This window comes from Drosophila erecta, unplaced genomic scaffold (genome assembly GCF_003286155.1).
Source record: "Drosophila erecta strain 14021-0224.00,06,07 unplaced genomic scaffold, DereRS2 tig00000055-arrow-pilon, whole genome shotgun sequence".
Taxonomy (NCBI): Eukaryota; Metazoa; Arthropoda; class Insecta; order Diptera; family Drosophilidae; genus Drosophila; species Drosophila erecta.
Genome location: NW_020825200.1, coordinates 7,161,102 through 7,302,255, shown reverse-complemented (window position 1 = coordinate 7,302,255; position 141,154 = coordinate 7,161,102). Strand labels below are relative to the sequence as shown.

Genomic DNA, 141,154 nt, shown 5'->3' with positions numbered 1-141,154 from the left:
TATACATATGAAAATAGTCCGCAATTGTTTCTACATATATTGAGGCATAAGTGCACAGAAAGAAATTAATTGCAATTGCATAGTGCTAGCAGTTAAAATCATATATCTCTAGACTCGTGAAAATCAAGACTAACATTTGCAAACAATCGTTGAAAATGACATGTTTAAAGAGCACATAAACATACAAGTTAGTGTGCAGTGTATGAAAATAGCTCTTTTTTCTGAATTTTTTAGCCCGCTGCTCTGTGTCTTTTTGACATTTACGGATCATAACAATTTGAATTTAACATACGCAAAATGAGACCATTTTTGGTAGCAAATGCCCCAGGGCATCAATTTGGACATGTGCCGAGTCGATTGTTAGGAAATATATTTTAAGTGGCCGCCAGCGGCAGAGAATCGAATGTGTCAAGAGGGCCAGAAATGTGGGACCCAAGAAGTACCTACATACTATTATGTACATGTTGTGTACATTCATCATATTCCGAGATGCTGGAAGTTCTCGCAGCTGAAATTCACACGTTGCACCCTACGGTTTCAAGGTGTGTTCTATTAATCAAAACTAGGGAAGAGAGTCCTGTTATGCTGAAATGGAATGGAAAATTAACATAAATTATAAATAAACATGACAGGGCAAGATTTCCACAGCACATCCTGCCGTGATTTTCCAACGGTTTCCACTTCCGATTTGGGACCCGAATTTCCCATGACCCCAAGGAGAGTTCGATTTTCCCGATGATGCCCGCTTGTCAGCGCTCATTCCCAGCATACTAACATGCACATATAGTCTGGATCCCGAATCCGAATCCGAATCCCCTCATCTTTATGCATGCGCACGTCCAGGGAAAATCAGTGTGGGGGTGCGGGGAAATCCCAAGGAACAGGTTCTTTTTCCTGCCTCGCTTTTGATTTTTTTACTTTTTTTATCCCTGCTCGTTTTTTTGGTAATTCGATCCGATGAGCCTGCAAGGAAGTAGAGCACTGGGATCTTTAGCATATGAATACCATTTCGGCTGTTGCCGATGAGTTCACTGCACCTCGTCTCAAAGTCCGGAGATCCGTGTGGGAGCAGGATCTAATTTTTGTATCCCAACTTTCTGTAGTTTTGATGAGTCCCTGACATCGGGGGTCAATTGCGGAGAAGCGGAAGGTGAGGGCCGCCAGGTGGGGATTCTGGAGATCGGGGGAGAGGAAGTCTGAGATATGGAAATGAGCCAAATGAAGCGCGGTTCCCACAGGACTGTAGGAGATACAAGTAGGAGTGGAAAGTAAATATCATTCTGAGCGCAGGAAATGATGTAATTGATATGACGAAGTAGCTCGCAGTGTATTATAATAATATAATAAAGATTACACTTCTGACACAATTAAAAGTGCAATGCACAGATTTTTCAACTCTACTGATCCTATATGTGAATTTGGTTTATATTTGGTTCTTTTCTAATAGTGGGACTCTTTTTTAATGACTTTGCCAGTCAGTTTTATTGAATTTTTACTTATCTTCAGTCAGCATTAATCGATTACTTGCTTATTTTGTTTTATTATATAGCCCAAGTTTCGTGTACACGGATCACAGCTTAATTAGTGGCTACGGAGTGAAATATCATTTAAAGCTAGTTACTTGGGGTTAGTGGAGTTAGGATCTTCAGCCGCAGCAACCGTAAATGTGGAAGAAAGTTTGTTTTTCGCTTTAATTGCCAGCTGCAAACTTTAACGAAGATTCATTTATTCTGAGCCACTGGCAAAAGGCACAGCGAATAGTTAAAGCCGGGCCTTATAGCCCATAGCCTATAATCTATTCATTTTGATCGAGCAAACGCATTCGCCGAAAGGGACGGGGATAGTTCAGCTTTGGTGGGAGTGAGAGTGGGAGTGGGATTGGGAGATAGAGATAGAGAGAGCGGGTGCATTTCACACAAAACGTGCAAATAATAACACCATCTCCGCTAATGATCAACGCCATGTTGCAGCCCCTCTCCTCTGACTAACGTAAAACAGCTCACGCACACTCGAAAGAAATGGGTAAATACAACAGATGAGGGGGGGAGAGCACTAAGAGCTCTGTTCATTTAGCTTTTTTGTGTACATGGGAGCTTATAAAACTAACCAAATTTACAAATTAATATTAATAACTATAATTCAAACTTGGCATTGTTTTTAAGGATATTAATTTACCCTTTACCATTTGCATAACCAGAAGATAAGTCGGTATATTCAAAAAATAGTATACGCATACGTTAGTATTGCCCGCTAAAAACAAGCTAAGTCTGCAGCAGCACTTTCGCACAAAACGCAAAGAGGGAGCGAGTAAGAGCGGGTGTGGCGGGAAAGAGTGGGAAACAGTGGGCACTTGCAAACAGACAATAAAACGCGTTAACTGCTGTTTTGCCTGCCGCAATTGTTGAGCTTGGTCTGTGCGCTGTCCCGCTCTCACCTGTTGCGACTAACCACCCACCCCCGCCCCCTTTTCATGCCCCCCACTTTTGGAGCACGCAGAGCCACTAACTAATTGGCCGCAGCAACAACAACTTTGAGCCTACGTCGCCTCTCTCGCTCTCGCATTTGAAGATGATATCGTTGTCGTGCAGCGCACGCACTCACCATTGCACTCACACACAAGCATACAGCTTGGCCCCAAACGTATCTCCATCTCTCTCCCACTGAGGCGAATAGATCAGGCCGCAAAGAAAAAACAACGACAAAGCAGAAAACACTTGCGCTGTTGTTGTGTTGGCTCACTCAAATTAGCTGAAACTGTCAAAGAATGCACAGCATGGCCTAAAGGGGGATGTGGGGGAGAATGTGTGCGAGAGGGAGACAGCAGACCCCCATTTGTGCATTTCGTGCATCTCGCTCGTATCTTTCAAACAATGAGATTCTCCATATGACAGCTTTTCTTCTGATTTAGCGACCCATTTGGACTCGTTAAGAAATGTTTTCCACATCTCGCTTGGAAAAATAATATTTACTATTATTTAGTTAGAATAAATACCTTTTGTTTGCTTGTTTTTAATACATATACATATGCTGCGAAAATATTTTTCCTTCATGACGTTACCATCTACGACTTAGATATAGCATTACTCCCTATTAAAATATTTCCACCCTTCTCATATATTCCAAAGGGGGTTATTTGGATTCCAAATCCGACTTTGGCAATCGCGCAAAAAAGCACACTTCGTTTCGTCGTGACAAACAAAACGCTCACGTTTATCGCAGACAAAAGATCTGCGTTTTTACGCTAAATTTCATTTCAGCTTGCGCTTTTCTGTCGCTCCGTCTGCCTCTTCCCTCTCTTTCACCGCCGCTATAGCCACCTCTTTCTGCTCTGGATCGATCGTCTATATTTGTGTGTGTACGAGTATTTTGGCTTTTGTTTGGAAAGTTTTTCATTTTGGCTCGTTAAAAAATTGAAATTCAAAAAAGTGTTGCTCCTTTTTCAATAGACAAATAGACAAAAGGGTGACGCAGGTGGTGGGTGGGTGGTTGGTTAAAGGGGGAGGCTCCTCGGCTTGTTTATCTTTGCATATTCATAAAGCTTCGATCTGTTTACCTTTCTGCGTTGCCGTTTGACTTTTAGCTGTTTTATTATGTTGCAGCTCACTTTTTGTGCCGAAAATCCTCGGGTTTTATCAGTGACACCAAGTGGTGGTGGCATATCGAGGGGTTGGGGAAGGGGAGCTTTGGGGTTATGGTTGCCCAAAAGGTGGGAGACCAGTCAGACAGCTGCAGTTGCGAAAAACGTCAGGAAAGGGATATTTGTTTATTGTTATCGAATTGAAGTAAGCGCTGCAAATTGATGGGTATATAGGGTTCATCAACTATATGAAACTATGCAATTTTATACTGGATTTTAATAGTAACATTTTTAAAATGTAATTTTACATTTGTATCTATGCACTATTTAATATCCCGCAGAATTCTAGGTTTCACAAACTTTAAAAATAATAATACTATGGGAGCCATTCCTAAAGTATCATCAAAACATAATCCAGTAATAAAATTCAGAGAAATTCGGCGAAAAAGGTCACTAAACCTGAAAACCTACCAAAATCCTTCGAACTTAGTTCATTGAACCCTGCCAGATACATCTATCGCAAATTTTCCCACAAACAAACTGAAGGCACAGCATTCATTTGCCATAAATAAGTCACCAAAAGCCGGGGTCCCCAAAATCAGTCAAATTGTCGACGGCCTAACCCAAAGATCTTCATCATAGTAACCCCAACTGGACCCGCTACCCACAGTCGAAAAGCTAGCTAAACCAAAAAAAAACCCAAATGCACCGATCAAGCCCGAAATTTGGCACAAATAAAATAAAATAATCAGAAATAAAGACCCAATGGGTTGCTTTTTATATACTTTTTGGGTAGGGAGAGGGTCAAGCGAAGCAGTTAGCCTCCCGTTTTGTTGCTGTCCATGTTTTGGGCCATTTTTTATTTCATTTTTATATTTTTATTCCCTCGATCTTTGTTATCGAGTGCCAGAAAGCCAGAAAGCCAGGCGAAGGCACACAAAAGGGCCTAAATGCGCGTCTATTTTGTTACAATTTAAGACGCTTATTAGAAATCGTTTGCAAATTGTTTAGCCAGAAAGCTGGCACGAACGATCGTCGTTTTGGGAGCAGATCCAACGAACCAACGCTCCAGCGATCGAGGAGCTGGGCTGTGCACCCAGTTTTTTGGGGAGACCGGCAACGTGGACCCCGTTGGATCCGCAGGCCGGGTAACCCGAGACTGGAGCAAGCCGCCGTGGAGGAAGTGGAGCCACGAAATGCGTGCATATTAATTTTCGTATATTTACGTTGGCCCGATCCATCCGATTGGGCTTGGATACCTCTATGCACTGTAAAAAGCCTAATGCTAATTTCCACAATGTTTGAAAGAGCATTATTTAAATCATACTATATTTGTTCTGACAAAGTCAAGTAACAATGAGAAGAAAACTGAATTTTAAAACAGAAATGCCTTATGTTAACTATACTTCTGTATGTTCAAGTGGCTTGGAATTAATGATGAATTTTAATGTGATTTAAAAACGTATTTTTCCTTGCCTTTTGGCACAGTGTAACCACGTGAAACTCGACTGAGACTTGTTGCTGCCGTTGCTGTTTGGGTTTCGCTGCTTTTCTAGCTGCCTGATGATCTAATTTGGCAACAATTGTCGTGGTCGTCGATCGCTGATGCCGATGATCGCGGATCGACTGGATCGGCAAGCCCCATCTCCATCCCCATGCCCATGCCCATGCCCATGCCAATCCCGATCCGATCCCCACACACATGTGTGTGCTATTTCTGGGCCTCTGGAGCAGGCTCTCCTCCTCCGCCTGGCGATCGATTGATCTCGATAATGAGTTTCGTTTCGTTTCGTTTGGCTTCAGAGGACGCACCCATAATTTCATATGCTCTGTCACCCGAACGATACCTTTACCTTCCCGGCGATTATGATTTCCCCGCGCTTTTCCGCTTGGCTGGATACTGGTAGGCATCGATCACACTTGGAGATCTCCGGGCCAAGACACTATTTTCACTGCTCTCTCATTAAGATCGGGACTCAGGTCGCAAGTCTAATAAGACTTTTTGGCCCGGGGCGCGGACCTAGTGAGGCTTGAAGTTTGATTTAGTGACTGCCATTTTGTGCCATTTGCATGTACGTGCACCGAAATTTAAATATAATTTATGATCACAGTCTGCCATAGAAAATGCGCCATACGTTTTGCTTGGCATTGCTGGGCAGGCCATAAAATGTCGCGAATGGCTGATTGGGGGGCTCTTATTTCCCGATCCCCTCGCTTTGATTTGTTTATTTGTTCGAGAAGAAGAGCATGACCCAATAAAACCAGAATGCGGCGAATATGAGACCACTCACGATCATTCTAGATTCCATTGAACCTTCTGGCGGAAATGGGAATTGACTTTTAATTGAGTTTGGACAATAGAAAATGTGGTCTAAGCATCCAACTGATACACATTACCAAGTTTGTATTCAATTTGTTAAATAGATACACGTAGGTGACATTTTCCTGAATACCCCACTGAAAACGAATTGAAGAAATAGTATTTAAATATTATGGAATTTAACAGAACATAATATATAAAATCTGGTTTTATAGTTTGGTTCAGATCAACCAAAACGTGCTCAAAGCTTGGGTGGTCGTCAAATTTGGACATTATTCTGAAATTGAAGAGTCCCAAGCCCACAAATTGAATAAAATCGATTTCAAGGATTTTGTATGTAAATATAAAATGTATTTTCTTCTTTCTTCGCTGGATGCAATAAATTACTTAGAATTACAAAACATTTTCGTATCAAAATATGTGTTGTCTGCTTATCTTCACTTAAGCTAAGGTAGAACATTTTCAATGTGTACGCGAAAAAGTAGTGGTCATATCAAAAATAGTTTACGGTCTACAGCTAGGCTAAAAATACTATCGTATAAAATATAGAGATGTATGTCTTGCTTACGATTGTCTGGCGTTTCATTTGTTCAGCTTAGAGTCTACAGTTAGACATAATACATTATGTACAGGATAAATCGAAGAATACTTTACAAAGTTCATCTTTAGGATATGGGCACGCACTCCAAAATGGTTCGAGCTCTTCAAATTGGTGATGGTGTTACAAAACTGTTTCGCTGGGTGTACAAATTAAAATGTAATTTTTAATTTTCTCTCATCTCGGAGAAAATGCTGACTAGAAAATAAAAACAAGTGAAATTCTGCTTGAAGTTGTGTGTCTGCACTGGGAGTTTCGGGAACTTGGAGCCGCCTAAGAGAGCTAGGAACTAATTTTTGGTGGAACATGGCTGGGTTCAGCTCAGCTATATAATGTATAAATGTATATATGTGGATCGCCTTACGGCTCGGCATAGCCGGCGTAGTTGAGTTCGCTGCTGCTGGAGGATCCGGCGCTGCCGCCAGGACATCCGCCCTCTGAATGCTTGGTAAGGAGGGACATTCTCGAGAAGGTCTTGGAGCAACTGGTGCAGGAGTACTTCTTGATGTCCGAGTGCGTCTGCAGATGCGCCCGCAGATTGGAGCGATCTGCAAAGGCCCGGTGGCAATGCTGGCAACTGAAGGGTTTCTCTCCCGTGTGAGTGCGAATGTGTCCTTGCAGCAGCCATGGTCGCGAGAATGCCTTGCCGCACAGATTACACTTGCAGGGCAGCGTGTGGGTGCGAATGTGCATCTTCAGGGCGCCCAGCGAAACGTAGGTCTTGTCGCAATCCTTGCAGCTGAAGGACTTCTTCACCTGATTGCCCTCGGCGGCGGGGCAATGGAACTGCTGATGCTTGGTCAGTCCCGAGAAGGTGGAGTAGGATTTCTGGCAATCCGGGCACTGGTAGCGCGGCGGCTGATTCTTGTCCTTCTTGGCGGTGGCATTCGGGATAGTTTCGGGCGACATTTCACCGGTTTTGGCTGCTGCCTGTTCTCCCGGCTGGCTAGTCTTCAGATTCAAGTTCAGGCCCTTGTGTTTCAGGGATAAATCTTCGGGCAGCGAGGAGCTGCAGCTGGATTCCGGCGTCATCGATCGCATGGAGTAGTAGGAGTTCTCGGAATAGGCTGGCGAAATAGGCGCATGGTGATGATGGGTATAGCCGCCCAAGCTCGTATAGCCGCCCATCGGTGGATAGGGCAGGAAACGATGCTGCCGCACGCCGATGGGTCTGTGGATTATTTCCGATCTCATGGGCGGGGAAACGGAACTGGCGCGACCATGTAGATAGTGATGTGGTGGCGGCGACAGCGAGCCCAGCGAATCACTGGGGGAACTGGGCGCAATGAGATCGACACGCGAAATCTGATGACCCGGCTGATTGATGGTCTTGTAGAACTCGGCGGTGTAGGGCGACATGTGGAAGTTCCAGGGATATTTCGGGTATGTGGGCGTGGGCACAACCACGGAGGCGGCGGCAGCGGCGGCCACAGCAGCTGCAGCAGCGAGAGCCGCAGCCTGGGTCTGATTGGGATCCGAGTCCACATCCACATCGACGTCCTCGTCCTCCTCCTCGATGTGTTCATCATCTGTGTGATCCACATCCACACCCTCGTCCTCACAACAATCGCTGACGTTGATCAGCTCCTCGGAGGGATTTTCATCCAGAATTTCCATTTTCTTCACGCACAAATCCTGCGGCTCGTTTGGGGCATTATTGTGATTTTGTGGCGCCTCAAACTGGTAATTAACTGGGCGCTTTTTCAGCGGGCACTTGCTGTAGTTTTTCTCCACCAACATGTCTTCCACGGTATGCATTTTACTCGCTTTTTTTATAGTTTATCGGAATGGTTGTAAAAAGTTCTCGATTGTCGTCACTTGATTTTTAGTGTGTCCTCATGTTCACACTGGCACAAATACTCGATCGATGCACAGATACAAAACGCGTGTTCCGTTAAGCGAAGCGGTTGAATATCGGTTATATTTCGGGTATATTGCGTTGCTAGAGCTGGTTATGTGAGTCGGTTAGCGTCTGGGGATAACTGAGCGAGTTTGGCGGTGGTGCGGCCTTTTTATACCGCCCTTGGTTCGGCTGCACTCGGCTCAACGCACGAAGCTGCCAAAAGAGAGCGCGCGAGAGCGTGTATGTTCTTGCAGGTAGTTGCGTCGACCAATCGCGGCGTTCGGCTGGCAAACAGGTTTCGTCTTGTTTATGTACGATTGCCTCACGTGCCGACTTCGTACACTTGCACCAATCGAAGCCGCAAACGAAGGGATGCCGTTATATTTGCTCTAGTGTGGGCTATATAATCAAATGTGTTTACCTGTGTGCGTTGCGCTCTCCGCAGCTGCTCTCTCTCTCACCCTCTCTGCATTTGCATTCAATGCGCAATAAGGAGAACTACGATCTTACCTAGAAACTGAAATTTAACGAGAAATTAGAAAAACCCCACTTTTGGAGGATTAGCGAACGATGGTTTCCTTTTACCTCATTATCATTATCAGGTGCATCATTAGTTGACTTAATAACTGAAACGCAAAAAACTCAGGCAGGTACCAAACATTAAGTACTAACGGTGTTGCATTGATGAGCAGGTAGGATTCTGCATCAATAAACTGTCGAAACGCTAAAGGAGTGAACGTAATGAACTCTGGAATTACCAAAGTTGTTTACCAACAACCAGGTCTCGGAAAGGAATTAAAAGAACTATACATTTACATTTAGGTTTGCGCAATAAGTTTGAATAATTGACAGAAATGACTAAACCATGTTAGCTTCCCCCGTTTTAAGTACATACAAACACAATATTAATCCATATTTCGAAATAAGTATGTACATCTTTCATTTATTATATGACAGTAATTATAAATATAATTATAAATAAAACCTTAATAATTTTAAAACTTTTATGATCCAAATTAAATTCTATAATTGGTGTTCAAATAATGGTTAAAAAAAGTGTATATGTTATGTATGTATTATGTATGTTATGTATTTCCAGACCGATACAATGAAAAGTTTCACAAAGCATTATTTGGTTAGAAATACATTTGAATAACTATATAACTACAGCGTTAATACTGAAAAGAGCATGTGAATTTTCTTTCTCTTTAAGCTAATTGCTCTCTTCTCACTGTTCCGTTTCCATTCTGTTTCTTTTCCGCTCTCAAAGTGTTCTCTTCGATCTGGTGAACGTAAACGTTTGAGGCGCCAGAGAAGCGATTTCAAAATGCATTTGTGCGTTTTTTGAGGGAAAGGATCCATGTAGACAACTGGTAAACAATTAAGGAGCACGTCGAGGTCCTCAAGTGGAAACTGCCACACACAAGCACGCTCGACACCAAGTGGCAGATGTGTGGCAACAACACCAAAACAAACAAACAGCGAAAGTGTTCACCCAACAGATAAGATAGTAGGTGTGGCCCCCTCCTCCCAGCCGAGTCCAATGGCAGGACATAAATCAAAGGGACCCAAACCACGCAGGAGAGCAGTGCAATTCCTGATAACTTGCCTCAAATCACGGCAGCACTGAAAACAAACTTATAATTATTGGCACAGGTAATTTCCCATTGATTATATTTAAATACATATACAGTATAGATACAGTATTATTTACTTTCGAAATATTTTATTCGATATTTTATTTGTTTCAACTGTCGTTAGACACATATTTTAAGCATGGATGCACTTTTAAGATGTCGGTAGAATGTTTTACCGTTTTTGGTAGTATTTTTTTCCGTGTAGAAGCCACACACAGTTGGCATTTAACTTAATTAGCGTTCTTATCAAGCATTTGTCCCTGTGGCAGGGCGACTGCTGTGCTCGAGGACTCGATGACTGGAGATGCAGATCGCCCCGTTGTACAGGAATTTCCCAGGAAGCAGACTATCCGGGCGCAAGTGCGATCCCACTGAGATTGGCAAACGAGGAACCCAAAAACCGCCAGCATAAATTAATAGATAAACATGTGCAATTCTACAAGACAGGTTCGAGTTTGGCGGGCAGTGTTGGGCAACTGGATAATTTGTCTGCCGACAAGTTATTTTAAATAATAGATGTAGCTGTTATTTGAGATAGTTTCTTCACATTTGAAACGAATCTTTTGTAAAAATAATACAAAATATTTAAAATTCTATCGATAGGATATTTCCATTTTGTAATCTTTCAGCTCTTCAGAATAAAATCCACCTTGGAAAATAGCTAGTTTTCGCAACAATCCCTATGTCTCCCTCCACTGATTTAGCCATTTTGGCCACTATTTTCGGTCTGAGCCACGTACTCAGATTTACATGCCATGTCCAGGTACTTTGGCTAAGGCTATTGAGACCAGCTCGAGTCCCAGGGTCTGAGCATCTGTTATCTTATCGCACGTCGTTGGCTTGGCCGTGGTTATATGGCCAAACTGCCCATGACGTCTCCTCCGATTCCCCTTAGAGGTCTTGGGAGACGGAGTCGTCGTTGCCGTTGTCTCTGCTCGATAGGCTGTTAACAAAGATTTAATGATCTTGTTAACTAATTTTTTTGTGGCTTCGTTCTTGGCTCTGGCCGGAGTAAAAGTGGTCGGCAGTGGGTCGGGATGGAGACCACCCACCGCAACAGCAACTATCCATCCGACCGCTGTGCAAGTTAATTAGTTTGCCTTTCTTGCCGGTCTTAAATCACACTCGAACGGGTTTATTGCGAGGAAATCTACGCCAGCAAGTGAGAGTGGACATTTCGCCAACTGTACAAGTCCAATTAATAATCAAACACAAATGAATAATCAAAATACGAGCTTTAATACAATACAATCGTAAAAGATCGAAAGCCTAATTAAGTACTTGCATGATCCCTAAATCGTTTTCATATAAATATTATCACTAAAAACTAAATGGATATGAAAATTGGTCTTATGAAAATTTATTAACTTAGAATAGAAATTCTGAACTTTACGTGCAAAGTCCCAGAACTGTTTAAAATCAATTACGAAACTTGTAAGTAGGTGACCCAAATAAGCAAACCGCAGACTTCATTTCAGAATCGAAGCCAATACGCATCCCTTTTGCCTGCCATAACATTTTGAAAGCGTGTAAAATGGTGATATTTAAGCGATTTTTGGATGTTGCAACATCCCAGACGAGGCACGATCACCAACAAAAACTCCCAGCCAAATTAAACAAAAACAAGACGCAAAAAGAGGCCAAGCCGCAACAGGCTAATCCTATTTTGGCCGCAATGAAAATGGAACAAAAATAATAAAACTTTTTTACGATGAGCTCTAAAAAGCAGAAAGGGTTTCTGGCTTTCAGCGTTTCCAACCGGCTCGGACCTCTGTATTTTGATCTTGGTCTGGGGCGAGCAACAAATTATTAACGACATTTTAAATGCAACGCCTCTCGCCCGGAAAAAAAAATAAGGGAAAAAGGCCAACAACCACAAGTGGCCCGATGACTGGTCCACGATTTCTGGATGGACTTGGACATGGACGCGGACTCCGACTCCGACTCCAACATCCAGTTCGACCCGAGAACTGGACTCCTTGCGGGCTGAACACGAAGATGCGACGCCTTTTAATGAGATTTGTCTGAAGACATGAAAAACTTTTGTAATTCCCCTCTTTTTGCAGGACACACAGCAAAAAGCGACAAAAGTCCGCACTGCAAACAAATTGTTGGTCCTAAATTGAGATTTAGTTATATATAGTTGCTGCACTCATTTGATTTAATTAAAGTACTGTTTACTTGAATTACAAAAGTTAAACAAATCGCATCGAATATTCTTGTTAACCTCATTGATTTGAGTAGTGAAAGGTTTTTATTGTAACTTTAAGGAGTAATTTTATTTAAAGTGCATCCGTCCCGAGAGGAATCACTTGCCCCAACGTGTGGCATTAACAAGTGTGTGCCGCAAGTTGTGCTGCAAGTTGTGCTTTATATTTTATGCTCCGGCTGTTAAAATTGAAAATTACTTTTGGCCCAGTCCCACAGACGTTGAAATCTCGAAAACTTTCGAGGTCTACCGCATTTGAAAGCTGAGACAATAATTGCAGAGGGAGAATTACAATCGAGCATTTTTATTATTGCCAGAGCAGACTTCGTCACGGATCTGCGTGGATCTTCAGGTCACCTCACCAATACCCAATGAAAGTGCGTGTGGGTTGCTGCCCCTTGGGGATTTTTTTTAAGGTCTTGGCAAATGAAAGTTTTCTCTCCATCGATGCTGCAGGACATTATGTTTGATTAACGAAACGCAGGGCGAGTATCGGACTGTTGTAAATAAAGTTTACAACCTTTAATGCCACCCGGACAACGTGAAAACGAGAAGCAATTGAAATGTCTGAATTATGTTTGCTGAATTATTGAATTATAGGTGGTCGAAGGGCCGACATACTACATGCGTGCAACTGAAACAAGTACTTAATTACGTCAGGAGAAATTTATTTCCTTAGCGAAAAACACCGTAAATGTTGTACAGAAACTTGAAGTGCTTTACCCTTAAAAATGGTAATTTTTAAAGCGCTGTTCGTATAAATTTCTAAAATCCACATTCTCTGCTTTGATGTCGCGGACTGAAATATTGATTTAAAGTATATATATGCGATGATGTAAACGCAACTATAACACTTTCAATCTGGCGGCCAGCATTTCAGCCCGCCAAGTAGCCGCACATTATAACAACATTAACTTGCAGCACATCGGCTAAGTATAATGCATGCCACAAGCATAATGATGCACTCCCCAAAAAGTGCTTGCCGCTGATGATGATGGAGGCTGCGAAAATTATTACATACGGAGCGGGAATTCGGCATGAACATGACGCGCGATGCCACCATAAACCGGGCGATAACCTGGTCCAAACCGTGGCCCAAACCATGACCCACTCGATGAGCAGGAGGCGGCAACGGAGCTCCATCCGAAAAGAGCTCCATCCAGAAAAAAGTATCATATGCAAAAATTGTGGCTAAGGGGGGCGGTGGCAGCCGCTTAATGGCTGTTAGTTTGGTCGGCGTGCCTGTGGATGCCTCCTCTCCTAACCACCATACCCACCACAGTGCCCCAAAAGTACACGCGAAAAAATCGAAACTAACTTGCGCCGCTTGAATAAGATTATGGAGCAAAATTGTAAGCTATTTTAAAAGCAAGATATTTCAAAGTGAGTTTCTGGATGGTTGGTTTATTTTTAAGTTGGTACTCCTTCTTCCAGTGCACCTCCATTTGCAATCGCCAAAACTGCAGTCCAACGCTATGGTTTCAACCTGTAAAAAATGTATAACGACAGCATTAAGCTCGTGCCACCAGCTGGAACTGTTTTCTGCATGTTATATTATTTTCTCGCTGGGATGTTGCAACGCCACATGGGACAACGGTACACTCGGCGCAGGTTCAGGTGGGTTCACAATGCGGCAGCGTTCGATCTGATTTGTGTCACTGGTCCACCCATCGTGCCCTGGCCACAGCTGAAGGAATGCTCATGGCCTTCCCCAAATATCCTATACTAGCGGGAGTAGCTTTCTAATAAGCTCAGAGATAATATTAGCAAAATGTTATAGAAAATTATGTGCGAATCATAGTTAAACAAATCCAATTTTGGTTATCAAATCTTCACCAAAATAATTAAATGTTAGTGTTAAGTAATACTTAGCCTCATAAAATGTAAGCTAGGCTTTAAAAGTATAACTGCGATTGGTGTATATAGGGTTCTTGAGTAACTGCGAGGTCGAGTCTCTTTCCAGTGTCCACTGCCAACTTGCCATACAATAAACTTTTAATATTGTAATTTAAGCAGTTAGAGGTTTTTGTGGGCACACGTTTTGTCCCCGATCGAGGAGCTGGTTCGGCTTCTGTGTTTTTGGGATGTGATCTGCAACCTGCTCCCCTGCCATTCAAAGTGGCTGGGTTCTTGAAATCACGGCCAGGTGCTGCTCATTCAGGCAGACATAAAGGATCTCGGGGATATCGGGGATCTCCTATTGCATTCGGGCGAAGCCACCGCAGACATTGTATAGTACTTGCAGGCACTTCCAGGCAGATGCCGGGGTGCAATTCAAATTAGTGCTCCGAGGCACTCGGGATGCATTATCCTGTGGCACGGTGATTTATCTACCGACAGGCCGGCGCACGCTTCTTTCTTTTCAATTACTCAACGCTTCCCCAACTCCCAGTTTCATGGGGATCCCCGGCTCCCGTTTCGCCTGTCGTGTTTCCTTTTTCCATTCTATTTGCTTGGTTTTTATTTATTCAAATGCAGCGTGCCTCGAGTGGTCGCACTAATGAACAAATCCTTGCAGCCCGAGTCCTGAGCATCGAGTCCTGAATGGTTTTCCGGGGAAACAGCTGCGCGTGCGACTGAAGTGGATTCCTTTGGCTTTGGCTGTGGGTAAATGTGCCGATGTCGGTGCGTTGGTCCCAGTCAGAAATCCAGGATAATGCCCTACAATCGATAGGGTGAAGAGTGGAGGATAATGGTTAGGCACTTTCTCTAAATAAATATATATATTTAAATTCAAAGAGACAGGCAAGGCTAGATACTTTCTCTACTAAATAAATATATATTTAAATTCAAAGCGACAACTTAGAGCCAGACTGCAAGCCATTTCGAAGCAAAATAAAAACTTATTTGGCATACTCGAATTCATGATTGACAATATAGATAATATTTTACATTTTTTCATGGGCTCAATAAATGCACCTCGATTGGGCAGCCGAGAAAGCAGCCCAATCAGCCAGTCCATATTTTACACGGCTTTTATCGCATTTAAGACTTCTCCTTACTTAGGCCAACATCTGTAACCCAATTACGATCCCCAGAGTGTGAGATCTGTGGACCTCCCACGTGTTGAGCTATAAAATAAAACTTCATTCCATTGCGCAGCCAGAAAGACAACTTGTATATTCACCTACAACCAATCAAATTGATGGACATGATTAGAGGAGAAAATAAAAGAGGAAAGTGCGACCTTTGGCGCCTTAAAAGAAGAGTTGAAGACTGACAGACCGATCCCCCAAAAATAGGCAGATGCATTGGGCTTTCGGGGCGATAATTGATGAGCTTTTAGCATTTAGGCAGCGGAAAATACAAACTAACGCACTTCAGTCGAGGGCCGCGGCAAAATGATGATTAATCATTTGGCAGGTGCTCCGCAGCGAGGCCAAAAAGGCATCATAAAGGCATCGGAAGGGTTCAACATGCCGGCCCTTCCCTGCTTAACGAGAAACTATTTAACTTGATTTCAACGGTTGGCATTTTTGGTTAAACTGTCAAGTGGCCAGAGAACGGGGCCCGTTGGTCGGTTGGTGCGCCACAAAAGGATTCGATGGTCGGCAAAGGATTACCGACTTTTATTTGGCCTGCTTCGGCCACACCCACGCAAAAGGTGCGTTGTCGACTGATTTCGAGGGCTGTGAGCGAGTGGGCGTGGTCCCTGCTGACCTGGTCGTTGGATTTTGAAGTAGTAGGCCGGTCCCTGTTGGCATCATTATATAATTTGACGAAAGCAATTCGAGGCGAGCATCGAAACAGTTTACGGATGAAATCAAAGACGCTGGAACAGTGGGCGAAAAAGAAACAAAGACCTTGCATTTTACTTTTATTTATTTACCAAAGAACATACAGCTTATAAAGCCTAAAGTTTTTGCATTTTACCAATTCGAATATTACACCTATTAATATCTTAATATTATGGCTGAACACTCTATGGCCCACTGTTAGTCGCACCAAATGACGGGTTAAATGCCTTGGTAACTTTGCAGCTTGAGTACCAAATTCGTGGCCCAGACTTCTTATTATTGATCCAAGATTTATGACAATTAATAATAGGTATAAAGCAATTGGGAATGGATGCCACTTCCGTTCCCAATCAATTAGGAGGGTCGAAGATCTCCACGCTGAAAATTATGACAAACTATGTATAAGCCAGATTTATGCTGACAGTTTGTTCGTTTCTAAGAGGGCTTAGAGATTTTGTTTTATGAGTATCTGGACCACCTAGCCATTGATGATGTAATCAAGACGAGACGAGGCACCTTGCCAAATCCTGATCCTCACCAAAGCAGCTGGCATGTGTTCCACAAGCCATCGACATGGCTTCATCTCTTTGGATTTGTCAGCTGCCCATATCCCGCTTTTGTTTGCCGATCTATTCAGTAGTACTCCCCCTGCGATCTTTTTGCGAATAATAGACGGACATGGAGATAGGCATCGCCTAGGCACAGGTTCGTTTTTCGCCTGACTCTTGGCATCTCTTGTCTTTGGCAGAACAATGGCAGGAGTACAGAGAAAGATGCTCATCACCTGTCCATGCGGACGAGCAGGATTCTATTTTTTCGCTTTTGTATGCAGCGATCACAGATTGATCCTTCGAACTGCGGCATTGGCTTGTGCCAGGACTCTGCAGGTTTCAGGGTAAATACTTTTATATATATACAGGTTCTAAAATCATGATTATATTTATATTAAATACTTTTGAATTGTTCAGGACACAGGCACAGATATAAAGTTGGTTCTTCACGAGTAGCCCGTGTTGCCTGCGTTGGCGAATCGTCCTTCATCTTAACTGCCCTTGATGCATTGTGAGTGATTTTTTTGCAGTGCACGGGCACAGATGTTCCGGATCCTTTAGCCCAGAGCCCACCTGATCAAAAGGCGGGATCGGGCAGCGCTAATGCGCCACCTACTGCTACTGGGAAAACAATGAGGCACAAAGCGCGCTGCCATTAGAAAAGGAAAACTGCGCAAAATGCCAGGTCGCATGCTGGGCAGGAAGGCGCTCGCCAAGGATTCATTTCGAGCCGGGACAGAAGACAAAGGACCTCAATGTGGGACAATGCTAAGCCAAATTGTATGGCTTTCTAACGATGTTGTCAAGCGGCGCGCTCTATGGTTATTCGTTTTCGATCGCTGCGACATACCGTCGGTGGTCTGGCCACAGACAACTCTGGAAATTGATTCAAAAGACATATATATGTATATATATTTGGTTTACTGTCGGCATATCGGGAGAGATCTTATCGTTTAGCACCTGCCTTACTAGCCCAACCAAATGTATATTTTTTGACTGGGCAAATAACCCATTTTGTGGTAAATATGCTCATGTCATCGAAAATCACGATCATCTAGGTAGCGTCCAAACAAATGGGAAATGGGAATAGTAAATGTTAACTGCTCAGAATTCAGGTGCCCAACGTGTGCGTGTCCAAATGACACTTAAATTATCAAATACTTCGGGTTTTCCTGCGGTCGTCGAGTTAATATTTGTTCATAGTCCGCATCTATTTACCTCGTGTTTCTTGTTTTGTGTGGCAACTGCTTAACAAGTGTCTGTTTGCCATTATTTTTTATGCAACTAACCCTTGAGAGTGGCATGTTTCAGATAAGATAATTTCGGTTATCCTTCCCGATATGTTTCGGTAATATTTTTGTTTGCACAGATTGCCCGGGAATATGGATCTCATAATGTGTTTATCTGCAAATAATAAAAGGTGCAATTTCTTTGCTGCGTTCAAGGCAAGTTCAATGAGAAGTTTCTAGGGCATTTAAAAATACATATTGTAACTAATTTCTTGCCAAAAAAACTTTTCAATATGTGCAACCTCAATTAATGGGTGATCTTGCATATTTTTGTCTGAACACAAATCGCATTAGGTTCGCGCTGAAATCGAATCCCAAATTCAAAGGCAGCTAAGGATCATTGTTCTGGTTTCCCTGCAGATGGGCAACATCTTTATTTTGGAAGAAAAGTGTCTCGATAATCATGGGTGTTGCACTCGCATCCCCCTTAACTCTATTGTACGCAAATCTGCACCAAATTTATGCAAATTGAAATTCCTGAGCAACACCTGGAAGGCAGAGACAATTGTCCGGATGATGAATGTGCTGCAGGATTGTTCTTCTTGTCTTGTATTATTTTTGTTCATTTTTATTCTTTTCCTAACCAGAACAGGCCAGACTTCTTGGCGCGGCAAGTACGAATCTGTAGCAAGAGGCAAGGTGTCAATTCTGGGAAATCTGCCCAGCGTGCAGACAATGCCAAACTCAGCGGGATGCCTTCCACCTCCTCCTCCTCCTCCTCTTCCGACTGATCGCAGTTGGCCAAGACTATGGTTATGGCCATGTCGCTGGTGACAATGGCAATGGCTAGAGGTGGGATCGGGTGAGCCCAAGTGTAAGCGTTACTAGCTGGCCATAACGAAGCGCAGACAACATTATTGTCATCGAATGGCAAATGCAAAAGTAGTCCAGTGGGCTGTGGGAGAATCCTCAAGTAGCGCTCCAATTTACTCCGTCCTCCATGGAAATATTCTTCTTCCCACCAGCAATTTGCATTTGCAGGCAAGCGTGTTGTGCTGTTTTTCTGCACCGGCTAAGAATCACTTTGTTCGCTCGCTTTGGCACTTAGCATTGAGGGTACATTTATTTATCTAGTAAATGCGGATGATTTTGCATAATTTATGAGATCTGGCTTGGCCTTCTTATTCCGTAGTGAGGCTTTTACTGTTGTAGCTTTTAAGAGCCAGTTATATGTAAAGTAAAGTGAAATTATTCGCCAGCAGTGTGTTTAACCATTCAGGCTAGCCTAGCCTGTGAATAATAATCATAACAGATTGGAAAAAAAAATTAATTATACTATTTCTTAAAATAGAATATCCCTAGCGATAAGATCAGAGCCTAAACTCTCGTTGGTGCAAACCAATAACACCTTAAAATTACTTGCAGTGAATCGGAGTTCATAAGAAAGCAATTTGGTGATATTTATCGAGCCAAATAACCAAACACTTGTTGCTGTTTTCAAATTAAAAGAAACCTGCCAACAAAGCAATTCCTGTGACCTGTTCCCTGGGATAATGCCAAACTCAATGGGGTGTTCTGGGAACGGAAACGCAGTGCTGTAAAAATAAATTAGAAGTAGGTGTCCTTTTGCAGGCGTGTCAATTTACTTCCGTTTCTCAACAGGAGGACAACAATGAAAATAAAAATCCCATTGCAGGTGTTCATCGCAATCTCACCTTGCCATTACTTTGGCATTAATTACTACCTAAACGACTGATAATTGAAACATTTTCCAGGCCTGTCTGCCATTTCCATAAGCCAAATAGATCGCTTCCTCCTCTGACAGATGGGGCTAACGTTTTCAAATGCCCACGCCCACTTAATTGGGGGGGAAAACCAGTAGCGAACTGCAAAACTGCTGCTGGGCTGTGGTTCAAAATCAAAACCATCAGCGGCCACAAAGTCCACGTCGTCGACTTCATCATCATCATCATCATGGTAAAGCGTTTCCATGGCTGAGATTGATCATCGGGCTGGGCCCGAGCTCATCCATTTTGGTTTTGGTTTTTCTTTATTTTTGTTTTTGGTCCGATGCCTTAGCTTTTTGGCCTGCCCAATCAGCCACACCCACAAGATGTGCAACGCTCATATTAAAATGGCTTAAAAAGGCAGCAGCCAACGCTGAATGTGGCAAGACGTGGCTATAACAACGGCGACCCGCAGGAGATCTCCCAGAGATGGCTCGCTTCCGTTTCAGCTGCAAGGTGTGTGGCAGCAACGAGGCCCAAACAGTAGCCCCACTTCCACTGCCACCGAAAGCGCAACAATTGGCAATTTCATTTGCTGCGCCCCAAAACGCAGCTCCAACAGGTACGTAAAGCCACTGAAGTGGATATGGTTGCTGGTGGGTCTGTCAGGGGACAGTGAAGCCTGCATTAGAGCAACTTGCTTTCGGTAATAAAAATCGTAGTACACATAACACGGAATATGATCTAGTTTCGGCTTAAGTTATTTCCTATTTGAATTGCCACTTGGCAGCTGAATAGAGTTCTCCGCTTTGAGCACTGACCAAGTCCATAAAGTTTCAGCTTAGGCAGCAGCCACTGTAGCCGTCTCGGCTTGCTCCATTCAAAACTTTCTACGACTGTGACACGCTGCGATCTCTATGAACACGGTCCAAATGGCGGTGGGTTCAGTGAAGGAGATGGGTTCGCGATCCGGGGAATGGAGGCACCACCGTGTGCAGTGCATAAAAGCTGGCGGTGCTACATCATCGTCAAAACCGTCGAGTTGCGACTTCGATTTCCTGTGCCTGGATTGACGTCTCCCAGGTCACTTGCCACAACGTTTGGCTGCATTCGTAATTGCTCCGCAGCGAAATTTCCATATGATAATATTTATTCGCTGGAATATGCCTCCATCTCGAGTCGGCTTAACTGCATCTGTCCGTCCTGTGGAGGCTACGCCTGCGCTCCACGCAACACTCGCAGACACTGAGAAAAAATGGGAGTGCATCTTATAATGGTGATATCATCGTTTGATCATAAATTGAGCTTTTCTTAACCAACAGAAATCTTATCAAGTTATATCAGGTTACGAAACAATGGATTTAATTTTAATATTAAAATGAAACCCTAACTATTTAAAAAAAATGTAATAAATATAAGTAAATATGTATATATTTATATTATATATATTTAGCTTAAACACACGTTTAGTTCTTCGAACTCAAGGGTCAGCGATTTCTCTCTAAGTGCATTTGTTTTCGTTGTCTATTTGACACTGCGCAGGCGGCGAGGATGCTCTGCATCCGACTCCAAGCTCCACCTCCAAATGGCGAACTCCAACTCCGAATCCAAAATGTGTGGGTGGTCGTTTGAATGCCCTGCCCGGCTGCAAGTCTTTCACCCGACTCCCAGCGTCGTCTTCGCATTTTTTATTTCCATTTTCCATCTTTCGGAAAGGCCAATGCTTCCACTTCTTCAATCGACTTGAGTTTTATTATCTGGTTGGCATTTTAGTTGAATTGTTAGCTCAGTATATGCGGCTAGCCGCTCGGAAATGGCAGTCGGACGTTTTCCCGGCCAAGTGTGTATGATGCAAGGCCTATGGAATCTCCATGCATAACCAGGCTATGAGAAAGGGATTGAAAATGAGAAATTACCTTGCATTTTATAGCCACATTTTACTGCATTCGATTGATTTCACAGTGAAATCACCCATAAATGTTAAATACCATATGTGCATATGCATTTCTGATTAGAAGCTAGTACAGTTTCTTCATTTGAAATACAGGATATGCACCTTGCACTTAACTAAAACACTAATGACACCATTGACCCACCCGCAGGAATATACAGCCTACCCCTATAGGTGCAGAGTTCAGGAAATTTACAAACTAAAAAACCAAACAGGTAATTAGGTCAACGCCGCGTCGAGTGTCGCCGCCACGCGTAATGAACCTGTTCGGGAGTTAGGCTGAGTTGAGTTAGCCGACAAAGATACTGCGTCTTGCATTTCTAATAAATTTCCAGACGGACCAGCGACGTCAAAACAACACGCGTCTTGCTCCTGGCCATGTCAGGTAACGTAATGTGGCAATTAAAAATGCGGCCCAGCGCTGCCCAATGTGCATGTGTTGGTGCGCTGATCTTGCGGGCCAGAAGTTCAGTGGTGCACGGAAATGTGCGGGACACGGCGACAGGAGTTGGTGGTCGGGCGGGCGACTGTCGCGCGCCGCTGTCTTGACTAATATCCGCTCACCCCGATCGGCGACGGTCTGCTCGAGGCTTTATGTCTAGGACGCTGGCACAGAGGCACATCAGACCGCCTCCATTTGAATAATTAGGCGCTCGTGCCCGTCGAGCGTCGCCAGTTGCCAGTCGCCCGAGAAGGCCCACTTGCATTCCTGTGCACTTTGCATAACGTGTCCTGCGCCTGTTCAGGCCACCTCACCTCATTCCGCTCCTGTTGCTGGCCATTGAACAGGAACAAGTGCTTAGCTAGGACCAAGCTAGTGGGCCATAGCGGGCACTCAGAAAATATGCCAGCTTAGTAACGAATTTAAGGCGATTAATCGGAATATTCGTGGAACCCAATAACAGATTTCGGTGGGAGCCCTGAATACTATGAAACTGGCAGGGACTGGAATGTTTTGGCATTGCTAGGTAATTTTATTTAATTTTTTGTTTACCAATAAACACGAATTAATAATAATAATAATAAATAAGTAGTAGCTATAAATAGTACTAACTTTGTAGTACTTTGTAAATTCTTGCAGTGTAGGAAAATGCTGCGGTCAGCAGTCGACGAGGGGTGGGTGCACTCAAGCGGGGTACACCGGCATGTGTTTCCAGGGAGGTGTTTCTGATGACTCGTGGCAGCACCTCTGGCACCTGGCTGGGTGGCACAGGATAGGGGCTGTATAGGAATTTGAATGTCCAGCTGATGCATATTGCAGCAGAGAAACTGAATAGCACCTTACCCAAAGTTTAATAATTACAAATGTAGTAAGAATTATACCTATTTTGTATATACCAACTCCTTCACAGTCCTTTACAAGGCTCGCTGAAAATATGTAAGAGGTAAAAGAAAGAGTTTGCAACCATATGAGGTTTATATAATCTTGATCAGGATCAATAGCCGAGTCGATCTGTCCGTCCTTATGAACGTCTTCATCTCAGTAACTAGAAAAGCTAGTAAATGATAATATTTGTTGACAGCTGCTAGTTTAAAGGTAGTAACCCTAAACATACATATGCGCACTTTTGACAAAAGCCGCTGTAAAGTCGCTGGTATTCAGTTTGTCATCTCGAAATTTTCACAGCAAAAAAGGAAACCTCTCGCAGTTTGTGAATAATATCCAAGACGATGTCGATTCTTTCCATTGAAGTTCCGATACAGCCGTATGCTGGCCAGCTGCTGATCATCAGCGATCTTATTCTGCCGGACGCAGCTCCTCAGGATCCAAATAAGACAAAAGGGTGGACGAAGAGAAAGCAGCGAGCATCCTTCTTCGACCTCAGCAGTATCTACAAAAAAATTATAAAGCAATTATCACCGAATAACCAGGCGGAGGATATCTGCATTTCGGAGCAAGATTTCCTACTAGATTCCTTTTTGGCCGCCTTGGAGACCTACATGAAACATGTGGTCAACAAGATTATCGATTTGTGCGAGCATCGCACTAGCTATCATCTGTATAGCGACGAACGTTGTGTAATGAAGAACGATATGAGGACCACGATGATGTTCCTCAACGATCTGGAGATGGCCGACTATGGATCATCGGATGATGAGGCCGGATTCTATCGCAAGCGTCGTACAGAGAACAACGACAAGGATCGGAAGGTTACGCGTCTGGAATCGGTGAATGATACCGCCATGTTGGCCATAGGCGGTCGAAAGCGACCCGCAGAAGCACCTGGCCCAGGAGCTGCTCCAGGTGGCTCGAAAAGCGGCCAAGTGGCCGGTGCAGCCACTCAGCGAACGTTTCCTCTGCGCTTTAAGCACATGAACATCAGGGATGTCCTGCAGTTCATGGAGGAGGATAGACGCTACGCGCGGTCCAACATGCTCTTCGAAGCCTATTTGAAATACAAGTCATAAATATACGATTATGAAGTCTTTCCAATATCCTTAAAGCATTCATCTTTTCTTGTAAAGAACCTATATAGTTTTATTGATTAAAACGGATTTTTGACTTGCTATGAATATGCACACATACATTTCTAGAATATTTTATACTTTTTTACAGTAAAAACGGATGTATATAGAACAGATTCCTGCAGAAATACTTTTGTATGCACCCAGCATGCGCGTTACGATTTCAATTGCAGCAATCGCAGTTCAATGAACTTCCTCCTCTCGTAAATCCCCAAATGGAAACCCAATGAAAGCCCAAGGAAACAGGTGGTGCTTGCCGTATCCTTTGTTCGGCTGCACTTGGCATTCAATGGATCCCTTGCTCCGTGCACTTTGAACTTTTGTGCTGCACTGCAGCAGACGGATGACAATGGAGCGGGGCACTCAAAGGAATATCCGGCTAGACAGGAAGCATATGCGCACTGGAATCGAGGGAATCGAGTATCGAGCACATTGCGCATGCGCCGCGCGATAGGAAACGTGATTTTATCGAGGCGGCTCATTATGTTAAGTGCTGGCAATAAAATCAAAGCGCACGCGGCGACTCATTTCATTGAACTTCAATTGAAGCCGTTTGTATTTTTTTTTATTTTTTTTTTTTGGGGACATGACCGAGGATCGTGCTAGGAACCTTCTAAGGTGGGGAGCATTAATTTCCATGTAATTGTGGGCATTTTAAAGGGGTTAGTGAGATTATAAATGCATTGAGGCTTGGGGAATATGTTAAAAAGACCTGGCATAGAAAGCGTATTCAGCTGGTGTCAACCTTTGAGGTGGTAGTTTACAAAATATATTATCAAGCCAAAGGCATTTTCCCTTGAGTAAAATATGTGCATCACTTTCTATTTAAGTACATATCATTTTTTAGACTACAAAATATTCCAAAAAACTGTAATAAGGGAATTTTTTGTATTTAAAACTATTTGAAGATTCCTGTGGCGGAATGGAAAGTATAAAACCCTCCACTGCACAAAGCACCCACAAAAAGTTCACTTCGCTCTATTCATAGATAACCGCTTGATAAGCGCCTAATGTATAAACAAATTCAAAGTGGGCCCATCCGCAGGATCACCACCTGTCCGAGTTGCAAAGATAGCCACCCCTATTCACTGCACCCTCTACCGATTACTTGCCACACTTTGCAACCTTAACTCGGGCGTGTATCCTTTTTTCAAGGACTCGCAATAGCAGCTGGTGCAGGCTCGAGGAAAATATCAAACGCTGTCAGGCGTAAACTTGACAGGTAGATGAGCAGGAAAAGTTCTCCCCCCTAATTGTTCCCTTTGTCCGGCGATCGGAAGAAGAGAAAACCACCCCAAAGTTGCCACTTTAAAGCACTTAGAACAATATTGTTATTGTGATAATTAAAAAGCAGGAAATGAAAAAAATTGAGAAATATCAATACATTGACTTTACAGAAAAAAAACTGTTCTGTAAAATTAGAAAATATTTGCCTTAGATTCCTTCTCGTCAAGTAGTTAGCTTTAAATATATTTCTTTTATATGACTCATAAGAAAGAGAAGCGCTAGGTTTTTTCTCAGTGCACGCCTCGCTTTTCCAGGCGGAAGAGTCTGCTTTTTATGATGAAAGCAAGGTGTGTTTGAACAGACGGCCGTGTTGCAGAGAACCTTGCAACCCAGTAAGGACAGGAAGGCGAATTCCAGCACATGCAACACCACTGGCAGAACCGCACCACCCCAGACGTTCCGTTAGGTTCTTTTCTATAGGTGCACCACTATCGTATTTGTATAGCAGGAACACACAGAGTGGTTTTTGTGGGGGCCAGGAAAATGTGTTGCACCCTTTTTGCATAACGCCGCTTTCTGTTCCGCTCAACTCCGACCCGATCCGAACTGATCCGGCGTTGTGGATATACGAGTATGTCTGTCATCATTGTATTATTAAAGACGACTCCGTCTCTTCATCGCTGAAGTAGCAGCTGTGCCAATACGCGGCCGTAAAAAATAAAAGACCAACAAATTGTATTTGCCGAATGGCTTTCGGGACCGGTGTTTCATCCAGCCGGGGAGCCCGGATTCCGAATCAGAATTGATTGGAGCCGGGCTAACTGGCCGTGTTTGCACGTCGATAAGGAACCTGATGGGGATCCAGAATGACATCTTGGCTTCGCGCTTATTTACATATAAATGAGCTCGCCCTTATCTATCTAGTCATTCAAATAAACCCATTTTCGAAGGTCTTTTTCGTTCTACTTAGTGTTGGGAAATAATATGCTACGCGAAAGGCGAGGTTTTTCCAATTCCATTCCTTGAAATTCAAATTCCAACATTGAATTGCTTCGATTGGCAACATAGCTGTCAGTTCATATGGCATTTTGTTCGATGACCTAATGCTCTGATTGACTTTAAATGTTTATCGCCAGTTTGCTGTGGAACCATTAACCCTTTCGTCATTAAGGTGTTAGGCTTCAGCTGAAGTCGATCATAAAGATGATGAATTAGAGAATTCGAGTGCCTGAACCGCCTCACACATATCCTCCTGGGAGTCTGCGCTCCGTTTCTAATCCGCAACATATGCCGCCAAGCGCTACGTGCCACCAATCCACAGCCAACAGTGGGCACTCACAAAAGAAGCCATAAAAACACATGGACACGTAACGATTTGCGACGCTACAGACTGCGGCCCCAACTGTTGTGTATTAGAGTTCAGGAACAGTGAAATCCGGCCAGAGGGAAGCAACCAGCCCCCGGTAAGACAATTTATGACTTTATTAACTTCAAAACGCAACCAGGCGAGCAACAAAGTGTTAAGCTGAAGCCATGGCGGCAAGGCGATGAAGTTGTGTAAATGAAATTAATCTTCAATAGACACTGGGCAATAAACGAAACCAAACATCCCGGGCAGCCTCTCACATACACTGGGTGGAAAATCTAGGCATTTTCTATAATATATCACTATGATTAAAGAAAAATGTATAGCAAGCTTGTTAACATTTAAGTTTAAGCAAGGCGATTACTCAAACAGCAATGTGCTATATATATATATATACATTTATCTTTACTTTCTATATTATAAACTATTATAAATAAGTATTATATATTATATTAAACTTTGAGCTTTATATAACATTTATTTAAAATATCTCGAATTTTTTCCTGTGCATCCAGCTATGCCATTAGTCATTAAAAATTTCGACTGAAGCCGCCGCTTCCATCTACATTTTGAACTGCATCTTCTGTTGCAGTTGCAGTTGCTGCTGCCTTTGCTGCGGCTGCTGCGTATTTTGTCAGGTGTCATAAAAACCGAATTTATTGCGCATGTGCAGCGGCTATAAGAGCAGCGCTCCTCAGCATTTTTGTTACAGATTTTCAGTTTTATTATTTAATTTTCTCGTGGCAAGAGCATAAATCACGATGCGTGCCGCACTAAGGTGACAGCACTTTAGGGCACATAAACACACATCGGCAGCGGCATTGCGATGGGGATTGAGTATCGGAATCTGGATCGGGATCAGGATGAAAGGGATGCTGAACAAAAGATGCTGAAGGAGCAGGTTGCAGGAATGTTAATTAAATGGGACGCGGGCAGTTCGATTTAAGGTGCGTGACTTCAGACTTCAGATTCAGACTTAAAAGTCGGATCCCCAGTAAAAATGCTATAAAAAAGCATAAGAAATCTCAAAACACTTGATTCAATTAGGTGCCATGGCTAAGAATACTGTTTTATAATAAGGAACATATGTACAAATCATTATAATACACCTTATAAGAAAAATCCTTTGAAAAGGTGTTTATTCCTAGATATTCCTGGGTCCTTTTTCTTCATGTGCTGCATGCACTTCCCACTAACTTCACACACAGTTTTGGCAAAAACCAAAAAAACCCAAAAAAAATCATTCCCAAAAACTTGAATTTCACACGCTCTCGACTGCGGGGGTTCTTCCCTTGGCTCGAATAAAAAGAGCACGTAATGTGGCAGATTCTACCGATGCCGATGGCGATGCCGCTGCACTTGTTCCCACAAAATTCCAAGGCATAGGCAATTTCCATGAATGCCAAACCAGCAAGAATTTCACACTCCGCATGGGGAAGAGGAGAGATGAAGCCGAATGAGGCAGTGAACCTGCCATCGGGCCTGAGAAACAGAGGACCGAAATTCTCGATCTCAATTCCAGACATCAGCATAATCAACAAGATCACGCATCAAACGAGACGACAGCCGCATCAGAATGCAAACATTAAGAGATTTTATGCGAGTTTGTTCACATGCCAAAAAGGAGGCAGCAGCTCAAGGAAAGAAAGCAGCACAAAACCCGAGGCAACAAAGGAGCAGAACAGGTACCCAGGACGATTATCCTGTCATTCACTTGTTGCTGCCACAGGACAGGTAGCAAGGGCGGGGTCCAAGGAGCAGTAACCCCTGCAATTTCAGTTACACTTCCTGCAGATGAGGTGGTCCTGCCTTGGTTAGCGTGTGAACCTGTTTTACCCCTACCTCCAGTTTTTTCCCCGATGCTTATCTGTGGCCTCAAATTTTTGCAAAATTTCTGGTTATTTTCGCTTTTTTAATAGATCGCAACTGGGTCTTTGGAGCGGGCATTTCGTGTTTTTCGATAATTTATTACAGTTGCCCAATTGGACGAAACGGTTCGCTTCGGCCACTAAACACTTTTTTATTGTCATATTTATATTTGTGCGATTAGTTTTTCAGTTTTCCTTCTCGCTCCTCCTTTTGTTGAGATTTTTTATGATTCTCTTTTTTCTGCTATAAATTCGAATAATAAGTCGCACGCAAAATTTATTCCCACGCATTTCAGTTCGTGATATTTTTTGGGGCTTTTATATTTTTCTTAACTCTTTCCAGAGCACAAATCAAGCAGAAAATGTAAAAAGAGACCTTTAATTGTTCTTTTTGTTCGCTGGGAGCTGCAGTTCGTTAACGGATTTAATGTTGGATTAGAGCTCAGTAAAGTATGACAATATGATGCGCTATTTTAATATACCCAAATAAAATGCTAACAACATTTATAATTTATTATAATATAATTTCCATATAACATATTTTCAGTACAGTTTTAATGGTAGCTTTGTGGAAAATTCTACACTTCTTAATCTGAACCATCATTCGTTTCCCGATAGACTTTCCATCAAATCTTTTTTCACTTTCTCTGCAACATGCCACGGCAAATAACTGCTCTTGTTGGCCAATCATTTCCTATACAACACAAAGCTCGGTGGCCGAGTGACAGGTACAGCCATTCATTCGCCTCCCCTCGATTCAAATGACATGCAAAACAGTTGACATTACATTTAAGCCAATGCCGTAGTGGCAACCAGAAATATAAAATAAAATGAAATTGCTTAAATTGTTGGCCATAAATCAACGCCAGCCAACGAGGAGCAGATCAAGATCCAAGCCAAGACCCACGAAAATCTTGCTTTGCTCGATTTCACTGCCAAAAAGACAAAACAAAACAACAGAGCCCCACACAAAGCCAGCGTCACCTGTTCGACGTACAGACAATGCTCCGAGTCTTGGACTTGGAGACAGGCATGTCCACCCAGCACCTCCCCCCGAAAAGGGGGGCAATGTTGACAAGTTTCGAGAGGCGAGCGACTCAATTGCGGCACTTGTCGCACGACACTTCAACCCAAAGGGGGGTAAAATACCAAAATAAGAGAAATAATAAAAAAAAGGGGCCAGAGATGGCGATGCCAGATGAGAAAACATCGAAAATAATCAAAAATCCAGACTGGGGCGAGTGTGTCACTTTCGGGGGAGTCAGTTTATAAAAAGAGAAGCAGTCGACCATTCAGGCCATGACATGACAGAAACAAAAACCGAAAAAAATCACATCGGCTTCTTTCACGTTGCAGTTACTCGAAATTTGTTTACGCCCGAATACGTGACTTGCACTGGGAAAGCGATACAGGAAATATACCATTATACTATCAATTCTAAAAATAATATTTCTTACTATTGCCCTAAAAGCCTTTACTACACATTTAGTTTCTAATGACAGACGGTTTTTATATTGTAAGATATTAATTTATGCTGATGCTAATCAAAGCATTCAGCGTAATTTTTGAAATTTTGAAAATTTTTAAATAAATCCTTGTATCAGCTTGGTAGTTTTTATAATTGTAGAACTTTTCCCACAGTGCCACTAAATGCCTTTTATGCATCTTTCGGCTGGTTTCATTTACCATGCAAATCCGTCTGGCCATTGAGAAGCTTTGGCGGGCCGACACGTCCCAGACGTGCAGACACAATAAGCACTAAGTGACGCGGACCGACGAGGCATTCGCATTATGAGTTAGCAGTTTAAGAACGAGATCATCTCCTTCTGCCTGTCCGAGTGCGGAATGGGACTGATTTAATCCACCGACGAATGCAAGACATCGCCTTAATTGTGCTGCGGCCATATTTTCACTAATTAAACGAGGCCCAAAACGAAATTTCATTTTAGTTTGTTTAACAAATTCGCTGACATGAGCCGCTGACAGCAGAACAGAAACAGAAACAGAAAGGCAAAGCGGGCAACAAAAAGCAAGCGGACAGAAAATAAAAACGAAAGACTTAAGCAGCGAACTTGCCACACACTTGACCCGAAATGGGCGGGAACAATGGCGGTGGAGTCGCATTTTAGCCGCTTTCCAGCCGACAAAAAAATTAAGCCGAAATTTCAATTCGCACTGGGCCACACACATTCGCTGGCAGTACAAAGGCTTTCTCCTCTCAAATGGCAAATCAATAGAAATTCGAGTATTTTCACCGACTAGCGACTTGTACCTGTCCGGGTGTTCCCAGCTCACTGGCCCTAAATAATAATAGAGAATTGAATGCCGGCGATATTATTCACCGCGCCGGGGTAATTATTTGTTTGCCAAAACAATGCTAAGAGATTGTGGAATTTTTGTCGCTTACAAAAGTGCGTGTGAACCATGTCTTTCTGGGCAATTCATTTCAAAAATTGTTCAGGCTACGCCTACACAACAAGTGCTTATGTTTCGGATCCGCTCAGCCATCAACAGGTAGCTACTGTAATTCGGGGAACGCAATTCTATAGCTACTGATACTGTTTGGGGTCTTACCACTACTGCTATACTCGTATGTTGGAAAAAATAGGCGTATATTGGCATGGCAAATCGATTGGGTTGAGGTATCGCACTCAAAGAAAAAATTGCTAATCTGCAGTAGAGCTGAAAACACAAAAGGCAGAACACTCAACGGAAGCCATGTCGAGATCTTATCACCAAGAAAAATTGTGAGATATATTAACCTCTTCCCCGTATTTTATTTTACTCAAAATTAACTTACAGGAATCTTTGATAGCAGGTAGCCCCCGAAATATCCCCAACAATATTTAATCTTTTACATCGAACTCCACATAACTGATATCAGATCGAATGTACCATTAATGAATGAAATAAAAATAGATTCCATTGAGACCCTGAGTATACAAGTTCCCCCACACTTGGCGCCAGTTCACTGGCCATTCAGGTTTTAATTCCCCGTAAACCATTCGAGATTCCTTCACAAAGTGTATAGATGCAATCTCTCGAACATCTTTCCATCAAAGAAACCAACAGAATATGAGACTGGGGCTCCTGTTCCCTCGATCTCGTCACGTATCGCGGATATCTCTGCTCGCATCTTGGGCAATTATTTTAAGCCAAATTCGTAATATGTCACATTTTCGGTCTAAGCCCGAGTGAAATGAGAATTCAAAGAAGCAGCAATAAAGCATTTGAAGTGGAAAAAAGTTGAAATATAAACGAGAGTAGTAGGCCTATCCACTTGTTACTCCACTTACAAGTTACCAGGAAATGTGATTGAGATCGCTGTGGGGCAGTCGTAAAAAGCTAGTTTATTTGGAAATTTAGTTGTAAAAGTGTAGATTGGCCCCAAGTGTGGCAGGGCAAGTGCCAGTGCTACTAAGAAGCACTCCTAGACTTGGCGCATAAATCTGGCCGGTAGGCTATTTAATTTCCAAAACTTGGCCACTTAAAAATTAGCCTAAAAACCGTTGGACAAGTGTCGTTGTATATTGTATGCATGTTACTATACATCCACTGCGGCGGAAGTCGAAGCCGCACGCCAATTTGACCGTCTGGAATACCAAGAAGTTTCCCCCCAGCAATCTGACAAAGTTGTCCCCATGTGTCGCAGCCCTGACTCTGAATTCAAGCCTTAGGCCCCCGATTCCGACACCGATTCCGATTTCCACTCGCGGCTTTGGCGGCTCCAACTTTATTTTTTTTCCATCTCGTGGTTCGTGCGTCGCCACCGCCAAGAAAAACCACCACCGCCACCACCACCATCATTTTGCTTTTGTGGCTTTGGCGCGAGTTTGACTAATTAAAGCGCAGACTTTGGGCATTTTTAATTTGTACGCTTGTAAAACGAAATTTACTTTTTTCATGCTTTGTTTTTCGGCTTTCTGCTTCGTGCAGCTTGTTTCCTTTTGAGCCATGAAATGGTGCGTGTCGCGCTTTTGGGTGATATCTTTTGGGGAGGGGGAGTGGCTCGAGCATAGAATATTTTTGCAAGGCCTACAGAAATCATGGATACATATATATTGTTGGCAAACATTACCCAAAAAAAACATTTAAGTTTCTCTTTTCGTTTATTTTTTGCAAGGAATACAGTGAACTAATTATATACCTGAATGTTATATTTTTACTATCACAATGAAACGGAATGTATAGCTTCTTTCATTTAGACAATAGTTTTCGATTTTACGGTTGATATTATATTCTAAACTAACATTTCAACTGCGGTTTTAAAGAGCATTTTTCGGCTTCACTTTGCATAAGCTTTCAAAACATAAAACTTCTCCAGCCGTCTTCCATCGGCCGTTTTGGTGCTTTATGGCCAACTCGAACTGTTTTCCGAAGCCGGTACAATGTTACAGTCGACTCTTCCGAGAATCTCACGAATGGCCAGTTGACCTCTATATAGCCTGGCTGAACACTCAAAACGGACTCGTTGTATTTATCCGCCAGTTGAGCCCACAAAACACTGAACATTTCACTTTCGGACCAAAACAACGAGTGGCAACGACATCTTCATCTTGGCTAAGAGCCAAAAATGGCTGCCATTGTAAATTTTGGGCCTTGTGGAGTGGGCGGGATGGGGGGGCGGTTCGGTGCAGGTGCAGGTAAACACATGTTAACTAGCCAGGTGAGCGGATTGGAAAACAAAGGGGGGAGGGGGGATACGCAACGGCAACCATGTTGGCGCAAATGTCAAGCTATAAATACCGAATTGGAATTGGAATCGGGGAATTGGCCACAAATGCGTTGCACTCGCTGCGCTACACATAACGCAAATATGGACATGGGCCTTTGTAGTGGTTGCTTGTTTGTTTTGGCCACAATTGTACAAATTTCGCAATCGAAATAAAGTTGCACTAAAACGCATTTGGCGGAAGTCGTCGACGCCATTTGGAGGCATATTCAAATGAGGCGAAAATTTCGTATTTCTCGCATTGCTGATGATGCAACTTGGCAATTGTTTTGCCCGGATAATAAACACAGTTTTACATATACACCACTTAATGAGTTAATAATTACACCAAAGTACAAACACACTTCACAAAAACATTTGCAAATAAATAGTCTCAAGCTATATTCATGTTTAGAATGCATTTCAACTGAAATTACAACTAAGAGTATTGAACCATTCTTTTGATTATACTCAAAGTCCTCTTAAAGTTTGATTACTCAAATATCTATACATATTTGATTATATATAAAAAACAATTCTCTTAGTGTATCAAGCCGCCGGTGGAGTACTTTCACCCACAATGCCACACAATAGAAATAAAAGTTTACCTTTTGATATAATATTTTTAGGTTTTTATAAACAATGCCCATATAAGACACACTCGGCTCACCTGCAACAATTGTTGATGTAATAAACAAGGGCCAGAAACGAGACAAAGAAACAGCTCTTTAGCGGAGAAAACTGGCCACTTTCAAATACTAATGTCGATTTATCCATAGTTTGAAAAGAATTTATATGATAATTCTAAACGGCATGTGCCACACACGCGATAACTCATTTTTATGGTTCAGCGTATCAAATCGATTACATAAAGTATCTATAGAATATATCAAAAATATACCATGGCTGGCACTTGGCGTTGATTTATTGGTGTTAAATAATTCCATGAGCCGATAAATGATATAAGAGCGAATGTGGGGATATTCAATCATATGGAGTTATAAATGGAAGGCTGAGAAAGCCACTCATAGAGATAGTTGCTCCACTTTCTTCCCAAATAATTTTGAAATCAGGCACATTCTATTGGATCCCTAGTGCCCACATTTTTGGATCGTGTAACGACACTTGGCCCCTGGGGTGCCATCATAACACGTGTAAATCCATAAATAATGTGGTCTACATGACAGATGTCTTAGGCTAAGCCGAAACCCTATCACTTACGAGCTGCTTGCATTGCTACCGTATGATAACCCCAAAATTAATATGCAATCGGTTTAATTTATGCACAAAATGATCAAATTTATTAACACGGCAAGTAGCCCCGCACGGCAGCATTATAATATCAAACTAAAATTTAACCAGACAGAGGCACACTGAGAAAAATAGCAATTTCAAGGTAGAAATATTTTATAATATTTTATAACTAAATGTAACATTCAGTTATATTGAAATATTTTTACCTCATTTTTGATCCTTATAGATTAAATAATAATAATTATGTTGCAAAAGAAGTATATTTTTCTTTCTATCAGAAAAGTGGAGTTGCAGGAAGCTCGTTCATAACTCATCTGTGTGAGGGTTGTGTGCGGATGAAAAGCGGAGATTTAGTCTCAACACGTGAGCATTGTATTATTTATAAACAATAATTATGGCAGCCACATGCGGCTTGTAGTCTTCGGGGCAGAGGAAACTGCATCTGCGGTAGCTGGAAAGTGATTACAGATGCAGCTGGAAGAGGAGGCGAATGGAAAACGATGGCTCGAATGGCTTTCAAATTTGTTTCTCAGGATTGTCACCTTTCGCCCGACTTTGACTTTCCCCCATTTGCGTTTGTCGCGGGGGATGTGTTTCTTATTTATGAAATACCGAATCTATATCTATTGGCTTTCATTTTGAACGCCAGATTGGGATGAGCATGGGAAAACTCCAATTAGGTCTGAAGGAAAGGTGTGTGTACGAGATGAAACAAATGTTTCCAATTGGGGCAGAAGTAGGATTTTTCTCAGCTCCGTCCAATTGAGTTACTTTCTGCACCTCACACGCACAACATGCGTCATTCATCATCATCAAATGCCATTCTCCAATCCGATATAAATAAAAATGCGTTGAATAGGCATATCTAAATCTCTGGCTGCCGTTTTGCAAAACCGAACAGGTTACCTGGCAAATTTACCGAAATGCCATTCATCAGACAAAAAGCTAATGAAAACATCAGTTCGAATATTTGTAAATGGCCGTATGAAAAAGTGCGTGTCGTGTCTGTGAAATAAAATGGAAATACTCGTACTTCTGTTCAAAGGCACTTGGCAGTCAGCATTCGGCGTGACATTTCAATTAAAATGCTAATTTTGCAATGCAACGCAAAGAGGGACAGCAGCTTGTTAAAAGGCCCCCGAAAATATGAAGGAGCGCTTAAAATTGGCTGCCGGCAACTATTTAGCGGAGTAAATTACTTTATTAGACTCCAGCCGTGGGCCGTGGAACGTTCAAGGCGTGCCACATACTCGCATGTAGCTCCACGGATATATATAGTATAGTATAGTCGGAGGCTTCGAGTCGGGCCTGAACGCAAGTGCATTAATCAAGTCCCCACACACACGCAGGAACGGGTAAGTAACCCACTCTATTCCGAACTCCAATTCTATCGCGCACTCACGCCCTGACACTCGAGATTTTTCTAAGCTAATTTATCATTTTTTCTGGAAGAGGAAAGCCGAAATGGATGCACTTTCTCCGCCATGCAGCACTGAAAATTCAATTCCGTGCATTACCAAACGCGACTTTTAAAATAATGTTTAAGTATGTTATGAAAAAGATAGTATTGGTATTTTATGCAAGTAAAATGTAATATTTATTATTTGACTTTTTTTCAAAATAATAACTAAATATTGTTGCATTTTCGTTAAGTGCTTGACGGAAGTCGGAGAATACGTAAAAATTGCAGCCCTTCACCTTCCACAAAATGCATTTTCCTAGCCTTTAATTGTGACACGTGAGGCGGCAGGCCGAGAGTGGGGAAATGTGGGGAAATGGAAAATGGAAATGGGAAAACGGGAAACTGCCTAAACAGTTGTGCGCGCATAGAAAGCTGACAATTAATCTGAACAGATGCACGCTGCACTTTCGATTGCACCAGCGAAAAGGTAGGGCCGCGATCTGGGCTCGGGATGGGGCTTTGGATCTCGGATCGGAGAAAACTATTTCCAAACGCCAATTGCTCATATGTGGGTGGCAGAACATGTGAGGCAATTAAGGTCGTCTTTCTCCATCTTTGTCATGGGATAAATTGCTGGAGGAGGTGTCATGCATAATGCATGGACCAGAAATAACGGGCAGAGCTCAGTGCTATGGGAATCGGGCTTTAATTGAATGGAATTTCGGTTACTGCTCAATTTTCTGTTGCAATTAAAAGGGTATTACACATGGCATATGAGTTTTTAACGCCATATTGACCCTTAAGCATTAGGTTTATCCTAACGTTCATTTGCCATCGCTTCTGCGTATAGCACTCCACTAATTAATTTACTACGTTAAGTGTAATCAACACGTAAGTACAGCTCGCCTTACGCGAACGGCGCAAGCACCAAGTTGGCTTATCGCCCCATAGCATCGCATACGCCTTCCGAGCCTTATCTGCTCCTGGCCAAATCGAAGTTCGGGCCACTTTCCGCTCGCCACATAATTTTACGCACGCGCCCCGCGGGCCAAGTTGCGGTCCCAGTTAAGCGCCAGTTGGGTCCACTTTGGGCCGGGCTAACAGGCCTCCATGCCGCAGCTCCTCCGATCCCCGATCCTCCTCAACTGGTAGGGATCGGGGCTTCTTGGTCGGCCGCTTAACATGCTGCCTTCGTGTGCGCTGCTCATTGATCGAAATTGAATTGGACATAAATAAAACAAGATCAATCAATTGATTTATTTTGACATGTTGCAACAGCGCTGGCCTGTGCGAGAGACCAACTTCACTACGACCACGGCCGGTTTTGGCCAACTGTCCCACTGGCCTGCTGCTCCAGCTCCAGCTCCAACTCCTACTCCGAGCCCAGCTCCAACTCCTTGCCTTCTCTATACACAGAGGAAAACGCGTTTTAAAAATAGATTGCTTCTTGTTTAAGATTTATAACAGATATTCATAATATACGTATAAGAACTTAATATTTTTAATTGTGTGTCAACCTCAACGTATACATATTCCAAGCAAAATATTTGAAAATTGTACTTGATGTTGTAAACAATTTTTTTTTGTAGTGCAATGCGCAGTGGGTCTCATTTGCTTTGTCGCTGGGGAGATTTGTTTGCTGCCCCACTCGCATTTGCAACTTGTGGCATTGTTGTGCTTCCTTTGAGCTCGACTCTCCAGTCGGAGTTTTAGTTTGATTTTATTGCTTGTTTTGCTGCCGTTTTTGGGCTCGTTTCGTTAATTTGTCGCTCTCTGCGACGGGGAGCCTTTTGCCTGATTAATTTTTATATGCACTTGGGAATCTGGCCCCCAGGCTGACATTGATTCTAATGAGGATTTTGATGTGGCCATAAGAGCAAACAGGTTTTCATCTGAAGACGATTCTACCCGCGTTCGGATTACGCATAGTTTGGTAGAGTTTGGTGGGCACTATCATAAAACAAAAAAAAAAAATAGGATTCCCAAGTCGCTGAAGAATAGAATGCTTAAAACAGCTTCAACTGGATAATTGATTGTACCTGATTAATGCTAAATTTAATTTCAGTTTTATCTGTAAGCGTGCGGTGCCTTGTTGTTTAAATGCTTAAATTCCAACTGTCGATCACCCCAAACGTATGCAACACCGGAATAAATGCCTACTGCTCATTATAAAATCGGGTCAGAGATCGAAATTTAACTAGCAAATGATTTGTTAATCTCGGCTTGATTCTAATTCAGCATAATATGCCCGTAGAATATCAAGTTGCGGTTCTTTTCTCCTATCTGGCCACAAGTTCAACTTACCCACGACCTCGTATAAAGGCATAGATATGACCATGCAAATTTCACCTGCACCAGAGATTGGGTTTGGGTATTGCATATTTTGTCATATGCAGAATGGCTATTAAATATGTGCATGACATGGTATGGAGATTTCAACAATAGTTGGATGCCTTTAGAGAGTTATGGACATTTGCAGTACCTATCAGAATGGCGAGTTTTCAGTGATCAATGGGAAGTTCATTGTTCCCGTTTGAATGGCAAGCTTTTCAATGGAAGTATTATATGCTGAATACAATGAAAGGTTTGTAAAACGCTTTCAAGGACCGAAATTGAACTTTGAAAATAAGAACATGTTCTTTATTTGTGGCTTACATAAATTCACTCCCCCACACAGTTTAGTTACCCAAAAATGACACTAATTTGGTTAATTACTAACAAGTTTATACATAATGCGGCCAGCTGAACCCACTTTCTTGGCCAAGATCGATAGGTGCCATTTACTAGCCATCAGTAGGGTAAGTATTTGGTCTCTAGAGATCAGTGGTCCAAGTATAGTTACGTTCAGCATTCATAACAACAAAAAGCATAGGGAAAAGAGCCAAAACGGAAAAATGCAATTGCATTTTTTTGCATTTCATTCGGTAAAGCGAAAAAGATCAATAGAAATCAAATAATACGAGAAAACTTGCCGAGTCTGGGGGATCAATCACATTTATGGTAATTAAACTTACATAATCGTTGCCGTTGGGGTACATGGACCGTATGCCTTGACAAATTCAATTCAAATTTTTTGTTTTGACAAATTTGGTGTGTGAGGGGGGGAAAGATGTAAAATGCTTAGATAAGCCGGCCGCATATCGATGGCGATATAGATATAACGCGTGGAAATGTAGCAACTTTATTATGCAGCCAAGATGTTGGGGAAAACACTGGTGTGGCACGCGGTGCACGGGGCGGGGTGCGGGGTTCTTCCGCGAGGGGTGCTGCACTCCATTGTAGCACAATGAACGGCTGTTTTGTGGTTCTTGCACTTTCGCTTTATTAATATGCACACCACCTACATTTGTGTTGCTCGCTTTTCTCAATCCCAATCGGATACGCGATTTCTCCGCTGCAGTTCAGTGGCCAGCTAGAAGGGATCGCCGGATTGGATCGCATCGGCGGCTCAGTTGAAATCGTATCGGATCGAAATCCGTTAATTCCGTGCATGCTGCATAAAGCAGAAGGGAAATTGTTACGGGAAGACGATCTGCGATCACAGATCACCGTTCCGCGATCGATGCGGATGCTGGGACCATTGTTCTACTGCTGAATTGCAAATCAGGCCCATAGTTCTCACTGCTGCAATTTGACGTTTGTTGGGGCAGGCAGTACCACAGTTCTTCCCTGGATGATTTTCCGTTTTCCACACTGGAAAAAACAATCTTGTACGAGAGCATACAATGGAGAGCAATCTCTTTTGTGAGCTGCCAAGAGTCTGCAAGGAGTTCTTTAAGGAAACTGGCTCCTTAATCCGAAATGTACAATGATATTTCATGAAATAGGGATATTAACTTTTAAGCAGAGGTTTGATATTGGAGAATAGAAAAACCTAACGGCTTCACCGAATGCTAATATTACTTAGTGAGCATATTTCGAAATTATACTTGAATATCAGTCTATGATTTGAATTGACCCCACTTAGACGTGCTATATTTCTTGCAGTGGATGTGGAAGCTCCAGTTCAGTCAACCCGCCTGGTCAACGACTCTCTAGCCGCTGGGCACACGTGGGTGTGGAGCGTGGTGTCGTTGCCGTGGCCTTGTCGCTTCCCCCATCCCCATCCAGGTTGAATGTCCCGTTGTGTCTTTGAACTCCCTGCCAGGGCTATGGCCATATCTATATATCCATGGGTCTGGCTATGGCATAATGCCCACCGAAGTCGCCAGACAGTCAGACGTCTCTGATGAATGAGCCAACGAACCCGCCGGCCGCTGGCCGCTGGCCGCTGGCATCAGTCGCCGCACACCGAAAAAAGCCGAGAGATATAGTAAATCAAAAAATAAGCAAATACCAGCCAAAAATCGAAATATACCTGACGCGATCTTCGCATGCAAATGGGGAATGGTGGAGTTCTCCCCCCTGCGATGGTCACTAATTAAAATTACAAATTCGCCCTCGCCCAGCATTGGGCAAAAGGAAGACGCCTCTTCTGGCTCCGGCAATTAGCATCGCTGGGCTAGGTTCTTTGCCGGATTGATATATGCATAAAGACGGCTACGTGACTTGAATGAAAACGCTCCCCCGATGACAAAATCCTTGATCATGGCGTTCATTGATCTTCGCTCTGCCATCTCCAGAGACTTGTTGCCAAGTCGAGGTTCCAAAACTGCAGCTAACGAATATGAAGCTCTTCTAAGGAATTTTCCATGGCAAGTGGGGCAAGAAACAGTGGTTTCGAGATGCGGCTGAAAGTAGGTGTAATGTCCTTTATATATATATTTATATATCGTATATAAAGCAATACTGGTACCAAGTCATAACAATTTAAAGACAATATCGTAAGATATCTAAATCATTTGCCTTTCGATTTCTGAATTGAAAATCGTATGCTTCTTGTTAATAAAATGCATCATTCCCATCGAACAATTGTTCACACCATGGACCATCATGCCACAGCGCAATTCGCGCTGATAAATATTTTCTGGCATCAACTTGCCATATATTTTCATTATGTGCGACACAGAAAGTCGTGTTTTATTTCAACACAAGTGGATTTTAATAATAAAATGTGTCTAATTTGGTACCCACTCGGCGTGGACAAGAGAAGAAGGAGAAACCTGATTGCAGCAGCGCCTTTTTATATCTGTTATTCCTCCTGCCCACCACCAGTGGTGGACCAGTGGTCCACTGGAGCATGGGATGCGATGTGCCATGCTCTGTAGGCACTTTCCTCGGCCGCTTCCTTCTCGGCCTTATGTGGTACGTGCGAGGCGTCAATGCTTCATTTCCCCTGTCATCTTAAGTTGATTGCGAGTTACGACCGTGTTGACACCCTACCTGTCTCGCTCCTCCTTCCCGGTTAACGGTAATTGCAGTTGCACATGCGTGCGCCGGGGTTATGCCTCGCGATTATAAGTGCACTCCGGGTTCGGGATCGGGATCGGTATCGGGATCCGGGATCGGGCGCGGGTGCGGATTTGGGACTTCGAGGTTAATTCCCGGCCAGGAGTGGGCCATGTGCGGGCGGCTTATTAATCAGAGCGTTCGTTGCACAACGCTCCTGCCACGAGTCTTTCGACCATGATTCATGCTTAATTGGCTCCAGATAGACACACTGCAAAAAAAGAGCTCCAATTAAAATTGTGACAGCTTTGCAGACGAAGAAAATGTAAATGTATACGAAATTATACTTATCGAATGGAAAGAGGTGCACATCAATTCCAAGAACATATTATTCCTCTTTAACATTATTAACATTATTTACTTAGATTGAACATTTCTCATTGACAGTTTTATATGTATTTGCAGTAGTAAAACCATGCATTTGGCTAAACTTTGAGCATTTACAGAAAAATATCCAAGTGCTCCAAGCCGAGAGGCAGACCAAATCGCGTATCCAAGCGCGAGACCAATCCAAGCCGTAAGCCGTGCAAATCTCACCCAAGTTGTCAATTTCACAGACAACACATTTCAATCAAACTTCGTCGTGCCATAAATAAGCCGCCAAGTGGACAGATCCAAAAACCTGGTCCACTCCAGTCTTTTAAGTCTCCCTCGCTTAAATTACACATTGTACTTGCGGTGGGCTATATATGTTTATATATATATATGTGTGTACAGGCTGAGCACGCCTAACGTTCACATTTTTCCACATGAAATTATGAAGTTTCCATGGCAATTAATACGCATGCGCAGAGTTGCGAGCTCCAGCGGGTCCGAATCCCAGCCGCAAATCCCAAACTGCCATTCCAGGCGGGTGTTGTCGTCCGTCTCCAAGCGGCTCGCATGTCAATTTGATGGCAATTAACTTGGCTTCGCTCCGGCTTTTGTTTTAATAATAAATTTAATGAGCTGCCAAAAATGGTTGCAAATTTACGTGGCAATTAGCGCTCTAAATGACGGCGACACTTGGCCAAGAGATCGTGTCTGGGCGGAAAGCTGCGACTCCAAATGTGCAATGTGTGTCCGTCTGCTCCATTTTGCTAATGAGCGCTGCGATTTTTCTCGTATCTTTGGGGCTTGGCTATGAGGTGGTGCTGGGTACTCAGTGGTTTTCTGTGTGGATTGTGGTGCGATGGCATTTGGAGGGTGTGGTTACTTAGTTTTTCGGCGGTGGGTCCGTGGCTGCAAGGTGACTATGTTGGTGGTGGCATGGGTTGGTCATCCACGTGGCTAGCAATCTGCTGGTTAAATTTTAATATGAGCGTATAAGAATAGATAAAAGCATTATAAATTCACAAAAACAAAACAAAAAATTTGGTAAAACTAACGAGCAGGCATCGATGCTAAAAATAAATAGTGCAACTACAAATACTAAAAGAAATATTGCAACTATAGATACTAAATATAAATATTGCAACTATAGATACTAAAAATAAATATTGCATAATTTGCATAGCCAATAACAGATACTAAACATATATACTTACATATTAACTACAACATGTTACACCCAATTCAATAAAAAACACTTAAGGATATTTAAAAAAAATATCATTTGTTTGAAAACGCCTTTACAAATTGTGGGCTTTTATAACAAAGATGTGGCAGCGCTGAAAGCAAACTTCAAAACGCGAAGATATTTTCATCTATATTTCCGACATCTGGGGATGGTATCCGTACAGCTCGTACAGCTCTCTCTTGGATAGAGTGCGCTCCATGTGCCCGGGCTCCAGTTGAAAGTGTCGAGGCAGGATCTTCCACTGCCACATGTTGAAGTAATTGTACTCTCCTGACTCCTGGAATCCGATAAACAAATAGTTGGGATTGTCCGTCTGCCGTATTACCCAGATGCGCTCAAACTTGTGATAGCGCCAGCCACGTTCCGCCAGTTCCGCCGCCGCGAGCATCTGCATCATGTCGCCAGTGTATGTGTAGAAAAATAAAAAAAGAAGCTCCTCCTGCATTTCCTCGGTTTTGGGCTCCTGTAGGTTTAACTGTGCAGTAATGAGGAAATTCAATGGCAAATTGTAGCTCATCTCGTGTGGACTCAAACTGCCTCCTGGAAGTGGACCGGAAAAGATCGACTCCGCGGCATCATTCACATTGTGCGAGACACTGTTCCCGAATAGAAGCGGATTCTGTTGGATCGATCCCAGTTTCTTGGCCAGGCCCAACAACCCGAAGGATCCCTCAACAGCGGCGCCTGGAGCTTTCGGCTGCACATGCCACATCCTTTCATAAATGGGTGAGCCCAGCTCGAAGTTGACGCCACCCAGTGGCATACCAGTGTTGTTGGTAGTTAGGCGTGCAAAGAGTTTGGAATTCTCGAAGCCAGGTGGCGGATGGATTCTGTTAGGTACTTGGGTAGCCCTCTGGTGGGTCGCATTTACGGCCCTCTGCATGACGCCTTCTTGCAGGAATTGCTTGTTAAATATTAGGCTCACATTTAAACTGGACGGATTGCTCAGATATCCGTACAACTGGGGCAGGAACTCCAGCTCCCGCGGTTGCTCCGAAACATGGTTTCGCTGATGGAACACCTCGATGCCGCTGGTGCTGACATTCCGATCAATGAGCATCACCGCATCTCGATATTTGACCAATTCGACGTGCTCGCTTTCGCTAAACATGGCGGTCCAGTCCTCGGGTATCCCAGAGCTCGGAGTGGATGGTAATGCCGCAGAGGTGGCTCCTGGCAGAGCGGGAAAGTCCTCGCGAAAGATGCTGAACTCCGGCACAAGTGGAGGGGGCGGTGGATGGGACGGTAGCGACTCCTTCTTGGGCTTATTCTTCACCACATCCACGTACAAGATGGGATATCCGTTCGGGGTCTGCAAAGACTCGGGCGATGATAATGGCGATTGGTAGGGTGGCGGTGGCGGCGGACTTGGAGAGTTCTCCCTCTCCTGCTGCTCATCCACTGTCTTGGAATAATGACGTTTCATATCGCAATTAGGATTTCTATTAGACTCACAGCTTATTCTGTAATTTACAGGAATTTCGAGCACAAAATACGCGTGACAGAGATTTCTTTATTTTGCAGTACTAGGGCTCGCCAAAATGACATTTGAAAGAGCGCTAATCAACACTGGTTTCCGATAGAATATTCGATATAAAGGTCGTAGTCGAATATGTAAAGTGCGCGAAATTACTAAAAGTTTGGAGTTAATTAGTAGTCGAATATGTAAAGTTTTGAGTTCAAAAATGTGGTAATGGGTTTTCTTATACCAGATTTGAATTGTCTAAAAACAATGCTAAACATCCTTAAATACTAAAATCTGTAACCGATTAAGCAATACAATATTATGTAGTACGAGTGTGCAGAAATACGTAAGTCGTTTTTCAGCAGAGAGGCGCAAATCACAACAAACCTGAAATATTGGGTTTAATAATAAATTAACTTCTCGCATTGTGTGGGTGCCACGGAAATTGCCACAAAGCAATTTCAAAGTTATGGTCATAAATTCAAAAAATTCACCTGCGCAGCTGCCAAAGAAAAATGAATAAAATTGTGCATGGAAGAATAAGAATGAGACGGACCTATAAAAATTCACCTATAAAAAACGAAATAAAAAACTGGCGGGGAGTATAACCCATTAACTTAAACTGACACCATACTAACATAAATCTCGTACCTTGGCCAAGCAAAAATCTCTGGGAATTGACAAAAGGAAAGGACAGTTGAACGCGGAGAGGAGCAAAGGTGGCCATAAGAAGGCGGTGGAAAAAGATCTTGGCTAATAGTCCAAGTGCTCCTGCCCACTAAATGTTGAGGAGCGCGTTGGTCATTTGCCTGCCGCAAATCAACGAACTTGTCCAGCTTCCACAAGAGTCACAACACTCTTGGCATCAGGTGCACGGCTCCCACTGCTCCATGCCCAGGCTACCCAAATTAAGCACAAATAATATAAAATACAATAACGTAGAATCGCAACCGCTGGCAAAGAAAAATGATACACATAATCGCTGGATGGCCAAGTGCAGAATGCCCAGATAAAAAAGAACTAGAACCGTAGCTTGAAATACCCTATCATTAGCTACTGAGCTTTGGGCTGCCTATTTTATATAAGACGAACTTGCTGCTTTGATGATTGGATGCGAGGTATGAAGCTGATCCCAAGTAACCATTAAATACCGCACTCCTGATTCAGCACCCTTTGGAAATACCCCTCAAGAGAGTATAGCAATGCATCCAGATCCCAGGAGCGCGACTAACGAAGCCAGCGAAGCCATCACGAACTGCGGGCAGAAGCTGCTCCGGCCACATAAAGCACAATAAATCATACTCATGTTGCCGGGTACAGCGAAAAGCGACAAAAGCTGCCTGCTCCGCTCCACGGATCGCAGCCATACTGGCCTGGCCACGATCGGCTGGCACTTGGCCCACAGATGGGTCAGGGCAATTGCGAGGCCATTATATCGCCATTGCCAGGGCCACAGCCATGGCAAGTGGAGTCTCTAGGCCACTGAGGTGTCAACTGGAGGCGATCCTAAATTGGATTTTGGACTTCGTTTGATTGCAAAATGCTCATTTGTTGTATTTTCAGAATGGTTTTCTCCCGCACTTGGCGTAAGCTAAGATTTCTAGTTTACTTAGCCATTTACTCATTTCAAGGTGATGGCACACTGAAAACTAAAACTAGAACTAGGCTTCAACCAAAAATTAACTATTCAGGTATTCAGTTATATATACAAAGATTTGTTGCATGCTTGGACTTTGCGTAACCCTAAACTGAATCGTTTTTCATGGAACTACTAATGAAATTGTAAGCTTACATATGGTAGGAGTATAAACTATTCTTTCGCAGAGTGTGCGAAACGGCACCGGGGATCGGGATCTGTTGGCTTGGCCATCAAGGCGTGCATTATGGAAATTAGCATCGGCTTAAGAGACGCCCCATTCGCCGGCTCAAATGACCCAACTTCAAGCTGCACCGGGTGCGTGCCGCCATCTCGGCTAATGACCAGCGGGAGCAGCACTTGTAGTTGCATCTAAGACATCAGTGAGCACCGAAAGAAGCTCTGGAGGCAGTCGTCCCACAGTCCGGCGAGTTTTACGAGCTCATTGGAACTGCTGGCCTGGGCACGGGAAGAGCCGAAACATGTGTACATATTCCTCACCTCAGTGGGCTTAGTGGCAGGCGGCGGGCCATTAGCCAAAGCGCTCACCATAATGGCCATATGTTTATGAGGTTCTTGCCAGTCTTTCAAAATTATTCATAATAGGCGTACATCACTCTTGTGACTTAGTCCGCCTCTGTGGGCGTTCATTTTGTCAAGTTTTTCATATTTACAACACCGAGTGCATAGACTAAACTTTCAAAGTTGCTGTTACCCTGTTTGGAACATGTTTAATCCTACATTAAACTGTAAAATGTATAACTTAAGCTGTTGCAGCTACAAAAAATAAAAGAAATACATTATTTTTTAAATAATGAATGCTGCACACTTCTGTAGAGGATACAACTTTCCTGGCTGCAAGACGCAGAAAAAAACATTTCAAGCCTCAGGACATTTATTAGGAATTCAACTGAAGGTATAAAAATTAATTACCTTGAAATATTTAAATGTAAATACCACTCACTATTTACTTTGGTAATTAGGGGAGCCTGTGCTGAGGTCCCGAGCTGCATTTACGATCCAGCAGCCATGGGCAAACAAATTATGAGCCATCATAAACATTGGCATCACAGACATCGGTTCGCCAACAATTGGCATTCGCAATCAGAGCAGCCGGAGCAACTGCAGCACGCACTGCCGGCAAGTGAATGGCAGGCGGCAGTAGCCACGACAGGTTGACTCCAGGTTGACTCCAGTTGGACTCCAGTTGGACTTCAGGTGGACTCCAGGTGGAGAGCTGGACTAAGTGTAAGCCAACGTAGGTGGCACACACATCGGACCGCAGAGTTGGTGTGCCTGGCGGGGATCGGGGACAGTCACTAACTGGCCAAGTGTCAAACTTGCCAAATTGAAAACGAACTTACGATGCAATCGCCGATTTGTTTATGCTGCCGTTTTGAACCGAACGCAATTATATTTATTTACTCTTTTTTTCCCCCTTTTTTTTAGTTTTGTATACTTCCTTGGCTGTAGTTTTTTGAATTTAATGAAATATTACGCGCACGTGTCAGCGAAGCGATAAAATTTATTTACGCAGCATTGCGGGTCAAGTGAAAGCACATTTTTCTGCAGGCCTTCGGACCTTCAAATTGAATTTACGCTGGGATTTCGGGCGAGTGGCGAATTAAAAATCGAAACCGAAATCGAAATGTAAACCTGACTTAAAAATGGGCGTAGGGCAGTCGCATTGACACGCGGCCATATTTTAAATGTCAACAGGCTGGAGAGGATCGGATCGGATGGGATGGTATGGATGGTATATTCCGATTCCGATACAGATACAGATACCCATTCGGATCGGAACCCAAGGATGGGGCAATCCGCCTTGTCCCTGCCCATGCGCATCAGAAATTCAATAAAATACCATTAAATTACAAAATGAAGACAATTCATTTTTCTTGTTTTTCCTTATTTTCGATTCTTCTCGATGCGATTGCATTTTGTTTCTTAAAGTAGGAGCATTTACTGTCGCTTTGCGGCTATAAGCAATAAAGTATTAAAATCCTTTTGGCTTATAAATGTTGAAAGCGACATTTATCGTAATATTTTACGAAATCAGTGAATTTTCGGTGAACGTTGCAAGTTGTGCATTGCAGTTGCTCAGTTGCTCAGTTGCCCCTGGAAAATTGACTTGCTGGGTATTCCAGGTTCTATTGTGCGGCCATAAAACTGGAATGATGGATGTTAGCTGGCCTGTTGTTGAATCCGCAATTGAGGCTTAATTTATCTTGATGTACTTGCTTCGCAGTGGGTTGACAAGGTCAAAGATTATGGTTTCGATTTGCTGGTGATGTATGCTCATTGTTCATGCTGAATGACCCGAATCGCTTTGTATAGAGACATTGTTTTTCAAGATTTTATTTCGGTGACTAATTTTTCTGTTGATAACTGAGCATGGGCTTTTAATTGTAAAATGTTGAAAACATATATTTTACAGGGCATCCCAAAGCAATTGCGCTGAATCCACCGAGCAAGGATCATAATTTCGGCCATAATCGAATACCAGCTGAGGAAAAAGGGCAAAGGGAAAGGTACAGATCGGATCGGATCGGGCCAAGAGTAATGGCCAAGGGTTGGCCAGGGCAACGCCCATCACATACTACCGAATCGAATCCGGCGCGATTTTTCTTATTGCCTTCAACTTTGCACTGCCAAAAATACACATAAACATACCATGGCCCAGAAAAATAAAAACACAACAAAAAATCCCAAAAAAAAAACAAGACAGAAAACGAAAATACAGCAAGCAAGGCGCACTTTCAATTAATCAAGGAAATTAATTAAGCCCCATGGATGGATGGTGGTGCAAACTGCGGTTCAGTGACCAGCCAGCGGGCAGCACGCCTGCCCGATTGCAACATAATTTTCATTTGGCTCAGCGTGCGTTTTCATCGTCGCGGTTATCATTTGGACATTTGGACCGCGACTGGGATTCGGAGTCGGAGTCGGATTCGTACTCGCATTCGCATTCGGATTCGGATTCAGATTCGGATTGGAGCAGCGTTGAGCTTCAGCCTGGTCAATTAGCACGCATGTTGCTCGACGGGCGCTGGCGGGCGGGCGATAATTAAACGCAGGTCGCTGAGGTTCGCTTGCCAGTCCGCTGGTGACAATTGGCCACGATTTATGCGCGGCTTATGCCCGATTGCGCAACGTTTTATTCCAAATAAATTTTCGCGCCTAATCGCGCACCACCAATGGCTGCGTGCTGCGCTCCGTCGGCCGCCTGGGTTAATGGGTAATCGGAGTGGTCCACTAAACCTCCGAGTGGTAGTAGCTCAGCACGATGACGACGTCCGCAGTTACAACTGTGGGCGATTGGTTGGTGGAGAGTGGAGGCTTGGAGGTAATCACTTACAGGCAATCAAGAAGAACGCGTAGGACATCAAAATGTAGTCGGTTACACCGAGGGAGGCAATGAGCATGTGGCTGTTCATTTCGATTATCAGGCCACAAAGACAAGTCACCAGGTGGACCGGAAGCAGGTGCGGATTATCCTGAAACAAAGGACTGCGCTCAGATAAACAGAAAGTATTTCGATAAAATGTTTTTATTCAATAGTTAATTATATGATTCCATTCACTTCTGACACATAATGCTGATTCTATTATGGCAGTTCGATCTTACCCGATAAAGTGCAGTCAACAGAACCAATTCGGAAAGGATATTCCAAACGGTGGAAATCATCGCGAGGAGTATTATATCACCGCAATAGTGATTCTCAGTATATATAGCCGCTATTGCATCTAATAAATCCATGGTAAGACCTGCATACGCAATTGTAAAGGCGCCAGTTCTCAGACTAAAACAATAGCAAAACTTCTTGATTATTGGCATCCTGCGATTAGAGGGGCACTTTCTCAGCGAGTGAATCTTAGTCACATACGTGACAATTCTAACGTCCTTTCGAAGAATTCTCTTCCGAGCTCCATTTCTATGCCCAGGTATCCGAGGACCCGAGGACCGAGGAACTCCTTAGAATTCCACTAATTCCGGATCACCACTTTCCTAAGTGTCTTGTGTGCATTTAAATTTTGTTTATTTTACAAAAAATATGACATTTTAAAAGGTGCTTACTTAAACTAATGGGCCGTGGAAAAGTTCATTTAAAGAAATTGGCTATAAAACTTGCAAAATGCTGGCGTTTGGAGGGAATCTGGGTATAACACTCAACTTAATCGTGTTTATTTCCTTCTGCCTTCTGCAAACTTGCAAATACGAAAAAAAAAAAGTACACAATCCTCTGATCTGATATAGAAACCTGGATAGGCTTCATTTCCTTTCCACTCAAAAATTAAGGGTGTCATTATCATATTTTGTATATTCAGATACATTTCCACATACTTTCTTGCACCCAGATTGTTTCAAAATTAAAAGTAAAATTGTAATATAGTAAGATGGGGTCAATGGGATCCTCCCGTAAGAAGCGGATTGTGCCGCTTTCAAATGATTTATTGAGGGACATTATGGCCCACGGGAATGAGTATCAAACACCAGCCGGAAACTATGAAGAGGTAGAGCAAGTGGGTGATACCAGAGCAGCTGGTCGATCTGGGGCAACCAGTTTCCCCCAATCCCTGCCACAGGATGCGAGCCGACGCACTGGTGGATTTGCCGATGGACCCATTGCGGGTAACCCTCCCGTTGTGTTGGCCTTCCTTCCCAGATCGAAATCAAAGAAATCTAAGGGGAAACCGATTGTTAACAACGAAAAGGAGGTTAAGGAATCATTGGTTGAGCTTTGGGTCAGGGATCCCGCCAAAAGAGTGGCCCAAAAGGTTATCCGATCCTTAGCCCCGGATAAAGTCAGCTTGGAAAAGGTGACACCCAGTGTGGTTTTGTCCAGAATTGAGGCACGCTTGGACTCCTTGGAAAATGAAGTGCACGAATTGCAGAAGATGTTGCCTATCCCCGTCAGTCCCGATCAGCATAAGACGGCTATGAGGGGCGGAGCACATGGCTTAAATCGCTCGCAATCCACTCTATTGCTGGGCCCAAGGTCGACCTGTGACCTGAGACGCATCAATTCCTCCAGCGGATTGTATCTGCGAAGTAAGCAGTCGCTGGAAGAGCGCAATAGCAACAGGCATCTGTACTGCGACATGCAGATGCATCTGGTCAATATGATAGTCGTGCCCAAATCAAGAACCTCGCTTTTTCTCAACCAGCAAAAGGAATTGAACTCCCAACTGGGTGGACACCTGGGCAATTGGCGGCATCAGTATTCGGATGAGGATTGGATGCGGGATATGGAGGCGGCCGACTTCCTCAATGGCAACTCCAAGAATGTGCGTCGTCAGTGAAAGTAAAAGATTTCTTGGCTTGCCTCCCAAACAAAGATTGAGAAATTGTGCCTGTCATGTGATGGGGGGATCGGGGCTTGGAATTTTTCGGGAAAAGCTTTTAGCTGGGACATCTGTCTGCGGTTAGGGCTAAAACAAAAGCCATGTTTTGCTGCGGCACAGTTTTTCTATGCCAATGCCTCGGGCGTTTTTAATGTGTAAGCTTTCTTCTTTGGCATCTGCCTGAAAGGGTTAAGCGGCTAAGATCCCATTTCTATTTCAATGAAATGGAATAATACAAGTTCCACTTACGTAGATAATGTTTTCTCCCAAACTAAATTTATTTTTACTTGTTACCTTCTTATAATGTCATAGCACTAAGCCGCTGAATTTTCCCTTAGTGTTGAATGCAACTTTTACCCAGCTTTGACAGCAATTTCCCTGACATTGCATGTCGATCAGGCGAAAATCCTGCATTCTCCCTCTGCCAACATTTGCCAATTTGGGCTTGAAAGTAATGATTTTTATTACTGCAGCGGCAGCACTGAAAACTGCCCCATCTGGAGTCACTTCGTCATGTTCGTGGTGCAGCGATAACCGCGGGCTCTTTGCATTTTGGCCAAATATTAGCACACAATTCGATTTTGCATGCCAGCCTTCTTTTTTCGCGGAGGGGCAGGTGAAGCAGGTGCGGGGAAAGCAGTCAATTTTCACGAGTGCAAGTGGCGAGTTTTCCATGACACTCCATGATCTCTCCAATGTCCACCGGCAGCTGTGCGCTATTCGCTTTCACCTGTTGGCCTGAGTTATGTAAAAATCCACTGTCAAATTAATGGTGATTTATATATGCGGTTTAATGGGCACTTGGCATGGGATGCGGGCACTCCGTTTACGGTGATCATGAGCACAGTGTGAATGTGCTCAGTAGATTGGCCTTAAACTGTTGCTGTGGGTGAATTATTTTGAATACGCCGCGAAAGGAGGCCATAATGCTCAGTACATCATTTTAGAATGAGTTGCCATAGATGGGAATATAAAAATATTTCCATGGGTGAAGAGTAAGAAATGCGCATACCAGAAAGTTTTTATGGCTAAAAAGTGTTTTTCTTTCAATTGCAAACTACACGTTGCACTGGTAAAACGCAGGTAAATTGCATACAAATATTCAGGAAATTTGCAAAAACTTTAATTTTCAATAATTTCTTGCAATGCAAGGACGGGCTCGCACTGAACAACACCCGACAAGTGGTGCCGCTTAATCCGTCGTTTAGTTGGACATCCGCGGAATGTTAAACCCATGCACTTAGCGATAATCCAAGTCAAACAAAATGCCTACAAGTGGTCGGGGCTCCCACTGCCGCACCATGTCGGGGGCAATTACTTGGACCTGGACTGTCCAGGAGTGACTGATGATGGGATCCAGACACCGTCGCAGGCGTCGCGACAAAATGCCACCGCACTCAAACTCAAATCCAAGACACTTCTCGCCAGTGGTGACAATAAAAGTGCAATGCAATTTGCGAGTGCGTCTCTAATTGAGCCCACTCTGGAGACAATTGTAGGATATATCATACACAGCGAGAAATTTTCGGTAGAGCGCGATCGCAGTGTACGTCTTCCTACGAGGAAGGTATCTACTTTTTGAGTGACTGATCCCGTCGAAAATAAGAGGGGTATATTTTTTATTTAAGTTTATAAAAAACAGTAGTTAAAAACCTATGTAGTTAAAAATTCAGTCGTCCAGCTGCATAAGTCAATGTAAATCAGCAGACGTTTTTAGAAAGGAGCTCGAGTTGTCAGTCTTTGATTTAGTCAACCCAAGGCTCTGAAGGCTCCGCAGTTTTCTCGCCTGCCAGGTGACAATCAGCTGTTATATTTTAACACGAAATTATTTCTTTAATTTTGCACACACATGAGCGGAAAAGCGTGAAGGAAAATAGAAGGGGCAGGAGCAGTTGAACCTAGTGCGATTGGAATTTCATTTAGAAAGTTGCACTGGTGGGGTTTAATTTGCATTTGCCAACTCTGAGCGACATTTGGCCAGGGGGCGGAGGTGCAGGAGGCACTGTAACCGAAGCCCAGACAGGCGACATTCTTCTCCATTCACTTTTCTTGGCCCAAACAAAAAGCCGTTTAGCCACAATTGGGTCATTTAATAATACTCGCAATAATACTCGTAAAGAGGGGGAACTCCACCGCATCGCACCGCTCACGATTTCCTATTCTAATTCTGTCAATCATCTCACGCTGCAGTTGATCTTGTGCTCTATTTGATCTTGATTTTGATCTTTAACTTGTCTTGACGCATATTTGATTTTGCCACACCCACCCGCCGCGTCTCCCCGCATTTTCTACGCCTTTTCTTTCCAGCGAAATGCTTTCTACTCCGCACTGATTGTCTTTGTCTCGGCTGAAACGCTTGGCTTTAATGGTTTTTGATTGATTATCGCGTGCCATGGGTGCTCCGATCTCTGTGGGTGCTCCACAGGCCCTCTCCGACTCCGACTCCGGCTCCATCTCCATCTCCATCTAAAGATTCAGCTCCAGGTGGTGTCGCTTGGCCCACGATCGAATCTCTTCTTTGTTGGCTTTCATTTGAAATCTGCTTAATTAGCCCAATATGTGTGCCTGGCTTGTTGACTCCCTGCACGTGCTGTGATCTCCTCCTGCTCCGCCTCCATCCATTCTCCAAATATGCCATGCCATACAATGTGATGTCAGTTCCTGGTACAGAAAACCACTTGGGCAGCCATGAGTGGGCACATCGAATCGATTGTTGAAGTTCAAAGTTGAAACTTGTTGTACAAGGTGGAGCAGATGGGGTAAGCTACGTGACGCATGACTCATTTGTGGTTCAAGGAAAATTGCTTTCAAGTAAGTTGTTGTTCTGATTATCTATATTCCTAGCAATCTTGAAAAATTTAAACACTAATTGGCTTGTATACAGCCTATTAAGTAAAAAGTGCTTATTTCCAAATCAATTAAACTAAGTTAACAAACCAAAGCAAAAGGTTAAATACAGATGACAATGGTAAACTTATGTGCAATTTACTGGAATAACTAATCCGAATTAATTTTCCATTTAAGCCGTAGCTTATCTATGTGCGATATTACTTACCTGCCTGCCAAACTTTCCACTCATTATGAATACAAGTTGACCATTTTGAACCGCAGTTCCTCGATGACTGCATCTCAATCGCGGCCATCAAATGACTCTGACTTTCCCGACTCGGGAAATCTCCCATCTCATCACAATAATGTCCTAGTCGGTGAAATCAAATATCGGAGATGGTGCTGTCGCCATGTTACTCAACCAGATGGCTTGGGCCGATGAGGATATATATTGGGGGTTACCCAACCACCAACTACATATGTCAACACCATGAACTTGAAACCCACTGAAGACCCAGTGGGCCTGAAGCTAAGGAGCAAGAGCTCAAGCCAAAGTTGCAGTTTCCTCTAAAAGCATTTTGTATTCTAATTAGATTGTCAGTGGCACGACAACAACCTCATTTTGGCTCACAAAATGCCTTTTCACATTTGCATTAGCGCCAACGTGAGGAGAGAAGACAAAAATCTACATAAACTTAGGACAGTTGGTCGGGAGTGCACTGCGAAAAATATGCAGACTACCATAGATTCTAACTCTCTTTGTTTAAAAAGAGCTATTTTTTTAATGTTTAATAAAAGGTTTTTGGTCCTTGAAGCTTAAAGTTAACCATTTTGTAAAATGTTCTTAATGAATGGGAAACTCCATTTTCAAATGCACTTTAAAGTTAAGCCGACAATACACCGGTGTACTAATAAATCAAATTTGTAAATATAATATTATTGGCAATACTTTTATTAAAATAGTTTGTTTACTTTCTTAGGTCCTAACTTCATGTGACCATTTCTATGATAAAGATATGCTAAAATATTTTAATTTGTGGTAAATGCAGTAATATCTTCCCAAACTTTGTTGATTCTAAAGGTTGCTAAAATATCTTTAGTATACCTTACTGGTTTTTTTGGCAGTGCAGTGGAGTAGGAGTCTGCAGTTTGAAGTTCATTAACATGCACAGGTTAATTACCGTTGTTGTTGGCCGCTCGAGGAAATGAGCCATTAGAGGAGGGGATTTGCAGCGACGTTGCAGCGCCGCAGTAGCCGAAAGCCGGCGATAAAACTGGCTAAAAGCATACATAAAAAGACACATGTTAAGTGTGTGTATGGCTGGGCTTTATTTTCAGCGGCGGGGAAGGACTGTGACAAATGCTTGAGCTCCAGCAGGAGGACGTGGCCGTGGCCACTGCGCTTTGCTGCCCAACATGCAAAATGTTGCACTGATAAGAGACACAAAGCCAAGGAGTCATCCCGTTTGCCGTTTGTCGTTCGCTGCCTGCAGTTGGCCAACTGCAGCGGTAAATGAGCATCCCGGGCACGATCATTAAAACAAAAGCGGTAGCCGAGCAGCCATCACTGACAAGCCATGGCCAAGAGCAATGGCCAACAAAAAAGCCTTGCAGCTCTCATCGCGTTTTCGACTCTCGGATACCTGGTGTTCTGAAATCGGGAACGTATTTTCAAATTTAAATCGGAACTGATTTGACTTTTCATTCCCCTAACAAAAGATGTATATCCAAAAAGTATGCAAAGATATTTGTCATTCCAATTTCGGCCCTGTTATTGCGGAACTCTACATCACATTAACAAAGGGGTATGCGTTTTATTAAAAGCTTTACTTTCACGAAACACAACTTGTTTGTATCGGATACATTAAAAAAAGAAACATGCTATCTATTAATTATTATGAATGCACTCACTTGAATAACCTGCCACCCATTCATCTGCATTATTAAAGGGTATCCCAAATAAATGCAACCGTAGCACAGCAGGCAGCTACCATGTTTCTGCCTTCTGGTGTTGGATTGCCTTAAACGATCCGCGTGAATAACTAATTTCAATGGAGTCTGCGCCAGTGCCGCCGCTAGCTCCTCAACATTTATCACCCACCATCGGCGCAGAAGCTCCAGGACTGGGCCAGAAGCCATAGCCCGGCTCCAGGAGCCCTAATCCCAGAAGACAATGGGACAGTTCATTTATTTTTTTCTCGCTCCTCGACCACTTTTTGCCCGCCTGCCCGCACAGACAATAAAAAGTTAGTGCCGCACTGCGTAGGACATGCTAAAAACGCACCCAGCCAGGGGATTGGTCTTAATGAGCAGAAACGGGAGCAGCAAAAAGTCTAGACAAGCTTCCTGAAAACCAGCTTGATCTTACAGAAAATAGCAATGAGCTACACAAGTTTTGAAAGCTGGGCATCAGCCAAGTTTTTGGTGATAATCATCTCTTTGTGTAATCTACTTGGACTTGCTTCTACTTACTAAGTCTTTGAAGTGGTATTACTTTAAAAAGCAACTATATGTGTTTAAGAAACATCTTTATTTTAGGAATTCAATGCAATAAATACGTTGTTTCTAATTAAATACAAGCAATAAGGCACATTTTTGGATTGCATTATTCCTGCCTAAAACTATTTAAATATACACAAAAAACAAAAGCTTACGAGTTAAGCCAATAAGTTGGTACTTTCAATGCAGTATAAATGGATGCTCAACTATAAAGATACAAAGATGGTGCTCTTCTTGTTGGTACTTTCAATCCATAATATATGGATTCTCAATCTTAAAGATCCAAACCAGTGGGTCTGGTGAAGTAGATGGTGCTCTTCTTGTCCGCCGTTAGAGCCACCAAAATATTCTCAACCTCACACTCCGAGTTGTAGAGATAGGCCTCGGTGAACTTGGTGTTGGCATGACCATACTTCGTATATTGATGCGGAGCCTGGTTGACGGTGACCAGTTCGAAGGCCTCCCTGCAGGTGTCCTTATCGCGATAGTTCTCGTTGTAGTATCCGAATGGTATGAGGTTAGTTAGCTGCTCGTGCGGCGTGATGATCTCGCCAATCAAATGACGCGTCACCTGGTTGCTGGTCACACTGTCGAGATTCTCCTGCGGCTCCGAGATATAACCCCTGAAGGTAGAACCCTCGATCTGTACGTCCAGGAAGTATATGGCATTGCTGATCAGCGGGAACGTGCTGTTGGAGCACTTATAGCCGACGCCCTCGCCGCCGAAGGTCTCGCAGGCGAAATCATCGCCCGGAAATGCATCCAGTGCATCCCAAACGGAGAACAGAATCGTAAACTTGGAGCTCTTGTCGTAGTTTTGTATGCCAATGTATCCACTTGATTCGTCAGTGTAGAACTGCATAAAGTTATAGACGCCATCGTTGCGCGGATTCGGGCTGGTCATCCACTGGAAAATGCTCCGAATTCCAATGAATCCTTTGTCCTGATACTGGACAATGGCCCTCGCGTTGCCCAGAACATCATTGAATCGAGGTGAGCCGGCTGCAAATTGCTCCTGCCGAAGGACACCCATGAACTTGGCCATGTTTTCCTCCGCTTCCTCGCGAGTAGGATGTTTTGCCAGGACTACAGCCAGGCAGTAAGCCAAAACTAGGAGAACTAAGGAATATTTTCTATACGCAGCCATTGTGAACTTCGATTGACTTGTGACTATTTGCAGCTCGGCCAGCCCTCTTTATATATGAGATCAATTGAGTGTTTGTTCTCTAAATGATAAGCAGTATCATTCGAAATTTCGAATTGCGAAAGGCTCTTTGAACGATAAGAACACACTCCAATGGGCTTAATCCAGAGGCAATCACTATACGTAAGACACAAATCAATGTTACAAAACTCATACATTTTGTGTAACTTCTCATTCTTTCCGTATATTTATTATTTTATGTATTTCATTTCTAACTTAAAAAACCTTCTAGGTATTAAATTTGCTGCCAGTAACTACTGTAATTGATATTTAATGCAAATACGCAATCTTGCTATTTGAGTGCCCTTATAAACAGCCAACTAAACTGATAAGACCCTATTCAATTGGCAGATAATAATCAATGCAGTTAGCAAAGAAGGTCTTAGGTCTTTTGCGCTGATAGTTATGAAAGCTTTAGTTCTAGCACTTAAATTGATATTAACCTGCGAATAGCTGGGCCAACAGAATTCCACCCAGATCAGGGTCCATAACCCGAAGTCAAGAGCAAAGCTACAGAGTTCAAGTCATAACTCAGCGCCCCGTCCGATCCTCCGGTCCTCCTCCCGATCCCGATCCCCATCCGGAATCTTCATTCTCGGCATCAGCAGTCAGAGAACGTAGCACTAAATCAAGCCCACATGGAGTTCAGGCCATGCGACCAGCATCAGTTGTGCTTCCCTCGCTTTTTGACAGTTTTGCGCACAGTAGCAGTTGCAGTTGAAGTTGCAGTTGAAGTTGCAGTTGAAGCTGCAGTTGAAGCTGCAGTTGAAGTGGAAGTGGAAGTGCCAGACCCTAGGCCAGGGAACAGTAGCCGAGTGCAACTCAACTGCGAGAAATTCCATGGCAGTTAGAAGTCTTCTAGATATACAAAAAGGAACTATACCTAAACCTAATTGGACTGCCAAATTTGGAACCATAGCTAAGCTTAGTTTAGTTTTTAGCTAATGAGAAAAGCGAAGCTGCCTCATAACTATTACCAGCATTTATTAACCAAATGTATTCAGACTGATTCTAAGCAAGTGAATGATATACCCAAATGGATGGACACAATACCCTTGGGCTTTTCTTTCGGCGCAGCGCAGAAACCATAGTCATCCGCCGCCACCGTCATCATCATCATCATAATTTTGACTGTGGCATGATAAACGCAAGCTGGCCCAGCAAAAGAAGGCGCAGGCCGAACATGTGTTGCCTGTCGAAGATTCAGGCGGCGGAACGCGACCCACAGTTTTGGCCTGGTCTACGAGTGGCTGAATGGCTGAATGGTTCGATGCTTGAATGGCTGCTCTTTTTGCCCGCTGAAACTGGCACAAAACCTTTCGGTGGCTCACATAAATTTTAAATATACGCCAGAGATGCGCCAGCGAGTTGGAGCCACCTTATTTGGGCAGCGGCCAATGCAGTTTTTACACATTTTTATTGACCCGAGGGAGGCCCGAGCAGCCAGTGGGCCAGTGGCCAGTGGCCAGTGGCTCATTAGTGGATTCGGGGGCACATCGGGGCGTATGAGTAATGCCCAGCAATTTGCACGCCTTGAAAGGATTAATTCGTTAACAATTTTTCGCCGCTGTAATATGCAAGACAAAACCAATAAATCTATTAATTAAGCCGACATTTGTTTAGCATCTGTTGCGATTTCCTTTTTCCACTGCACAATTTGATAAATATGCCCAGTTCGAGTCGAGAGTCTTGTCTCGGTTTCCGAGTGCATTTGCTGAAATTTAAGACAGTGGGTGGTCCGGATTGGAAACGCTTTTTCGGCTGAATGAATCAACTCAGAGTTCAGTGGTGCAGAGTGAAAAAATAAGCTTATATAATAATATAAGCTTAAAAATAAATTAGATTTATAGTTTGAAGAATACAATAGGTTTGAATATTATTTTTCTATTATGTTAATGTATTTATTATTGAATTATGCCATGCTCATAACATATTTGTGTATCTTACAGTACTTCCACTGTGCTGGGCACAATAAAGCAATTGCCGACAAGAAACAACCGACTTGGCAAACTTCTGGTGGCCGCGTGGTGTGTATAAATTTGCCAAATTAAAAAGCCCCAGCGACGGCGGACTCAGGATGGTTTTTCCATGAGGGGCAGCTGGGAGCTGGAAGCTGGGCGCTGGGTGGTGGCTTCGAGATCGAGAGTTGTGAGCCGAGAGTTGTGAGCCAGCCACCCACCGCCGCCCCCAGATGACGCAACAGGAGGCCCGTTGGAGGCGTCTATAAATAAACCAACCGCCAGAGTAAATCAAAACAAGGCACGAACATGTGGCGCTTGCAGTTTTCCAGCCAGGATCAAGTGGGCCGACTTGGATTGGGTGCTCGGGTGTGGTCGCCGCTGTGATATGTGCTCAGAATTGGATCGGATTTGGTGGATTTGTCATCCCCATCTGGGTCTGGGTCCATAAATTCGTTACGCATTTTTGCTAACCAAACCGGGCTCCAGTTCGGCTTACACAATGTGGCCATAATGTTTCCAATCCGGCTTTTGATCTGGCCCGTTGTCAACATCTTATTCCCATCCTGACATGATTGATTTTTCATGTACCCTGCGATGTGGAAGCCTCTTTGAGATCAGTTGGGTACTTTCTAAAAAAATATTTCACTCAAGCAATCGCGATGATCACTGCAAGAAATATGCATTTTCTTTTCAACAGCTTCTAAACATTACCCAGTACAAATTATATTTAGTATTAACAATGTGAAATTGTATATAGCGGTGTTATAGTTTATTTTCCTCTGTACGAAAAATTTCAAATATTTGTTTGTGAAATCTGGGCCCAACAGTGCTTTTAGCCATATTTGGTAAAACAAAAAAGAAGGAAACCATATGCATTCACACCTCCCACACTTGAGCAGTAACCATTACATCAAAATCAAATTCTGGTGGCAGTAAAGGTGGCTTAAATCGTTTGTAATTGAAATTTATTGTGCCGCAAGTGTTGCACAAATTATTTTGTTTGATATGGTCGAGGGATCCGATCCCAATAGCACATCGAAGATCCAAGAGTGTTTTGCCGCCTTGGGCAAGAATCGTCGCTTAGTGGAGCAATCAATCGACTATATATGGCCGGGAACTGGGGAAATCACTTAGCCAAGACGATTTCATTTGGCTTTATGGCCGACCAAAATCGGCCATGTGAGAAAACTGTGCGGAAAACTGAGGCAGCTGGAGAGAAGAATTGGGCTGGGAAAAAGTTATTAATATGGGTCGATTGCCCCGGGGCACCCAGCTCCAGAGTCTTCTGGCCGCGGAGTTGGCTTCCAATTTTGGTAGCTTGATTTGTCACGATGCTTTTTTCCTAGTTTCCTTGCGGTTCGTTTTTTTTTTGTTTGTTTTCTTTTTTTTTTGTCCTGTTTTGTTGCAACCGGGAGAAGACAAACAAATTGGTCTGTAGTTGAAAATTGACAAGAATTTCGTGACTTTGTCACCTCTTTTTCCCTTTTTTTCGATTTTTTTGTCTTTTTGTCCACAGCCATCGAGGAGATCTTACAACGCCCTCGAAGGCAGCAGGAGCTTTCTTTCCTTGTGGCCGCCGCTCGTTAAGTGGCAGGCAGCGCGTGCGCATTAAAGTCGCTCCACCGGCTTCAAGTTGCAAGTTCCCCCCTCGGCTGCAGACCCTGTGAAGCTCTACCCCTTGGGAAAAAGCCAGAGCCCCCGCCCCTGGAAATCACTTCATCATCGGACATCGGGCCATTCTAAAGTCAAAGCTGCGCGACTGAAAAACTTTTGTCAGATTTATTTCTCGGTTTCGTTGGTGTTTCTTTTCACTGCTGCTGGCCTTGTTGATTTGGCCAACTTGAATCGGGCTTACTATTCCGTTAATACGTATGGATTTACCATCGAAAGGGAGCTGAAAAATCGCATTTGTTTAAATATTGTTTTCATTTCCGAACATAACAAACAACACATTTCTTGTGCACAAAAAAAGGAATTTTATTTTCTGAATTTTCCCTGTAAGAGCATGAAGTCTTCCGCCATCGAGGCAATAATTTCATTTCGCTTATTGTGCTTTTTTTTTTTGTTTATTTCTTTCCTCGGTTCGTTTGTTTTTTGTGTGTTGGCTCTACCTGTAACCTTTTGCACTTGGTACCCTTTTTTCAATTTAATGAATTTTTTCCGTCGTTTTCTTTTCCTGCACTCAGTGACAGCTACAAGAGGCTGGCGAAGGCGGTGCGCAGATACTTGGGCACAACTGCAGATGCATGTCGCCTTCAGAGCCCCCAGTTTCCCTTCATTTTGGGTGTTATCAATTGGTCATCGAGGGGGAGTTGGGCGGGGATGAGTCCCATGACCAGGGGGACCACAACTCCACAACAGCTCCGGCAACGCCCTCAATACTCGCGTCCATCCGAAATATACATTTGTTCTGTCCCTCAGCGGCGGCCCATTCAATTGTTGTGCTTATGGCCAAGTTTACAGCATTTTGGCCAGACTGCCAAATTGAGAAGAGAAGCGTATGCAAAGTTGGTGTCTGTTTGCTCAGTGACACCACCTCCAGCAATGCGAATATAAATGCACTTGAGAATTGAAGCCACCCCTCTCGGCTTTATTATGGTTACGTTTATAGTTAACTATAAATACATGTAAAGTTCATATAAACACGTATTTTAGTGCAAATATGAAGCACAATAAAAGATTTTCTCAGTGTGTCTGCCAAGTAGGCCAAAACCAGCACCGCCTTCCTCCCACCGCGGACAATATGAGTTGACATTAGGGAGAACATGGCCAGGAGGAGCAGCAACTGGCGACTCGCATCCCATGGATCCATGGACTACATGCACCCATGGACCCATCGACATCGACGCCATCGCCCTAGTCTGACCCCATTGTACCTTGTTGGTTATTGTGGCTGTTTTTGCCATGTTGCACTTCTGTTGCTGGCCAATTTGCCGCAATTGCATTTCCCAGTTGGAAACTGCAGCTCCGACTCCAAGTGTGCCACTTTGCCGGACGAGATCATGTCGAGGCCAAAGGCAAAGTGGGTGAAAACCCAGTAAAATGGCAAAAATAAGTCAATATTTGTGCTCGCAAATATGATCGAACTGGGTCAGGTGATGCAATCTGTTGGGCTGCTACAAGGTACGACTAATGCTTTTTAGCCAAGTGGGCCACACGTGATGCGGCAGCAAATTGTTGGTTATTCCTTGAATCAGTTGGAAAGGCTTTTTGTTAGGAATTCTCTCCTTTTATAAGAAAAAAATATGTAATATGTATAATACTAATGAAAAATTACGAAATTCCTTTAAGATCTTAAAGCGTCGTTTTGCAGATTTTATATCTCGCACGCGTCTCCAGGCTCCTCCTGCCCCAATATTATTAGTGGGTAAAAGCCACTCCGCCTTTGAGCAAACAACAATCAATAAGGCAGGCTGCCACGCCCACTTTACGGAGCGCGTACGCGAATGTGAATGCGAATGCGAATGTGAATATGAATATGTGTCTGCCACAAATTTGCCCCTGCCAATAATTCAATTAGGGTGCAAGAGGGGCCAGCAGCCGAAGATTCAGGCAGGCAAACATTTATTTCACAATTGGCGCACATTAATCAAAGGTGCCCGTTCTCGGGGTGGAGCTAAGTGCCACAACAAGTACCTAGTGCCCCAGCAAAGAAGCTCCTTCGGGTTGGCTGCAATTAAAAGTAGATTAATAATTCGCCTCTTGCCTCGCTGCCTCGATTCGAGTTGGAGGCGCAACAGCAGCTCAGGTGTAGACATCGTTGTCCATGTCGTTGTCATCCTCACTTTCCTGCACTTCCGAGGCAATTTCGAGCAGATCTAGGGACGTGGCAGCGACTCGAATTACCTACCCACTGGTAATGTGGGGGACCGGGACTAGCCCACTTTAATTGCACATTTCATACTTGTTAATTTTTCAATTTCCCTGCCCACCGACTGCGACGTTGAGCGGTTGACCACTTGCCAAATGTCGAATGCTGGATGTTGGATGCTGGATGTTGGATACTGGATGTTGGATGCCGATGTTGAATGCGAATGTTGAATGTCCGGTGCCGCGTACTGGATGCTGAACGTTCGTTTGTCATCGAGCCGGGTGGACTCAAGACTCAAGACTTGGGATCCGATGGAGCCCATGGACCACACAGATGCCGCTCCAACCGAGCTGCGCTGCACCAGGGGAAACTTGGATTACTAAATATAATGAAATACAATGGTAAATTAAGAGAACAGTATTTGGAATCTAAGATGCCAAGGCTTTAAAGCAAAAATTAAGTAAATACAAAAAAATCATCAGCTATTATATATAGTTTTTATTCCCGATCAAATACCAAGTTGTTATAATGGATAAGCTTACAGATTTTTCAATCTGCCCCTGATTTTTGAATAATGTATATATTCTCGTATGCCATGTAGTTTTATTTGCAGTGCATCTGCTCCCGTGGCGGCTGCTGCTCCCAATCGATACAGGTGGACATGCGACTGACCCACCTCGACGCTCAGCGGGCGGTGCAGCTGCTGCAACTGTGGGGGCGCCAGTCCTAGCCCCACCCACCACGCCCCTATCTCCCTGCCCCCCTCCCTCCCCCCTGCCACCACTACCCTGCCCGCACGCTTCTGTGAAACGCTTTTCACTGCATTTCGACCAAATTAATTGCCAGCGATTAAATTTCAAATTTTCCATGCAAGCCCAGAGCAACTCAACCCATAGCCCGGCAATCCCATTCGCTTCCGTGCGGCAAGTTTTGCGTGAGCCAACTCCACTTGCCCCCCACTTGCCCCCACTTGCCATCCCCCCTTCGCCCAAGCATCGCAGTTATAAAGTGAAAATCATTAGTTTTCATTTGTGGCGTTTAGGGCGTGTGCCTCGGCCCGTGGATCTGGATCGGCATCGTGCAGCTATTTTGCATTGCAAATTAACGAAAATGCGGCGGACACACTAAAAGTGCAATTTTCACTTGCGCGACCAAGTAACATTTTCCTGGGCAGCGTTTTGGCAGTTGCATGTCAACTCCGTTGGCCATATCCTGTGGAGTTTTGGCCTTTTGGATCGGCTAAAAAAGAGCAACAAAGATCGGCGCAAAATGGGAGGCGGAATCGGGACGGTAATTAAAGCCGCTAGAGAGGCACCTATGACAGAACTTCCAACGTGGGCGTTGTGGATATGAGCGGTTCGAAATGACTTGGTAAAAGCCAATGGAAAGGTAGCAATGGGGCTGGGAAATTCACAAGCAATAGCATTCACAGTATAAGTTGTTTATGGTCTGGTTTATTTGTGTATCTTATAGCACTACATTGGAATATAATAGTTAAACTTACTATGAACACAATAAAAATCGTTCCTTTATGATGGAAAAAATTAATGTCAACGTTAATGTACCCGTTACTAGTAGAGTTTTAATTATTTTTGTAATTTTTCTGATGTATGATGCAGAAATTCAAAAAATTCAAAAAAGTGTCCCAGGGCTGAAGTTCTAAGCTCCAAAACGCAACTTATCTTAATCCGATTTTAATGTTGCATACTTCTAAATGTTTCTGGCGCAATTATCTAAAAATCTGCATTCAAATTTAGAAATAAATTTTTTCAACATTTTTTTTGTAATTTTTCTGATGTACGTGTATGTATGATGTTACAGATATTCAAAAAAATGTGCCAAGGCTGAAGTCCTAAACTCCATAACTCAACTTATATTAATCGGATTCTAATGTGGCATACCTCTAAATGTTTCTGGCGCAATTCTCTAAAAATCTGCATTCAAATTTAAAAATTTATTTTTTTTAATTTTTTTTGTACTTTTTCTGATGTATGAATGTATGATGTTTTAGAAATTCAAGAAAATGTCCCAAGGCTGAAGTCCTACACTCCATAACTCAACTCATATTAATCGGATTCTAATGTGGCATACCTCTAAATGTTTCTGGCGCAATTCTCTACAAATCTGCATTCAAATTTAGAAATTTATTTTTTTTTTAATTTTTTTGTAATTTTTCTGATGTATGAATGCATGATGTTTTAGAAATTCAAGAAAATGTCCCAAGGCTGAAGTTCTATACTCCATAACTCCACTAATCTTAATCGGATTTTGAAGTGGCATACCTTTAAATGTTTCTAGCGCAATTCTCTAAAAATCTGCATTCAAATTTAGAAATTTATTTTTTTTAATTTTTTTTGTAATTTTTCTGATGTATGAATGTATGATGTTTTAGAAATTCAAAAAAATGTCCCAAGGCTGAAGTCCTAAACTCCATAACTCAACTCATCTTAATCGGATTTTGAAGTGGCATACCTCTAAATGTTTCTAGCGCAATTCTCTACAAATCTGCATTCAAATTTAGAAATTTATTTTTTTTTAAATTTTTTTGTAATTTTTCTGATGTATTAATGTATGATGTTTTAGAAATTCAAGAAAATGTCCCAAGGCTGAAGTTCTATACTCCATAACTCCACTAATCTTAATCGGATTTTGAAGTGGCATACCTCTAAATGTTTCTGACGCAATTCTCTAAAAAATTGCATTCAAATTTAGAAATTTATTTTTTTTTAATTTTTTTTTTAATTTTTCTGATGTATAACTTTGTAGAAATTCAAAAAAATTTAAAAATGTCCCAAATCTGAAGTTCTAAGCTTCATAACTCAACTAATCTTAATCGGATTTTGAAGTGGCATACCTATAAATGTTTCTAGCGCAATTCTCTAAAAATCTGCATTCAAATTTAGAAATTTATTTTTTATAATTTTTTTGTAATTTTTCTGATGTATGAATGTATGATGTTTTAGAACTTCAAGAAAATGTCCCAAGGCTGAAGTCCTAAACTCCATAACTCAACTCATCTTAATCGGATTTTGAAGTGGCATACCTCTAAATGTTTCTAGCGCAATTCTCTACAAATCTGCATTCAAATTTAGAAATTAATTTTTTTTTAATTTTTTTTCTAATTTTTCTGTATGTATGATGTTTTAGAAATTCAAGAAAATGTCCCAAGGCTGAAGCTCTATACTCCATAACTCCACTAATCTTAATCGGATTTTGAAGTGGCATACCTCTAAATGTTTCTGACGCAATCCTCTAAAAAGTTGCATTCAAATTTAGAAATTTATTTTTTTGTAATTTTTTTGTAATTTTTCTGATGTATAACTTTGTAGAAATTCAAAAAAATTTAAAAATGTCCCAAATCTGAAGTTCTATACTCCATAACTCCACTTATCTTAATCGGATTTTGATGTGGCATACCTCTAAACGTTTCTGGCGCAATTCTCTACAAATCTGCATTCAAATTTAAAAAATTATTTTTTTTAATTTTTGTTGTAATTTTTCTGATGTATGAATGTATGATGTTTTAGAAATTCAAGAAAATGTCCCAAGGCTGAAGTTCTATACTCCATAACTCCACTAATCTTAATCGGATTTTGAAGTGGCATACCTCTAAATGTTTCTGACGCAATTCTCTAAAAAGTTGCATTCAAATTTAGAAATTTATTTTTTTGTAATTTTTTTGTAATTTTTCTGATGTATAACTATGTAGAAATTCAAAAAAATTTAAAAATGTCCCAAATCTGAAGTTCTATACTCCATAACTCCACTTATCTTAATCGGATTTTGATGTGGCATACCTCTAAACGTTTCTGGCGCAATTCTCTACAAATCTGCATTCAAATTTAAAAATTTATTTTTTTTAATTTTTGTTGTAATTTTTCTGATGTATGAATGTATGTTTTAGAAATTTAAGAAAATGTCCCAAGGCTGAAGTCCTAAACTCCATAACTCAACTTATCTTAATCGGATTTTGAAGTGGCATACCTCTAAATGTTTCTGGCGCAATTCTCTACAAATCTGCATTCAAATTTAAAATTTTTTTTTTTTTAATTTTTTTTTTAATTTTTCTGATGTATGATGTTACAGATATTCAAAAAAATTTCCCAAGGCTGAAGTCCTAAACTCCATAACTCAACTCATATTAATTGGATTCTAATGTGGCATACCTCTAAATGTTTCTGGCGCAATCAAAAATATGATGTTACAGATATTCATAAAAATTTCCCAAGGCTAAAGTCCTAACTCAACTTATCCTAATCGGATTTTGAAGTGGCTTACCTCTAAATGTTTCTGGCGCAGTTCAAATTCAATTTAAATGTAGTGTACATTTTCGTATGCCTCAGATTCAAACAGCATCAACAGCACAAATCTCATTGGTAAGACAAAAATATAGCCCACATATTTCATTTGTGGCACCCTTGCAATTAGCCGGCTAATTTCCCATGAATCGAACGATTCTTCGCGGATCGTCCTTGAGCTTCGATTCGGTCCACCCCCTTTTGGATAAACTGCATCCATTCCAATTCCGAGAAATTGAGTAGCCCAACATGGTGTTTGGGATTAGTCGCGTCAATAGTGCCATAAACATAAATCTGCCGGTTAATGGGCAGGATGGTGGACCTAGACAACGTGGGGCTACTGGCTACCAGTTGGCGGTGCTGCTCCTGCATCTGGTCAAAACCCGACGTCAAAAGGCCGGCAATTACGCAGCAAATTAAAATCAAATAAGTTAGCATGAAAATCGAGCAAGCCATAAAAATCACATGCAAATTATAGAGTATCCAATAACCAGACCGGCAACCGACGGTAGCCGCAGCTCCTTGGTCGTCTGAGAAATCGTTGTAATTTGCGCCATGGAGAGACCTGTCCCAGCATCGTTTTTAGCCAGCGGCGCTCCAATAAGGCCTTAAACAAATGAAGTTATTTGAGCCAATAAAAAATGGCAGCCACAAAATGATGGGGAGCCATCTGCAGGAGTATGTCAAGTGGAAAGGGAAAGTTGATTGGATCTTTTGCTTTCAGGTGCGGTTTCTTCTTTCACACTCTTCAATGATATATCATGCGTTCTTTGAAGTTACTTTAATTAGGGATCCTAATGAAAATGTTGACTCAAATTAGATACGCAGTAATTTAAGCCTTGTTACTTGCTTAGCAAATACAAGTTGAGCCAGTTAAGTTAGGTTCGTGAACCTACAAGTACCCACTTACCCCAAGTCAAAGATCCGCACCTGCATTGGACATGGGCATTATCAAGGGATTGAGGCCTTGCAACTCCTCCAACAAGTGCCATAAATATCGAGCAACTTGCTCCCATATCTGCAGTGTTCTGGGATCCTTGAGGGTTTGAGTTGGGTCTTGGGATCTGGTTCTGGTGCTGCCCTTTCTTAATGCACACCTTTGCATTGCTGCAACTCGGGGGGCAATTTGTTATTGGGCCGGTAATTATATGGCATCTTCTCCCGTTGCCGTTTGGCTTATTTAGAGCTTTATTTATTAAAGCATTTAATGTAAAATTGTTTGCCCAGGCCAGGGGCCATCATTAAACAAAGTAAATTGTGTGTATAAATCAATACCGGGCTGCGGCTAATTAATATCAATGTTGATTTTGTTGACTCTCAAAAGAGAGAAACAAAACCAAAAACAAAAAACCTCTGCAACACCCACGAAGCTGCCCCCTTGGAAATTGCTTTTACCCCGATTTTGAAACTTGCATATTTTATGCCCATAAAGTGGATCATAAAGTAATTAATGCACTATAATGCGACATAAAAATGCTTCGGGCAGAGGCAGCCGAAAGAAATTTCTTTCAGCGATCCGTTGCAACTTCGTGGGATGGCTGCACCAACGGGAGTGCACTGTAAAAAATAAGTTATTTTAGGATCACAGCATCTTGCATATATAAAAGAGTTCATCCACAAAATAAGGTTTCTAAAGGATATATTCTGAAATATTCTAAGATATGTCAGAAAATATATTTTTTTTTTTACTGCCGCATTAACTGTATTAACAAAAGTTTTAAAACTACTTTAAGAATAGTATATACTTGGCTTATAGGAAACGTGAGTAAGTGTTTTTCTCAGTGCTCGAGCTGCAGAAACAACAAAGCGGCTGCAATCAATCTTAAGGCGGCGTTTTGCTGGGCGTGTTCTCTTTGCTCTGAGGTTGCACCTACGCTGCATGCAACAGTTGGGGTTGGGTGCAGCTTTCAGTCTGGGATTAAGACCCTTTGCCACATTTCAGGATCTTGCCCATCTTCTTCACGTATGTAATTACAGAGTGTTTTCCTTTTTCATTTTTTTTTTTTTGTTTTTCGGTACTTTTGGCATGCGTAAAGATTCTGGAAACGGGAACCTTTCGGCCGGCCAGGGGCTTTCTTTTTAACTTTTTGGACCGGCTGACAGCGACTGACAGACAGCAATTGCCAAATAATAAATAATTAGTCGGGGCGGCGGCGGCTCAGATGGGCGTGGCTAAGTGACATGGCATGCATTTTTCATGGCGTTAAATCAAATATCGGCTGGCCAAAACCAAAAAGTCCGCCAGCTAGAGAAAGCGGGTGCGACCCAAATTTTCGGAGATCGGGAATTATAAATTCCACAGAAAAATGTTAATAAAGATATTAAAGAAGCTGAGCCAACTTAATTATACTGTAAAGCAACCAAAATATTTCAGTCATGTGGAATGCCCTTTTTTTGCAATCACAATTTGTTGTATTTTATATAAATAAATTAAATATGTATAACCCCATATTTCACATTTTTAACGGAATAAGCATTACGTTTGCCGCACTTAACATCGTGATAACAGATCCATTCAACAGCTGTTCAGCAATCAGCTGACGGCACCTGTTTGCGCGGGAAAAGAGCGAATGAGCTTGCGAAGAGCAAAAGCTGATAGCAAAATCCACTTGTTGAACGCAGTTCAAAGCTTTCGATCAGTTCACTTTCAGCAGCTGCAACTGGCTTTACTTTCTGACACTATATAATATCGTATCCGAGATCGAAATGTCGACGATTGTGAGGAAACTTATAAGCACTGCGAACGCTGCCAAGCCAGTGGCTCCCTACAAGTAAGAAAACCAAAGCGAAACGCTATGAAAACCAATGAAAACCTATGAAAACTGATAAACCCACCTCCTATTTCATTGTGATCTATAATCAAATAGCCAGGCTGTGGTGGCCGATCGCACTGTGTATGTGTCCGGATGTCTGGGCCTGGACAAGAACACCATGCAGCTGGTTCCTGGAGGACCCACTGAGCAGGCGGAAAAGGCCCTCGAGAATCTGCAGGCTGTTCTGAAGGCCGCCGATTCCGGTGTGGACAAAGTCGTCAAGAACACCGTGTTCTTGAAGGATCTCAACGATTTCGGGGCCGTCAATGAGGTCTACAAGCGTGGTAAGTTACTTAGTACTTAGTTTAGTTACTTAGTTTCTTAGTTGCAAATAGACTAGAATAGAACATTCATAATATTTAGCCCATGTTACTATATAAAGTTCGTTTATAGAGCAATACCTACTGTATACCGGCCTTTTGATCGCAATCGCCTGATAAGGCAATCGGCATCATTAGCGTCTTATCGCCATTTATTGTTTACTGTAAACACTTTATGACAGCTATACTATATTACCAAAAACAACCGTATGCTTTATGTTTCTTATCTGCCGTTCCAGTGTTTAACAAGGATTTCCCGGCCCGCAGCTGTTTCCAGGTGGCCAAGCTGCCAATGGATGCTCTGGTGGAGATCGAGTGCATCGCCTTGACCGGATCCGTTGAGACGAAAACCGTGCAATAGCCACAAATACCCAGTAAATTGTGAGAAAGCTAAGGCAGATGAATAAACGAGCGTAGGAAAAGTGCTGGAAAACGTAGTAATTTCAATACTGTTGTCAAATGAAGCCATAAATGCTGAGCAACATTTGTTGCAACATGCAGCCAGCAGCCGGACGGCGAGCAGCAACATGCAACATGCAACGTGCAGCGGGCTACGGACAACACACTTTGCATTTAAACCTTATATAGCTTACAATTTAGCGTGCGGCAATTTATCTTTGTTGTTGCTGCGGCTGCTGTGCGCCTTTTGTATTATATTTCATCAAATGTTGCTGCATAAATCACTGGTGGTAGCAACAGCAGCCACTGCAGCAACACTTGCAAGAGCAGCATGTTGCTAACGGTAGCCCGCGCAGACAAAGCGATTATTTCACATTCAAATTTCAAAGTTATTCATAATGCCGACTTGAGCTGTTGTTGCTGTTGTAGGACATTATCCGTACACTGCACAAATACACATAATTGCTCTCCAATGCATATTTCTATCACTTCCCTTTCCCACCCCAGTTGTTTCAAGTGTATGCTCCATATTGATGCTGCTGCCTTTCAGGCTCTTTTTCGCCTTTTACGGACTCCGACTCCCTACACCCGGGCCTCGTGTTTAGTCTAGCATTTGTTTTGATTTTTATTTAAATCTCAGTGAATTTGTCTGCACTCGGCTGCCTTTCGATGATTTATTGTCCTTGTTGCAGCGAGTGCCTGGTGTGAATATGAGTGGTTGCGATGCGGCACGATTATATGTTGGTTATGTGGTTAAATGGCGGCGACTATTTCCCCAACTGTCTACCCAGCTAACCATTCATTTTTCAGCATCTTTGTGATGCTGCAGCGTGCAGCATCCATGCTGATGTGCCTCCTGTGCCCCATTAATGTGTAATTAATTCGCGGCGCATCAGCCAAACAGACAGTCGTGCATAAATGGTAATAAATACGGCCGACGACAACGGAGGCACACCTACGCAGAAGGGAACTTGAAGTGCGGCTAATTAATTTCGACGCACGACAAATGAAGCCGCAAAGGGCTCCTCCGATCCTCCAATCCTCCAATGCCCCAATCCTCCGATCCTCCGGAGCGGTGAAAGTGCGCATAATTTACACGCACGGCTCAAAGGTTTATGCCCAAATTAAACTCGCAATTCGGTTGTACATTTTTGCCAATTTGCTTATCGGCCGAGGAAGGCAGTGGGTCTCGATATGGGCAATTAAGAAAGCCACATGCGGTAGCCATCGCTGGATATCCGTTTACATCTGTTTTTGGCCCGTTGCAAGTTGTCATAATTAAATTATTAACCGAATGCCAAGACCTTGTCGCAGGGTAATTAGTTCTTCATCTGAGCTTTCACTCTCGCATTCAAAGCGGGAATTGCCCAGATAAGATAAAAGACTAAAAACTCATTTACAAATATTTTATAAAATCCCTACGATTTATTTAAAAAAAACTGCGTTCTGAAAACACGAAAACCATCACTGGTATTTCATACATTTTTTCTCTTTATCGTGGAAATTCAGCTACCTCCTTGTGTTCTTGGCAGCTATAAATACAGGCCATTTGGCCAGTATTATTTTAGTATTAAGAAATTAAAGAAAAAAGTGTAGCATACTTTTAGGGCTTTCATGTTAAAACACTGTTATTCGCAGAGAACCGAACGATTCTTACAGCGCTGTCAGCTAGTGATGGGATAAAGACAAGTTATAAAAATTATTAAACCTAATATCAGCTAGTGATGGGGTAATACAAATTATTTTAACCTAATATCTAATATTAAAATTTAAATATTTTTAAATTTAATAAATATATTAGTATACAATTTGAAAAAATTTATTGACTCTAGAATAAAAAAAATTTATTATAATATAATAAGATCCTTTGATTTGTCTAAAGTATTTAGTGACGTCAGCATAGTAGAAAGTCAGTTTCATTCCTATTAATTTTCTGTACAAATAGGTTTTAGATGTTATAAAGCTGAGAGCAACTGGTAATGGAACTATCGAGTACCCTCGATAGTTATCACCATTCGCCGCGAAAAACAACAACACGGCACTTCTATCGCCCATCCCTATTACAACCTACAATCAATATGCAATGCAAGTAAACGTTGAAAACAGCAACAAATCAAGCTAAATAATAGTAGTGACATTATTAATGTACTTGCACCGGTGAAATTAAGTTTGCAAAAGTGAAAATCGTGGGAAAACGCCGTGGAAAGCCGCTTGGAAAGGCCAGGTACAAAAACATACGCACACAAGCGCAGCCTGAGAGACGGGCAGACACACACACAGACACACATATGTAACCCGTCTTTTTCCTGACAAAGTGAAATAGAAGAATCGTTAAGAAAATAAAGAAAGCAACAAATTGAAAATAAAAGTATTGGCTCGATAACGCCTGGCATTTGAATGCACCTCCCGTGGGACATATATTTATCGGTCATCGGTTGGAAGTGCGTGCAAAACAACGGTTGTTGTATTAATTGCACGTATATGTACATAACAATTATATTGTCGCCGTGTGAGTTTTTTTTCACCGTTTCTTTTACGCGGAGAGATCGGATGGGCCAGCGAATCTATGCGTGTGCACATAAAACCGATATCTGCGATATAGCCTGCGACAAAGGAAGTGACGGCGCAGTACGGCGGATCGGCATCCCGGGATATATTCGCAATGGCGAATTATTCGCGAAAAAAAAATAATACCCGCCGCTTCCCCAAATAGACATACACACACGGGCTTTTTACATATGTACGTATGTACATAGGTCTGTCTGTGTACATCGCGCTTGACACCCTAACATTTGTGTGGAATGTTTGCACAAATATACGCAAACAGAATGCTCATCGCGGCACCACCCAACGCAGATTGTCTTGTAAACATGCCGGGAGATATCAGTGATGAAACTAATCCCCATTCACCGTTCCTTATCTTCCAGGATAACCCAAGGACTGTGCGAACTGTGCTCTTGTTGTGTGAACCATTGATTGCCTCCGAAGAAAGCAGGTGCCGTCGTCGGAAAAGTCGGAGAAGCACCTGCTCTTCCTGCAGCTCCCTGCTCCGGAGTCCGAACCGCCAATAAAGTGGAGGAGCAGTGCCGACGCTTGCAAAGCATGAATCTTCGGGGAAATCCTCCCAAGAAGGAGGGCAAAATGCGCATTCGGGCCTTTCCGGTAAGCCACTTCTAATGGAGCTTGGGCAAAACCACGATACATGCCTTCAATCGGACTATATTGCTAAGAGCGATCTGATACGGGATCATCCTTTAAAGTCAAATTCAAGAAATCATGATTAAGACAGGATCAAATTTGTATAACATTATAACTTTTCACAACAGTTTGTATTACCCCAGATTATGTCATTTATTCGGTTAAAAACCTTGATCTTGTAATTTTTGAGTTCAAGTATTCGAAAATATGTAAACGCTTGTGTTATTTTTAAGCATTGATAGCAAAAATAGCATATGTTTTGTTATCTCTGTAGCTATTTTAGTTTTGCGTTACGTTCTACAGTTCTAATTGCAATTTGCAAACGAATTGAAAACGTAATACTCATTAGGAAACCACATTCACTCAGTCACTAGATGAGGATTCAACTGAAAAATTTATCGATCGCAGCATGAGCTTGCAAAATTTTTCGATAAGATAATGCATTTTGCGGGTATTAAGAGGTAGATAATTTGTATAAAACCATGAGAAGATGCACAGGTGAACCGAGACCAAACATTTCTCCATACAAAATGTCAGGCGACAAGAAAAGCAAACAAAAAAAAATCGAAACCAAATAAAAACATCAAAACACCAACCGGGGCCAGGGGAATTTTCAAACACATTTTAGTTTTTAAGTTACAACGAATTCAATCGTAGTTTTCGAGAAATTATTGTTGCCCAACAACACACACAAAAAGACTGTGAACACCTGTATGTGGAGAGCAGGGTGAAGGGCGAGACCCGAAACGCGAGTAGAACTCTGGCCGGAGTACGGAGCACAGAGGAGGAGGAGGATCAGCGGACCAGGAGCAGCAGAACCGCGAGGCGGATGTGACATTGAAGCCGTCACCATTAAGTCGTCAAATCAAAGTCGGTCCCGCAAGGCACCGCCTTCAGCAGCGGGCCATTATCCAACCCCTCGCACACTGGCATTCAGCGAGGAAGAGAGGAGTCACTACCGGGACAGGACGTGGGAGCTGGACCAGAGTAGCCATCTCATGCACGGCCGCGATCCCCGCCAACAGCAGCCGGAGCCACTGAACAACCTCAACGCCAACGGCCGCTACCACAATCGCATGGTGGCCGGCTCCAACAACTTCAATGGCGCAACTGTCGGTAATGTGGACTCTGCCGTGCCTTGCCGGATTGCTAGGCAAACCGTGCTTGGACAGCAACAGGCGCGAAGCATGAACATCAATGTACCCAACGCCTCCTCAATGCAGCAACACCAGCAGTCCCAACATCGATTGTCCTCGCAGGGATTAGCTTCTGCCCCGCGGCGCAGCTATCACCTTGCCGCCGGCGGTGGCAGGATTCGGTCCGATAACAGAACAAACACTATCCAACCGCTCACGTCGACGCCAGTTCCCATGCCAGTTCCAGCTCCTGCTGCTCCCGCTGTCGTTAGGACGGCGCCTAGTGAAACCAGCTGTGCGCCATCAACCTCCGCTTCAGTGATGGTAGAAAATACAGAAAAACGCTTTAAGGAAATATCACGGAAGTACCCACTCTGGCTACCCGAGTACAAGCGAAGGGCCTTCAATGTTAGCCTACCATCTGATAAAAACCAAACAGGGATTTAAACTTGTATTACTATTCTAAGCTTTAATCCCTGAAAAGTTGTTAAGTTGTTAACGAACCAAGCTAATAATCGAATGTCTCTTCTAGGCCTCCATGGACGAGAAGTACGTGGAGACCATTTGGGCCAGCTTAAAGAATGCCATCCAGGAGATACAGAAAAAGAACAATTCTGGACTATCGTTCGAACAGCTCTACCGGAATGCGTATAACATGGTGCTACACAAGCACGGCAACAGACTGTATTACGGCCTGAGGGAAGTTGTCTCAGAACACCTAGAGCACAAAGTGCGGGCGGACGTGCTGGAGGCTCTGCACAGCAATTTCCTACCCAAGTTAAACCAGGCCTGGACTGACCACCAGACATCTATGGTGATGATCCGCGACATACTCATGTACATGGATAGAGTTTATGTGCAGCAGCGTGAGGTGGACAACGTGTACAACTTGGGATTAATTTTGTTCAGGGATCAGGTAGGAAATATATTGCATTTCAATATTGCTAGGATTCAGTACTTAAGTATTTAACCCTACTAATTTATCGCCTTTTCCATTATCAGGTGGTTCGCTATTCTGAGATACAAAAAGCTCTGCGGGAGAAGCTGCTGGGCATGGTGATGGAGGAGCGTCATGGCGAAGCCATTAACCATCTGGCGATCAAGAATGCTTGCAGTATGCTGATCACCCTGGGAATTAACTCACGCACTGTCTACGAGGAGGACTTTGAGAAGCCCTTCCTTGCGCAATCGGCGGCGTTTTACAAATTCGAGTCGCAGAACTTTCTTGCCGAAAACAACGCTGGCGTTTACATCAAGAAAGTTGAGGCGCGCATCACGGAGGAATCTTCCCGGGCAGCGCTGTATCTGGATAAGGATACGGAGCCCCGCATCGTGCGCGTGGTTGAAGAAGAACTGATCAAAAAACACATGCGACCCATTGTTGAAATGGAGAACTCCGGCGTGGTGTACATGATCAAGAACTCAAAGACCGAGGATCTGGCCTGCACATATAAGCTTTTCTCGCGCCTGAAGGAGGAAGGTCTCAAGGTGATAGCGGACACCATGTCGGCATATCTGCGAGAGCAAGGACGTATGCTTGTTAAGGAGGAAGAAAACGGCAACACGAATCCCATCACATTCGTGCAGAACTTGCTGGATCTCAAGGACCGCTTCGACCAGTTTCTGGTGCACTCTTTCGCCAACGATCGCATATTCAAAAACGTCATCTCATCAGATTTTGAACATTTCTTGAACCTGAATAACAAATCCCCAGAGTATCTATCGCTATTCATCGATGACAAACTGAAAAAGGGTGGCAAGGGAGTGAGTTCCACTTACAATATGCCTTCTGACATGTATAAATGCTTTATATTATTTTTCCACAGATGAGCGAACAGGAGATTGAGTCCATCTTGGATAAGACGATGGTTCTCTTCCGTTTCCTATTGGAGAAAGATGTCTTTGAGCGCTATTACAAGACGCATTTAGCCAAGAGATTGCTGCTGAACAAATCAGTCTCTGATGATTTCGAGAAGAATATGATATCAAAACTAAAGGTAGATTAAGTTGCTTGGCATCTTTGCATAAGTATTCATCGCTCTTAACTCTTCTATTGCAGACTGAATGCGGCTGTCAATTCACCTCGAAGCTAGAGGGCATGTTTAAAGATATGTCGGTCTCCAATACGATCATGGATGAGTTTAAGAACTTTGTAAATAATAACAATTTATCTCTTGGCGGTGTGGAGCTAACGGTACGCATACTAACCACTGGCTTTTGGCCCACACAGGTAAGTTTGAAAGGTTCCATGAGTATGTACATATGTTTACTTATACTGATTCTTCCTAACAGACAGCAACACCCAACTGCAATATACCCGCCGCTCCTCGTGAAGCCTTCGACATTTTCAAGAACTTCTATCTAAATAAGCACTCAGGACGTCAATTGACGTTACAGCCACAAATGGGTTAGCTAGTTATATGATAATCTTTTTTAGTAACTATATTTATGCCTACTCATTTGATTAGGAACCGCCTATATCAATGCTGTGTTTTATGGCCGCAAGGCAGCCGAAAGTGAAAAAGATAAAGATGCCCCCAGCTCCAGTTCAAGTGGCTGTGCGGTGCCCACCACCACACGAAAGCACGTTTTGCAGGTGTCCACCTACCAGGTGAGCTCGTACATCTCCATGTTTCACTTGGCAGAATGTATTTTGTTACATGCAATTTAACATTACATTGATGTATTAAATATTCCAAAATAGATGTGCGTGCTACTGCTGTTTAATAACCGCGACGTGCTCACCTACGATGATATACATCAGGAGACGGACATACCAGAACGGGAGCTTGTCCGAGCACTGCAATCGTTGTCCATGGGCAAGCCGGCACAGCGATTGTTAGTACGCAATTCGAAAACGAAAACTAAGGACATTGAGCCCACGGATGAGTTTTACGTAAACGACGCCTTCATCTCCAAGTTCCACAGGTTAGATATTATTATTTAGATGAAATAAGTTAGAACGGCGCCTGGTAATGACATCTAACTATTTTAGGGTGAAGATACAAACGGTAGCCGCCAAGGGAGAATCAGAGCCAGAGCGCAAGGAAACGCGCGGAAAGGTTGACGAGGATCGTAAGCACGAGATCGAAGCGGCTATTGTGCGCATAATGAAGGCCCGCAAGCGCATGGCTGTGAGTATACGTTTGCTATTTGACTGGATTGACTTCTAACTATGATTGTATCTTATGTTTCTTAGCACAACTTGCTAGTATCAGATGTGACGTCGCAGCTAAAGTCGCGCTTCTTGCCCTCGCCCGTGTTTATTAAAAAGCGCATTGAGGGCCTCATCGAGCGCGAGTATCTGCAACGATCGCCGGAAGATCGCAAAGTTTATAACTACTTGGCCTAAGTGGCCCACGAAAAGTAGCAGGAGCGTCTTGAGCAGGATCCGGATCACACTCATCTTCAAATCGCCAGGGCTTGCACACTAAAAAAAGAAAAAAATCTGCTGCTCGGACAGCATGCGCCTGAGCACACGAGCGGCATTGATACAGATATTGACCACGATTATAGATGACCGCCAGCCAATAACCCGAATACATAAATATATCAATTAGTGCGCCCCGAATCGTGAAATTTCGTTTCGCAACCCATTTTGTAAGCCTGACATTCAAAATTCAACAGTTAAAAATGCTATTGGATAAGGCACCACCATAATTATTATCCCTCTAATATATTTCTTGATATTCTCTAATTACGATTTATGGTCATTTCTTTGCGCATAACAAGTGTATAGCAGTAAGCCCAAACCACATACGCCTGCACCTACCTTCCCATTCAGAGCCACAACCACAACCACACCCATCCACACACAAGAATCGTACGCAAAGCAAGATAAGAGAAATAATGCATAATGCAGCCCCTAATTGTAAGCAGCTGAGTAAAAGGTAAAAAAAGCAACAACAGAAATCTAAGCGAAAATATTAATAACTATAAATATAGCTAAAGTAATAAATTTATAAATGAATTATGAATTTTAGAGAGCGTTTGATGTACATTTATACGTCTGTCCCAATCCAAATCCCCTGCTGAAACATTCACGGCCACGTTTTGAGATTCATGTGAACAGAACTTAGGGATTGCAATGTCTATTCCTATCTTTATTTTTGTGTACGCCCAAAGCATGTGTTTAACGTGAAGTGATTATGATATATGATAATCTGTACGAAAGTTGTTTTATCTATTAGTTGATATGTGGAATCAATTCCAGGTATATAGGCAACAGTTCTGTAATGGATTTGAATTAAGTAGGTCACATTGAATTGATTTTGAAAAACAATTTAACGCCGAACAAAAGCATGAACATGGAAGCGAACGCGATCTAAGTACTGTAAATAAATTTTGTTCTTACATATGAAAAGCGATATAAATAAAACGTATAATGAGCGTTAACACCGTTGTTGTCTATCTTTTAAAAAGGATTTTAAAATATTTTCAATGAAATGCTTTTATTCGCCTGTAAAATAAAACGAACTTGGTAACAATTTAAATCTGCGAAAATATATTGTTTTCAATTGGTGTTCAAACATATCAGCTTATCATGCTAGCCGTTTTATCTTTGGGATGGGCAGTACTAAATTCTATTAGCTAGAGTATATTCTTATCTGAACTCTTATGCATTTTATAGGTTTTAATCTTTAAATTGAGTTCTTTTGCAGCTGGTTCGTAAGACCTTTCCCAGCTATTGTGTAACCGCCTTGAACGACCACATCGGGAGTTATCAATTCGGCCAAACAAACTTATCCATTGGCAAATAGCCCACCGGATGAGTTAACAATTATACGAAATTGGCAGAACCGAAACCGCAACTTGGGCAAACAGCGATGACTTGCGTATCTGCTGGTAGATATATCGTGAGCCCGGCCAGAAATTCAGAAACTCAGACCCGCTAAGTTCTTGGGTAAACACAGAGCGATCCAATTCGATCCGATCCGACGCACTGATAAGCGGAGAATCGAGTTCCCCAACTGGGGAGAGAGATTCTCTGGTTCTGGTTCTGGGTCTGTGGAGCGCGTGTGGAGCGCTCAGTTCGGTTTGGTAGGCGATCGAGAACGGTTGCCCAGGTGAACGGTGGAGCGCTGTTCGCCAGAGTCGCGGAATTCGGATCGGGCAATGAAATGAAAACAACAACCTGAAACCGTATACTTAATACGCGTGTGTGTAGCTCAAAAAAACAAGAAAAATATAAATAAACAAAACTACATTGCTACGTCAGAAGACTGCAAACAAAAGATATGAACGCAGCGCTGACGTCGCCGCCGCCAAGGTTCGAATCAGATATATCTTGTCGTTTTACTTTCCGCCCATTTTTGTGTTTTGTTTTTAATAAGTTTACAACTTTACAAGTGTGGTGATTTTTTGTTTTTCGTTCTTACTTTCGTGTGTGCATTTTCGCCAAGTGATTTGCGTGCAGCTCAAGGGGAGGAGAACTGCATTCGAGGCCCTCGCGCTCCCCGATCTTTCCGATCAGCAGTGCCTTGAGATTGCCGCTTTCGAAGTGAACGTTCCGATGTGGAAACCTTATACTCATGTCTAATTACACAAGCTATATTCCCTGGCGCAGACTAAATCAGCTCTAAAGCGGGCATAAGAGCTCGAAAATTTATTGCTATCCGGTCATAAATTTTGGAACGGAAGTAGGACGTTGTAGTTGAATTTCGGTTTGGATATCATGGGCAGCCGGCCAGCCGGTTTCGTCCTGGACGCCAAGTCCATGGGCCTGAATCCGTCGAGACCTCCATCGCCTTCACCATCAACATCACCATCTGCCAGCCAAAAGTGTCGGCAGGTGCAGCCAACCGAAAAGAGTGCCAGCCGTCTACATGCACAGTCGTCGGTAGAAGCCTCCTCCCATGTCCAGTGCACTGCCAGCACCGAGACGATGTCCACCGATCATTACCGCGATCTGCTCCAGAAGCTGCGGGAGGCCAATGGTGACGCTGGCGATATGAGCTTCGAGCTGAACAACATATTTCTGAAGCGGCTGGACGATATTGACTGCCTGGATGAGCACGAAGGTGATGACATGGTGAGAGTGGTTGTAAATCAATGGGGGTGTCATATATAATACTACCTTCTACCTTATATTCTACCTTCACTTGTTTGTTTACTTGTAGGGCACTTTACAGCTGCGCCTGAACACTTTCCAGGAGTGGGTGGATTTCCTGCTCCACGTAAACAGCATGATCTTGGGCAACGTCTCGGACTTGGAGAAGGAGACGTACAGCAAGATCGTCGCCTGCACTCAGTCCGTCCAAGGACAACAGCAACAGACCCTGGAGGAGAATCGCCGGCTGCGGAAGGACATCTGTGCGATCATAAAGCATGTGCAGACCTCTCCGCACTGCAAGGCCTTTGACTTTCGCGGCGTTTCCCTGGAGACACTGACCGTGAATCAAGTGCAGGGCAGTGGAAAGGATCATGCCCGGCCGGAGTGTGAGAGCGAGAAGGTAGGCCATAGATCCTTGAGGGAAAGAGGCGGCGGTGATTCCCAGGTCAAGTGCGACCCGAAGTCCCGCAGGAACGAGAACTCCAATAGATTGCGCCACTGAACAAACTTACGTGCATTTTGTGCTGCCCAATAAAATGATATATTTTGTTCATCAGTTTATAAGTTTGGCTTTGACTGGAGTTTTCCGCTCTATTGCAGATGACCGAGAGCATGAAGTCCTTAGTCAGCGAGATCGCCGCCAAGCATGACGAGATCTGCAACTTAAAGTCGCAGATCAAGGACTTGGATGACTTCGTACAAACGGCCAGGCAGAAGTTACTTTTGAAGGATCAGTGCATAGCACAGCTCAATCAACAGGTAAGTTTTGCCACCAGGCACGGACAATCCTAGCAAGAAATTGATATTTTGACGGCTTGTAGAATTTATTATATATATTAATAGTCGTTGGTATACAAAAAACAAAAAAAATGATCAGGTGACGTTACTCATTATTAAGTACGGTTTAATAATAGATTCACCGGAGTACTTTTCTTATCGCCTAATCGTCTGTTTAAGCGTGCAATCGCAACACAATCGAGTATCTTTTCGGAAAATGTCACATTTCCTGCTAAAATCTCAGTGTATTCAATTAGCTCATGGGAACCATCTCACTAACTCGTTTGTATTCCGAACTCCCTGAAAACAGCTGCAGGAGATCACACAGTGCATTGAGATCATGTCGGAGGCACAGGACACGAAACGGGACCAGGAACACTTGGAGGATGCGCCCGGTGATTCGTTGATCGCAGATGCGATTACAAACGATATGCTCGAGAATCTCTCGATACACGACAACCAGGAAAGTGAGAAGCTGCGGCTGCTGAACGCGGAACTCAATGAGCTCTTTGATCTGTACGGCAAGCAGGATTACCAGGCCATAGAGAGTAGGAGAAAACGTCTGTCCTGTTTCTTCGGCGAGCTGGTGAGGCATCCCACAAATTTCAGAGCTCAAGGATATCTTATTCTATCACATTCTTCTTGGTTCCAGGCAACCGAGCGCGATGATACTGTGAAAAAGCTCGAGACCATACGCAGTCAGCTGAGAATCCTCCAGTCGGACCTCGACCAATCCTGCCTAAACCCGATTGCTCACGAAACAGGGCACTGTGAGCTGGACGCGGATGGTCAGATGCTAGAAGCCCTACGAAGACGCCTGCTCACCCTTAACCAGGTTAATCGGGAACTGCACGGCAAGTACCAGCGCTTGGACACCGAGTCGAAAAGTGTGTATTTCTGATCCGCGATACGATGGCGTTTCGCTATAACCATGCACAAAGTCAAAATTTCAGAGCTCCAGGCAAGGATTGAATCGGAAAGCGGCATTAATCAAAGGAATAGCGATGTTCTAAGGGAGATCGCCGATCTAATTTGCAAGTTGGTCAGTGACTCGCTATACTCTGCAGGAATGGAACAAGTAACTACTAATATGTGCACCATTTCAGGGTTCAATGGAGTTCTCCTACAACGAGATCTACGACGAATCCTCTAAGGAGAACCCTTTTTGTGCGACCATTGCGGAATTGTTCGAACTGAGATCCCAGCAGGGGCAAAGACAAGCGGCAAATGTGAGTAACACTGACGGCTTTGATTGCATCGCAAGTAACCGATTCCATTAACCCCGGTTGTCATATCAAATGCAGGAATGCGATACGAAAACACCTTCCCAAACAAGGAAGCCCCCCAAATCCATCAAAATCCCGGGAGCCACAGCACAAACAAAACCAACAACTAAACCTTCAAACAAGCCAACGACAACTAAAACTATAACAACGAAAACAACGACAACATCTAGGACCTCCAAGTAACTATGTCACTTGTTGGGCCTCCTGAACAGTTAGCCTAAGCCTAAGCCAAGTTAAGTAACTTAAGTTAGCTTAAAGATTGTCGTTCTTAAGAGACTTTCCGACGAAAACTTAAAAGAGCAAATACAAAACTCGAAATCTATGGCAAAATCCACACACATATAGTAAGCCAGTAAGTAGAATCACAGATTGCCGAAATGAATAGTTTTAATGTGATTACTCCTAGCTAGTTTTAAATAAAATTTCTTTTATATCCCAACCTAATTATGGGTCTTGAAATTCCTAGCCGTTTCAGTACATAGAACCTCCTTATGTGGTAAACGACATTCGCCTTCGCCAGGCGATCCACATATATACTCAGTATGTGCAAATCCTGGCTGATGTGACAAGAAATACTGTTGCTATTCGAGTCGCCGATTTATTTACCCATATATACGTATATATATTTGGCCCAGACACAAAAGAAGGAGATCCATCCACTTCACTCCACTTTCCGGGCATTTTTGCCTACATACGACAAATACAAATCGTTCGTTCGCCAATGTGTTTATTGTGGAAACTCGGCTGTATGTTCCAACTGCAATTGCCCAGAGGGGGAGCACCTTCTGCCCTCCATCCGGATGAGCCATCACCCCGGGAACTGGCGAATCGGAAATAGGTTTCGTGTTATTTATTTACCCACAATCGACACGCGAGGCAGGCGAACTGTGATATGCATATTGATGAGAGCCACCCAGGATTGGGACTTGAGTGACGAGCACTCCGCTCGTGCTGCTCGTGATCCTCGTGACTGCAAGGACCAAAAATCCATACCCCAAGTCACACAATTCCCAAAATTTAAGTCACACAATTCCGCGTCAACATAACTTTGTGCCTAATGCAAACACAAATATTTGAATGACTTACTTGGGTGTGAATAGCGAAGAAGTCGCCCCTCACGCCATCACCACTTTGGCTAAAACTGTCGGGCGCAAAATCAAACACAACTCGGCAGGAAGCCCCAGTCAAGGGGTCGTCGTCGGCGCTGGGAACCGGAGCAGTTCGCTTCAGAATCCTGTCATCCGTCGGCGGTTGCTGTTTGGTCGCGTGAAGCACATGAAGGAAGCGCCAGGAGGAATATCGCGCCAAATCCTCGCCTGGCCAATTTACGAGCCGTAATTAGCAGCCTTCGCGCTCCATCAATTTGATTTCTTTCTCTTGGCTTTCGGCGCGGAAAAGCCGAAAGTAAAAGCGTGCAATTAGCGGGGGAAATTGGACGCCTGAAAAAAGGCGAGGAGAAAGTTGGCCAAAAGTGCAAATTGTTTTCCGAGTGTTTTCGAAGTTGGCGGAGGGGGGCGAAGTGCAGTGAAAAGTGTGCGAACCGCAAGTGTGCAAATGGTGGAGTCAATGGAAAGTGTGTGGAAAATCGAAATGCATGGGTTGCCCCTAATGGGTTTAACGACAGACAAGGAATCATAAGAATTCATTGCCCCCGTCCTAATCGATTTTCACATTTCCCCAAGCTATCAATTTCGTGCTACTCCCCCCCGCCGCGATATAATATGCCTTTAAAAGTGTTTTAAGTGCGCCGAGCCACGCTTCCCCATGAACTCCACTGCCAATAAATAACTATATCGTATGGCCCATCCAAGAAATAGACAGACGATATTATTTGCTGCCACCCGCTGCAACTTTATTTTCAAATCGTGTCAAACAGTCGGGCCGTGCAAATAATAATATCTATAAAACTAGGGGGAATTCCCTCCCCTAACCTCCGCCCCACCCCATAAAACTTGTGTGTTGCCAAAGTGCCAAAGAAGCGAAACTTTGAAACTCGAAACCCGAAACCCGAAACCTTGCCACCTACCTACGCTTCGAATTGGTTTTATTTTCGTGACAAACTTTTAATAGCAATATTATTGAAATGAAATGAAACGAAATGAAACGGTAATGAAGCCAAAATTCGTCTGGGCTGTGCGAGATATATTTCAAAGCTCGGCACGAAGGCTCCACTTCCAGGCATTCGACACCGAAAACGATTTAAACACAAAGATACATCCGCGTATCTGCGCAATCGACAATCGCAATTGACAACTGACAGGTGATTCCGTGCGCGGATTTGCAGGCAATTAGTTACCGATTTCTGACTTGCCATGGTAAGCATCGCGTAGAGTTCGGTGCCAGTTCCACAACTCATTTGAATTTGTAGAACACAGAACCCAGCCCCTCCGATTGCCCCCATCGCCAGCAGTTGGAGCACACGCTGCTCCACTGCCAGACCGAAACGGATATACTGCAGGCCACCAGGGATAATTACCTCAGCATCATCGATGAGTTCAAAAGGGATCTCGAGGAGCTGACCGAACAGGTGGAGCAGCAGCAGCTGCAGCAGAGCTCACAGGCCACCCAATCCTGCCCAGAACCCGCGCTCCACTTTGTGGATCCGCCGCGGATCAACTGCGAACTAGAGATACAAGTGGGGCCCACTAAAGCGCACATTTCTTGAATAGCTCTTAACTGCATCTCTGATTTCTTGCGACTCTTTTTCCACCAGAACGAACACCTTGCCTGCCAAATCCAAGGACTGCAGGACAATCTCAAGGATCGGGATAACCAAATTGACCGGCTGCAGTCCATGATCAAGAGCTACTCCGATTTCAGCGAGAACAATCGGCTCAAAGGGGAGATGCATGATCTCAAACAGAAGAATTGTGAGTAAAAGCTTGGCATTGAATAAAGCTAGTTGTGTTAATATTTTTATTTTTAAGTACTTTCTTAGTCATTCTAATGAAACCTTTTTTTAAATGCCATTTAATTAAATCATATACTTATATATCTTCAGGTGATCTGTCCCGCAAATCGCGGGAACTCTCTACCATGCTGAAGAACCAAGAAGACCAACGCGTGGAGCTGTGCACGAAGTACGAGAACCTGCTGGCCAGCTTTGAGGAGCAGTGCCAGGAACTCAAGGGAGCCAAGAAGAAAGTGCACAGTCTGCAAACGCGACTGGACCAGGTGGAGCAGCTGCAGGATGAGCTACGAACAGAGGTGGTATCCATACGTTCTACTCCTGGTTAAGACAAATAAAACAGATTTTCGATTTCAGCGCAAAATGCTGCGGGAGGAGGTGATCGCCTTGAAGGAGAAGGAGGCTGTGTCAGCGGGACGCGAGCGGGCGCTTCAGGAGCAACAAAAAAATGCCCACTCGGAGGTGGAGAAGATGCGCACCCTTATTCGGAACATGCAGGGCCATCTGCAGTTGGATGACATCAGGCACCGCGAAAGTGTCCAGCGGATGAATGAGACAACTGAGTCACTGCGTGAGGAATTGCGCACCATTTCCGACAATTGCCAACAAATGCAGATCCGCCTGAGGTAGGTACTTTTCCAGGATAGAGTGCATCCATATAAGAGCAGCTGCCGTGTTCTCTCTTCCCGCTAGCCAACAGAGCGAAGTTAACCAGCAGCAGGAGCAGATTATCGACTCCTTTCGAAAGTGGAAGGACGCGCAGGTTAGGGCAGATGAGGCGATGCGTCAATGCGCCAAGCGGTCCGAGAAACACATCCATATGCTGCTGGAAGAAAACCGGACGCTGGCCGAGGACTACCGCATTCTATACCGCGACAACGAGCTCTTGGAGCTGGAGATGAGACGAGTGAAGCAGGCGGTCAACTGCGCCTCCAGTTCCGCGAAGAGTTGTCCACCTGAGACGAGTGGCGGTCGCACCAATGCCGAGGCGGTGAACACAGTGAGTTGGAGATATATCTCTTACATACTTTATATGCCATAGCACGAAAATTTCTATGAACCGCATAAAACTTGAATTCTTTCTTCATTTACAACAAGCCTGTTCCAAATTTTGCCAAATCGGATAACCATTGGACTTAAAAACGGGCAGCTGGAATTAAAATAGTATTTTCTCAATTGTCTAACCTATCGGTGACTTCCGCAGATGGCCAGGCGATTGCAGAACTTGACCAGCACATCCCAGCGAATTTCTAACCAGAATCGTACTCTCAACGATCAGTACTGCAACCCTTTGATCTCACGAAGCCCATCTGGAATAGGGCAACCGGTGGCCCAATCCACATTGCGGCCTGCTCGATCGTCTGAGGATCTGTCGTAGGGGCAGCAGACTGGATTTGCATGACGCTTCCATTCCATTCAAACATCGTTCTCACCCAAAATCTATGCCATCAGCACTTGAGGCGCGTAATTTGTAAATTATCTTGTAAATTGTGGTAGAAAATAAAAACTAAGTGCTTGTGTAATCTTGGTAGTGTCATCATCATCAGAGTTCTTCAAAACTCTTTGAATCTTTGTTGCTACATTAAACAGGGCTGCAAATAAACTAGCTAATGCTCTAGAGGAGTACTCATAATGTGCGTCTGTGGACGCAGTGCGGCTACTTGTTCTCATCCTGCTGAATTAGTTTGGCCCTTTCGCTGATGGCTATCAGGGCCATTTTGATTTGGGCCCTTTTCTTGACGCTTTCTTCGCGCAGCACAGCCGATTGCTTGGTCAAGATCTTGACGCGGGTGTCGCTGAAGCGTTCTGCCTCCGGAATGCTCATCTCCAGGAACACATCCTTGCCCACATTGACCAGAATGCTGTCCATTTTCCGGACGCGCGCCTGCATGAATACGTTGCTGCCGATGTTGACTTGCGTCTTGTAGCCATCTGGTAGGTGGGTGTCGAAGGTCTGGAGGGTGTTCTTCAGCTGGATGTACTCCATGATCTCCTCGTTGAACTGCCCGATGCACTTTTCCAGCTGTCTGAGGTCCTCTTTCAGCACTTCGTTGATGAACTCCTCAATTTGGGTGATGCGCGCCTGATTGGCATCCTGCCTGCAAGTGGGTCTTAGAACTACAGTATTTACTCGCACCTTTACCACTTACTCGTTTTTTATTTGAGCTTGTGTGTTGTTTCTTGGATTTATTTGCATTGTCTCGGCATAAAAAGAATTTAGAATTTGGTTGGATATCTAGTTTGTTTACTTCCTGCTTCTTCTTCTCTTCGCGATAGCGGCAAACAGCTGTTATCGATAGACAGCAGTATTGTCAATTTAGCTAAATTCCAGCTAAATATTAAAAGGCGTATTATAAATTAAGCAAAACAAATATACACCACTTATCAATGGTTAACTTACGGAATTATGCGCTTTTTGTGCACTAATAAAACAATTAGAAAATTCGAATCATAAAACACGCAACAGATGTTTGCTAACTCAGTATGTAATACTTTACTGGTAAGTTTTAGTACATTTTTTAGTTGCATGAGTTGGCACTCCTTCAATATGGTTTCGCGCTAATTTTACTAAACAAATTGTCGAAATGTCGCTTAAAAAGGCTCTCGATGATTGCAAGATTGATTTCGATCGCTGTGTGCTGGTCACCGACCTTCTGGAGGAGTACAAGCTGTCCTACAAGGAGGTGAACGATGTGTTGGAGGCCTACATCAAAGATCAGGAACCTGCCATAAAATTCGAGAAGCGATTTCTAGTCCATGGCAAGCGTAAAACGCAAGGATCCGATTCCGGCGAAGATCTGTACTCTGTGGTGATGGAGAACAAGATGCAGGATTGGCTGGCCAAAGTCCAGGATGCGGAGTCCCAGCTGTATAGTGTGAAAATTGCCGGTGGCACCAAAGCGCCGGCCGCGATTTTTAAGCCCATGCAGCATATGGAGGTGAAGTTGGCCAAGGTGGAGCAGCGTCCTGGAGCGGGAAAGACTGTGCCCAGTGCAAATGGAGTGACCCCCAGCAATGGAGTGAAATCCCAACCCAATAAATCGGAGTCGTCCAAGTCTGTGGTTAAGTTAGAGCCTTCAAAATCGTCACTTAAAGCAGAGACAACAAAGCCAGAGGCAGAGAAGTCGGCAGCCACCAAGAGCAAGTCCTCTCCGGAGACCAAGAAGACCTCGCCCAAGGATCAGGCCTCTAAAGCCAAGCCTGCAGCGGTCAAAAAGGGCAGCATAAATAGCTTCTTCACAGCGGCGGCCAGCAAACCAAAGGATGTCAAGGCAACGCCCAGCAAACCGGCTTCCGGCACCATGGACAACTTCTTCAAGAAGCAACCGGCAGGGACAAACAAGTCGCCACCGGAAAGTGAAGATAAATCCAAGCAAGATGCTCCCAATCCAAATAAAAAGGAAGCCGCGAAGAAGAAATCCCCCAGTCCCACCAAAAAGTCCACAGCGGCAAACACTTCCATGCAACTGTTCGACGAGGAGAGCGCCGCCGAATCCTCCGACGAGGAGGAAAAGCTGGACATGCTGCGGCGGAAGGTGATCGAATCGGACAACGAATCCGATCTGGAGAAGCCCGCGTCCTCCAAGCGGCGCCGCATCAGCGACTCTGAGGACGAGGAGCAGCCACCCAAGAAGTCCGCCGATGAAGAAGTCATCACAGTGGACGAGGAAATGGATACGGAACCGGCCAATGAAACCTATCTGGACGAAGATGGCTTCGTCATCACGCAGCGAAAACCGGCCAAAGCCCAGCCAGTCAAGAAAAAGGTTTCCCCAAAGGCTGCAGCTCCCGTCAACAAAAAGAAGTCACCACCTTCATCCGCCAAAGCTGGAAAGGATGCGCCGAAAACCAAACAAGCCGGCATCATGAACTTTTTCACCAAGAAGTAAAAATAAACGCATGAGGAAGTTGGTAGAATAAGGTTAATGTTTAAGTATGGAAACAGTTAATGTTTGTAGTAAACTTAAAAATTATTTAAAAAATGTCGATTTCAGTTATTGAAAAATATATTTATTTTGATATACCATCAAACCCATTGAGAATACCATAGTAAAAGGCAGCGTTTGTTGTTAAAAAGAATTTATTGCATTTGTTTATAGCTGCTAGAAGTTGTTTGAGTATCTTGTTTGTAATTTGTATTTATTTATTTATATAGATTCGCGTGTCTGATTGTGTGTTCGTGTGTGTGGTGTGTGTGTGTGTGGGCGTGTTGTGAATTTTGCCTGGCCTATGCTTTATCAGTGCGTGTTTTTGGTTTTGTTTTGTGTTTGTTTTTGTGTTCGATTCGAGATCGAAAATCGTTATCTTCGTTATCGTTACGTTACCGTTACCGTATTTCAAAACACTTTAAAAAATTAAGGCGAGGTTTGAAAAAACACTTGTTTGTTCATATAATTCGAATATTCATTAATTTAAATTGTTCATTTGTTGTCTTGTTGGTTTACGGATTTTTTTTATTTTATTTTCGTTTTTGGTTTTCCCTTTTCTGTTTCTGCAGTGATTGCGTTTGATTCCTATCTGATTTTTAAGCATTAAAAGCTTACAGTCAGGCTGCCCGATGGCAAGCAAATACATATGTAAGTGATTGAGTAAGGGTTTTTGTGGTGGATAAAACAATGTGTCGTGTTCCTGGCAAACAATCGAGATCAGTGGCTACTCTTAGGTAGAAGCTTCTCAGAAGCTAAATTAATGCTTACACTTAGATTTGCTTCGGCCTATTATCCGATTAGGCTTCCCACTTTGGCAGTGGTCACTGTACAACCCACCAATGGTCCAAAGATTCTGTTTTCGTTCCGAATGGCATTTAACTAAATTTTGAAGAGTCCAATAATTGATGAGCGTACAGTGGGCCATCGCTAAAGGGGTCGCCCTTGTAGCTATGTTAATTCATAAATATTGCTCGCGATGCAAAATGAAAAAGTCATTTGCTATATAATCAATCAGTTAATCAGTTAATTAATCATTTCCTAGGTGTGATATGAACATAATGTGTGCATGATATGACTCTACTAATATGATCGTTTTGATTTCTCTCGCACGCTATTTGCCTTGACTTAATTACCTAAATGAATGTAACATTCGTTTCGTACAATTTAATATCTCAGCACCATTTTTTTGAATAATAGCACAAAGTATATATGCAATTATGTTTTGTATGGGTCAACAATAGAATAGAATTTTCCTAGAATTTGTGTGGGTGTTTTCTTTTCGCTTTCGTTTTCTTTTTCGTTTTCGATTTCTTTTCCTTTCGCTACTGAGTAAAATATATCTAAGTTTATTTAACTTTGCTCGTTCATTTTGTTTCGGGCTCTCTTCTAAACTTGCGTATCTACGACACTGCCATAGGACTCTTCAGCAAATTTGGGCGCAATATAATCCTCGTAGTAGTTGATGAATATATCCTTGAACTCGTCGGCTATGAACTCCAAAGCATTTAGCATTTGCATCAGCTCCCGATCGTTGCACTTGTAGTTGCTCAGCGCCATCACATCCCAGAAGTAGGAGAAGTACTTCACGTACTCGATCGACTGTCCGCCGTACTGGGCCATCACGCTGGGCAGCACGGACCGCAGGATGGACCCCAGTTTGTTGAACTCCCAGTCGTCCAGGACTGTGGCTCCCTCTTTTGGTTGGCGCAGTTGTTAGAGGTAGGAGGAGCAGACAGAGAAAGAGAGATCAAAAGAGATAGTTTACCAGGATCCAGGAGAAGAGGAGTAGCAGAAAATATTTCCTGAATTTTCCTTCACTAGTTACGCAATTAAATTATATAGCTATTATAAATCATAATAATATATATAATCATAATAATAAAAGTCCTTGTTTTGATTAAATTACTACTCTATAGCTTGCAATTTTGAGATGTGCAAAACTTTCTGATCAGTTTAATAATCTTTTAATTTATATTTTTGCTACTTCTAGACCTTTAATCTGATTATCTGCATAAATTCAATGAAATGGTGGATCGAGAAGCGGGAAGGTGCGCAACCAAGAGGGAAACGTGAGCTGGTGATGATCAAAAATCATATATAAATGGCATAGCTCTTTTTTTGAGGACTTACCGCGGTGCACCATGAGGCACTGCTCCAGGAGCAGCCTGGCCAGAGCCACCTTGCACTCGTGCAGATCCATCAGTTGGTTCTCGGCGCGCTCGATGGCCGCGTACAGCTTGCACCTCTCCTCGATTAGTTCACAATCGATGAGGGACGTGGTGAAGGCCCAGAACCACTCCAGTTTCTGGTACTCGCCGCAATGGGGACACAGGATCAGGTCGGCGCCATTGAACTCCGGCTGGGTGTACTCCTCGGACAGCCACCAGCGCAGACTTGGAGCATGGGGCAGAGCGTTGGGTGTGAAGATCTCCATACAGCTTGGGTTATCACAACGGTAGCGATGAAACTTGTGCTGTGGGCAGGATAAATATTTGTAAAATACATCAAAATTCAAAGCAAAGGGAAATCAGAATTTTAAAATAAACTATTAATTAAATTAAAAACTAAAATATGAAAAGCTACAGCATATTTTTTGTTACTCTAGATGAATTTGTTAATTTTCAAAATAAATTAATGCTAATTGTCCCTTTAAAAGTTTCCTATTTGATCAAAAAATATCATAAAAGTTAGATGAGATTTCTAGGGAACCTAGAATCATGATGTCCCAACTTACGAACTGGTCATCCGAGTGGGTGAGCTGGCAGGCGTTGCACTGGCACCTGATGCCGCTCTCCTGGAGCTGCTTTGTGCGCTCCTCCCGGGGTAATTGCTGAAAGTTACCTACGGCGAAGCAGTTGTAGATGCCGGAGCCCGCCGGCAGATCCAAAAGGGCCAGCGCGGTTACCTTGCGGCCGGAGAACTTGGCGCAGATCGTGGAGGAACAACTGTGGCGGCACAAGTTCAGTGTATCCGGGTAGACGGAGTACGACACAACAGCCACCTCGCCGGCCAGCAAGTGGAGGTGGCCCTCCTGAAGGCGCATGGGAGCGGCCCATAGCTGGAATTCGTTGAGTGGCGAGAACACGTGCGGATCAGCGGGCAGGACGAAGGATCGGCAGGCAGTGAGCGATCTGTGGCGCAGCTGGCCAATGTGACGCATCAGTAGAGCGGCACATAGCAGCTCCCATTCAGCATTCGACATCCGAGAGGCCGTAGGCAGACTCTTCTCCAGCTGGTCGAAGAACGTGGTGCACTTGCTCAGGTAAATGGACAGGATGTGGGCGGCCAGGGCCAATGCGATCGCCGTGTCCGTCGGTCGCTCCTCCTTCAAGCGCTCCAATCGCAGCACGGCACTATACGCGATATCCTGTCGCTCCTGCAATGCCCCATTGATGGCCGACCAAAGCTTGCTTAGCGTCGGTTTCTTTCGGCAATGGCCCAGCAGTTCCGGCAGTCCCGTGATCAGCATCCTAAATGCCAGCTGCAGGAGTCGCGGCATGCCGAAAACCTCACCGAAGGACTCGAACAGCTCGATCTGGTGGCCAAAGCACTCCACCGCATGAATCGCCGCATGCTTGAAGCGGCACTGTCGGGAACAATAGACCACCAGGCGGTTGGAGCAGTAAATGCAGGGAAATGGAATGAACTGAGTGATCCCGCAGTAGTCGCACACCCGGCAGTTTCCACTCGGCACCATGGCCACCGCTTCCGATTCGAAAATGAGCGCGTTCTTGGCCACCGCCCTGGTTGTGTGCAGCGACGAGGAGTTGTCCAACCAGGCTCTATAAAATATACAACTTATTAGATGTGATCGCCATGGAAGATTCTAACTCACATTTCAAAGGCTTTCGAATCGTTGGTATCCAGATCATCGCCCGTCTGTACGGCCATCTCGAAGCGCTCCACCTTGAGCACCTCGCACTGGTGCCAGAGCTCATGGGTCCTCGCTTCGAACACCTGGTTCAGTTCAATGTGCAGGAGCTCGTGCAGATGCTCCTCGCAGAGCGCAAAGTTACGCAGTTTTAAGGCACAGGCGGCTTGGCGCAGCTTAATCAATGGCAAATACTCCTCCGGATAGCCCAGATCCAGGGCGCACAGGCAGTCGTCGTAGGATTCCTAGAAAGATTGCCAACTAATAAGACATATCTACTTCATTAATTCAGTGATTCCTTACCGCATATAGACCGCAATCAAACAGGACCAGGGAGCGATTGGCGTGGGCCAGGGCGGCTGCCAGCGTGTTCCGGGCCGGGGCCAGGAATATGGCCTCCGTGAAGAGATCGCTGGCCTTGAGCGGATGCCGCTCCTTGCGGTACGAATCGTTTCCAGCCTCCCGCAGACGACGGGACTCCTCCTCCGACTTGAAGTGGCCCGTTTGGTGGCGCAGATGTTGAAACCATTTGAGTACGTGTGGCCTGTGCGGTTTGGTGGGGTAAGGGTGGTATGGTTAATTATTCACGGCAAATGTCAAAACGAAGTGACCCAAATTCCGAGTTCGACAGCAAACAATGCTTCTTAACCTAAACGTACGAATGCATGCAACCCAGTATACTGGGCTGTGTTTACAAGAACTGCGGGTAAAAACTGCTAACAAAATGGATTGGCAGTGCCTATGTACATATATGAAATCATATAAATGTGACTTCAATACTGAACATATTTTCATCTAAATCCTGTCTTTGTTTTCGGATCGATAAATTAAATAATAATTTTTATTCTAATTTTTAAAAAATCAGCTCTTATAATCATTAACCAAGCCCAATGTGCAAAGGGTGCAAAATCACCTCCCACAAATTAAATTCATTTCACGGGGTAATTATGGATTTGCATAATGGTTATGCCGCCAATGGCCCTAACCAACATTAGCTCAGTGGTTGAAAAAGCTGGTTAAATAACTGCAATAGGATTATATTAATACATTTATATGTATGATTACTGCTTCTAATAAATTCCAAGTTCTTACCAACTTGTAAGAGAACATATTTTCTCAGGAACTTAAGGCTTAGTTACAAGTTAAAACCGTACAGAACGCTAGAGTCGACTATCAGATACCCATTACTCAGCCGGACGGACGGATGGACATGGCCGGATCGTCTTGGCCAGTGAGTCTGATCAAGAATATGAATACTTTAAGGAGTCGGAGACGATTCCTTCTCCTGTTTCCAGTCTACTCTTTTGCTTTATAGGATAAGTATAGGGTATAAACACGGTACGATGTAAATACGAGTATAACATTTTGGTGTTACAGAGCATAAACTATATTCCTATTTTAGGATATTAGATAACTACTAATCGTTAACGTTTTGACAAAACTTGTTGGTCCGTGGAAGGGATTGGGTTGGGGTTTGTATGGGTTAATGGCCACATTGTTTTGGTCACCTAAAATCCAGCACCGGCTCCTTGGTCGCAGTTGGGGACGATATAGCCAGTCCGCCCACCGCCCCAATCAGGTCGTCATCCTCCTCGCCGTTTTCGGGACGCGAAAGTGGCGCCGCCGAAGTGCTGGCGGCCTCCAGGTCGCCATCCTCCAGATTGCGGCTCAATTTCTGGCGTTGCACAGGCGTTATGAGCAGGAGCAGCTGCAGCTCGTCCTTGTGCAGCAGCTCATCGGAGTTCAGGTGCTTGAGCTGCTGGCCAATCAGTTCGCTTAGGGTCACAGCTGGCGGAGCGGAAGCTAGAGCAGCTGCGGAGGTGGCACCGGAACCGGCGGCAGACGAGGCGGTGGAGACGGGAGCTGTGGCGGTGGTGGTGTTGGTGGTGGCTGCTTTGTTGTTTCCACGCGCAGAGGATGTGGAGGAGGCCATCACTTGGTGGCTGGTTGGTGTTTGTGGCTCGCTTTTTTCTGGTCTCGCGCACTCCTTCCGTTCAGTTGGCCATGGCCATCTATCTGGTCACTGCCGCGGCGGCAGTCCGGGCGAATTATCGGCTATCAATTCGAGTGCACAACGCCCCGACATCATTGACTAATAACGCTAGCTAAACTTTCACGAACTCCCGCACGTTGTGGCCTTCATATTGATTTTTTAAAACATCGCCTTGCGTGCCAGCGATGTGAGTGCGTCGTAACGGATTCATCGCTTAGGGATGGCACTTGGCAGGTACCGTTATTCTTGGGGGTGGCAGTTCCGGAACATCCTAGAAAAATTTCTAAAATAATGAAAGCAGTTGGGTACCATCGAATAAGTTTTGAATTTAATCTTCACATCTGACCTTCAAAAAAATAATAATTCAAAAAAAAGTTTAAATAAAAAAATATATAATAAAATTTATGAAAATTAATTCTTGAAATATATGTTGTAAAAAGCGTTTGTAGTCCTCGAAATTTGTTACTTTTATTCAACCTTAAAATATATAAGCTATTACAATCAGGGCTACCTTTTAAATACCGAAATCAAACTGTTTTCACCCATCTGGCAGCTCCTCGCAAAGCGGCAAGTTCAAATTTCCGACGAGTGCTTTTTCCATTCATATTTTCTTATCTGCGCTGGGTAAGTCCGCTTATAAAAGAACACTGATCCCGTTGGTTTTCTTACCGCACGTCACCATCATTGAACGGTCCGTGTGCTATACGCACGCTTGACATACCGTACCTACTGATAAGAATGATCATCTTCTCCCCCTTTTCGTTTGAGATTGCACGCAGAGAAAATATTGGCCCAACATTTTAATTGGCAGCTGTACTTCACTGGAAAGAATATAGTCAACTCAAGGACCTGATCTTCTGTGGCGATGTAAATCATTTTAGGTGTGGGAATAATAACTTGTACGATCTTTCTGCATTCCAGCATTTAGTCAAGTGTTCATTTGAACATGTTGTTATAAATTTACCTTGATTTGGTTTAGTTTGTTTACATTAAGTGTATTTACATATAAGAGTATTACTATATTTGGCATTATTGTATAATTCGCTTTGAAATGATATAATAATAATATTTATATTGAAAATATTATACGATTTACTATAACTAGATAAGCTATACTATTACTGCTTACCTTTGTTAGGGAATGTGTTTATTGCTCCAAGAGACAACTCTCCATAAATTTCTGTCAGTGTTTCGTTTCTGCTCTGCTTACCTTCTAGATTGATCCACCCACCCCGCACCTCCCCCGACGAACAAACACATGCATTGCACTCGGCTCTCGCCGATCTGAAAATTGTAAGTTAAGATAACCGCGATTATCTACTATTTGCTCGCATCTTATCATTCACAGCCTCTGTGGAGCAGTGGAGCATATGGGATCTTATAAGGAGCACTTGTAGTTGGGATCTTGTGTTGTAACGTCTGGTGTTGATGTCTTTGAGAGTCTTTGAGTGTTGAAAGTGGGAAATAAAGTGTGGTAACATTAGGAACATAATGTCCAGGAACGAGGATACACCGATTGCCAAGTAAGTTTCGGTTTTGGTGGAGAACGGCTTATCGTCTGACTTCCATGGGCAAAAGTTTGCGCAGCGCAAAAAGTTGGCCGAGAATAAAATCTCTTTTGGGCCAAATTAACATAAAGCGCCAAATGAGCTGCTGATTTGTTAAATAGGCGTAAGAGCGGACCTCGTGGGAGCAGTGACAACTGTCGGGTTCTCGGTGTCTTGGGATTTTCTAGGTGCGCGGAGGCCTCCAAAAGTTGGATCGAAAGCTTAAAGTGCGACGGCCAACGTATTTTGCTGTTTTTTTTTTGCAGCTCCCCTCTTTTTTTTTTTTTTTTTGTTTTTTTCCTTTGTGCAATTGCGTTGGAAAGTTGCAGAGCAAGTAGTTTAGCGCCATTTGCACTTTCCGTAGTAAAAATTACGCGCACTTGCTCTGGCACACCCACACCCACCCACGCACACCCTCACACACACACATGCCACATGGAAAACTTATCAACGGGCACATCACACGCACACACACACACACACACGTGCTGCCGATGAAGGCGGCGGCGGCGGAGTGGGCGTGGCCCTTAAGTAGTCATCGTAGTTTGCGTTAAGTAACAAAACTTCAAATTGAATTTTTCGCAGCACTTTTCATTTTAGCACCTATCAAAAAAACCCTTTTTCGGAGCGTTTCGCCTCGCTTTCCGAAGCTTCAGCTCATTACAGTGGCAACTGCCTGCTGATGGACGGTCGGTGGGCGGCGTTGGGCGGCTTTTATGGGAGTCAATGGCCCACCGTACATTGTGTCTGCTTAAATGCCGCAGTGTTTTGTTGGCACCGGCAACGCTACGTTTTAATTCTCCGCCGGGTTTTTCGAGTCAAAGCTTCCCCGAAAAACTTTTCTTGCTGTGGCTGCACTTACTTCTCATTCTTTTTTCCGGCGTCTTTCACTTGTTTACCGTGGAAAACAAGTGAATTCTACAGCAACTTGGTTAAAATAAAACTAACGAATGGCACATTTTAATTAAAAAAGAATTTGTTTGAAAGTCCTATTTACTATTGTTTAGACCACATTCTCGACTTCTTTTGGGAACACACTCAAGTAAAGTTATTTCTTGAGACTTCATCAGCAAAAATTGACATGTTGATTCAAGTTACAACATCTTGACTTGTCTCTTTGGGAGTGCATTTTTGAACCATTTTTTCAATTTTTTCATTTCATTTCATTTTTTTATTTTGAAATACAAGCAATTGGCAAGGATTTCCCAGGGATTACCCAGTTTTATAGTTCTTAAAATAAAATGGATAAAAAGTAGGTATTATGTATTATAGTTTATAGATCTTGGTTGAATGCTGCAGATCCTTTACTGTATTTGTGTAAATATACTATGCACTTAATTATGTAAATGTAACTTTTTTTATTGAGTGTTCCATCGAGTAACCATCGCAACTTCTTCTCCTGCAGACGCGACTCGGGACGAAGCCGTCGGAGCAACTATGGCACGGCTCCATCCTTTCACCTGATGGAGCAGGGACGACCAGGTGGGAACGGAGTCGCTGGCAATGGCAACAACAATCACCCGGCAACGCCCTCAACACCTGCGCAAATTTTTTGTTTACACGGGCGGTCCAACAACCTCGAAGGTGAGTGGCAACAAGGGGTTAAGAGGAATGACGAGGGATCAAAGGGGCTGAAGGGGCTGAAGGGGGCGGAGAGGCAGGCTTAAGGGGGTGGCAAGGTGACTGTGACAAACTGCGGGGCACTTTCGTGTCGCTTTCAATCAGGGCAGACTGCCTCGCAGCAATTTGCAGTCATTCATAAATTATCAAGAAAACGCAGCAGGCAGCGGCATTTTGCACTAAAAGTCAAATGCAAACAAATCAAATTCGACAACAACGAAAATCAACCAAATTAGTTTTCACATTGCTATTTTCCGTTTTTTTTTTTTTTTTTTTGTTTACCCCCTTCACCACTTTATATGGTTCCTATGCCTGATTGTTCCTAAGCGTGGCTCGTTGATTGTTTGCTTTCCTTATTTTTATTCGGTAAAATCGAAAACTGTGCGCAATTTACTCGTGCTGTTACTCAAATGTATGGGTGACTGAGGAGCTATAATATCGGGTAAATGCTCGCTAATTGGCAGACGGCACGGAAATCGCTGGAAATGAATGATGCCCGGCTGTATAGGAATGCGGCAACATCGCTGGATAAAAGCCGCTTGGAAATGCTGCACGAATATGGTGAGCAAACAACTTACCACCTACTCGAAGCTTCACTGCGCCCCCCAACTCAGTGTCATCAATCAGCTGATGATTCTCGAGGTTGGCAAACCAAATTATGGTGGAACTGGGCCGCCTCTGCCACCCAATCCACTCCCCCTTCCCCCATCAGCATCTGTGGCATAATCGAAATGTATGCTCTTTGCTGACACACCGCTGCTGGGAGCAGACCGCATCCACCATGGCCATATGCCATAAATCGCCCGAGGAGCCACTGTAACGCTGGCCATAATTTACGTGCGACAATGTCGATGGACCAAATAAATGTTTGGATCATTTTTTTCAGTTATTGCCTTCGTCTGCATAGCGTCAGCAGAAGTGGAGAAATCGACGTGGCTGTCAAGTTAATATTTTAATTTCCTCTGCTGCGCTTCCCAAACTAATCGCATACCCTGTACTAAGCGTTTTGGTGCGAGAATCGAATCGAAACATTGAATACCAAAAATTTTTATTAACCACACAATATTATGTAAGTTTTTAGTGCCATATTGTTGGCAGCAACGTGAGCTCCATCAGGCTAATGAGTATGCGATAGTCGCCAGTAGCGCGCAAGGAATGCCTAGTTATTTCCACTTTTCGGCGGTGATTCGATTTATTGGCAGACGAGCTGGCCCGAAATGAAATTAACTGGCGTCTAGACGAGGTGGATCCGCTTCTGAAAGCTGCATCCGTCGCACAGCGGCACACACAGCGATACATACACTGCAAATACTCGCATTATGCAATCGTCTTGGGGCGCTCGGTGCATTCAGTCATGGCTTGAGTTACTAACTCCCATTAGATAGCTCAGCTAGCCGCGTGCAGCTCGATGCAGCTGCATTGATTTGCTTTGTCCGTATTTAGTCGTTTGTAAAACGCGCTCCAGATGGGTCCATTCGCAAATGCTCGAATACTAAGCAGCTCGAATAGGTCCGCATCCATTGTTCCCCCGAGTGAACGTCCACGTTGTTATCGCCGTGTGCTCCGGCTCCGGATTCCTGGTTATGGATGTACTCAAGCGGAGGGAGGCGGAACTGAGCAATGGTAACTTGCTAATTAGCACAAAGACGATGTTGCGTGATAATATATATCAGATGTGGCGATACTTGCATAATGAACTTAATGAGCGCGTAATCAAATGGGCTAGGCCCTCGTTAGTTGAATGCCTGATTTAGTTGCATGAGGAGTTCAATTCATTCGATGCTTAGACTGCCTCACTGGCAGTGCAGTGTTCGTAAATAGGAAAAAATGTTATTTATATGTTTTATGCAAGAAGTCGGTACTAATTTGTTCCAACCAGTGTACAATTACACAAAGACCGGCATGTTTCCTTACCAGTGATTAATTTACTCTGCATAACAAGTGTACAATTATAGGGAGACTGACATGTTTACAAAGCCATCGCATTGGATCATCTTTAGATCTCAGCTGGCGTAGATTCTGTGCACCTGTCGAGTTATTGTTATTGATATTTGCACATAATGGAATGGCTTTTGTCGCGTATTTATTTCTATCCAATTAATGCCTGCGCGCCTGCACCTTGCCATTGCCATTCGCATTCCCATTCCCCAACTGCCCCCATTAATTATTTATAAGAACAAGTACAGCGTACAATGGTTGCCATGGCAGAACCAGATATGGAGGAAGAGCACATCAGTGAATGTGGCGCCCATCCAGCGTCTTCCAGCCCCGTGAATCCCGATCCCAGACATTAACCTCAGCTCCCCGGGAGTGCAACATACTTTCCGCATTGCGCAAACAAACAAGGCGAACGCAACGCAATGCAACCAGAACGTCCAAGGCGACCAATTAAAGATGCAGATGGATCGGAGTTGTTTAAATTGCAAGTATGACGACGACTCTTATGCATCAGCTGGCTGCAGTGGCTGCGCCGCCGGAGGGCGAGACCTGAACGTGAAAACTCCAAGCTGGATGCGGGTCTAATAGGCGAAATTTTCACGTGCCACAATCGTCGCAATCGCAGTTGCAGTTGCAGTTGCAGTTGCAGCTCCACTTGCAGTAGCAGTTGCAGTAGCCTTGGTTATGCACAGGAATTTAATTTCGCTGCCGGCATTGTTACTGCCATTGTGCGAGTGTGTGGGCAAGGACGTGGAGGATGTGGAGGATGAGGAGGATGTGGAGGATGAGGAGGATGAGGAGGTGGCGGTAGCAGGTGCCGGCGCTGCAGCAGGAGCAGGAAGCGGTTGCCAGCAGTCGCAGGCCAGGCGTCGGTGGCCTTGTGCTGGATTCAAATGAAGAAACCGCGTCTACATAGAGCCACCGTGTCAGAGATGAGGCGCTCCACATGTGGGGTGACACGCACGGAAAGGCATAAATTAACACACGAATGGATAAAATAATATCTACGTCCAGTCGCGCCACTTAAAGCTGGCAAATAATTGTATTGAACACTCGTGCCGAAAACATTTGAAACTTAAAGCTATATGATATCATTAATAATGGATACATACTAGAAGTATTTACTTGCTTTTGTATCTATATTCTCAGCCTCGAAAACATTTGAAACTTAAAGCTAGATGATATCATTAATAATGGATACATACTAGAAGTATTTACTTGCATTTGTATCAATATTCCCTAGTAGTTAACTAGCAAGGAGGCATAGACATTTAAAACTTAAACCGATATGATATCATTAATAATGGATACTTACTATAAGTATTTACTTGCATTCGTACCAATATGCCCTGCTTAGCCAGCTAGCAAGGTATCGAAAACCTTTAAAACTTAAAGCTAGATGAGATCATTAATAATGGACACATAGAGGAACTCCTGCACGGGCTCATCTCTATGGCCTCCACTTGCGGAGCAGCCGAGCCAGCGGAGCATATGCACATGTACCAAGCTGCTGTAGCTTTTCCCGCTCCGGACAATGAAAAGCTGCTTGGCGCGGAAAAGTTGAGGAGTGGGTGGTGACCAGAGCAAGTGCAAGGAAAATGCAGCGGAAATGACAAAGCATGAAATACGGCTGCGACAAATGCAATAAAGTATTTAATAGACTGCTCCTAGCCGACCGAGAGCCACCAACCACCAACCAACCAGCCAGCCAGGCAGCCGGCGAACCAAACCGAGCCAAGCAACTAGCAGTTACCAACTTTCGCCTGTCACTGACACCCAAAATGAATAAAACCAAAGAAAGAAGGAAAAAACATAAAAAACAAGCACTGAAACCCCCGGAAATGGGCCATATACCGAATCCATATGGGAGGGGCGTGGCTGGCAAGGAGCCGGAGCCGGAGCAGGAGCAGGATCAGGATCAGGAGCAGCAGTAGGACCTGCACTGGCGGTCATTATTCACGTACCATGTTAAATAAATTTAAATGCCTGTTTTGTAAATATGTATTGCATGCTCAGCGGCATAACAGATGGGCGACGGCCAACTTATTCCCCATTGGGAAAACGAGTGTGCACTGGCACATTGTTAATTTACCACTTTTGCGAAAAAAGAAGGTTATGGTCTTTAGCGGGGCTTAAGAATATCACGAAATTTATTTAAAGGCCGTCAATTGGGCTGCGTGTGGGTAAGACCTTTTATCAACAATTACGAATGATGAGGAGCTTGTGAAAGCGTAAATTATTTAAACAAAATGGGAGGCGCTTACTCAAATGTTGTAATTGCACATCAAGAAATCTGAAAGATACGTATGCCTATTTAACACATTTAAAACTAGAGATGCGGGGTTGTTAAATGTATAGTAATCTTGGTATAATTTAGGAACCATGTATAAATATTAAATTAATTATTAATAGATAGTTAGAACATCCTAAGACTTCAGTTTTCGAATGCTTTTGCTAATGAAAGGGCAACTTTGTGCAGCCTTTGTTTATTGCACTCAAATATAGAATGTTGAGCACGTGCTAGAATATTTTATTATTTTACTTTACACTTTATTTTATTTGCTTACTTTCAGTCCGGGATCATTGTCATCGTGCCCGCAGCGAGGGCGTGGATGTGAAGGCGCGCCGGAAACTGATCATTGCGAGCATTTTGTGCTTGGTTTTCATGATTGCCGAAATCGTGGGTGAGTGGAGTTGATATTTATAGGAGGGGCAATAGGAGTCGCTTGGTCTCTGCTCCCAGTTCGACTAGTGCGACAAAGGACTCTATTCCCTCCTCGATTTCCTTTTGCCGTTTTTTCTTTCCGTCTGCCTCTCAATTCCCAAACTAATTTTACTCACCTCTGAGAATCTGAGCCAACAAATAAACAAAACGTATAAAGTGAAAAGCGAAAGAAATAAGGCAAAGTCAAACAATGTGGGTGGCGAGGAAAGGTAGAAAAAAGAAAAGGGAAAAGGACACGAAGAGAGGACGACGACGAGACGATTAAAAGCTGAGGACCGGAAGTGCAACAATATGGCGACCGGAAGGGCTTACTGTCTGCCATCAACCCTCCTCCATTTATGACGGCACCGGGGTTGGTTATACAATAAACATTTAATTTTCGAGTGGCGACGCTGTCGTCGGGGCTTCGACTGCTGTTCCCGTTAATCGCTTTGCAATTACCTACAATGTTCGCTGGGAAAAGGACAAAAGGACGAAGGACGTAAGACCAGGACCAGGAGCATTCCCAGTTGCCAGGAAAGGATTTCATTTTTGCGCCCCTTGCTTTGCGTTTTGCACTCTTTTTCTTTCGCTTTCAAATCGAAATTGTTGCTGCGATAATGGAAAATAGAGAGAACGAGGGATCCAACTCCACCCTTTTAATGTTTACCGTCTGAGGCCGGGGGTATTGTCACTGGGGGGAGTGTCGTCGGGGAAATCCCCCCATCAGCATCCACAAACTCCACTGAAAGTTGAGTTAATTCTTTGCGCATTTATTTACTTCCTCCCGACCTGGAACAGGTGGCGTCCTATCGAACAGTCTGGCCATCGCAACAGACGCCGCTCATTTGCTAACCGATTTCGCCAGTTTTATGATCTCGTTGTTTGCCATCTGGATTGCCGGACGACCATCTACGCAGCGGTAAGTACTGCCCTCCGAAATGGAGACACTGCCCAAAGTCGTTTTGGCCGGGAAAAGGGAAATCAATAAAACGTAAAGTTTCAATCTTTTTCGCATTTTCTTTCCCCACTATCTGCTGCCAACTCCACTGGCATCGTTCGTCCGCGTCCTCGTTTATCAACGGGTCCTTGGGATCCTGCTCTGGGAAATAGCATAAAGCTATTCTCTAAATATCCTTAACTGGCATGGGGCACGACCTTTTTGGGAAGACTTTAGGAATATAATAATATAAAAAGAGCAATGGATAGATGTATTCGGATTAAAGTATTACATAGTTCTGAAACTAATTTTTTAGATGATCTTTAGATGGTTTTTTTATATTTTAGTATACTCCACATTAAAGCTGGCACCATATACAACAAATGAAAAGCTGACAAATTCTACAATTTCTATTATATTTTCAAGCCTTGAATATATAACATTTCTGCGAAAAAACACTTCTGACCAAGATTCCCCTTAGAACGAGTGCATCTGCATTGGCCTGCAATTTATATTACCCTCTCATAAGGCTGCTCTCCACCATAATTTCTGTCGCTCGACTTGGCCATCCTCCACATCCTTGGCTGCTGCTGCCTGCATTTCCCATTCGCCATCGTCTAATTAGGCGAAAAGCCTGTTTCCAAATTTTCAGTGCCTTCCCTTGCGTCTGCGGCCCTTGTGTTGCTTTTCCTCGCAGTGTTGGCCAACTTTTATTTTTCAAAATGTAACTTATACCTTACCTTCTTTAGCCAAGAAAATTCAGCATTGTAACGAAACAAGTGTTCATTTTATATGACTAAATTCACAATTTGCTCGTATTTGGAATAAATTCTTTATGTTCTGAATGGAAATTCTTTAAAAATATAGCACTTTAATTGATGTTGTAGATCTTCAAGTATGTTAAATTACACTTTAGACTTTGTCATTTGTCCTTTTTTCCAAATATCGTTTGGTTTTTGAAAAATCCTTTGGCATCACTGGTTGTTGCTGTTGCTGCTGCGCATCGCACATTTGGCCGTTTCGCATTTTTCAATTGGTCTTTGGGAGCACTCCTTTTTCTGCCCCCCAACATCCGCCCCCTTGCTCCCCCCCGCCGCCTCACCATACGGCATCCATCTTGGGCTCAACTAGAAGGAGGGAGGCGAACGGCACGTTCTGCTCATTCATGCAAAAATCTCACTCACTCGACGACTCGACTGCAGCCACAAAGTGAATAATGAAAAACTTTTGCAATTTCAAGCGTGTTGCATGGTAATTTTGTAAATTTCGCTCCTGCCATCAGACTCACGGACTGAGAGCCTCCATCTTCGTCGTCTCCTGTGCGTTGATGCTGCTTCTGTTTCTGTTTCTGTTCCAGTTGCTCCAGCGTGCTGCATGTTGCTGTGGCTGTTGCTGCTGCTGCTGCTGCCGCTGCTGCATGTTGCAGCAGTCCCAGTCTCGGGCTGGCTGAATGCCTCTCTCTTTGGGCCTGCTCCTCTGGCTGGGTTTGGTTGCAGTGCGGTTCGCAGCCCCATGTTCCCCCATATTTTTGGGGCTCTGCGCCCACCGCACCACCCATTTTGGCGCTTGGGCTGCCGTTGCCGAGTTGACAAGCCTAATTTATCAAAACAAAACACATTTGCACAATTGCAAAGGCAAACGCAGAAAACGAAATGCAAAAGCTAGGTAAAACTAAGCACGGCACAGTGGAATAATTCAATTAATACCTGCGGTACTTTCCTTCATAATGAATGATGCAAATTTGTGGCTGCATGGGATTCTGCGTAATGGTATAGTTTGATAAGCAACAAATTTCTTTGAGCAGATCAATTAGCAGTGGTTAATTAGCTCAAAGCTGTAGGAGCTGTTGCATACAAAGTGGCCAAAACAGCCTACATCTAATTACTAATTTCGCAAATAATAATAATTGATATAATAACACTAATTTTTGCTTTGTTCTATCAACTTTTGATAATAGTCTCTATCTCTATTAGAAGTGATTACTTATTAATTAGCATCTTTAATGCACTATCCTTTTAATTTCACTTCGCTATATATCTGACTTTGCTGGCTGCCAAAAAGTTAGTTTGGCATAACACACTAGCGTATTTCATTATCGCTAATCCCAATTAAGTGTTTTGGCTACTTTCTTTTAATTATCGCACCCGGTCCCAGTGTGCCGGAACCACCATTGAGGTAGCGATGTTGCTGCTCCTCCGTTGGGGATAGAAAGGACCTAAGGACCCGAGGACGCGGGGCGAGGGGCGAGGGGCTGGGGGGTGGGCCGCCAGCAGCAGGCGGTCATTAAGCAAATGGCTGCACTTGCAACGCCAACTGCAAGGCCCCAACTTGCGTACACATATATATACATATTTGTATATATAGAGGTATTTGCACATACACGTATAGAGAGCTCCGCCATACATTGACACTGACGCGGGGGTTTTGGGTGGTTTCTGTTGGGCTTACTTGGCTCCAGGAGTGGGGATACGACGGATGTTTGCTGGAAATTAAATTGTATTATTATGGCGAGACATTCGTTGCTGTAGAGCTGCCTGCTGCCTGCTGCCTGCTGCCTTCTGGCATCGCATTAGTTAGCAGGCTGGCAAAATTGTTGCCTTTTGCCATTATTTCAATTTTATAACGAGAGTGGTCGCTCCTGCCACTCCTGCTCCACTTCCACCTGTCGGCTGCCGGTTGGTCCTGGCTTGCTCCTGTTTCTGGCTCGTTCCGCTGTGGCTTGGCTTGTTTCTGGTCTAGGTTGGGCTTTAATTGAACGACCCTCGCTTGGTCAACGGCGCCGCCGTTCAGGTGTTGACTTTGACCCGACCAAAAAAAGGAAAACAAGGCTAAAAATAAGCAGAGGGGGGCGCACATGCAAAACGCTCATTACATTAGGGAAATTCTGGAACACACTGCTGCCCGCCGAAATGTTATCATTTGGGGGAGAGCCGCGCCCCAAACGAACTGAAATTAAAACAGCATTTGACGAATTTTGGTCATATTTATCAACTTGTGTTAATTCCAACTTGCCCACAGTGACCGCTCTTTGTGTCGTCAGCCATTTATGTTTTGCTTGTGACCAATGTTAATGGGGATATAAAGTATTAAGCTCTTCGGAATAATGTCTGCATTTTAGCTGAAGAAAAGTAATGAAACTGCTTTTAATTGGGGGTACCATCAGCTTGGTTCTAAAAAATATGTATCAATCTCAATATGTGCAGCTGAAAGTTGCAACTAAAAAATTGATTAAGAAAAAGGGCACTACCTAACTAATTATTAAAGCCCTCCAGAACATGTAAAGTGCAATTATTTCTTGCATATAGCAGTTTGCTAGTTGGCAAAGTTGTCGCCCAGCGCCAAAGAAACAAAGTTTTGCCATCCTTATCGGGTGGCAGTGGAAATTTTTTGCTCGTCTCCATTGCAGCCTCATTATCTCCACCTGCACCCACATTAATTAAGCTCCACTCCGCTCTTATCTTTGACAGCATGTCCTTCGGCTGGTATCGGGCTGAGGTTATTGGCGCCATGGCCTCCGTCTTCATGATCTGGGTCATCACGGGCATCCTCGTCTGGCTGGCCATCGGACGACTCATCAGCGGCGACTACGAGGTGAATGCGAAGATCATGCTGATCACCTCGGGCCTGGCCATTTTGGTGAATGTCATGTGAGTACAATGGAATGTTTCAGCCTGATATGGAGATCATTGATTGCTGGACGAATGGACGAGCGACCGTTTTGGCCCATCCGTGCGGCGGCAAAGTTTTCCCTGTTTTTCCCCTGGGCAGTTTTCCAATTGCAATTGCCGCAATCAACTTGTCCCGGGCAAGAGGCACCAAATGGGTCAACATGGTGCGCACTCCAAATGCCTCCCGATCCCAGGCCAACTGCTCGATTCTTGGACGGCATTCCCTTACGTATACGCCGCTTGTTGCGGCAACTTTCTCCACATTTTAGCGACAACTTTTTCCACAAGTTTAGAATTTCTTCTCCTTGCTCGTTCTATTTTTACCGTATTTTTCCGATTTTTTTCCTCTTTTTTTATTTTATTTTTTTGTACTTTTCTTTCTGCGTCAACAAAAGCCAAAAGGCGGCGTCGGTGAGGAGTTTGCTGGTGTTTGTGTTGGCCAGCCCCAAAGGTGGAAAATTCTCTAGGCGGAATGGGGTAACGTGCCATCGAAGATGGTTTCGATAATGTTCCAAACGGCGGCCAATGGGGAGCCCCACGGCCATTGGATTTCTTTGCACTTTGGCGAAGCTAAAAATAAAACGAGGCCCGCAAAGTTGAACGTTTTACTTAATTTAATTGTGATTTTTCAATTGAATTTTTTGGTTAAACGCTTGCGGGTTCAGTTAGGCCAAAGTAATTGACGATTGGATTTGTTATTATGGGAAAGCTTTAAAAATATATTGGGCTTAACGGAGCTTGCAAAGTATTTATGTGTAATATATTTGTAAAGTTACAGATTATATATATGTACATCCATTAGGGCGAGATAAAATCCTAGTTGCAATCTCTTTCTTAGCCTTTCACTACATAAGCGTTTAAATTTAAGATAATTTCGACTTTAGAAGGGCATTCTCTGTTCGCCTAATGAATTGCTAATCGCTTTGCTTGTTTTGATTTCGCCGAGTGCAAAACCTTCAAGGATCTGCCCCCCCATTTCCCCTTGTCTGCCACGCCCCATTCCTGCGCCACCTCCTCTCCCCATTGATGCTCATTCATGTGGCTGTCGAAGCATAGTTTTTGGCGCATAAATCGCAACGTTCAATGCCGAGCTCACACTCACGTGTGTGTGTGTTTGTGTGTGTGTGTTTGTGGCCCCCTATCCACTGCCGTTCTCCACCCACCGCCCACCGCCCACCTAGCAGCCGCCTGCCACGCCCACCTCAGCTCACCTATTTTCCTGCACGAGTGTGGCTGCAGCTGTTGTTGTGTCTGTTGTTTTTGTTGCCGCTAGTTGGGCGGTAGCGCAAAAATTTTCCAGTTGACGTTGGCATTTTCAGTGTTTGCCACTTGAATTGTTTGATTACGTGAATTGATTGTGAAAAACGTGCAGCAGAAGCAACTCTCCTGGCTTACAGATTTGTCCAAGAAGCAGAGGAAGAAGACGGCCGGACTTTGTGGAGCTGGGCGGTGGGCGGCGGGCGACGGGCAAGGGGCGTGGCGAAGGCCATCTTCGGAAGCTGCCATAAAAGTAGGAAGTTAAGTCAAGTCAATGCTCAAGCTTACTCCTATTCGTATACATCGAGCAAATATTTCAGTTTCCTTATTTCACTCCTATATTTAGTGAGGGAATTTTCTGGGTAAGAAAGCTAAGAGTTTGAGTAAACTTTAAAGTGGGTACGCATTTCTTTCGGTGTACCTTTGACCTGTGTTCGAACAACGAAATTAAATGGCCACCTTTACCGTTATGCGTTCGAGCAAACGAGTTAGCAGCAAGTTTTAACTATTTTCAGTGCCGTTTGCGCTCGTTGTTATTGAAGGCTTTTTACTTAGTTTCATTTAGTTGTTGAGAGCTCTCTGGATTTTATTTTTGCCAGTTTTTAGTTCAATTAGCACAATGCCGAAAATAGCTGGAAAACGCCTCACACACCCACACACGCACTGAATTTTCCGGATTCGCTTTGTGTGTTGTTGTTGGGTTAACTTTTGAGTGGCGGCAACGACGTCCGTCGACTTCACATCGTTAAAACGCCCATTAGGGCCAAAAGCGGGGAAATTCGAGAAAGAGAACGAGAAATGGTGGAAGAGAGTGAAATCGGCAAAGTACACTGAAACTCAGATTCGATACTCATTTCATTCTTTCGCCAATAATATTAAGAGATCATAAGAAATGATAATGGTAATTTAACAGCTAGTTATGGTCGGAAACTGTAGCTGCAAAACATGGATGACCAAGCTTCGATTTCTCTTGGTTTCAGAACAAATGATTAAATAATTTACAAAAATACCTAAATCAACCTCAAGCCTGAATACCTAGCATCAAAAAACTGAATTGAACTGAATCAGAAATCGCTTATAGCGAGTTTCCACTGTACGTCCGCAAGGCCTGACCTTTAACTGCAAGTGGGACATTAGCGAGAGCAAATGCCAGTGAAATATGAGAGGTTTGTTCTGGCGGGAAAGGCGGTGGAAAGCGCTGGGCCAGCGAGGTGCTAAAGCAATTACAACCAGCGTGTGGAGATGAAGGCGCTTAGCTGTGGGAATGGCAGTTAGGACAGATGGATGAATGCACAGCTAAATTTCTTTAAAGCAATCAAATAAATTTGATACAGCGCCCGTTTTTGTGGCAAAGGAACGTGGAAAGTAAGAGAGAGCAAGGATACTAATGGCATATTCTTTTAAAATGGCCATGGCAATTGTGTTTCTTCTCTTGATAATTTTTCTATATCTTCAGTACTTAGTAGGATGCTTTAAAATGCCCTCTATAGTTTTAAATACCTGGAAAAGGCTTCACGTTTTGTTTCGCCTCCAGTCTGTCGTGTGATTTCTCCTATGAATTCGCTGCTTCCACTTGATATAGTTTTGCTCCTTGCTTATGTTTAGTGTTCACTATGTGAACATTGAGCCTGGTCGTCGGTCCTCCGCTTTCCTATGCCGGGCAGCCAGCCACTTGAGAATGTAGCTGGCCAAAAGCTTGTTAGCCTGACAACTCAATTTCATTTTCAATTTCCTAAGACCACGCTGAGATGGCCCAGCCAGCTCGGTTCGAAGAAGTTACCAGGCCAAATGTGGCCATAATTTGTCAAACAGCTAGGAAACAAAAACGGAGAAAATATAGGAGACGCCAGAGGAAACACAAGGAGAACATAAATATAAACGGTGATGCGGAAGGAGAAAACACTTCCTCTGCTGTTTCGTGTGGAGCTTCGCGTTGATGGGCACTAAATAAATTGTTCAGAGCGCCACATCCAGCTCCAGATTCAGGTATCAGTGGTGCCAAACCAGCTTATTCCAAGGTCTGCTAAATAAAACAAAAGGGTAATATCCTTAAATATGATTATGTTCAAAATGTCGTAGATAGCATTTTCGTGGCAGTCTTCTTTATTGCTTAGATGCAATTCAGTTATTCACTAAATCTTAGATTCACTTAAGTTTAAAATAGTGGAACAGTTATCTAATTAGGTGTACATCTCCCGTAAAACTGTGCTCTCTAAAAAGCCGAAATTCGTATTCAAAAACTCGCAAGGGAAATATGAGTAAAATATGAATTTTCGAGGCAGAAGGTAACAAAGCTACTTTTTTCGAAGTAACGCTGAACACCACGCTGTACTCCCCACAAAAAGCACACATTTCAGGAACCCCACCACCTACTATTGCGCTCCTAACCAGCGTGGCCAAGCGGTCAGTGATGGCGTTCCATGGTGGCGCCAGGGTTTCCATGCGGAGCACATACGCTTTTCGACTTTGAACATCCGATTGCCGAGGCATTACCCCGCCACTCTGCCTCATGTTCCTCCGCCAGCAGCGATCCCCTCCCGCGTTGCTGTGTCCTCGAGCGCAAAAAATGCCAATGCGAGCGACATTCCCCGGCCATCAGGATAGGCACCGTGTCCCCCTCCTGGTTGCCCATGGCCCCACCAACCTCCTGGTTGCCGTCAACCCGGCATTGTTGTTCCAACTGTGGCGCTGTAATTTGTAGCGCGCAATGAAGCATTTCCCCTTGATTTTGCGGCATCTTTACTCGCCTCGTTAGTGGCCAACAAACGACAGCAGCAGCCATGACAACACCAGGACTCGGATGAGTCTGGGAATCGGGAGCTGGCAGCAAGGTCCTGCGACCCAGCAGAGTGCCCCAGGACCAAGGGAAAACTGGTCCGCCTGTGTGCCGTATATGCCACGTCCTGATTTAATTGACAGGAACATAAATATTAGCGCATATCTTGACTCAGCTCAGCTCAGCTCAGCTCAGCTCGCCTTGGCTCGGCTAGGGCTTTAGGTTTGGTCGCGTATGTGACTGTTGCCAGGATTTTTGCAGCCACTAAGGATGTCTCCGGGCGTGTGGTGTGCGCTGGTCCTAGTCTGGTGGTCTGTCACCCGGATGAGCAGCTCGTTAAGCTGTCGGTCCAAGGAGCCAAGCAGCCAAGCAGCCAAGCAGCCAAGGAGCACAAGGAGCCGAGTAACCAGGACCTGAATGGAACGGCAACGACAGCGGAACACGTTTATTTCGCTCATCGCAAGCTAATGCGCACTTCACACCGAGTTTTATGTTTTATTGGACTAGTGGTGTTTCTGCAAGAAACTTTCGTCTCTAATTTTGAATACTTAATATGGAACACTAAGTATATTTAGTGTATAAAATAAATACTACCCTTTTTATTCAGTGCCAGTAGCGTAAAGTTCTTTTAAGACCAACAAAATGTCATTGAGACATCAATTGAGTACGTCAATTAGCGGCAAATCCATTTCCCTGCAGAACTTTCCCGACTGGGCAGTTGGCCTGGTCTAAAGGAACGGCTAGATGGTTCCGCTACGTGGCGGCTGCTCACTTTGTGCTTTGTGCTTGCTCCTGCCAATGGTTGTGCGTAATTTATGCCAGTTTATTTATTGATGCCCGGCACTGCATTGTTTCCCCAAAAAGCCGGCTAAGTGCAGCCGGCGGCGACGGACAGCAAGAGCCCGGTCCGTTGCTCGACCATGGCCTTTTTCCCCAAATAGAAAAGCCATAAATCTGCAATGTCGGAGCATTTAAAATGAATAAAAAGTCAATGTGCCGAGCTATTAACTGCCGATCCGAGCCGTGAGCTGAGCGGTGCACTGGGGGGGCTAGTGGGGAGTTGGGGGAATGTCCTGGTCAGCCGGTTTGCCATTTTCGACAATACATTTGTATTTGCATGCGGCAATGTGTCCGGACGTACTGAACTGGAGCAGCCCAGTTGGGGCCGGAGTCGGAGTAGGGGTCGGGCTGGGAATCATCGGACAGGAGCGGTTAGTTTGGCTGGTCGGCTCGGAGGATCCCTCGCACAGGACTCGCACACACCTTCCGGTACACAGAGCGGCAAAGCAGTCAACATTCAACATGCAACAGTGAACGGTGGCCGATGAACCCCGAAAGCAGAAAATTCGGAGTTCGGGATGGTGCATCCACCAAAGGGAGTGGGCACGGTACTACGGTACTGCTGCTGCGCTGAAGTGCACACACTGCACAGTGCTTAAAACTATTTATTTTGAAAAGAAAAGTGTAATTGATTTATGGAAATGACTGCGCAACCTATAAAGTCCAGTTAAAGGGTTCGAAATATATGGGCGATAAAGTGGAAAAACTAAAAAGACGCGCCATAGAGAGTTATGTATACTTTTATAAGCAATCACTACTCCAATGCAAATTGGTTGAGGAAACACTAAAATATGTTTTGTACAAAAATATCGTATTGTATCGAAACAATCAATTTACATTCGCCTCTTTTAAAATGGCAGGGATTATTCAAAAATCGAAGTATGCTGTCAAATTCTGCGAGAATTCCGGTGACACCACTGACATGAACGCTTTAAACTTCATAAAAAGACTGACTTCCTGCAGTTTAATTCGGCCATTCGGCTCCACTGTCCATGACCTGAGTGTGTTTGTTTGACTGTGCGGCGCGAGTGTTGTTGGTGCATTAAAATGCTGAAATAAAATGGCAAACAATGCAAAAGCGTTTCCCGCATACCGTTGCTAAGCCCCCACAGCCCCCTTTGTCGGCCAGAAAACACACACAGGCCAGAAAAAAATAAAACTAGCATTTTGGGTGCGTTTTTGTTTTCATACTGTGGCCAGGCTAACGTGCCCCCAACTGTGATGATTTTTTGGAGAAACATGGGGCACATGGACTGGCAGAAAATAGCTTGCAACATTTTCAAGCATATTAAATATTTGTGATAACGTTTCCAATTTCTCTCCCCAACTCGGCTAGCATGGGCGTGCAACTGCAGCATGGCCATTCGCATGGCCTGGGCGGCGGGCATGGTCACAGCCATGGTGGCACCAAGAAACCAAAGAAGAAGAAGCCCGCAGCAACTACCATCCCATCCCATGTGCAGGCCACATCCACGCCCTGCTCCGATTCACCCAGCCAACGGATTGAGGGCGGCGTGGCCTTCGCGCCGGAGGATGCCGAATTGCCTGGCGGCGGGCTGCCAACGTTCTCCTACCAAAATACCAAGCTGGTCGATCCCACACTGGACCTGGAAATTGCAGCCGTGCTGGCCGAAACGGCACCCGGCTCACATCACCACGGCGGACCGGCTGGACGCGAGGCCGTCAACATGAATGTCCGGGCAGCCCTCATCCATGTGATTGGCGATGTCATCCAGAGCGTGGGAGTGTTTGTCGCCGCCGGCGTGATTTACTTTTGGCCGGAGTACTCCATCGTTGATCCCATTTGCACTTTTGTGTTCTCCATCATTGTGCTCTTCACCACGTTCACGATCATGAAGGATGCCCTGCTGGTGAGTGTGTGCCAAATGGTTTTTGAAAGTACTTTGCATTTTACTGAAGATTTGTGCGAAGCTAATTTGCCATACAAGGCAATGAGAAAGACCTCTTACGATATTAAATCTCAAAAATGCGCAGTGGCTTAAACGGATTTATCAGATTGCTGGCCATTTTTCCCGCAGGTGCTCATGGAGGGGACTCCCAACTACATGCACTACGCCGAGGTGCTGCAGATATTCCAAGGCATCGAGGGCGTTGAGCGGGTGCACAATTTGCGCATCTGGGCGCTGAGCATTAATAAAGTGGCGCTATCTGCACATTTGGCCATTGGTAAGTAGCTGCCCCCGGCCTTTTCCCAGCAAAACAGCATAGCACAAAACAGACCGGGCCAAACCGAATCAGACCAGAAAGGTCGTTGGGCGCCCTTTTGCCCTTTGCCCTTTGCCCCGATGCATGTGTTTGTCCGAGTGGGCGGTGGCGGAGGTGGGCGGGAGTCGCGCTTTTGGGCATCGAGGGTAATTAGCCCAATGGATTTGTTGTTGTTTTAAGCTGTGCCCCCCGCTGGCACTGCTTCATGGCCACGTCCATGGGCAGACAGTGAGCAATTAGCTTAATTATTTTTGAAATGGCTTTTTAAGCGTGGACAATTTTGATAGAGCCAGCGAGTGCGAGCGCAGTGGAATTGGTCTCCATTAGTGTTATCTTTCTAATCGTTTGCCTTCTCTTCTCCGCCCCTCCCGCCGCCGAACAGCTGAAAACGCGAATCCGAAGCGGATCCTGGATGCAGCCACATCGGCGGTACACTTGCGATACAACTTCTTCGAGACCACCATCCAGATCGAGGACTATACCGCCCAAATGGAGAGCTGCCAGCAGTGCAATGTGCCCGAGAAGTAGAGTTCTTGTACCACAACCAACCAAATTTGATAATATAATTCGATATGTATTCAATATTTATTCTGCTGAGCGCCCGATAAGAGTGACACCCTGTCGTCTATCCATATATACCCGATTTCGGCTAGGTCCGGCAAACAAATCGACTGCAAAATATAATATAATAAAACTCGCGTTGATTGCCCCCATATACTTACACAAATTCACGCCCGTTTGCTTATCAGTTTATCACCAACACCTGAGCGCCGATTAATATATTCTGCATTACATGTACCCTTCATAAAGTGTCAAATAGCTGGAGTGGTTTACCATACTCCGCTTTACATATGTATAACGCTCGTATGGCGTCACTTCATCATAAGCTGGTGACAGTGTGTTGCAAGCTGGTGATAAATATTACACTCGTGATAATCTGAATAATGCGGAATACAGCGCATTATTCAAACTCACTTCAAAAAGGCACTTGAACTGACTTTTATGGCTTGAATTGGCTTTAGTGCAGAGGGCATCGAAAAAACGTAAGTGGTTGTGGATCCCAATCAACTCTATCGAAATTGCTGGTTACAATTTTTAATCGAATTCTCCCATCTCTTTGAGCCAGTAATTCCTTTTATTTTTGTCTAGCAAATTGTTCATGATTCCCAGCGGTGCATTTTTGCTTTGGGGGAGACTCGGACGTATTTTCCATCAAATTCGATGCATGAGCGATATGCAAACACGCATAAAAGTTATTAAGCTGCCGATGGCTACTGCTACGTTGCACCCAAAAATTGCCGCCGCGCCCTGGAACTAATGCCAATTTATGGGCGGATGGGTGGGAAGGTGGGTGACCACGGTGGACTCGCCAGCCATCACACCTGACCGCTCACCTGGCCCACTGCCCAATGTCATTATGCATAATTCTGATGTGTGGCCATTGCGTAAGCGACGTTGCGTGTGGAACGAAGCGACGCTTTCAAATTATGTCTAAATTGTTGGCCGGCAAACTGGGAGCTGTGGAGTTGTGGAGCCTTGGGTTGGCGGGGAGTGGCGCCTAATCGCCGCCAATTTGTTGACAGATTTGCATGCCTCCAGCGCACAAAGATCCCACCGTGGCCGTCACCTTAAACAAATGCCGCAAATTTCCGGCAAAGTGAAGACCCAGGACTGCGGCTCCGTTGTCCGGCCAGAGCAGCCCCCGAAGACAGCAGCGCCAGACAGCTAGTGCCACAAAAATTGGCCAAAAACCCACAACAGCCCACTCCGGATGTTTCACTCCTTGCGCATGCGCAGCTTGCACTGTACTAAAAAAGAAAAGCGAACTAAAAGAGCAGCCTGCCACGCGGCAAACGAGAGCAGCGTGTTTTCGTGCAACGTGTGGCAGCGTTGCGGCTTTTTCTTTGGCGGCCACTTGACCTGCACTTGGAATCGAATGCACTTCGCCCACCGCCAACAAGGATGCGGACGCACACTTTAAGAGATTAACATGCGGCGCCCATAACCATGGAAACCGAATGATTAAATGTGAAGTCAGTGGGATGGACGCGGGAAATAGTCTTGGATTGGCTCATGAGCATCAAAGATTAATGTAATCAACTCGCAAAAACTGATGTTTCAGTCATACAGCTTAAACTTAAATGTGTATAAGCAAAAGGGGTGGTAAAAATTAAAGTGAATCCAAGGCGATAAAGGGATTAGGTCACCGCGTTGCAGGCGTAAGTCATTAATATAAAATTACCTTTTAATAGGCTTTGTATCGATTTTCATCAGCCACCTGAAAGCAATTTGAGACATTTTTACTGGAAGCTGTGGGTAAGCCCACTTGCATAATTTGTTGGAAAGTCGGGTGATTTACTGTATTTACTGTACGACAAAAGCTGCCAAAATCATTGGTTAAATCTGCACTTGAGTCGATTTCAAAGAGCCGATTGTCGCATAATTAGAGAACAGATTGGCCAAGTCGCTGGCTCCAGAAGTAATTGGATAAGATTTGATTAAAATATTACATTTCTGGGAAAACTTAAAGCTTTTGATAATTGTTTGTCCCATCCAAAAGCCACCCACACCCATCACCCATCTTTCTGTCACGATTTCACTTCAACATTTCGCGAAAATGCACAACAAAACTTCGGCAAGAAATTCCGTGTGCAATTTCGATGGCTGAGGGGTTTTTGGGGGCTAAGACGATGACGTCCAACGTCGTTGCTCATTAAAAACTTTTAGCCAGTTCGAACTTTTGCGAGCCGGGAGATAAACAACAAGCAAGACAAGGCGAGGAGTGCAAATTATAAATGCACAAAGCAAAGAAAAAGGGCGCGAATTTATTTTTGTTCTATGTTGAACATGAAAACTGAAGCTGATGACTACATGATATAACAGTTTTGGGCCAAAGCGATTAGCTGCTACATACTCGTAAGTATGGAGATTTAAAACACAATGCAGCCAAGTAAACAACTATTAAATAAGAAAAAGGGAGTGACTTTAAGCCGATATAGATTGGTCGAGTGGCCCGAATGGCCCGGCGGAAAACAAGTGCATTGCGTATTTTAATCAAGGGAAAATTGTATTGAAAAATATTGTTAACAATAACAGGCAACAGCGACGGCATCGGTGGCGGTTGCATTTTTTAAATGACCCCACCGTACAGGCCAACATGTGACAGCCGTGGCGGCGACAATTAAAACTTTTTACTAGCATTCAAATTTTTCAATATAAACCGAACGTTCTCCGCGGCCATCGTGGCCGTAACTGACCGCCGCCTGGAACACAACGGCAATACAACAGGGGCAATACTATACACACGGCCGAACAAAAAGAGCCATAATAAAAAAATCAGCTGAAATAAAAGCAGTGGCAAGCAAAAGCCGCGACATTTCCATGCTGTGTAAAAGGGGAGGTGAGCTCCCGGAAAATGCGAAATGGAGACTGAGCCGGGTGGCGTGTGAGGTTCCACAGATCGTTGAAAGCGACATTAAAAAAAAATAAAAAACGAGAATGCGGCTTACTTCGAAAAGGCAAAGATTTAATACCCTTGTGTTTAAATGTTGTAGCTGTCAGTTTCTGATCGAGGGACTTTGGCAGGGCTGGAACCTTAAATATATTAACAGATTTCTCACAGAATCATTCACTTATCGAATTGTTATTGCTTGAAATGATAAAAAAACTTTTTATTTTAAGTTACCCATGTATTTTTGAACAGCATTTGATAGCTAAAATGTCCTGAAATATACTAACAGATTTCTCAAAGATTCACTCATTTCAGCTTGATTGTTAATGCTTAAATACTTGAAGAACGTTTTATTTGTAAAAACCAATATATTTTTGAATCATTTGGTATGGCAGAAAATCTGAAAAAGTCTGGAGTATGCGCGGAAAGGGTATAGAAGTACGTGCCTGTTCACGAGGAAAGTGCAGAAGGTCCGCCGCTGGGCATCTGCCAGTGCAATATTTGTCTATGAAAGGAAGCCGCGACGGTTGGATGGATGGAGGGGGAAGTGGTGGTGGTAGGCGGTACCAATATAATTCCACATCGGATGCATTTCAGTTGCTTAATACAGCTTTAAAAAATGCCGTAGCCGAGCAAGCGAAATATTTAATTGATGAATGGGGGGAATTGCTGATGCTTTAGTGCTAAATAAAAAGTGTTTGTTCTTTAATAAAAATGCTTTTGGGGCGCTGTATTTTATGAAAATATTTTAAGACAATACGAGTATATGCAGAATACTGAATTCATCTTAAAAAGTGTATAATTGTTTAAGCCACAACTACTCGGAATAAAGCCATCAAGCAAAATCCGTTTCACTCCCAGCAACTCGCTTTGACAGCAAACAGGCAGGAATACAATGTGTCAAAAAGTTTTCCGCCAACTTTTAAGGTTCGGAAAACTTATCTGGGACTTGGCCGCATTAAAGTCCAAAATATTGTGTATATTTTTTTATTTCAAAAATAGCCATGAATTATTTAGAATTTAATCCAAAAGCATTGCCGAAAACGGGTCGATGCTGCTCGGTGCCCGCAGTGGGGCCTTGAAGATGCAGTTTTCTTTTATTTTTTTTGTGTTGTTTTGCCCTGCAAAAAAACAGCCCAAGCAGAAGCTACAACAAATTGTGGCCAAGTTTTCTAGCGCAGAGCCAAACACAGGAGCATAGAAAATGACACAATAAACACTGAACGCATATAAAGGACATTCGAGTTCATTTGTTCGGCGCGTTTGTGGCGGCCCATGGTTAAAAGGATGTTAAGGGGGGCGGCTGGGCAGTGGGGGCAGTGGGCGTGGCGCTCTGGGTCGACTGGTGCATTGTGGAGCCCATTGTTGTTTTTGTTAAAAACAATGCCACGACGCCGGCACCGAAAAATGGCTGCAACAAACTTTTCGCAAACTATACAATTGCATAAAATCGTAAAAAATTTATAGGGAATACATGTGCTCTGGGGGAGAAATGAACAACAACCACAGGCGCAGCAAATAGCAATTGTTGCCATTGCAATGGAGAAGTTGAAAAACGAGAAAATGCAAGCAAAAACCAAACAAAAAATGGGAAAACGGGTTTAACTACATAGGCGACTGTGTAATTGCGCCGAACAGCCAAAAAACAACAATCGGGCAAATAAAAGACCTGAAAATAAATACATTTGAGTCAATAAAGGGTAAAGTTGTTAAAAAGATTAAAAGAACACTTTAACTGATATCGGTTTTCATAGCCGCCGAATGTGTTTAAAACATCTATAATATTAAATTAGTTGCGGTCTAGGCCATTGAAAGTTTTCCCGTTTTAGGTTTGTTTTAGACCTGTGGGTGTTTTGAAAGCTTTATGTATTGACTCAAAGGCAAATAGCTAAATTCGGTGGCTTGCGTTTTTTCTAGAATTTGGCATTCACGTTTTTTTTCGACCCAAGTCATGGCCTTTAAAATAGCCCTAAGACACTTTTTTGTCGCACTTTTTACATTTATCATTCACGGAAGCTATTGGCTTGGCATCAGTCGGAGTTTTACGTCATTCATCATTCACATTCACCCCATTCATAAATTTTTTTTGCCAACTTTGGGCGAGCCACCTCCGTGTTTTCGAGGCTCCCAGCAGCCTAAACACTATATTTGTGTTGTACTTGGTTCTAGCTGAGAAAAACTGCAAATGAACTTGGCCCGAGTAGAGATACAGGAGTGGTAAGAGGTTTTCTTTTTTTCCTTTTTAGCAGACCTCTCTTTTGGCCACACCGCATTTTCCGGCTTAGCCATGGCTCTCTTTCTACTCTACGTGTATTCCCATTGTTTGACACCTTCTTTTTTCGTTTTTTTTCGGCATGCTAACCGAAAATATAACGCCCGGCACGTTAAGCCAATATTTTGCGGCAGCTAAAAGTTATTCAAAGCTCTGCGGTGGACTGGGTTTCGTTTCGTTGAAGTTTTTCACGCTTCTCGCGCGAGTTAGCGAAATAAAAACAATTAACCCCAGCGAGTTGAATCGGGACAACTGGAACCACCAGAATAACTATGACCATCACCACCACCACCACCACCCACATCTTAGCCAATTTACACTGCTGGCGAAAAAGTGGCATAGAGTTGGTCACCCACATTGACTCGACACAGATTTTCACGCCTTTTTTTTACATTTTCCCGGACAGCAGGCTCTTTTTGTGCGCGGTGGGTGGCTAGTTTTCTTTTTTCACTCACAGCCACATGCATTTTTTTACCGCTGACAGGTCAGCTACAAGAGCAGGGTCACAGAACTGTAATTATACCGAAAGGTGAAGATAGCTGATGAATGCAACGGTTAATGAGCTTAAACATTTAAATAAAATACATGAAAATATACATAATCATAGCTGATTGCATTTCTTGCAAGAAAATGCTGTTGGCTTATTTATGCTTATTTTAATGCTTAAATATTAAACGTGTTCTTAAACAAACTTGACCGAAAACAAGCTTTAATGAAATGCTTTTCAATTTCTCCCCGCAAAGCCCAATTCCATTCACAGCCACATTCAGGCTTCGCCGTGCAAATTAGGATTAAATTCCCGAGCGGAAGGTTGTAAAAATACGTTTTAATTGAGACGTATGACGTGTACGTACGTTTTTGGAGCCAGACAGTTGCCAAAGAGCCGGCTGAAAACGCGAGCAAAAAATTGCCACTGATTCTGGGCGGGCATCAGTATCAGTATCAAGTCTAATGAGCTTACCCACGGCACATGTAATTCAAATTGAGTCCACTTGTGTGCAAAATGAGCTCGAAATGCTCTGCACATCGAGTGGGGCGTAGTTGAATGGGGGCGTGGCACTGTATTGGTGGTTGGGATGCGCCGACTGCCTTCATCGCCCGTTGAGCTAAATGAATAAACTTTTTCCGCTGCACACTCTTTGGGCGGTAAATAGTGTTAAAGTTCACACACATTTGATTTGTTTTTTTCCTTCCGCTTCCGCTTTCGTTTTGCTTTTAATTTTTTGTGTTTTTTTGTTTTGTTTGGCATTTGAATATATTTTTATTTCAGTCGCTTACTCTGCAGAAGGGCAGAAGCGCAGACCCGCCTCCTTTATTCACAGTCACTTGACTGTTTTTTAGCATTCACAAATTTTTTGACAACATTTGTTCCTCGCAAAATAGTTTTTCCATTATGGCGTTATACACACACTCGCACACACACACACACACATTGGATGGCTTCTATAAAGTAGCCGAAACAACAAAAGTGTAAATTAGCTTTTGGCTGTTGTTGACGTTGTTGGGTTTTTGGGCTCTCCGGCTGTGGAAACGGCAGCTTCTGTTCGAGGGAAAACTTTGTCATTCGGTTTTAATAAAAACACTTACACAATCACACTCGCCCTCGCACTCGCTCAAATGCACTTGCACTTGCACCAGCACACTCGCACTCACATTCACACACATTGCCTCATGTGGCACTTCATTTGCGCCGCTGCAAGTGGGAAAAGTTCGCTTCAAGGGTTTTTGGGGTTATTTTTCGCCATCAGCTTTATTTAGATTGCAAGGTTTTTGGGTGATGGAGGCTACTCCTGCTCCTGCTCCTGCTCCACCTACAGATCCTGCTCCTGGTGGCAGAAACCTGCTCTCGACACGCCATCGCCAGCACGGCCTTCTTCGCCAGCCGCAAAGTTTATTTAAAAATTAAAAACGTTCGGAGGTCCTTGAAATGGCGGTTACTATACGAGTAGAATAAATGACTTGCTAAATACCTACATAACATATGGGCTTTGAATAGAGCACTAAGAACTTGGGCCATTCGAATGAGAGACTCTGAATAGTTATGATTACTTACGTTTACCAAATCCAAATAAGTACCAATACTAGAGTATATGAAGCATATGTGATTTTATTACTAAGAAACGCATAACTTTAGCTCTTGAAAATGTCATCGGTTCAATCTTGATTCAGACTATCAATGTAATTCAATTATTATCAATGAAATACGCCTCAGGCGGAGAAAGTTAAGTGATTCAATAAACGAAATACATGTTAATTTCTATAATAATGAATATGGACAATATGTGCTTTTGGAGTCAAATTGGTCAATATTTACGATAAAATCCATGCAAACACTTTATCTTACCTACATTATTGTGAGGCTGCACTAGGCGGTATTGTTTATAATTCAAATAATTAGACACTGTCGCAGCTTGTGAGGCCATCTATTTAAGTTGGTTAAAGGCAAATGGACGGCTTTGGACGGAAGATACCTGCTGAGAATTGTCAACTCTCACCTGAGCTCAACTGTCAGGTGTCCAAATTGATTGAATAGTCGCCGCAACTGGGTAGGTGTGTGCTTTTTGTCTAGCCTACTGATGTTTGTATTTACAAAATGCAATCAAGATCGGATCGATTGTATGTACTCGTATGTAGGATTTGTGCACCAGCGAAATTGAAAATGTCGCGCCACTTCGCCCTATTTTTCACTATAGTGCTGGAAAATAAAATTCCACGATTTGTTGGTGCGTAAATCTGCAACCAAAGCAGCAACGCTTAAAACAACAAAAGCGGCGTGGCAACAACAATATGACTCTGGCCAAAAGCAGCTGTTCGTGTGCTGGCTCAAAGGATTTGTGCAGGATTTTGGCATAACGACAAAAACGAAGCGCTGCGAATAACAAAAAAAAACAAAAAAACCAGCCAGCTAACTGCAAACAAAAAAAAAATACATACAAAAAATAGCGAGAACAAGGAAAAGGAGAAGTGGAACTTTTTGGAAATTAAATTTCGCCCGTAGATGCTGCAGCTCACTGGAGTGGCTGGCTAAGCGAATTTTCCCGCCGCACCCAAGTTGAGCCTGGTGGCGCCTCACCCCTCCCCTCCCCCTTCCTTCCACAACTTGCGTGGCGAAATTTTGACAGAATTTCAAATTGAAAATGACAAACATTTTGGCTGAGGCAAGCGCCAAATCGGTTATCAGCATTATTTCCAATAAAAGAAAGGAGGAATTCATTTAATAAAATTGGTTCATGAACAAAATAAATAACTATTTCTGCTGTACAATAAACAGGGAAATGCGCAACATGAGGCAGTCAGAATGGACCAGTATTATGAGCGTTTTAGAGATATTAAGGGTTTAATATTTATTATTTATTATTATAAATTATAATTTTTAAATTATTATGATATGTATTAGGAAACAACATAGAATGCTATAGTCGAGTTCCCCGACGAGAAATTTCAACATTTTCTGGAATATCGGTAGAAATTGAAATATAAATATAGAAGAATATACAAAAAAATTAAAAAAAAATAAATTTTTAAATTTGAATGCAGATTTTTAGAGAATTGCTCAAGAAACATTTAGAGGTATGCCACTTCAAATCCGATTAAAATAAATTGAGTTATGGTGTATAGAACTTCAGCGAATTGACATTTTTTAATTTCTTTGAATTTCTAGAACATCATAGATCGAAAAAATTAAAAAAAATTAATTTCTAAATTTGAATGCAGATTTTTTGAGAATTGCTCCAGAATATTTAGAGGTATGCCACTTCAAAATCCGATGGGTATAAGTTGAGTTATGGAGTATAGAACTTCAGCCTTGGAACATTTTTAATTTTTTTGAATTTCTACATCAGAAAAAATACAAAAAATTTAAAAAAAAAAATACATTTTTAAATTTGAATGCAGATTTTTAGAGAATTGCTCCAGAAACATTTAGAGGTATGCCACTTCAAAATCCGATGGGTATAAGTTGAGTTATGGAGTATTGAACTTCAGCCTTGGGACATTTTTTAATTTTTAATCAAAAAAAATTAAAAAAAAATTAAAAAAAATAAATTTTTAAATTTGAATGCAGATTTTTAGAGAATTGCTCCAGAAACATTTAGAGGTATGCCACTTCAAAATCCGATGGGTATAAGATGAGTTATGGAGTATTGAACTTCAGCCTTGGGACATTTTTTAATTTTTTTGAATGTCTACATCAAAAAAATTTAAAAAAAATTAAAAAAAATAAATTTTTAAATTTGAATGCAGATTTTTAGAGAATTGCTCCAGAAACATTTAGAGGTATGCCACTTCAAAATCCGATGAGGATAAGTTGAGTTATGGAGTATAAAACTTTAGCCTTGGGGTATTTTTTAATTTTTTTGAATTTCTACATCAGAAAAATTACAAAAAAAAGTAAAAAAAATTAATTTTTTAATTTGAATGCAGATTTTTAGAGAATTGCTCCAGAAACATTTAGAGGTATGCCACTTCAAAATCCGATGAGGATAAGTTGAGTTATGGAGTATAGAACTTTAGCCTTGGGGTATTTTTTTGAATTTCTACATCAGAAAAATGACAAAAAAAGTAAAAAAAAATAAATTTTTAAATTTGAATGCAGATTTTTAGAGAATTGCTCCAGAAACATTTAGAGGTATGCCACTTCAAAATCCGATGAGGATAACTTGAGTTATGGAGTATAAAACTTTAGCCTTGAGGTATTTTTTAATTTTTTTGAATTTCTACATCAGAAAAATTACAAAAAAATTAAAAAAAAATGAATTTCTAAATTTGAATGCAGATTCTTAGAGAATTGCGCCTGAAACATTTAGAGGTATGCCACTTCAAAATCCGATGAGGATAAGTTGAGTTATGGAGTATAGAACTTCAACCTTGGGACATTTTTTAATTTCTATGAATTTCTACAACATTATACATCAGAAAAATTACAACAAAAATTTAAAAAAATAAATTTCTAAATTTGAATGCACATTTTTAGAGAATTGCTCCAGAAACATTTAGAGGTATGCCACTTCAAAATCCGATGAGGATAAGTTGAGTTATGGAGTATAGAACTTTAGCCTTGGGGTATTTTTTAATTTTTTTGAATTTCTACATCAGAAAAATGACATAAAAAGTAAAAAAAAATAAATTTTTAAATTTGAATGCAGATTTTTAGAGAATTGCTCCAGAAACATTTAGAGGTATGCCACTTCCAAATCCGATGAGTATAAGTTGAGTTATGGAGTATAGAACTTTAGCCTTGGGGTATTTTTTTGAATTTCTACATCAGAAAAATGACAAAAAAAGTAAAAAAAAATAAATTTTTAAATTTGAATGCAGATTTTTAGAGAATTGCTCCAGAAACATTTAGAGGTATGCCACTTCAAAATCCGATGAGGATAACTTGAGTTATGGAGTATAAAACTTTAGCCTTGAGGTATTTTTTAATTTTTTTGAATTTCTACATCAGAAAAATTACAAAAAAATTAAAAAAAAATGAATTTCTAAATTTGAATGCAGATTCTTAGAGAATTGCGCCTGAAACATTTAGAGGTATGCCACTTCAAAATCCGATGAGGATAAGTTGAGTTATGGAGTATAGAACTTCAACCTTGGGACATTTTTTAATTTCTATGAATTTCTACAACATTATACATCAGAAAAATTACAACAAAAATTAAAAAAAATAAATTTCTAAATTTGAATGCACATTTTTAGAGAATTGCTCCAGAAACATTTAGAGGTATGCCACTTCAAAATCCGATGAGGATAAGTTGAGTTATGGAGTATAGAACTTTAGCCTTGGGGTATTTTTTAATTTTTTTGAATTTCTACATCAGAAAAATGACATAAAAAGTAAAAAAAAATAAATTTTTAAATTTGAATGCAGATTTTTAGAGAATTGCTCCAGAAACATTTAGAGGTATGCCACTTCCAAATCCGATGAGTATAAGTTGAGTTATGGAGTATAGAACTTTAGCCTTGGGGTATTTTTTTGAATTTCTACATCAGAAAAATGACAAAAAAAGTAAAAAAAAATAAATTTTTAAATTTGAATGCAGATTTTTAGAGAATTGCTCCAGAAACATTTAGAGGTATGCCACTTCCAAATCCGATGAGTATAAGTTGAGTTATGGAGTATAGAACTTTAGCCTTGGGGTATTTTTTTGAATTTCTACATCAGAAAAATGACAAAAAAAGTAAAAAAAAATAAATTTTTAAATTTGAATGCAGATTTTTAGAGAATTGCTCCAGAAACATTTAGAGGTATGCCACTTCAAAATCCGATGGGTATAAGTTGAGTTATGGAGTATAGAACTTCAGCTTTGGGACATTTTTTAATTTTTTTGAATTTCTACATCAGAAAAATGACAAAAAAAGTAAAAAAAAATCAATTTCTAAATTTGAATGCAGATTCTTAGAGAATTGCTCCAGAAACATTTAGAGGTATGCCACTTCAAAATCCGATGGGTATAAGTTGAGTTATGGAGTATAGAACTTCAGCTTTGGGACATTTTTTAATTTTTTTGAATTTCTACATCAGAAAAATGACAAAAAAAGTAAAAAAAAATAAATTTTTAAATTTGAATGCAGATTTTTAGAGAATTGCTCCAGAAACATTTAGAGGTATGACACTTCAAAATCCGATGGGTATAAGTTGAGTTATGGTGTATAGAACTTCACCAGTGGACATTTTTTAATTTCTTTGAATTTCTACAAAAAAAATTCTGTAAATATTAAAAAAAAATAAAAGTTGTGGTTTGTTTGGTTTGTTGAAACTATTTTTGGCAAATCTATAGAAATTTAAAAGACTATCAAAAAAGTACACAAATATTACAAAATTTACAATGTTCATACGGACATGGCCAGATTGACTCGGCTGTTGATCCTGATCACGAATATATATACTTTATATGGTCGGAAACGCTTCCTTCTGCCTGTTACATACTTTTCAACGAATCTAGTATACCCTTTTACTCTACGCGTAAATGGTATAAAAACTAAATTTTTATTTTAGCAGTTAAAAGTAGTGGATGATTTATGGACTCATTTATGAGAATTTCTCTGAAAATATCTGATCGTAAATTGTGGTGTTGAAACCGTATAGAAATAAAGCACACTGCTTAACCCAAACGATAAAAAGTATAAGATTGCTAAAATATTGCCATTACCTAGAATGCGATTTGTTCGAAGTTCCAATAATCGAGAATACTGGTTTGTATTTGATCGGTTCGTGTGTGGAAATAAGAAATAAGAAATATACCCACAGTTTAGTTTACTAATCGCACACACCTGGCGAAGGACTCGCAATTTATTCTCGGCCTCCTCCTGGCTTGCAGAACAGAACAGGCCAGTCCGTCTGTCGTCTGTGTCTGTCACCTTTCCGCCCAGTGGCGTCTGGGCCATTTCGATTTGGGCTCTGATGCGATCCCAGTGATAGATGTACACAATTTTGCCCATTTGCATACATACGAGCGAGTGTTGTAGTCAAACCAAAGCGAAACGCACTGGGGATTGGGTGGTGGGAGGTAGAGTCTGCAGAAGATAAGTTGAAACCAGCAAAATGATTTTCATTTCAATTATTTATTGATTGATTTGCAATTTGTAACCGACCAAAATGCTGCACACCTGCACATATGTGTACACTGTACATATCAATCGACTTTCCACAGAATTGATGGCATGGGCGGTATTGCTGTGTGTGGGTGTGTGGGCGTGGCAGAAAAAAATTTACAAACCTGCGACTGTATGTGTTGGCAATTTTGTGCTGCTATGTTTGCCGGAGCTGCGCGCATATTTAATTGAAAATGTTACCGCATTTATGAAATTGTCAATATGCAATACAAACACACCCCAATGCCGCACGCACACAAATATGCAGGTGTTGACGACATACATTTGACATATTTACATACAATTAGTTTGTGACATTTCTGCGCAAAAACGAAAATGTAAATTTCCCCCACCACACACAAACACACACACACACAACCGCAATGGAAAAAACGCTGTACACACACACAAAAAAGAAATCAACAAACAAATTGAAATGGTAAAAGTGGCTGCAGCGTAGAAACTTTTATGGTTTTCTCGTCGCCACCAACAAGAATGCGAAGGAAAACAAATTTTCGGAAAAATGCATAAATAATATATGCATGTATTAGCATAGATCGGTAGCCATTCAATTAGCGTGTGTAATAATAATTGAATCGTTTCCCAGCCTAAAATAAACTGAAAATATGTGCCATGTTTAACAACAAGCTTGTAAACGTTTTAATGATGCTTTTTGTTGGCCAGCTGATGAATAAAAGCTTCTTAAACCTTTCCCAAACTCTGGAATTAAACTCGCTTTCGACGCTTTTATTTGAAACATTTAATAAAGTCATCAAAAACCTTTTTTTTATGTCGTTCAAATATTCCGTATAATTCAAATATTATCGTTTTTATCATGCCATTGCCAGCATATTTTGCCAGCATATTTTGCTTGGGCCCTAATTTAGCGGAAACATATTTTAAATTAATTGATTTATCTTTTATCTATTGCCAGCAAGACAGCCTTCTTGGCATCGGAATTATGAAGCTTAGGTACTTGTATCCCAAGAAATGTTTTGTCTACTTTGAAATACCGAAACGACATGTGATATTTGCAAGCGTAATCCTCTCATTTTACCTAATCTACAGTTTGGCTGAAATCGGCATTGCTTATTCCAGTACCAAGGGAATCCGCATAAAAGGAATTGGTTCTGGTTTCCAACCTCTTGGCCTGCACTACGTACGGACTTGGGCACTTGAATGTTTTCCTGGCTATTTCCTTACAGCTCATGAGCCCAGCTCTGCATCCTTTAATTGGGTTGAGGTTGAGTTCTCGCTGTCTCAAGCCATAACACCACAACAACAAGTCCAAAATCCCGCCTGTTGCCCCTCTACTGTTGGCCTTATTAAATTTACAATTGCATGGATTATGTCAGAACTCTGACAGCGTTAAGAAGCTCAGCTGAGGCTCAATGTAGTCACTCTACTTCGATTTTTGCTGCCAGCCTCCTCGACTTGGGCCCCTCCAGATCCTTCGATGCGATGGATGGCATGGAGAGCCATCCTAAAGAGCTTTAAATGCCAATCAGGACTTTGCCGTGATTGTCTGTGTGTGGGGCAAATGTTTGTGGCATTGGAGTGGGGCAAAGCGCCAGAGAACATCTACAATCTCGACCTCGGCCAGTTGATAATTAATAAATTTCTTGCTTCAGCTTAAGCCCAGCACGCTTTGGCAGTGTGTACTTACTTATATGTGTATTTCGTCCTTATATGTTTCTCGGCTTATGTGTTTTATTTTGCGCACATAAGTTGTTCAAATGGGTACTTGATCGCTGATAAGGCGCTTGTCGCTGCATTTTCTGCACATTTTCTTCCATAATACATTTAAAATTACAAAAAAATGTCCTTTGAACAATGCAGCATGAAGATTTCAATACAATTTCAAGGACTAAAATATTTTTTGTCAATTGAAATTGTTTTTGGTGATACTGAAGTGTATGTTTCTACACAGTGCAAGGCACTGCTGTATCTCGCTTTTATATGTCTCTTTTGAGGTTGTCGCATATGGAACCGCACAATTTTGCGGCGCTTGTCATTTGTCTCACGTTTCTTAATTAGCTGCAGGATAATGGGCTTCGTGCACATATCGCTGGCAAACAAAAAGAAAATTCGGTTCCACTGCGCACGAATCGCTGCTACGCGTCACCTCGAATATGCAGTGGAAAATGTTTTTCCCAATTAATCGCAAAATAATTGAAATATTTCATTAAAAACTGAGCGCTGAGACGCAGAGTCGCTGAAAGACATAACTTTCTTCCAAAAATTCGACGCAACACTGTGAAGTGAAAGGGGGAAATTCGAGACAGGATTATAAATCAATTTGTGAAAGCCCAACAGGAGTTACCGAGAAAGTAACGGAAACAAAACATAATCGGAAAAAAGAAAAGTGAGCGAAAAAGTTTACCCAAATTACCGACTTAAATCTGGTTTTCATTCCCAATCTTTTTTCAGCTCCCGCCAGCATTTACTTCCTATATATAGCATGCTATATATCCAATATGCACATACGTACATAAGTCTGTCGGCTTAGGCGTTGCTGATTTGTTTGCTTGCCATTAGGTTTTCCTTCTCCTGGCTATTGAATTTCATTGTGCTGTTCCCGGTGCCGTAATAAATTTAATATGGGTCATTTGTATGACATTGTATCTGCCATCCCACTTGCTCCCCAAATCTTCAACTTCACCCCCTGCTCTTGTATTCCCTTTCACCCTAAGCCAGCTACCTTTTTCTCTTGCCATTTTCTTCTTTTTCGGTCATTTCCCATCGTCTATCACACTGTATATGTTTTTGCGGTGACCGTCGCAGGTCGATTAAAGGATTCGTTTCCAATAATTGATTGCAAACTAGAATCTGGGGGAAATAAATCATAGAAATGTCGGTCATGCTGAAAGCAAATTTAATTTTTCAAAACTACGTTTCAAACGTTCTAATAAAGGCTTTGCGGTATAATTGTAACTATGTTTAGAAAAATATGCTTATGAAAGGGAAACCTTTTGGTTTTTGATGAGTTTTCAATCAAAGTATATCAAAGTATATTTCAAATGGGAAAGTCAATACGCTTTCCAAGCTGAGTGAACTTTTAAAATCTGCCAAAATATATATAAGTAGAGTCCACAATGGTAAAGAGACTTTTGAATCTTTCCTTTTTGATAGCTTTGCCACCTTTTGATTGTTATTTGACAACTTTTGCGCCTCCCCTCGCTGTGAATTTCGGCCGTGTCCTGTTTTGCCTGCGCTTCATCTTCTGTTTTTCCCATCGCTGTCGTCGGCGTTGCTGCTAATTCTGTTTTTGCTTGGGTTATTTGGCCAAAGCGCAAAAAAGGAGCGTTGGGCAAAAACCAGGAGAAGGCCCAGCTACAAAAGGCGCAACAAAGCGTGAGCTGACGGGGGCGTGGCTGGGCGGTGGGGGGCGCCCCCCTTCAGCCCGCCACTGCGTCCCTTTTACTTGTCTTTCTGCCAATGACATGTTGCAAATTAAAAAAGGGTATATGCCTGAACAATCTTGGTTGCGGTTGCCCTCTGTCGACACAGAAGAGTTTTCGGGGTCGTGCCCTGGCCAAAGTCCAGAGTCCAGAGTCCAAAGACCAGAAAGGCCGGTAACAGTATTTTAATGATGCCCGTTTCTTGTTTTCCACCCTGTCGTCGTGGTTTTGGCCGCACCAAATTCCGACCAAAAATAAAAAGTCCAAAAAAAGCGGCAAAGAAACAATCAACAATATACATAATTTGATGACAAACCATTTGAGCGCCAAGTTGAGTCTCTGCTATTTAAAGTTATTGCCGGAAAGCTCTTGAACTTTGGAGGCCGACCAGCTATGCTGGCTGTTTTAAAGAGCCCAAAAGGCATGGGAAATATGCCTGCGAAAACATCAACAGCAGCTCAAAACTTCTTAGTTAGCATTTTAAGCTTTTCCCTTCTTCCCAGGAATTTTCCCCCGGCTGCGCGTACTGCGCGTATAGTGGAGAGTGACTAGAGAGACCGGCAGGTTGGTAAGTGGAATTTAATAAATGTTCCCTTTTTAACTTTACTTAACATTACTTTGAAGTTATTCCTTGGCTTACTTCGCCAACATCCAGAGCCAAAGCCGCACCCCAAAATGTGAGCTAGAAATCTGTCCCCACAAAAATGGGGCCAAAAACCATCTAAGCAGTCATTCGTTCATTGATTACCACTCATTACGCAAAGTAAATAGTGTTTGAATGGCATAAACTCGATGGTCAAAGTTATTTGCAAGTACATTTATTTAGCGGACAGTTTTTCCAGTAAATTGAAACCTTGAAGGCAGTAACAACGATATTAAGCAAATATCTGATGCTGTTTTAAACTATTTTGTGCTTCGAGTTCCAACTTTTCTGAGTGATTTGGTTCCTTCTTCCCAGCAATATTCCATTTGAGATGCCCTGATTTGCTTACACAGGCCCAGGAGCGTGTCAATCTGAAATGCCTGAAATTCGAAGTTAAAACCAGGCCAGCATCCAATGCAATCGAGACAACATGACAACAAAGCCTGTCGTTACAGGAATCCGTGGGGAATTGCCTCCAGGAGCATTTGGCAGCCCTTGACCCGGGTTGCCTTCGATTATGCCATTTAGCAGTGCAAATAAATACAATTGCCGCTTCGCTGGCTGTTTGAGTCTCGATTTCAATTGAGTGGGCAAATGAGGGCGCGCTGGGCGGAAGGAGTCGGAGGACTCGAAGGACTCGCAGGACATGGCGGTGTAGGTGGAACTAAAGATAAACAAGAGACGAGCGAAAAGGAAGGATGTAACTTGGCAAGCAAGCAAGTGGGTGAGACTCACGATGAGCTTTTGTTATTTTTAACAGCAAATTTCCAAGAAAAACAAAAAGATGACTAAGCTCGGGAGCGCTTCTTTTCCAGCTGGATGTTGTTGCAGCTGAGCGAAAATATATTTGCCGCCATATTTTGAGACAATATCCTTCGCATTTGGGATGCTCCTTACATGCAGGAAGCAACACTCATGCTCAAACACAGACGCGCGCGTGTGTGTGTGTGCTACGCATTGTGCTTCCGTTTCCGCTTTGTTGAACTCCACTTGTTTACTCGATTTAAGGAAATATTACCGGCACAAACAAACAAACAAAGTGCAACGGCAGCGGCAGCGGCAGCGCCAGCGAAGTAGTAACAACAACATCCAGGTCCAAACCAAGCAGACAAAGCGGATATAGATCTCCGTACCGCGTCTCCCAGGTCAGTTTCCGGCCACCTTCCACCTCCTTCCACCACCCACTCACATGGCTGTGTGCGTCCAACAGACAAGTCATAAGTTTTTACGGTTCGTTGCAGACAAGTAGTAAGAAATTTTTATGCTTCCCAACTTTCTGTAATAACTCCAACACAAAACTAACAAAAAAATGCGCAGAGCATTGGAAAAACCCGCAAATGCAACGCCGATGCACAAATGCCCTAGAGGAGGAAGAAAAAAAATAAATTTAAACAAGTGTTACAATGAATAAATTATAAATGAATATTTAAGTGAGCGGCGTATTTACAAAATGTAAATTTTTTCAAAACAGTTAACATGTGAATACGGAATGTAAAAAATTATCATGGTAATGGCAGTACATTTACATTTTGATCATCCCTTTGTGCGCTCTCAGATGTAATTTAGTGTTTTAATTTGATTACAGGTAGTGAAAAAATAATGAGAGCACCTTTATAGAAAAACGTATCACAATATTTATGAATTATGATATTTACATTGAGGCATGAGGTCGAATTGTAAACTTATGAAAGAATTGGACACAAGTTTAAATACAAATGAATTAAGAAGGTTTCATATGTAGGTGTTGTTGGAAAAACGTGAGTCTGCACAATAGAGTAGATAGGCAAACCTTGAACTACGAATTTCCAAAGATGCGGGTTGCATGTGGAAAGTGGGGACGGGGGGTTTGGAGCAGTTGCCTCATAAGTTGCAGCTGAGCTGATATTTTGTACTCGAGTGGAGTTGCAGAAGGTGCAGAAGGGCTGGTGAGCGGATGGGTGAATGGGTGACTGGGTTGTTAGCGGAACAAAGCTGCAAACAGACGGAGGCAAATTAAGTGGCAAATAAACAGAACCTTACTTGCCATATTGCAGCGGTTTGGCTTGTGCTCATGTTTATTTTTCCGCTTGTTTGGCCCTTTGAGGCGGCATAAAAAATGCATAACGAGCTTTAAAGTGGCATGGTATTTTAAAAAATTTAAACGATTCCTCTTATCCAGCACCGTTTATTCGCTGTCAGTCTCTCCTGCGCATAAACATAAAAAATTCGCTTTATTGTCAATTTTAATACGTTTTTGCATTTTATGCGATTTGCTTGAGAGAAGTTTTCGGGGGTACCGGTTCGTGTATAATCCTTTTTGCCTTCTGTCATAAAACCAACAAAAAAAAGAAAAAAAAAAGAAGAAAGGAAAAGGAAGTGGCTGACTTTACGAGCTTTGGCTTTTGCCCTTTTGACATGACATTCAACAGATTTACGTGCGCTCGTGCCTAATTTAAGGATAAAGCAGCGCATCAGGATGCGCAGGATGTCAGAGTCAGAGATTTTTGTTCTTAACCTTTCTGGCATTTAATCGAATTTTATGCATAAAATAGCAATTCCCCTTTCAGCACCGCGCTTCATTGCTTTGATCCACTCAACCACTCTCATCTCATCTCATCTCGTCTCATTTCATCCATCCTTCCGCTCAGTGGCAGCCACTTAAAGGGATTAAAAACTTTTCAATATAATAATGTCATTTTAAATTGACAGTGAAATCAACTGACGAAGCTGAAACAGTGAAATGTTTGTTCGCACAGCATTCTGAGCCACCCTTTTAACGTCAGAAAGGCTTTGGCCCAATCGTTCATATATGAGGACCCCTCTAAGCCGTTTACGCATTACGAAACTTAACTTTTGAGCCATTTAAATCACTGTTTCAATGGGGATCGAGTGGAAAGGGATCTGTCTGGCATCAATTACACCGACAAGCGGCGGCAGTTGGCCTAATAATGCAGAAAATGCCAAACAAAGTGTTTAACGTTGTCAATTTAACAACCTCGAGCGCTTTTTTATGGCCACTTCCCCACTTCCGCCTCCCTTGTCCAATCTTATATCAGGGTCGGGCTCCATCCCTCAACCTCAGCCCTCACCACCCGCCTACTGGTATCTTTCTGCTTTTTCAACTGCTAACCAAAACAAAACAACAACAAAAGACAGCAACAAGCAGCAGTAAGGAGCAAAGTTAAACAATGGCCAAAAGGCACAGTGAACGAGGCCAAGTAGAGATATTGGTCAATTCTGCTTGTACCAAATCGAAAAGTAAATATATATGTAAAGTAAATATTTATAATTAAGCGTACGTATACACCTATTTTTAATATACATCATATATAATATTTTTAGCATATTTTTAATTTTAATTGAAATACAAAATTATGAAATCAGCTTTTAAAATTACCTACCGCTTCGTTTCCCCAATGGTTCGAAATGTTTACAACATATATTTTAATATTTCCGCCACCATTTTCCCAACATTGATAGAGTCATATATTATATCGATTACGCTTTGACAGCACCACACATATGAAGGCTCCGCGATTTTCCGCGCAATTTGCACCACTGTTCGACGCACACAAAAGCGATTTAGCCGCGCCAGACTCGCAGCATAAGCCGGATGGCGGCTGGTGGAGCACAGCGTGCGAGTGGGAGGCAGGGATTCTCCGGCTACGGCTCCGGTCCGGGCTCGAGATCCCCAGACTTTGGGCTCCTGGCACGCCGCAGATGCTCAGCCACCCACACACATGGCCGGGTACGCACACAACGACCACTCGCACCCACACAATGGCACAGCCCACCGCAGAGACACGCGCCGGCAGACAACAACACACATGTTAACATAAACGTCAAACACACAAAGGACGTCCGCGAAACGGTGGAGTGGAGGGGGGAGTGGGGGGTGGCGGAGGAGCAGCGTAGGTAAGTGAGGTGGAGCTCAGCCATGGCACTACTAGGCTCTGGAAAAGTCGTAAGCAGGGAGCTGCCGTCTAAATGGCCGTTCTAGTTGCGATTATCTATCTCTGATAAGTACAGGCAGCACTCGTTAGCAGTAACAGGCAATCGGAAGAAGCACCATGGAACGCTTCAGCCGAAGATTACAGATTATAGCAGATAAATAGATAAGGCCTAGATACTTTTCTAGCGGCAAAAGGTCCTTTAAATCCTTGCGAATTTGAAATTAAGAAGCAACTCAAATATTTCCATTTATCTTTTTATCTTTTATTTATCTTTTTATTTATTTATCCACAGTATCTTTCTAATAATACTAAAATAGGAAAGGTAGATATAAATTTATATTTTTTTGCTAAATCCACTCTTTTTAAAGTACTATTGAAATATTACAGTCACTTGAAGCGAGTGTCCACTGTGCAAAACGGGCTCGGAAGCAGCGAAACGTTAAGACGGTTCTATTTTGGCAATTGATTGCCGTTCTTCTTCAACGGGAAATTTCTCTCTTGTGGATAGTCCCTTATCGAGTGTGTGTGTGTATGTGTGTGCTGGGAGTGTGTGCAAATCGTGATTGCCATCTATATCCATGGTTACGCCGGCGTTATTGTTCTTGCTGATGACCAGCACCACCAGCACCACCATCCTCCACTTGACCATCCACTTCGATGGGACTTCTGGCCGGTGGGCACCTGGTCCGGATTGGGCGTGGTCTGCTACTGCGATATCCATACAGTACATTAGGCTAACTAATGATGCATGCCAAAGACAACAACAGCAACAACAATCGCACGAAAGGCCAACAATGTGGAGAACAACAACGCGGACAACTTAAGCTGGGCAGATAAAAAATTATGAACGCAAGTCCTCTCATCCACAGCTCGGCATGGGATGAGATGGAATGGGAATGGCCATCCCAGCCAGGATATCTAAGGACACGGCAGAGCGGAGTTAATTGAAGTCATAAAAAAAGCAAAGACAACACCAGAAGTGGCTACAAAAACAAGCAGCCAGAAAAACATCTTTATCAGCTTTTGTTGCTGGTGCGTGTGAATTGCTACCGCTGCCCTGGTTTTGTATGTTTATAAGGCCAGTGATAAGGACGATTTGTCATGGAACCGAGAGAACAACGACCAGAGATTTAGCTGCATATTCCTTATTTAGCCACTACAAGCACTTAGCAGTTTTTTTCTTTTTTGGCCTTCTCTCTGTGTTTATGCGCTCCATTGTCAGCTATCGAGAACTACATAAAATTTAAGTATGTCGCATAAATTAAATAGCACTGCTGATAATTTCAATGATCAAGGGCAGAATAAACTAAGCAAATGGTCAATTAAAGTGGGCGGATAAAGATACATTTCTATGCTCTCGCAAAGTGACCAAATTAATGTGTAAATATATTTGCAATTCAGGTCATTACTGAGTTGAAATCAGACACTTGCGCCAAAATAAAGATAGAAAGCCGATTTTTGAATAGGATTTAATTTATGCAGTCCCGAAATTAGTTCAAAAATCAATTAATTACTGAGTTGAAATCAGACACTTGCACTAAGATAAAGTTAAGCAGATTTGTGAATAGGAATTAGCTTATACAGTCCTAAAATTAGTTCAAGTATCAATTAAATGAAGGCAAAAGAGGGACCCAATTCGGTTCATCTTAAAAATGTAGTTCATTAAAAACGAACAGAAATGTCTTCTTTCCGCAACGGCTTAACTTTCCAAACGTTCGTGCATACAAAGTGAATGTGCCACTATTATGCTGGATCACATACATCAATGGGGAAACAAACATTTTGAGTGGTATTAATTATTCAAAGGCCTCAAATGGAATACCATGTCGGACACAAGTATGTACTCCATATTTTCAGTTCAACTGCATTATTCGAGAGTGTCCTGCACACAAAGGCTGCACACATACACCAATACACGCCGAAAAGGAGGATAAAAATGTATGTTTGACGTTGCTTGTCACATCACTTTGTGTGGGCGGTGACCAAACACAAGTATTGCATGCAGAAGCTAAAATTACCACAATACAGTGCTAGCCATAGCTGTAAGCCTCGAAAGTGTTGTGAAATGTTGTGTGGCATGGACCACAAACAGAGGCACTGCCTCGTTTGCTTGTAATTATTAAAAATATTTGCGTTCCCTCTACCAACTGTTCGAATGTATATATTTCAATAGGGAAAGCTACACAAATGTAAGTGTCATAATTGCCACTTAAAAAAGCTAATTGCTGTGCGAGAACCGGAATTATATAATTGGTTTTAGAACAAATATAATATTATTAGAGCTTAAATTATATTTCACAACTTCGATGCGTACAATGAATTTGCATTACTTGTGATTTGCAGCGTATGCTCATTGTTCGTATCAGCAATTGTAGAGAGCACTCTTTGCATATGCCATGAAATGGCTAATGGGTATATTTGCTGGTGCTTCGATTGAATAAGCTATTTTTGCTCTCCCACCACACAGTTTTTAATTGTTAATGCAAACATGAAAAACTGCTTTTGGCTTGTTATTTTTTTATTGTTTTTAACCATCGCTTTGGCGGGCACAAGCGCCAACAATGCATTTCAATGGTCCTTAATGCAATGGTCCACGCCCAGCAAGCCAGAAATCCAGAAATCCCACCGCCTGTTCTGTTTGTTCTTGGGGGCAGGAGTGGCTAGGGTTCATGGATGGAGTGACATAAATGTGAATGAGTTGAAGTCAAAGTGTGCGAAGCTGGTGCTCCAAGTACTTGGTGCTTCTGGTGCTGCTGGGGCTGCCCCCAAACAATAATAATCTTGATTGCCCCTTCTGGCCCGCCCTCGATACTCCCAGCTCATATCTGTCTGGCTGCCGGCTGTTTATTCCAACAAGAGCAACATGTCTCCGGACAATTGTTGTCTGTCTGATTGTTGGCTGGTTGTTTGGCTGGTTGGTTGTTTGGTGTGCCAGTGCATCTGTTTGCCAATTGATGTAACTGTAACTGACCAAAACGTTGCCCGTCCTTTTGGCTGTCTATTTAGCCAAGTGATTTGCCCGTCCCCTGCAATCGCAATCCATTTCCCTGCCAAAGAGTGTCTATATGCCCGGCACACCACTCCAGCTTCCAGCCGCCAGCTCCCAGCTCCCAGTGCCGAAGTGTTTGTGCCCCGCTCAAGAGCTTGTACCGTTACGACTTGCACACACGCTCACTGCCCTACTTCCGGTTCCGTTCTGTTGTCCAACTAATTGGCTGCTTAACGACTACGGAGGCAGCAGCTCAACTGTCCAGGCCAAGCCAAACTGCCAAGTGTCTGGGCCCAAAAACGAGTGTGCAATTTCAATTAAGATTATCGCATGCATTTAATAAAGCACTTAATACACTTATCGGTTGTGTGTCTGTCGCCGTGAGCGCATCTGATTTGTCTGGCATATTTAAATGCAAATCGATTGCCAAATTATAATAGAGTGCTTTTCACTTTCTCAGACAACTAACTCAAAGATTTCCGTTCAAAAGTGTATTTATTATTTATTTAACGCCTAATACATGCTTGTAATATAACATCGATCAGAATTGGCGGCCCTTGGGAAATTACATTTTACTTCGCTGAATCACAACGTGTGTATTTTTCACAGCATGAATTCAAGATGTGCATTTCTGAAGCAATAATACAATTAAAAGCACTAGGAAGTCAATTTTATGAACAAAGCTATTTTAAAAGAGGCAGCTTATATTTGTATTTGCTAGCCGACGTGTAAGTATAAAGATGAAAGTCTCGTCATTGTTATAAAAAACAGTTTTACAATGGATGCAGTGTGATGGCAAACTCTAATTTTATACCAAATATTAAACAAAGGAAGTATTTCAAAACTGAACCGCAAGATAATCTAAATGGTCACAGATATCTGCAAGGTTGCGTCACGATTCTTAACGCATTCAGATACGAATCTAAATTTATTTCACATGTCTTCCATTTACGCTGTTCGAGTAGTTTTAATTTCATTGTTTTTCCGGTGGAAAACATGTAATTTAATAAA

General features: G+C 43.0%; 14 protein-coding genes across 24 annotated transcripts; 7 read left to right on the top strand and 7 right to left on the bottom strand.

Moving 5' to 3' along the window:
- Nucleotides 1-6,236: 6,236 nt before the first annotated feature.
- Nucleotides 6,237-8,483, bottom strand: LOC6543018 (protein escargot). Its single transcript, XM_001968926.3, has one exon. The coding sequence runs from the start codon at nt 8,251-8,253 to the stop codon at nt 6,856-6,858; it is 1,398 nt and encodes a 465-aa protein (XP_001968962.1). The 5' UTR covers nt 8,254-8,483; the 3' UTR covers nt 6,237-6,855.
- A 14,492-nt stretch (nt 8,484-22,975) lies between these two features.
- On the top strand, nt 22,976-23,788 carry LOC6541553 (transcription initiation factor TFIID subunit 4). The gene has a single exon (XM_001968925.3). It carries the CDS (start codon nt 23,051-23,053, stop codon nt 23,786-23,788), a length of 738 nt encoding a protein of 245 aa, XP_001968961.1. The 5' UTR covers nt 22,976-23,050.
- An 18,884-nt stretch (nt 23,789-42,672) lies between these two features.
- On the bottom strand, nt 42,673-44,045 carry LOC6541332 (probable NOT transcription complex subunit VIP2). Its single transcript, XM_001968923.3, has one exon. It carries the CDS (start codon nt 44,043-44,045, stop codon nt 42,747-42,749), a length of 1,299 nt encoding a protein of 432 aa, XP_001968959.1. The 3' UTR covers nt 42,673-42,746.
- Nucleotides 44,046-48,459: 4,414 nt separating this feature from the next.
- On the bottom strand, nt 48,460-49,766 carry LOC6542705. Its single transcript, XM_026979004.1, has 3 exons — nt 49,348-49,766; nt 49,079-49,217; nt 48,460-49,028 (listed from the first exon to the last, which is right to left on the bottom strand). The coding sequence occupies exons 1-3, from the start codon at nt 49,555-49,557 to the stop codon at nt 48,976-48,978; spliced, it is 402 nt and encodes a 133-aa protein (XP_026834805.1). The 5' UTR covers nt 49,558-49,766; the 3' UTR covers nt 48,460-48,975.
- A 253-nt stretch (nt 49,767-50,019) lies between these two features.
- On the top strand, nt 50,020-51,058 carry LOC6543087. Its single transcript, XM_026978978.1, has one exon. It carries the CDS (start codon nt 50,118-50,120, stop codon nt 51,021-51,023), a length of 906 nt encoding a protein of 301 aa, XP_026834779.1. The 5' UTR covers nt 50,020-50,117; the 3' UTR covers nt 51,024-51,058.
- Nucleotides 51,059-56,413: 5,355 nt separating this feature from the next.
- Nucleotides 56,414-57,545, bottom strand: LOC6541275. The gene has a single exon (XM_001968920.3). It carries the CDS (start codon nt 57,538-57,540, stop codon nt 56,668-56,670), a length of 873 nt encoding a protein of 290 aa, XP_001968956.1. The 5' UTR covers nt 57,541-57,545; the 3' UTR covers nt 56,414-56,667.
- Nucleotides 57,546-70,222: 12,677 nt separating this feature from the next.
- LOC6543274 (rutC family protein UK114) lies at nt 70,223-71,237 on the top strand. Its single transcript, XM_001968919.3, has 3 exons — nt 70,223-70,438; nt 70,535-70,764; nt 71,040-71,237. Exons 1-3 carry the CDS (start codon nt 70,374-70,376, stop codon nt 71,159-71,161), a joined length of 417 nt encoding a protein of 138 aa, XP_001968955.1. The 5' UTR covers nt 70,223-70,373; the 3' UTR covers nt 71,162-71,237.
- A 1,994-nt stretch (nt 71,238-73,231) lies between these two features.
- Nucleotides 73,232-79,928, top strand: LOC6541393 (cullin-3-A). Of its 4 annotated transcripts, none has more exons than XM_015159597.2 (11): nt 73,232-73,423; nt 74,127-74,361; nt 76,066-76,449; nt 76,536-77,297; nt 77,360-77,530; nt 77,593-77,763; nt 77,826-77,940; nt 78,002-78,144; nt 78,238-78,461; nt 78,529-78,667; nt 78,733-79,928. In XM_015159597.2, exons 2-11 carry the CDS (start codon nt 74,302-74,304, stop codon nt 78,883-78,885), a joined length of 2,322 nt encoding a protein of 773 aa, XP_015015083.1. In that variant the 5' UTR covers nt 73,232-73,423; nt 74,127-74,301; the 3' UTR covers nt 78,886-79,928. The 4 variants fall into 4 exon arrangements, with proteins under 4 accessions (XP_015015083.1, XP_026834633.1, XP_026834634.1 ...); XM_026978832.1 differs by lacking the exon at nt 73,232-73,423 and adding an exon at nt 73,430-73,708; XM_026978833.1 differs by lacking the exon at nt 73,232-73,423 and adding an exon at nt 73,715-73,939.
- Nucleotides 79,929-80,555: 627 nt separating this feature from the next.
- LOC6541183 (intracellular protein transport protein USO1) lies at nt 80,556-88,077 on the top strand. 6 transcript variants are annotated; one of them, XM_026978273.1, is made up of 12 exons: nt 80,556-81,564; nt 81,653-81,985; nt 82,186-82,344; nt 82,673-82,948; nt 83,015-83,249; nt 83,316-83,404; nt 83,469-83,591; nt 86,362-86,518; nt 86,650-86,855; nt 86,914-87,182; nt 87,250-87,556; nt 87,761-88,077. In XM_026978273.1, the coding sequence occupies exons 1-12, from the start codon at nt 81,208-81,210 to the stop codon at nt 87,932-87,934; spliced, it is 2,685 nt and encodes an 894-aa protein (XP_026834074.1). In that variant the 5' UTR covers nt 80,556-81,207; the 3' UTR covers nt 87,935-88,077. The 6 variants fall into 6 exon arrangements, with proteins under 6 accessions (XP_026834074.1, XP_001968953.2, XP_026834075.1 ...); XM_001968917.3 differs by having other exon boundaries at nt 83,304-83,404; nt 87,761-87,979; XM_026978274.1 differs by having other exon boundaries at nt 83,304-83,404; nt 87,655-87,797.
- On the bottom strand, nt 88,068-88,874 carry LOC6543303 (protein UXT homolog). Its single transcript, XM_001968916.3, has 2 exons — nt 88,707-88,874; nt 88,068-88,655 (listed from the first exon to the last, which is right to left on the bottom strand). Exons 1-2 carry the CDS (start codon nt 88,751-88,753, stop codon nt 88,214-88,216), a joined length of 489 nt encoding a protein of 162 aa, XP_001968952.1. The 5' UTR covers nt 88,754-88,874; the 3' UTR covers nt 88,068-88,213.
- Nucleotides 88,875-89,061: 187 nt separating this feature from the next.
- Nucleotides 89,062-90,636, top strand: LOC6542247 (nucleolar protein dao-5). Its single transcript, XM_001968915.3, has one exon. The coding sequence runs from the start codon at nt 89,142-89,144 to the stop codon at nt 90,444-90,446; it is 1,305 nt and encodes a 434-aa protein (XP_001968951.1). The 5' UTR covers nt 89,062-89,141; the 3' UTR covers nt 90,447-90,636.
- A 70-nt stretch (nt 90,637-90,706) lies between these two features.
- Nucleotides 90,707-96,693, bottom strand: LOC6543377. Its single transcript, XM_001968914.3, has 6 exons — nt 95,865-96,693; nt 94,660-94,900; nt 94,321-94,601; nt 93,220-94,267; nt 92,616-92,958; nt 90,707-92,179 (listed from the first exon to the last, which is right to left on the bottom strand). The coding sequence occupies exons 1-6, from the start codon at nt 96,287-96,289 to the stop codon at nt 91,872-91,874; spliced, it is 2,646 nt and encodes an 881-aa protein (XP_001968950.1). The 5' UTR covers nt 96,290-96,693; the 3' UTR covers nt 90,707-91,871.
- A 965-nt stretch (nt 96,694-97,658) lies between these two features.
- Nucleotides 97,659-116,592, top strand: LOC6542193 (zinc transporter 2). 3 transcript variants are annotated; one of them, XM_001968911.3, is made up of 8 exons: nt 97,659-97,872; nt 99,302-99,480; nt 104,028-104,138; nt 104,960-105,080; nt 108,566-108,745; nt 114,976-115,510; nt 115,679-115,826; nt 116,248-116,592. In XM_001968911.3, exons 1-8 carry the CDS (start codon nt 97,841-97,843, stop codon nt 116,391-116,393), a joined length of 1,452 nt encoding a protein of 483 aa, XP_001968947.2. In that variant the 5' UTR covers nt 97,659-97,840; the 3' UTR covers nt 116,394-116,592. The 3 variants fall into 3 exon arrangements, with proteins under 3 accessions (XP_001968947.2, XP_015015085.1, XP_026835094.1); XM_015159599.2 differs by lacking the exons at nt 97,659-97,872; nt 99,302-99,480 and adding an exon at nt 99,621-100,077; XM_026979293.1 differs by lacking the exons at nt 97,659-97,872; nt 99,302-99,480 and adding an exon at nt 100,974-101,139.
- A 16,164-nt stretch (nt 116,593-132,756) lies between these two features.
- On the bottom strand, nt 132,757-133,004 carry LOC26526217. The gene is made up of 2 exons (XM_015159986.2): nt 132,907-133,004; nt 132,757-132,834 (listed from the first exon to the last, which is right to left on the bottom strand). The coding sequence occupies exons 1-2, from the start codon at nt 133,002-133,004 to the stop codon at nt 132,765-132,767; spliced, it is 168 nt and encodes a 55-aa protein (XP_015015472.1). The 3' UTR covers nt 132,757-132,764.
- Between the last annotated feature and the right edge of the window lie 8,150 nt (nt 133,005-141,154).

Bases quoted from the DNA above. Each gene is read 5' to 3' on its own strand.
- LOC6543018 (XM_001968926.3), bottom strand. From the start codon at position 8,253: ATGCATACCGTGGAAGACATGTTGGTGGAGAAAAACTACAGCAAGTGC.
- LOC6541553 (XM_001968925.3), top strand. From the start codon at position 23,051: ATGTCGATTCTTTCCATTGAAGTTCCGATACAGCCGTATGCTGGCCAG.
- LOC6541332 (XM_001968923.3), bottom strand. From the start codon at position 44,045: ATGAAACGTCATTATTCCAAGACAGTGGATGAGCAGCAGGAGAGGGAG.
- LOC6542705 (XM_026979004.1), bottom strand. From the start codon at position 49,557: ATGCCAATAATCAAGAAGTTTTGCTATTGTTTTAGTCTGAGAACTGGC. The intron at 49,218-49,347 runs GTAAGATCGAAC...CCTTTGTTTCAG, and splicing joins TGTTGACTGCACTTTATCGG to GATAATCCGCACCTGCTTCC. The intron at 49,029-49,078 runs GTAAGTGATTAC...AATCGCCCACAG, and splicing joins CGCGTTCTTCTTGATTGCCT to TTGTAACTGCGGACGTCGTC.
- LOC6543087 (XM_026978978.1), top strand. From the start codon at position 50,118: ATGGGGTCAATGGGATCCTCCCGTAAGAAGCGGATTGTGCCGCTTTCA.
- LOC6541275 (XM_001968920.3), bottom strand. From the start codon at position 57,540: ATGGCTGCGTATAGAAAATATTCCTTAGTTCTCCTAGTTTTGGCTTAC.
- LOC6543274 (XM_001968919.3), top strand. From the start codon at position 70,374: ATGTCGACGATTGTGAGGAAACTTATAAGCACTGCGAACGCTGCCAAG. The intron at 70,439-70,534 runs GTAAGAAAACCA...ATAATCAAATAG, and splicing joins AAGCCAGTGGCTCCCTACAA to CCAGGCTGTGGTGGCCGATC. The intron at 70,765-71,039 runs GTAAGTTACTTA...CTGCCGTTCCAG, and splicing joins CAATGAGGTCTACAAGCGTG to TGTTTAACAAGGATTTCCCG.
- LOC6541393 (XM_001968918.3), top strand. From the start codon at position 75,396: ATGCACGGCCGCGATCCCCGCCAACAGCAGCCGGAGCCACTGAACAAC. The intron at 76,450-76,535 runs GTAGGAAATATA...TTCCATTATCAG, and splicing joins TAATTTTGTTCAGGGATCAG to GTGGTTCGCTATTCTGAGAT. The intron at 77,941-78,001 runs GTTAGCTAGTTA...TCATTTGATTAG, and splicing joins GACGTTACAGCCACAAATGG to GAACCGCCTATATCAATGCT.
- LOC6541183 (XM_001968917.3), top strand. From the start codon at position 81,208: ATGGGCAGCCGGCCAGCCGGTTTCGTCCTGGACGCCAAGTCCATGGGC. The intron at 83,405-83,468 runs GTCAGTGACTCG...GCACCATTTCAG, and splicing joins CCGATCTAATTTGCAAGTTG to GGTTCAATGGAGTTCTCCTA. The intron at 86,519-86,649 runs GTGAGTAAAAGC...ATATATCTTCAG, and splicing joins TGATCTCAAACAGAAGAATT to GTGATCTGTCCCGCAAATCG.
- LOC6543303 (XM_001968916.3), bottom strand. From the start codon at position 88,753: ATGCAAATAAATCCAAGAAACAACACACAAGCTCAAATAAAAAACGA. The intron at 88,656-88,706 runs GTAAGTGGTAAA...ACCCACTTGCAG, and splicing joins CAAGCTCAAATAAAAAACGA to GCAGGATGCCAATCAGGCGC.
- LOC6542247 (XM_001968915.3), top strand. From the start codon at position 89,142: ATGTCGCTTAAAAAGGCTCTCGATGATTGCAAGATTGATTTCGATCGC.
- LOC6543377 (XM_001968914.3), bottom strand. From the start codon at position 96,289: ATGGCCTCCTCCACATCCTCTGCGCGTGGAAACAACAAAGCAGCCACC. The intron at 94,602-94,659 runs GTAAGGAATCAC...CAATCTTTCTAG, and splicing joins TTGATTGCGGTCTATATGCG to GAATCCTACGACGACTGCCT. The intron at 92,959-93,219 runs GTAAGTTGGGAC...TCCTGCCCACAG, and splicing joins CCCACTCGGATGACCAGTTC to CACAAGTTTCATCGCTACCG.
- LOC6542193 (XM_001968911.3), top strand. From the start codon at position 97,841: ATGTCCAGGAACGAGGATACACCGATTGCCAA. The intron at 97,873-99,301 runs GTAAGTTTCGGT...CTTCTCCTGCAG, and splicing joins GAGGATACACCGATTGCCAA to ACGCGACTCGGGACGAAGCC. The intron at 104,139-104,959 runs GTGAGTGGAGTT...GACCTGGAACAG, and splicing joins CATGATTGCCGAAATCGTGG to GTGGCGTCCTATCGAACAGT.
- LOC26526217 (XM_015159986.2), bottom strand. From the start codon at position 133,004: ATGCCTTTTGGGCTCTTTAAAACAGCCAGCATAGCTGGTCGGCCTCCA. The intron at 132,835-132,906 runs GCGCTCAAATGG...TTGGACTTTTTA, and splicing joins AATAGCAGAGACTCAACTTG to TTTTTGGTCGGAATTTGGTG.